Raw genomic sequence first — 144,179 nt, forward strand, 5'->3', positions numbered from 1 at the left:
GTCCAGGATCCAGTTGCAGAGGGAGGTGTTTAATCCCAGGATCCTTAGCTTAGTGATGAGCTTTGAGGGCACTATGGTGTTGAACGCTGAGCTCTAGTCAATGAATAGCATTCTCACGTAGGTGTTCCTCTTGTCCAGGTGGGAAAGGGCAGTGTGGAGTGCAATAGAGATTGCATCATCTGTGGATCTTTTGGGGCGGTATGCAAATTGGAGTGGGTCTAGGGTTCCTGGGATAATGGTGTTGATCTGAGCCATGACCAGCCTTTCAAAGCACTTCATGGCTACAGACGTCAGTGCTACGGGTCGGTAGTCATTTAGGCAGGTTATCTTAGTGTCCTTGGGCACGGGGACTATGGTGGTCTGCTTGAAACATGTTGGTATTACAGACTCAGTCAGGGACATGTTGAAAATGTCGGCGAAGACACTTGCCAGTTGGTCAGCACATGCTCGGAGTACACGTCCTGGTAATCTGTCTGTGAATGTTGACCTGCTTAAAAGTCTTACTCACATTGGCTACGTAGAGCGTGATCACATAGTCATCCGGAACAGCTGGTGCTCTCATGCATGCTTCAGTGTTGCTTGCCTCGAAGCGAGCATAGAAGTGATTTAGCTCGTCTGGTAGGCTTGTATCACTGGGCAGCTCGCGGCTGTGCTTCCCTTTGTAGTCTGTAATAGACTTCAAGCCCTGCTACATCCGACGAGCATCAGAGCTGGTGTAGTACGATTAAATCTTAGTCCTGTATTGACTCTTTGCCTGTTTGATGGTTAATTGGAGGGCATAGCGGGATTTCTTATAAGCGTCCGGGTTAGAGTCCCGCTCCTTGAAAGCGGCAGCTCTACCCTTTAGCTCAGTGCGGATGTTGCCTGTAATCCCTGGCTTCTGGTTGGTACGTACGGTCACTGTGGGGACGACGTCATCGATGCACTTATTGACGAAGCCAGTGACTGATGTGGTGTACTCCTCAATGCTATCTGAAGAATCCCGGAACATGTTCCAGTCTGTGCTAGCAAAACAGTCCTGTAGCTTAGCATCTGCGTCATCTGACCACTTTTTTATTAACCGAGTCACTGGTGCTTCCTGCTTTAGTTTTTGCTTATAAGCAGGAATCAGGAGGATAGAGTTATGGTCAGATTTGCCAAATGGAGGGCGAGGGAGAGCTTTGTATGCGTCTCTGTGTGTGGAGTAAAGGTGGTCTAGAGTTTTTTTTTTCTCTGGTTGCACATTTAACATGCTGGTAGAAATTAGGTAGAACGGATTCAAGTTTCCCTGCATTAAAGTCCCCGGCCACTAGGAGTGCTGCCTCTGGATGAGCATTTTCTTGTTTAGTTATGGCCTTATACAGCTCATTGAGTGCAATCTTAATGCCAGCATTGGTTTGTGGTGGTAAATAGACAGCTATGAAAAATATAGATGAAAACTCTCTTGGTAAATAGTGTGGTCTACAGCTTATCATAAGGTACTCTACCTCAGGCGAGCAAAACCTTGAGACTTCCTTAGTTTTTGATTTTGTGCACCAGCTGTTATTTACAAATATACACCGCCACCCCTTGTTTTACCGGAGTCAGCCGTTCTATCCTACCGATGTAGCATATAGCCCGCTAGCTGTATGTTGTCCATGTCGTCGTTCATCCACGACTCGGTGAAACATAAGATATTACAGTTTTTAATGTCCCGTTGGTAGGATAAGCGTAATCGTAGGTCATCTAATTTATTTTCCAATGATTGAAGATTGGCTAATAGGATTGATGGAAGAGGCAGTTTACTCGCTCGCTGTCGGATCCTTACAAGGCACCCCGACCTACGTCCACGATATCTCTGTCTCTTTCTCCTGCGAATGACGGGGATTTGGGCCTTGTCGGGTGTCTGTAGGATATTCTTTGCGGCCGCCTCGTTGAAGAAAAAATCTTCGTCCAATACGAGGTGAGTAATCGCTGTCCTGATATCCAGAAGCTCTTTTTGGTTATAAGAGACGATGGCAGAGACATTATGTACAGAATAAATTACAAATAACGCGAAAAAACACACATAATAGTACAATTGGTTAGAGGGCTGTAAAAACGGCAGCCATCTTCTCCGGCGCCATCGTCACCTTGTTAGCCATTGTCATAGAACTTTGGGTTGTTATTCTTCCTTTTGTTGGGGTTGCATTGCCTTGGCATCCTAATTCAGGGTTGCCTTGGAGCATTGTGGCACGGTGTACCTATCACCTTTCACCTGCCTGCCACCTATCCTTTCAAAACCAGAGGGCACAGTGCCCGGAACACGATGTGTTGTTGATAATTGTATATTCCACTGACACTCGGAAGTACTGCTGAAAGTTTGGTGCATGACAGCAAACCAAACAGCTAAGACAAAGTTTCCTGTGTGTATTCCATGGCTCTCAGTTAAAAGCACTCAGATCGTTGAGGGCTTTTTGGAAGTGGATCTGGCCTGTTTAACTTTGCATAAGACTCCTCCCACTGCAATGTCCATGGCTATCAACTCTCACTGTCAGTCAGAAAGGATAATAGGTCCCCGGGACCTCTGGTAAGGATTTGTTAGAGAAGAAAAGAAGGCTGTTCCTCATGAAGCTCCTCTCTCATCTCCTACCTGTCACAGGGATGGAGGAGGAGAGAATGAGAAAAGTGGAGTGACATACTTAGAGAGAAAAGGACAGATAGAGAGGAGAGGAAAGATGGAGTGAGTGGATTGAAAGGAAAAAGTTGTCAGGGAGATGAAGAGAATGATTTGGAAAGTCAGAGGAAGTGCTGGAAGAGAGAATAAAGGCAGCAAGGAGGAAGAGAGAGTGTGAAGGACAGAGATAATCCAGGTGTCATCAGTTTTTGGCACAGGGTCTATTTATAGTATTGTGTCCCGCTGTTGTCTACCACTCTTAGTGTGCTCTCCAGCCCTCTCGCCTCCCTCTCATCATTTCTATGGTTACTCTCCTGGCTGATAATAAAGATAATCACCTTAGATTTCGTTCATGCCAAATTTCTCCCGTCCTCGACCGGTCGCTACAGTACAGAAAGGTTCTAGTCTAGCCTGCCTCTCTCCGATTCTGATTCTCCACAGCCAGGCCTTATCAGTATACTGCATGGCAGGCCAGGTCAGGGCCACGCCATATACAGACACCAGAAGAGACCGTTTAGTCAGAGTCTCAGAGAGATGGTACGCGATTGGCCTCGGATTAGCCTGGATCATTTGATGTGGTCGTGATGATATTATGTGGGTGAGACACAGGCCAGATGAGATCTGGTACTCTGATGGGCTGGCAGCTGGTGTGTAGTTAGTCCCCAGGCTTGGGGAATATAGGGACACCGGAGGAGGTTTGAGGTTCTTTTGGTATGGTGTAGTGTCACAAGGGTTGTCTGACTTAAAATGGCTGCCAGTTGGAACACTAAACCTCCCACAACCCCCTGCTCTACAGGTCACCTGGCCAATTAAGCAGCAGGTTTCTGGGTGACGTGTTATAATTGGCAGCACCTGCGCTGCATAGGGAGCCAGCCACAAGAAGAGCAGCACAGGAATTTAATGTAGGTAGGCCGTGAACGGCCTCACACACACCAGTACAGTAGGTGGCGGTGTATGCACCTAAAAGTTGGATGCGATCTGCCATCCAAATCCAAAAGAAGAATAGGAAGAAGAGGAAGAGCAGCCTGCTGAAGGCTCTCCAACAGTTCTGTGAAAGGACTTGACTCATTTGATGTTTTGAGTTACATGCTCTCACAGAGCTAGGCCTGTTGATTTTCAGTTTGTGTAATGTCACTAAAAGCCCTTGTTTTGCCACGAAACCCTTTGTGTTGTCATCTTGCCTATTCATGGTCCTGGTGTCTCCGTGGTCAACCTCAGGCTACACCACAGTCACAATGCAGTTAAGCGTTCCAGAGCTCTGGACAAGTTTTATTCTATCTTGTCCACACTCACAATTCCTCTCCTTCCCTATATGAGCCCTACATGTCCTATGCCCATAGATTTATTTTGTATTTTGTCAGTAGAAAACAGGTAGCTCTTTTTCACTCCTTCCTTCACCATTTGCTTTCAATCCTTTATTTAAACCATTATGACTATTTGCTAAACACAGCCTGTTGCTCAGCCCCCCCCCCCCCCCCTTCCATACTGTATACTGTTCAAAGCAAGCCATCTGTTATATAAAATGTGAAGAATACATCTAAACCCACCCCTCCTTTTCTCTTTATGTTTATCTCCCTCATTCTCTCTCTCTTCCTCTCCCCTCACTCTTCATTTTCCTGTGCTCCCTTGGATCCATTGTCCAGACAGTGAACGTGCCTGGGGTAGCAAGGGCTCGCTTTCAGCACACTTCTTTGAGAATTATTTAAGGCTGAGTTTCTGTGAAATGAATATTTTATGTAGAGGAACATAGCGGAGCGCCTCTCTTACCTCTCCTCTCCCCCAAGCCCAGAGCAACTCTTCAGAGGGGTTGAGGTGAGACGTCACACCCCCCTCGCCACCTTCATCACCACAACAAAACTACAAACACTCCATCCATACCTTTTTAGTCAAGGGTAGAATTACATTCTCAACACATAGGAAGAGATGTGCTTCTATGAATGTATACTGTACGTTACACATGAATACATACATGATCCAGTTCTTCTAGTTCAACTGCTTTGAGAGCAGGTTCAGGTTGAATCTTTATTTTCTCTCTCACACACTTTCTCCTCTTCCCTCTCCAGTTCTATGTTCACTACCACCATGCGTACATTATATGTTTTCTGTGTCAAGAATATCGATGTGTTTCTAACTCTAAGTCATGATGCTCTGATTCTAGGATATATGACTAATCTAAAACTGCCTGATGTTGTATGTTTGTGTTGAGTGACTGGTTGGAGAGAGAGCATGGAGGGAGCTTCGGACTGGACTTTTGATTCTTAGAATGGCCACAAGAGGACAGTATTGAGCAGGGCAGAAATGTCTCTACTTTCTATCAACTGCAGCTTAGTTTTAGAAACCTAGTCTTACAGTGTCATCTTGTGGCTAACTCAATAATTGCCCCTACTTGTAGTCAAATTCACTAATGTATCGCACAATATGTTCTGGGTGGCAAAGCCTGAATGCAATGAAACCAAACCACACAGTAAAACAAAGTATGCTCATGTCACGGTTGTATTGAATGGTTGTCACGGTCAACCTAAGCCTCATGTCACAGTTTTATAGCTCATTAGAACATAGAACATCAGGAGTCTGCAGTGCAGATCATCTAAAGTTAATCTAACATGGGGCTGCCTAGACGGCTGACTGACTATACAGTATGACTTACTATACAGTATGACTTAAAAGTAGTGAAAGGGCTCCAAAGATGCATCCATCCAGCTGTATAATATAATCTGAGCCATCTGGGTTCTGCTTAATGAATTCATCCCACAAGCCTGATCTGAGACAAGAACTTTAGAGGAGCCAACATCTTCCTCAACAAGGACTTCTCTGAAGCTGTGTGCCAGAGGCGGAAATAACTTATCCCTGCTATGAAAGCTGCCAGAGAGCATGGGAACATTGCTTACATCTGCTAAGACAGGGTCATTGTCCACCCTCCCTCCCAAAAGCCTGGGAGGAATGAGAGAGCCAAGCCTAAGGGTCAGTTGCTTCAGCCCAATATCACACACACACACACACACACACACACACACACACACACACACACACACACACACACACACACACACACACACACACACACACACACACACACACACACACACACACACACACACACACACACACACACACACACACACACACACAAACACACACACACACACACACACACACACACACACACTCTTATAAATGTTTTACACACACACATTTATTAATCTATGATAAGCTACCAAGGAAAGGGCTAAGAATAGCCCATATTAATATATAGCCTTAGAAATAAGGTTCAGGAAATCAATAACTTGCTAACATTGTATAACATTCATATACTGGCCATCTCTGAAACACACTTAGATAATTCATTTGAGACAGCAGTAGCAATACAGGGATATAAGATCTACAGAAAATACAAGAATGCCTATGGGGGAGGTGTTGCTGTATATGTTCAGAGCCATATTCCTGTTAAGCTAAGCGAGGATCTCATGTCAAATGTTGTTGAAGTGTTGTGGTCGCAAGTTCACCTGCCTCATCTAAATCCTCTTCGTTTGGGGTGCTGCTATAGACCACCAAGTGCAACTGTAACAGACAGTATTTTGATAATATGTGTGCAATGCTTGATAATGTGTGACGTTAACAGAGGTCTATTTTCTGGGGAAGAGGAAGCTTCTAACTGTAATATGGCCAAGGTTATCACTAAACCAACTATAGTGCATACCAATAGTGTTGGATCTGTTCCATCCACTCTTCACTAATGCTGCAGAGCTTTGCTCGAAAGGAATATCAGTTTCTTCATTGGCTGTAGTGACCTTAACATTGTGGCAATAACAAGGAAAGCCAAAGTGCCAAAGGTTGGGCCTAACGTAATTTCTAAGAGATCATACAAAATGTTTTCCCAGGACTCTTTTGTTGAAGAAGTATAACATTTATGTTGGTCTGATGTGTATGAGGAAGTGAATCTAGATGCAGCACTGGAAGTATTTGTAAACTGATTCATGCCAATTGTTGACAAGCATGCACCTGTTAAGAAATTAACTGTGAGAACTGTTAGAGCCCCCTGGATTGATGATGAATTGAAAAATGTTATGGTTCAAATAAATTATGAAAATAGATGGCAAACAAGTCAGGCTGTTCAGCTGATTCGATGAGATACTGTCAATTGAGAAATGTTGTGACTAAACTTAACAAATAATACATTATATTTCCAAACAAAGATACATGAAAGACAAAATGGAAAAATACTTTGGAGTACCTTAAATTGGGTTTTCTGCCCATTATATAATTTATCTCCATCATTCGCTGACGTTGATGGGTCATTTATAACAAAACCTTTCGATATTGCCAGTCATTTAAATACTATTTTACTATTAAAGTGGAAAATATCAGAAGTCAAATGACAACATTGAACAGTGAACATCATCTTTTTGTATAAAATATCTTATAATGAAAGAGAAGTATTGCTGTTTTGAATTTGGTCAAGATAGTGTGGGAGAGGTGGACAAACTATTGTTATCCATCAATAATGATAAACCACCAGGTATAGACAACCTAGATGGGAAAATATTGAGAATGGTAGCAGACTGTATTGCCACTCCTATTTGCTATATCTTTAACCAAAGTCTAAAGGAGTGTGTGTGTACACAGGCGTAGAAGGAAGCTAAAGTAATTCCACTGCCTAAAAATAGTAAAGCAACCTTTGCTGGCTCTAACTTCCGCCCAATCAGTTTGCTGCCTGTTCTTAGTAAACTGATAGAGGATTGTGTTTGACCAAATGCTATTTTTCAGAGAACAAGTTAACTACTGACTTTCAGCATGCATATAGAGAAGGGTACTCAACTTGTACTGCACTGACTCAGATGACTGATTGTTTAAAAGAAATGGATAATAAGATGATAGTTGGAGCTCACAGGAGGCTGCTGAGGGGAGAACGGCTCATAATAATGGCCAGAATGGAGCAAATGGAATCGCATCAAACACCTGGAAACTATTCCGCTACAGTCATTAGAACTAGCATGTTCTCCCCAATTAAGGTGCCACCAACCTCCTGTGTTGGAGCGGTATTGTTAGATTTCAGTGCAGCCTTTGATGTTATTGATCATAAATTATTGAGAACTCACTTGCTATGGTTTTACATCACCAGCCATCACATGGTCGGAGAGTTATTTATCCAATAGAACCCAGAGTGTTCTTCAATTGAAACTTCTCTAACATAGGATACGTACAGTGCGGTGTACCTCAGGGCAGTTGCATTGGGCCGTTACTCTCTATTTTTACAAATGATTTGCCACTGTTCTTACACGAAGCTAGAATGACTATGTATGTGGATGATTCCACACTCTACATAAGGAGTTGCCGTCAGTATCAGAATGGGTGATTAATAATAAACAGGTCTTAAATACATCTAAAACTAAAAGCATTGTATTTGGTTCAAAGCATTTTCTATGACCTAAACCTCAACTGGCTCTCCGGAGGGTGGTGTGGTCAGCCCAGTGTATCACTGGGGGCACACTGCCTTTAGGGGGGGTTCCACTAAGCTATATGTCATTTTGTTAAGGTCATACGAAGGATAATTTAGCTACTTGATTTTGAATTTTAAAACCCCTTGAAGTATCCCCTAAACATTTTTTTTAAAGTTATTTGATTTTCAAAAAAGGTCCTTACTGCTATTAGCTCATACAAATGCATTGAATCACAGATAGTCCCAAAAACTATCAAAAGGAAGTTTGTTCTGAAGTGTCTGTCCTAAATCTGATTGATATAAGAAAGATCAGGAAACATATATACACTACCGGTCAAAAGTTTTAGAACACCTACTCATTCAAGGGTTTTTCTTAATTTTTACTATTTTCTACATTGTAGAATAATAGTGAAGACATCAAAACTATGAAATGACACATGGAATCATGTAGTAACCAAAAAAGTGTTAAACAACTTGGCATTCTCTCAACCAGCTTCATGGAGGTAGTCACCTGGAATACATTTAAATTAACAGGTGTGCCTTCTTAAAAGTTAATTTGTGGATTTTCTTTCCTTCTTAATGCGTTTGAGCCAATCAGTTGTGTTGTGACAGAAGATAGCCCTATTTGGTAAAAGACCAAGTCCATATTATGGCAAGAACAGCTCAAATAAGCTAAGAGAAACAACAGTCCATCATTACTGTAAGACATGAAGGTAAGTCAATACGGAAAATGTCAAGAACTTTGAAAGTTTCTTCAAGTGCAGTCGCAAAAACCATCAAGCACTATGATGAAACCGCCACAGGAATAGAAGACCCAGAGTTACCTCTGCTGCAGAGGATAAGTTCATTCGAGTTACCAGCCTCATAAATTGCAGCCCAAATAAATGCACAGAGTTCAAGTAACATACACATCTCAACATCAACTGTTCAGAGGAGACTGTGTGAATCAGGCCTTCATGGTCGAATTGTTGCAGAGAAACCACTACTAAAGGACACCAATAAGAAGAAGAGACTTGCTTGGGCCAAGAAAAGCAATGGACGTTAGACCGGTGGAAATGTGTCCTTTGTTCTGGAGTCCAAATTGGAGATCTTTGGTTCAAACCGCTGTGTCTTTGTGAAACGTGGTGTGGGTTAACGGATGATCTCCGCATGTGTATTTCCCACCGTAAAGAATGGAGGAGGAGGTGTTATGGTGTGGGGGTGCTTTGCTGGTGACACTGTGTAATTTATTTAGAATTCAAGGCACACTTAACCAGCATGGCTACCACAGCATTCTGCAGCGATACGCTGTCCCATCTGGTTTGGGCTTAGTGGGACTATCATCCATTTTTTCAACAGGACAATGACCCAACACACCTCCAGGCTGTGTAAGGGCTATTTTACCAAGAAGGAGAGTGATAGAATGCTGCATCAGATGACCTGGCCTCCACAATCCATTTTGAAATGGTTTGGGATGAGTCGGACCGCAGAGTGAAGGAAAAGCAGCCAACAAGTGCTCAGCATATGTGGGAACTCCTTCAAGACTGTTGGAAAAGCATTCCAGGTGAAGCTGGTTGAGAGAATGCCTAGAGTGTGCAAAGCTGTCATCAAGGCAAAGGGTGGCTATTTGAAGAATCTCAAATATAAAATAGATTTTGACTTGTTTCACACTTGTTTGGTTACTACATGATTCCATATGTGTTTTTCATAGCTTTGATATCTTCACTATTATTCTACAAAGTAATTCCACTCTTGTAGTCCCCTGTAGCTCAGTTGGCATGGCGCTTGCAACGCCAGGGTTGTGGGTTCGTTTCCCACGGGGGGCCAGTATGAAAACGTATGCACTCACTAACTGTAAGTCGCTCTGGATAAGAGTGTCTGCTAAAATGTGAATGAGTAGGTGTTCTAAAACTTTTGACCGGTAGTGTATATATATATATTTTATTACATGTATTTAACCCCTTATTTTTAGCACTTAACAGTCTCCATATATACTTCCATTCATTTTTTCAACAAGTCTTGTGAGGCCTGCAGGCCTGGCGTCCTACAGCAAAACAACAGACATGTACTTGTTCGTGAGAGTCTCACCATTCCACGGGGGGTCATGTTAGTGTGTAGCCCAAACTGTTCGGACACTACAGACAGAAGTTGGTAGATCAGCTGTACTGACTTCAGACGAGTCCCAAGACGCTTGTGGGGGTCGTAGAGCAAAACGGAGAGGTGTCATAATAGTTTGTAAACCATACAGATGATTTTGTGACAAGACCAATTTTCAGGATGTCTCATGGTCTGACAAACACCGCTCTCTCACCTTTCACCGCAGATGTAGAAGTGCGACATCGGCGGATGTGGTGGATTGAGACAAATCCATTGCAAAAAAAAACATCTCTCTAGCTTAAACTGACAGATTTTTAATGGAGATTTTTTTATTATGCTAATAAACTTTCCACGGGGGTTCGGTCATCGACTCTAGGTTAATTCCTTTTTCGCTGCACCTGCGATAAACTCTGGAAAATATGTGTACGCGACCAATACATTTGTTTTGATTTTGAATTGAAGTGCAGTAAAGAAAGACCTAGCAAATCTGCAGCTGGCTCAAAACAGAGCACCATGCCTTGCCCTTAAACGCAAATACAGAACTAAAGGGACATTTCAAAATGTTTCAACTTCATATTCATCATCTCCAGCACCACCCCAACATCAACATATGTGAAAATGAAATGTTTTGTAGTAAAAAAGAGAGGAAGATGAGTGTTTCCAATGATATCATCAGTGTGCATCATGTGATTTTAACCAATTATGATTAGGCATTGCCTAATTGTCTACTAATTAGTTATTTATGTCATTGGAAACACTTATCTTCACTCTTTTTCACTACAAAACATAGAAATGCGCCATTTTCGTAGGTTGATGTTGAAGTGGTGCTGGAGATGATGAATATGAAGTTGATTTTTTTTTACATTTCCCTTTAACATCAATAACATGCATGCCAGTTTTCCCTGTTTGAGGGTTGATGAGAGATTAAATGCTTATTTTTTTATGAGAAATATTACTGTGACAAAAATTCCAGATTGTCTGCATAATCAAATAACGTTCAGCTCAGACACCCATACATGCTCCACAAGACATGCCACCAGGGGTCTCTTCACAGTCCCCGAGTCCAAAACAAATTCACGGCAAGCACAGTTTTATACAGAGCCATGATCGCATGGAACTCCCTTCCATCTCCAATTATTCAAGCAAACAGCAAAATGACTTTTAAAAAATGGATAAACCAACAATCCATGGAACGGCAAGGACTGTGAGGGGAAACACACGCACACTAAAACATAACATTTTTTAATTTAATTGTTTGTATTTCTTTTTGTATTGTTTGCTTCTACAAAGCATTGACTCAGGGGTGTGAATAATTATGTACTTAATTTTTAATACATTTGTAAACATTTCAAAAGACATGTTTTCACTTTGTCAATATGGGGTATTGTGTGTAGATGGGTGAGGGATAAAAAAATAAATATTGAATCCATTTAGATTTCCAGCTGTAACACAACAAAATGTGGAATAAGTCAAGGGGTATGACTAGTTTCTGAAGGCACTATATGTGTATTAATTCAAGACAGAGTATGACGAATACCACATTCTAAATTGTGCCAATGACTAACATGAGCAAGTAATATTGTGCTGACAATGTGGGGGTGTAAGTTGAACTAAATTCAAATCTAGGTAGTGTTTCAGTAGTTAATTACTTTTTTTGCCATGTAGTGGTGTAGCTAACTACTGGAACTACTCTTTGCAAAAATATGGCTGAAGTAGGTAATAATTAATTAAATTTTTTGGCATCAGACTGCCTAATTCTCACTTAAAACAGTTTTTGTGTTTTAATAGGCGAAATTACCCATTCTGTTAACATATGTCCCCAAGGATATTAGAAATGTAATCAAAGCGTACTGGATGACAACCTGTTTTTAACCAAGACAAAATCATTTATAATTGACTTTTTCCTGCATAACATGGGTACAGGCTACAGCAGATCCCCTTATTGTATGGGACACTTTCAAATGTGCCTTCAGAGGTCATGCAATTCAATACTCATCTTTTAAAACTAAAACAATTTCGATCAAAATAGTTCATATTAACAAAGGAAATAGAAGTACAGATGGATAGCCATAAAAACTGTACCATAGAGGCACAGAATAAGTTAGAGGAAAAATAAATTGAGGAACTGATTCAGGAACGATCAAGGTAATATATTTAAAAAATAGAACAAACTGGATGGAAAATTGGGGAAAATGTACCAAATTATTTTTGAATCTTCTAAATAGAAATACAACCAAACACATTTTACAGAAATATCCAATTCAATTATATTTTAAAAGAGGAAACAAAATACTTTAAGCATATGTTCCCTTATCAGTCTCCTCCATTTTCACTAACTGAAGTTAACTGTAAGAAATTTGTTCCTAATAATAGTGTAAAATTAACAGCTGTACAAAAAGACTTGTGTGAGTGCCAAATTGCAGAGGAGGAAGTTATTGATGCAATTAAAGCCTTTAGGCCAGGGAAAACTCCAGGGCTGGATGGCATACCAGTTGAGGTACAGTATATCAAATATTTTTCGATGTACTCAAACATCCACTACAAGCAGGTATTAACCACTCCTATAAAAATTGTAAACTGTCATGTACTTAGCAAGAAAGTCTGATTTCACTATTACTGAAACAGGACCCAGGAGGTTCGTATAAAGATTCAGTCCACCTAAAAAACTGTAGGCCCTTTACACTTCAGTGTTGTGATGCAAAAATCCTAGCAAAATGCATAATGCATAGAATTAAAAAGGTGTTGTCAGATATTATTCATCCTGATCAGACAGGATGAATAACATTGGAGATAATATTGTATAAGACAAGTACTTGAAACAATAGAACACTATGAACAATCTAGGAAACCAAGTCTGGTATTCATATCAGATTTTGAAAAGGCTTTGATAAAGTACGACTAGAATTTATATATAAATGCCTGGACTATTTTAATTTTGGAGAATCTCCTATACAATGGGTTAAAGTGATGTACTGTATAGCGGTGGAGAATCCTCAGAGGAGGAAGTGGAGGACCATCCTCAGTGAATTTCATCAAAATTAAAATATTTTAACATAAAAATTATCCTTGATGGTCCACAGTAGCCTCAACAGCACTTTATAGGGTAGCACCATGGTGTTGCCGGAGGACAGCTAGTTTCCGACCTTCTCTAAGTTCATTGATTTCAATACAAAACCTAGGAAGATAATGGTTCTCACCCCTTCCATAAACTTACAAAGTAATTATGAGAACTTCAGGAGGACATCCTCCAACTTATCAGAGCTCTTGCAGCATGAACTGACATGTTGTCCACCCAATCAAAGGATCAGAGAATGTATCTAGTACTGAAAGCATAAGCTACAGCAAGCTAGCACTGCAGTGCATAAAATGTGGTGAGTAGTTGACTCAAAGAGAGAGGGACAATACTTTAACAGTTTTGAACAAATTAATTTCTTTAAAAATTAAGGAGAAGCAAGAGAGAGGGAGAGTTATATAAATATCTTTTTTTTTTCACTTTCACTTAGCTAGCGAATGCAGCTAGCTAGTTTAGCCTACTCAATGATGTTATGTTAGCTAGCTGGCTATGGCTATCCGTCACTGGAACTCTTCCAAGTCAAGGTAAGCTTTTGGTTTTATTAATTTATTGCCACCGGGGCCCGCCAGTGTAACTGCTAAACTGCTTTCTGACTGTACACTGTACTGCATGATTGTAGCGGGTTTACTAACGTGTTAGTTCTAGTAGCTATGTTGACTATGACATTAGCTAATATGGTGACAATGATGTAGGCTGTGTGTAGTGGTTAGTGGTTATGATATGAAGGTTTGGCTTGGAAAGTTTTTTTTAGCCTGGTCACAGATGGCTGATATTTTGCACTGAAGTCCACAAGCGAAGGGAAAAGGTGAGAGGAGGAGAGTGCGTAGATGCAAGAAGGAATTATACAATGAGCAAAATGACCATGCTGTTTGTATGTGGCTGCTATGAAAGTGAACTGTGTTTGCGTGTGAACAGGGATGTAGTCATTCTGCCGATTCTGTTGAAAAGCGTTTCTTAAACGGAAGCAAACGGAACGAAAGGGGATAAACATACCTGAATTTGTCCAATAGAAACCCTCATTTGCAACTGTTGGACTAATGATTACATCCTAGATCAACTAGATGCAGGCAAGAGTGCCCTAGGTGGTGTTGAATGTGTCCCTGTCAACCTGTGCACCTACGTTGTAAACTTTCATTCATAGGCTAGGTTGTAGAAACCTCATGATGGGTATAGGGAAAATTAGAGTATCATGTAGTAGCCTAAACCTATCAATGTTACATTGAGCTGGGTGAATGCAATATGAATGACAGTCATCCAATATGCTGTAATAGAAATAAGGCCATGCTCATAAAAAAAAGAATAATCCTCCCTCATCTTAAACGTCACCAAACGCCACTGATGTATAGTAACAATACAGTGCATTCGGAAAGTATTCAGACCCCTTCCCTTTTTCCACATTTTGTTACGTTACAGCCTTATTCTAAAATGGATGAAAAACATTTCTCATCAATCTACACACAATACCTCATAATGACAAAGTAAAAACAGGTTTTTAGAACATTTTGCAAATGTATACAAAATTAAAAACAGATGCTTTATTTACATAAGTATTCAGACCCTTCGCTATGTGACTTGAAATTTAGCTCCGGTGCATCCTGTTTCCATTGATCATCCTTGAGATGTTTCTACAACTTGATTGGAGTCCACCTGTGGTAAATTAAATTGATTGGACATGATTTGGAAAGGCACACACCTGTCTATATATGGTCTCACAGTTGACAGTGCATGTCAGAGCAAAAACCAAGCCATGAGGTCATCTCATGTTTCAGCATCATAATGCATGGGCCCATGTCGCAAGGATCTGTACACAATTCCTGGAAGCTGAAAATGTCCCAGTTCTTCCATGGCCTGCATACTCACCAGACATGTCACTAATTGAGCATGTTTGGGATGCTCTGGATCGATGTGTACGACAGCGTGTCCAAGTTCCCGCCAATATCCAGCAACTTTGCACAGCCATTGAAGAGGAGTGGGACAACATTCCACAGGCCACAATCAACAGCCTGATAAACTCTATGCGAAGGAGATGTGTCGCGCTGCATGAGGCAAATGGTGGTCACACCAGACACTGACTGGTTTTCTGATCCACGCCCGTACCTTTTTTTTAAGGTATCTGTGACCAATAGATTTATATCTGTATTCCCAGTCATGTGAAATCCATAGATTAGAGCTTAATGAATTTATTTCAATTGACAGATTTTTTTATATGAACTGTAATTCAGTAAAATCTTTGAAATTGTTGCATGTTGCATTTATATTTTTGTTCAGTATAGTTTGGATGTAGTGAACTACTTTTTCAAAGTAACTTTAGTTAAGTAAATTCTAACTGCGGGATGGGGCTGTGAAATGTAACCACTCTGAAATTCATAGAGCTATGGATGCACGGACTGACCATCCATGATATCACAATTATAGTTGTAACTATGTTTTGAGGGTATATAGTGTTTGTTTACAAAACATTGGAGTAAAACAAGCTTATATTTTGAGTTTTGTAAGGGGTACAAACCATTGAACTAAGCTCATGAGGTATTTATAAGTTATATTCTTAAAGAATGAATAGGTACATATAATTCATTTAAAAGTCGAAAAATGTATGTAGCAACTGCAGATTGCCCCTTTTAAGGGTAACTTTAGTGTAGCTTAACTTCTTTTTGTGTTAAGTAATTGGTAGCTTGTTAAACTATATTTTCGGAGTGTCTTCCACAACACTGATAAGCACATACTCATGTTCATATCATGTTCGTCTCTTTTCATGTCTCTTTCTTTCTCTTGTTCTCTGCTTTCCTGTTCTCCTCATTCTATAGAGTTTAACACCATAGTTCAGGTCCTCTGTGAAACCCAGAGCCTCTCCAACCCTACACATAAACCACGGCCAATTAGTGGTTGTTATAGCCTACAGAGTGTGACCTCTCCTTTCCTCTTTCTCTCTCCCCTGGCTCTGGCCCTGCACTACAGGGGGAGGGAGAGCGGAAATAAGGGAGAGAAGTGGAGAATGAAGACTAGTTGTGAAGGAAGATATATATATAGACACACATACAGTACCAGTCAAAAGTTTCGACACACCTACTCATTCAAGGGTTTTTCTTTATTTTTACTATTTTCTACATTGTAGAATAATACTGAAGACATCAAAACTATGAAATAACACACATGGAATTATGTAGTAACCAAAAACGTGTGAAACAAATCAAAATCTATTTTATATTTGAGAATCTTCAAATAGCCACCCTTTGCCTTGATGACAGCTTTGCACACTCTTGGCATTCTCTCAACCAGCTTCACCTGGAATGCTTTTCCAACAGTCTTGAAGAAGTTCCCACATATGTTGAGCACTTGTTGGCTGCTTTTCCTTCACTCTGTTCTCAGACTCATCCCAAACCATCTCAATTGGGTTGAGGTCGGGGGATTGTGGAGGCCAGGTCATCTGATGCAGCACTCCATCACTCTCCTTCTTGGTAAAATAGCCCTTACACAGCCTGGAGGTGTTTTGGTCATTGTCCTGTTGAAAAACAAATGATAGTCCCACTAAGCCCAAACCAGATGGGATGGCGTCTCGCTGCAGAATGCTGTGGTAGCCATGCTGGTTAAGTGTGCCTTGAATTCTAAATAAATTGCACAGTGTCACCAGCAAAGCACCCCCACACCATAACACCTCCTCCTCCATGCATTACAAATGCATTTCAGGTGACTACCTCATGAAGCTGGTTGAGAGAATGCCAAGAGTGTGCAAAGCTGTCATCAAGGCAAATGGTGGCTATTTGAAGAATCTAAAATATATTTTGATTTGTTTAACACTTCTTTGGTTACTACATGATTCCATATGTGTTATTTCATAGTTTTGATGTCTTCACTATTATTCTACAATGTAGAAAATAGTAAAAATGAAGAAAAATCCTTGAATGAGTAGGTGTCCAAAACTTTGACTGGTAGTGTATTTTGATTTGTTTAACACTTTTTTTGGTTACTACATGATTCCATATGTGTTATTTCATAGTTTTGATGTCTTCGCTATTATTCTACATTGTAGAAAATAGTAAAAATAAAGAAAAACCCTTGAATGAGTAGGTGTGTATATATACAATGAGTGAAGGTGAGGGCGAGGTCAAAAACAATGATGCAGTCAAACTCACACTGAGGCTAAAATCTGGCAACTTCATTCAGTAGAAGCAATTGAGAGCGCTCGGAGTTTGTGTTTTATCTAAGTTGTTGTGCTTGCTTTTCCGATTTTAAGATGGCTTGTTTTTTGTGTGTTGTGCTTCATCAAATGAAGCTGTGCAGACATGTTGTGTTTGCTTTATTTTCTTTCTTTTGGACTACTGGTGTGTCCGTGCATGGCAGGGGTGTAACACTGTGTGTGTTCAGGGTTGGCGGGGCTCTCTGGGTTGCTTTTATTAACAATAGGAGTATGCTCTCTCCTGAGACGGGTTTTTAAAGAGGAACAGCTGTAAGGAGTGAATTGGAAAGTGCTAGAGAGGAGAAGTTAACCTCTTAAATGTAATCGAGAATGTAATCTACATAATCCCCCAAAGTAATGATTTATCATGAGGGCCATAAACAATAACTAGTAATGCTGCATACTCAAAGAAAGGTTAAATTCTGACCTTTCTGGTAAAAATAGTTATAAATTGCTGAGGTGTAGTCACTTTTGAGGACACAAGCTCAAGTACACAGTACAAATATGATAAAAATATGAAAATGTGAAATATTTTATGATGAATTTCCTATTTAACAAAGCTGTATGAATTAGCCTTGAAATGACTATTTTTTCTAAATATAGTATAATCAATTTATAAAATGACTAACTAACATTTCACCTTATAAGTATAAAATACATATTTGTATATTTAGTGTTAGAGTAAATGTTCATATTTTTTAAAGGTCTCTCTTGATCAAAACATCTGCCCCCATCGCTGTGAACATCTCACAGAGCTCTAGCTTGGCTTCCAGAACTTGATAGTAACTCTCCTTTCATCTCATATTAATATTGTCCGTCTATGACAAACAGAAAGTGTTTTTTGTTTAAAATCGATGAATTATTTTAGATTACCGGCTACAAATCGATCTCTGAATATGCTAAAGGAATGAAACCACTCTCTCATGCTGCATTATGATGTAAGGATTCTAGGCATTGTTAGTGGATGTGACATACAGTTCAGCCAGGAGTTGATGGACAGTCAGAAGAGCGAATTAAATAGTAGGAGGGACATCCCAGCTTCAAGTGGTGTCAGATTTAACATCCTGCTTCACACAGGCAGAAGAGACATACTCCTGTATCCGTGAGAATCAGTTCTACCGCTCAATGCAAGCCATTTCGACCTATGGTGTCCAGATATCGATTTATAAGCAAAAATGTTGGCCTGTACCGGTACCAGAACCATGCTTTACATCTAAGAGGTGGAGGGAGGAGGAGAAAGAAGGAAGTGAACTTGGCTCTACTCCTTCATGTTTTGGAAAGTCCATTACAGCAGACTCCAAATCAATAAAACAGAACGGAATGGATGCAGATTGAGAGAACAAATAACTTGGGACTATATTGATGGGCTCAATGTCAAGTGGCCAACACTGTATGTTTGTTCTACCATAATAATAAGATAACATATTTGTTAAGAATACATTGAGATGTTTACATTAAAAGGCAGTGCTGCCTTCCAAGAACATGATGCAATACCATGGTTGTTGCGTTGGCGAGGACTACAGTGTGTTTTCTTCCTTCCTGTTTCCCTTTGTCTCGCCTGACAGTCTGTTTCCCTCTGGCGTTGTCCGTAGTCTTCCCTCTGTGCCAGTAGTGGCATCAGGCCTTGGCAGGACCAGGGTTCCCTCATGCCTCCTCACCAGGCTCACTAGGGACAGGGCTGATTCAGGACTCTCCATCCAACTGGACTGACTGGAACCTCTCCACTGGCCAGTCCTCCTAACAGAGCATTTCCATTGGCCAGTACCGAACAGAGCCTCAGCACACATTCAGTGTACAGCCCCTGAGTTGAGTGAACACAGACAGAACCGAGCAGAGACCATTGGACATGCTCTGAGCCTGTCAGTCTTCTGGATCATTGTCAGAACCCTGGCTGTGGAGAGTTGAGGCTTAATCCTTAAGAGTCCATTGACGCAACCGTGCATCAATCTAAGTAACTTAATTTTTAAAAACTCAAAATCCGTTAGTTTAAGCTAGAGATATCTGTTTTTTTGCATAGGTTGTCTCAATCTACCGCATCCGCCTATGTCAGCCTTCCGCATCTACGGTGGATGGTGGCTACAGCGGTGTTTGTCAGACCATGAGACATCCCAAATATCCGTCTTCTCACAAAAACGTCTGTAGCGTCCGAACAGTTTGACATACGAAGAAAGGGAAGACTCTCTTTCGAACTCGATGATGTTCTCCGTTTTGCTCTATGACCCCTACAAGCCCCAAGGGACTCGTCGGAAGTCTGCAAATATTCTTTGGGGATACCTACAGAGGTCCTAAAATGTAAAATAAGTAGCTAAATGATCCATCTTTAAACAATTCCGTATGTTAGCTTAGTAGAACCCCACAAAGGCTTAGACTTTTAGAGTTCTTAATGCTTCCATCACCTCTTCCATTACAGTGTGTTTCTTTCCACTACATCTGTGGGAGAGGACTGGACCATGGTCAGGGTCTTCTGTTAGTTACAGTGTGGAAACTCAGAGGCCTGGCCTTGGCAGTTTTTTTCACACGCTCTTATGTAACAACAGACCCAGAGTGGAAGAAGGACAATTCTACTGTACATCACTGTGTAAGGACAGAGTGTCTGGCAGTAGCAAGTCTGCTATCTTGAGGACACGTTACACAGACAGAAGAATAGCAGGAAACAGGAGGAATGGGAGGTCAGCAGGATGATTGAGGGAGAGAGAGGAGGACCGGGGGGGGGGGGGGGGGGGGTTGTCTGGTGGTTGTGGAGGGGGTCTATTGTTTCCTCCTCCGGCAGCATGCCTGAGTACTCACTGATGACCCTGCCTTGGAAAACACTCAGTCCCCTTGCTCTCTGTCACATCCTGCTACTCTCTCAAGCTGCTCGTCTCTCAGGCCAAGCCACACCCTGACCCTATTTCCTTTCTCCTCACCGTTTCCCACTTCCAGGAATTCCATTCTAACAATCCTGGAAGCAGGAAAGTTGCCTCCTTTGTGGTCCTTCATTAATGACCATATTGTGACACAGACATAATCACTTTAATGACCGCTCTATGGTCAAGTTGACCTTCCTCTTTGGAGGTCTCCTGATTGCTCAAGAGGAAATGAATTACACATTAGTGTTGCTGTTGAATACCACTGAATATCCAGTTGTCTTGACCGAGATGTGTAATACCTTATTTTTTCCTCTTCTCAATCCGTAATTTAAACAAACCTGGAATAAAATGTTCTTATTTTCTTCAGCCAAAGCAGCAAGATACAGTATCTGTATCAGACTCCTGAGTGGCGCAGTGGTCTAAGGCACTGTATCGCAGTGCTAACTGTGCCACTAGAGATCCTGGTTCGAATCCAGGCTCTGTCGCAGCCGGCCGCGACCGGGAGACTCATGGGTGGCGCACAATTGGCCCAGCGTCGTCCAGGGTAGGGGAGGGAATGGCCGGCAGGGATGTAGCTCAGTTGATAGAGCATGGCGTTTGCAACGCCAGGGTTGTGGGTTAGATTCCCACGGGGGCCAGTATAAAAAATATATATATGTATTCACTAACTGTAAGTCGCTCTGGATAAGAGCGTCTGCTAAATGACTAAAATGTATCTAGAGGAAAAAGGAGGAAACCCCATGGCTTTTTATTATGACTTGGGACTGCAGTCCAACAGTGCAATGTGGTGGTCATTGGTCAGTGAACGAGAAACCCAGCCACAATAGTCTGCCAGAGACAGTCCTACTGCAGTTCAACCTGGCTGCCTGCTCCTTCAGACAGGAGGTTAACACTGTCCAACCACAGGAAAAAAACACCAGAGGGTAAATACAGCCATAATCAGGACTATTACACGGACCAGCAGGACTATTACACAGACCAGCAGGATTATTAAAGGGACCGGCAGGACTATTACAGGGACCAGTAAAACTTTTACAGAGACCAGCAGGACTATTACACGGGCCAGCAGGACTATTACAGGGTCCAGCATAACTATTACACGGACCAGCAGGACTATCTCAGGAACTGGCATGACTATTACACGAAGCATCAGGACTATCACAGGGACCAGCATGACTATTACACGGACCAGCAGGACTATTACAGGGAACAGCAGGACTACTACAGGGACTAGCACAACTATTACAGGGACCAGCAGGACTATCACAGGTACTAGCACGGCTATTACAGGGACAAGCAGGACTATTACAGGGACCAGCATGACTACTACACGGATCAGCAGGACTGTAACAGGGAGCAGCAGGACTATTGCAGGGACCAGCAGGGCAATTACAGGGAGCAGCATGACTATTACATGGACCAGTAGGACTATTAAAAGGAGCAGCAGGGTTATCACAGGGAACAGCAGGACTATTACAGGGAGCAGCATAACTATTACACGGAGCAGCAGGACTATTACAGGGACCAGCAGGACTATTACACAGACCAGCAGGACTGTTAAAGGGAGCAGCAGGACTATTGCAGGGACCAGCAGGGCAATTACAGGGAGCAGCATGACTATTACAGGGACCAGTAGGACTATTAAAAGGAGCAGCAGGGTTATCAAAGGGACCAGCAGGACTATTACAGGGAGCAGCATAACTATTACACGGAGCAGCAGGACTATTACAGGGACACACAGGACTATTACATAGACCAGCAGGACTATTACAGGGAACACCAGGACTATTACAGGGACCAGCAGGGCTATTACAGGGAGCAGCATGACTATTACAGGGACCTGCAAGACTATTAAAGGGATCAGCATGGCTATTACACGGACCAGCAGGACTATTACACAGACCAGCAGGACTATTACAGGGACCAGCAGGACTATTACAGGGAGCAGCATGACTATTACAGGGACCTGCAAGACTATTAAAGGGATCAGCATGGCTATTACACGGACCAGCAGGACTATTACACAGACCAGCAGGACTATTACAGGGACCAGCAGGACTATTACAGGAACCAGCAGGACTATTGTAGGGACCAGCAGGACTATTACAGGGACCAGCAGAACTATTACAGGGACCAGCATGACTATTACACAGACCAGCAGGACTATTACAGGGACTGGCAGGACTATTACACGGACCAGCAGGACTATTACAGGGACCAGCAGTGGCCAGGATATGGAGCTTAAGAAATACTCTACAAATTGCCAGTTTAGTAATGGACATGCTCTTAATATAACCCTAAAATCCCTCCTGTGCTCTGCTCTATTCCAGCCAATCAAGATAGGACTCCATCTCTCCTTTTAAACAAAGTAGTTCAGTGTTTGGAAACTGGAAACCATAACAGAAAATCCTTACAAAGCCACACAGATGAGTCACCCTGCCGAGAGAGGAACACAGAGATGTCATTATCTAATCTACAAGTGAGGGAAAAAAGTATTTGATCCCCTGCTGATTTTGTACGTTTGCCCACTGACAAAGAAATTATCAGTCTATAATTTTTATGGTAGGTTTATTTGAACAGTGAGAGACAGAATAACAACAAAAAAATCCAGAAAAACGCATGTCAAAAATGTTATAAATTGATTTGCATTTTAATGAGGGAAATAAGTATTTGACCCCCTCTCAATCAGAAAGATTTCTGGCTCCCAGGTGTCTTTTATACAGGTAACGAGTTGAGATTAGGAGCACACTCTTAAAGGGAGTGCTCCTAATCTCAGCTTGTTACCTGTATAAAAGACACCTGTACACAGAAGCAATCAATCAATCAGATTCCAAACTCTCCACCATGGCCAAGACCAAAGAGCTCTCCAAGGATGTCAGGGACAAGATTGTAGACCTACACAAGGCTGGAATGGGCTACAAGACCATCACCAAGCAGCTTGGTGAGAAGGTGACAACAGTTGGTGCGATTATTCGCAAATGGAAGAAACACAAAATAACTGTCAATCTCCCTCTCCCTTGGGCTCCATGCAAGATCTCACCTCGTGGAGTTGCAATGATCATGAGAATAGTGAGGAATCAGCCCAGAACTACGCGGGAGGATCTTGTCAATGATCTCAAGGCATTTGGGACCATAGTCACCAAGAAAACAATTGGTAACACACTACGCCGTGAAGGACTGAAATCCTGCAGCGCCCGCAAGGTCCCCCTGCTCAAGAAAGCACATATACAGGGCCGTCTGAAGTTTGCCAATGAACATCTGAATGATTCAGAGGAGAACTGGGTGAAAGTATTGTGGTCAGATGAGACCAAAATCGAGCTCTTTGGCATCAACTCAACTCGCCGTGTTTGGAGGAGGAGGAATGCTGCCTATGACCCCAAGAACACCATCCCCACCGTCAAACATGGAGGTGGAAACATTATGCTTTGGGGGTATTTTTCTGATAAGGGGACAGGATAACTTCACCGCATCAAAGGGACTATGGACGGGGCCATGTACCGTCAAATCTTGGGTGAGAACCTCCTTCCCTCAGCCAGGGTATTGAAAATGGGTCGTGGATGGGTATTCCAGCATGACAATGACCCAAAACACATGGCCAAGGCAACAAAGGAGTGGCTCAAGAAGAAGCACATTAAGGTCCTGGAGTGTTCTAGCCAGTCTCCAGACCTTAATCCCATAGAAAATCTGTGGAGGGAGCTGAAGGTTCGAGTTGCCAAACGTCAGCCTCGAAACCTTAATGATTTGGAGAAGATCTGCAAAGAGGAGTGGGACAAAATCCCTCCTGAGATGTGTGCAAACCTGGTGGCCAACTACAAGAAACGTCTGACCTCTGTGATTGCCAACAAGGGTTTTGCCACCAAGTACTAAGTAATGTTTTGCAGAGGGGTCAAATACTTCTTTCCCTCATTAAAATGCAAATCAATTTATTACATTTTTTACATGCATTTTTCTGGATTTCTTTTTTGTTATTCTGTCTCTCACTGTTCAAATAAACCCACCATTAAAATTATAGACTGATCATTTCTTTGTCAGTGGGCAAACGTGCAAAATCAGCAGGGATCAAATACTTTTTTCCCTCACTGTACAATGCAATTGGAAGCAGTTGTCTGGAAATCTGGTGTGATACTGAGTGTAGAAGATCTGCTAAAAAGATTGTCCATTGAAGTCTCTGATCAAGTCTAGTATCTAGTCCTATCAGTAGTCCTCCACCTCATGGTCTTTTTCTTTATAGTGACTAGGGCAGTAGCCTAGTAAAGAGAAATCCCCATAACCCTTTGCCCCTCTCAGCAGCCGCACTAAAACTAACCACAAGTTCAGTGATGAGTGCTCCTGGCTGGGTGAAGGGTCTTGTGTGTGTGTGCGCGCGCGCGCTCGGGTGTGTGTACGTTTACAGGTGTAGGATCTTAATTTGACCAGTATTGTCGTAACAAAAAAATCTTGCAGCAACAGGATTTGAACATTTTAGTCCATAATGTTGCTTGATCGGTGGTTAGGCTATTGGCTGGACATAAGTAGGCTCCATGAAATGTGCAATACTGTTAATATAACAGTGTGTTAGTGCAGGTTTTCATTTGAATTTATGTAAATCATGAAGCTCATCGGCATTTCCTGCGGCGTAGGAATATTCTCAGCAGCAAAAGAGTGATTAAATGAAGATCCTACATCTGTATGTGTGCTCGGGAGTGTGCATGTGTGCGACCCAGTCTGCTTAGCATTAGAAAGTTAAGGATGCACAGCCCCCCCTACCCCTACCATCCATTGCCATTTCCTGATAATGAGAGAGGGTCCACGGAGGGGTGGGGTGGGGGTCAGGGGGACTTGAAGAGGGGGTCAGTAAAGGGATCAGATTACCACATCCCAGTCAGTACCTAAAGAAAGGGAACATGCACAGGGACTTCGCTTGATTCAGCCCCATCTGGTCCGATTGTTTGACAAGCAATTTTGCAGGCAATCCCCAAGAAAACACCAGCGTGGCTGCACTGCTTCCAGATGTGTCCTGCCTTTCTCTCTGCTAGGCTGGTGCACATCTACGTGTGAACACCTAGCAACAACAGCACATTTACAAAGAGAGAGAGAGAGAGAAAAAACAGCACAACTGCTGGATCCCAATCGTTACTGGGATGGAGTGTGAGATTGCAAAATACCATGCATGTGTGTATAGGGTGATTTCAGTGAGTGTATGGCATGTGTGTGTATAGGGATTTCTTTGGGATTATAATGATGACAGAACTACGTGAGTTTGTATTTTGAATTTCGTGGTTGCACATTCAGATTCGTGGTTGCAAGTACGATTCGCAAATGTGTAATTTAATTTCGCAAGCGTGTATCATGATTTGTGAAAGATTGAACAACGGTCACAAACTTGTAACTTAACATTTGAATACATTCAATAAGATTTGTAAGCATAAGAATTATTGCAAGTCCATTTACAACTATGAATATTCTGCTGTGAATCAAAAATACACTTGCAGATTTTGAATCTGCGCGCACTCAGTGTTCTGTCACTGTTGTCTCATTGTAGAAAGTTTTGTAAATTTGTAGAAAGAGATACGCAAGTAAATATTTTATTTGCACTCTGGGGGCAGAACCTTTTACTCCTGACCAATCAGTTCCCTCTACCAAAACCAAAGCCGCCTAACCATTGGCTGGATTGTTCCGTCAATCAAATATCAGGAAGTAGCAACAGGGAGTGGAATGATGTAGTTTGACAAAAAGTGTTCAAAAGTCAGTAACAAGTCTTTAAAATATAGCTAGCAAATATTTTTTATTTTCTAGAAACCTAGCTAACATTAGCTACACTGCAGTGATGATGGTGGGAGTTAGCTAGCTACTTTTCCCCCAGCAGTTTCAATTTAGTTAGCTATCTAGCTAGCCAATGGCATTTACAGTGGGGAAAAAAAGTATTTAGTCAGCCACCAATTGTGCAAGTTCTCCCACTTAAAAAGATGAGAGAGGCCTGTAATTTTCATCATAGGTACACGTCAACTATGACAGACAAATTGAGAATTTTTTTTCCAGAAAATCACATTGTAGGATTTTTAATGAATTTATTTGCAAATTATGGTGGAAAATAAGTATTTGGTCACCTACAAACAAGCAAGATTTCTGGCTCTCACAGACCTGTAACTTCTTCTTTAAGAGGCTCCTCTGTCCTCCACTTGTTACCTGTATTAATGGCACCTGTTTGAACTTGTTATCAGTATAAAAGACACCTGTCCACAACCTCAAACAGTCACACTCCAAACTCCACTATGGCCAAGACCAAAGAGCTGTCAAAGGACACCAGAAACAAAATTGTAGACCTGCACCAGGCTGGGAAGACTGAATCTGCAATAGGTAAGCAGCTTGGTTTGAAGAAATCAACTGTGGGAGCAATTATTAGGAAATGGAAGACATACAAGACCACTGATAATCTCCCTCGATCTGGGGCTCTATGCAAGATCTCACCCCGTGGGGTCAAAATGATCACAAGAACGGTGAGCAAAAATCCCAGAACCACACAGGGGGACCTAGTGAATGACCTGCAGAGAGCTGGGACCAAAGTAACAAAGCCTACCATCAGTAACACACTACGCCGCCAGGGACTCAAATCCTGCAGTGCCAGACGTGTCCCCATGCTTAAGCCAGTACATGTCCAGGCCCGTCTGAAGTTTGCTAGAGTGCATTTGGATGATCCAGAAGAGGATTGGGAGAATGTCATATGGTCAGATGAAACCAAAATAGAACTTTTTGGTAAAAACTCAACTCGTCGTGTTTGGAGGACAAAGAATGCTGAGTTGCATCCAAAGAACACCATACCTACTGTGAAGCATGGGGGTGGAAATATCATGCTTTGGGGCTGTTTTTCAGCAAAGGGACCAGGACGACTGATCCGTGTAAAGGAAAGAATGAATGGGGCCATGTATCGTGAGATTTTGAGTGAAAACCTCCTTCCATCAGCAAGGGCATTGAAGATGAAACGTGGCTGGGTCTTTCAGCATGACAATGATCCCAAACACACCGCCCGGGCAACGAAGGAGTGGCTTCGTAAGAAGCATTTCAAGGTCCTGGAGTGGCCTAGCCAGTCTCCAGATCTCAACCCCATAGAAAATCTTTGGAGGGAGTTGAAAGTCCGTGTTGCCCAGCGACAGCCCCAAAACATCACTGCTCTAGAGGAGATCTGCATGGAGGAATGGGCCAAAATACCAGCAACAGTGTGTGAAAACCTTGTGAAGACTTACAGAAAACGTTTGACCTGTGTCATTGCCAACAAAGGGTATATAACAAAGTATTGAGAAACTTTTGTTATTGACCAAATACTTATTTTCTACCATAATTTGCAAATAAATTCATAAAAAATCCTACAATGTGATTTTCTGGATTTTATTTCCTCATTTTGTCTGTCATAGTTGACGTGTACCTATGATGAAAATTACAGGCCTCTCTCATCTTTTTAAGTGGGAGAACTTGCACAATTGGTGGCTGACTAAATACTTTTTTCCCCCACTGTATATCAACTTTATCAATCAGATGGTTAACTAGCAAATATATTTGTTTTCCCCTCGCATCTAAAACTGCCTGATAAAGCTAGCCAGTTGATAGTAAGGCTAGGATGAATGTCAGAGGCTATCTAATGCAATAATGGCTGTCAATGCAATGCCTGGTCTGGAGTTTGTCTGAAATGTACCATTATATTTCACATGATAAGCAAATTACTGTCATGCCTTTTCACCCGCCCCAAAAATCGATGTACACAGATAAAAGAGACAATTACCTCCAAGTAGATCATTTAGTTTTTCTTTACTTCATCCTTTCTTGCTCATGTGGCTACTTTCTGATATTTCATTGATGGAACAATCCAGCCAATGGTTAGGTGGCTGTGGTTTTGGCAGAGGGAAATGATTGGTCAGAAGTACAAGGTGCCCCCAAAGTGCAAATCAAATTTTACATGCGAATCTCTTTCTACAAATTTACAAAACGTTCTACAACGAGCCAAAAGTGACAGAACTCAGAGCGCGTGCAGATTCAAAATCTGCAAGTGTATTTTTGATTCACAGCTGTCACGATCGTTATAGTCAGCGGACCAAGGCGCAGCGTGATAGGCGTACATACTTTTATTAGTGTACACACAACGAACCAAAACAATAAACGATACGTGAAGTCCTAGGTTAAATACACAAACCTTCCGGAACAAGATCCCACAATAAACTAGTGCCAAAAGGCTGCCAAGTATGGTTCCCAATCAGACACAACGAGAATCAGCTGCCTCTGATTGGGAACCACCCTGGCCAACATAGAAAACACGAACTAGAACACAACATAGAAAATAACACATAGAAACTCCACACCCTGGCTCAACATATAAGAGTCCCCAGAGCCAGGGCGTGACAGTACCCCCCCCCACAAAGGCGCGGACTGCGACCGTGCCAACCAAACCCAACAGGGGAGGGGCCGGGTGGGCATTCCGCCTCTCTCGCTACCCCCCCTGTAGCGCCCCTGGTCTGGTCCCGCTGGCCGGAGCTGGACTGGACACCGGTGGAGCGGATTGCTCAGGCTCCGGTGTGGAGCAGCTGACCGGTGCCTGACCAGGCACCGGTGGAGCAGGCACGGGCTGTGCCGGACTGACGACGCGCACCACTGGCTTGGTGCGGGGAGCAGGAACAGGCCGGACCGGGCTGGCGACGCGCACCACTGGCTTGATGCGGGGAGCAGGAACGGGCCGGACCGGGCTGACGACGCGCACCACTGGCTTGGTGCGGGGAGCAGGAACAGGCCGGACCGGGCTGACGACGCGCACCACTGGCTTGGTGCGGGGAGCAGGAACGGGCCGGACCGGGCTGGCGACGCGCACCACTGGCTTGATGCGGGGAGCAGGAACGGGCCAGACCGGGCTGGCGACGCGCACCACTGGCTTGGTGTGGGGAGCAGAAACGGGCCGGACCGGGCTGACGATGCGCACCACTGGCTTGGTGCGGGGAGCAGGAACGGGCCGGACCGGGCTGACGACGCACACGACTGCCTTGGTGCGGGGAGCAGGCACGGGCTGTGCCGGACTGACGACGCGCACCACTGGCTTGGTGCGGGGAGCAGGAACAGGCCGGACCGGGCTGGCGACGCGCACCACTGGCTTGATGCGGGGAGCAGGAACGGGCCGGACCGGGCTGACGACGCGCACCACTGGCTTGGTGCGGGGAGCAGGAACAGGCCGGACCGGGCTACGGTCCGGCCCGTTCCTGCTCCCCGCACCAAGCCAGTGGTGCGGGGAGCAGGAACGGGTCGGACCGGGCTGACGACGCGCACCACTGGCTTGATGCGGGGTGCAGAACGGGCCGGACCGGGCTGACGACGCGCACCACTGGCTTGGTGCGGGGAGCAGTACGGGCCGGACCGGGCTGGCGACGCGCACCACTGGCTTGATGCGGGGAGCAGGAACGGGCCGGACCGGGCTGGCGACGCGCACCACTGGCTTGGTGCGGGGAGCAGAAACGGGCCGGACCGGGCTGACGACGCGCACCACTGGCTTGGTGCGGGGAGCAGGAACGGGCCGGACCGGGCTGACGACGCGCACGACTGCCTTGGTGCGGGGAGCAGGAACAGGCCGGACCGGGCTGGCGACGCGCACCACTGGCTTGGTGCGGGGAGCAGGAACGGGCCGGACCGGGCTGACGACGCGCACCACTGGCTTGATGCGGGGAGCAGAACGGGCCGGACCGGGCTGACGACGCGCACCACTGGCTTGGTGCGGGGAGCAGGCACAGGCCGGACCGGGTTGATGACGCGCACCACTGGCTTGGTGCGGGGAGCAGGAACGGGCCGGACCGGGCTGACGACGCGCACCACTGGCTTGGTGCGGGGAGCAGGAACAGGCCGGACCGGGCTGACGACGCGCACCACTGGCTTGGTGCGGGGAGCAGGTACGGGCCGGACCGGGCTGGCGACGCGCACCACTGGCTTGATGCGGGGAGCAGGAACGGGCCAGACCGGGCTGGCGACGCGCACCACTGGCTTGGTGTGGGGAGCAGAAACGGGCCGGACCGGGCTGACGATGCGCACCACTGGCTTGGTGCGGGGAGCAGGAACGGGCCGGACCGGGCTGACGACGCACACGACTGCCTTGGTGCGGGGAGAAGGCACGGGCTGTGCCTGACTGACGACGCGCACCACTGGCTTGGTGCGGGGAGCAGGAACAGGCCGGACCGGGCTACGGTCCGGCCCGTTCCTGCTCCCCGCACCAAGCCAGTGGTGCGGGGAGCAGGAACGGGTCGGACCGGGCTGACGACGCGCACCACTGGCTTGATGCGGGGTGCAGAACGGGCCGGACCGGGCTGACGACGCGCACCACTGGCTTGGTGCGGGGAGCAGTACGGGCCGGACCGGGCTGGCGACGCGCACCACTGGCTTGATGCGGGGAGCAGGAACGGGCCGGACCGGGCTGGCGACGCGCACCACTGGCTTGGTGCGGGGAGCAGAAACGGGCCGGACCGGGCTGACGACGCGCACCACTGGCTTGGTGCGGGGAGCAGGAACGGGCCGGACCGGGCTGACGACGCGCACGACTGCCTTGGTGCGGGGAGCAGGAACAGGCCGGACCGGGCTGGCGACGCGCACCACTGGCTTGGTGCGGGGAGCAGGAACGGGCCGGACCGGGCTGACGACGCGCACCACTGGCTTGATGCGGGGAGCAGAACGGGCCGGACCGGGCTGACGACGCGCACCACTGGCTTGGTGCGGGGAGCAGGCACAGGCCGGACCGGGTTGATGACGCGCACCACTGGCTTGGTGCGGGGAGCAGGAACGGGCCGGACCGGGCTGACGACGCGCACCACTGGCTTGGTGCGGGGAGCAGGAACAGGCCGGACCGGGCTGACGACGCGCACCACTGGCTTGGTGCGGGGAGCAGGTACGGGCCGGACCGGGCTGGCGACGCGCACCACTGGCTTGATGCGGGGAGCAGGAACGGGCCAGACCGGGCTGGCGACGCGCACCACTGGCTTGGTGTGGGGAGCAGAAACGGGCCGGACCGGGCTGACGATGCGCACCACTGGCTTGGTGCGGGGAGCAGGAACGGGCCGGACCGGGCTGACGACGCACACGACTGCCTTGGTGCGGGGAGAAGGCACGGGCTGTGCCTGACTGACGACGCGCACCACTGGCTTGGTGCGGGGAGCAGGAACAGGCCGGACCGGGCTGGCGACGCGCACCACTGGCTTGATGCGGGGAGCAGGAACGGGCCGGACCGGGCTGACGACGCGCACCACTGGCTTGGTGCGGGGAGCAGTACGGGCCGGACCGGGCTGGCGACGCGCACCACTGGCTTGATGCGGGGAGCAGGAACGGGCCGGACCGGGCTGGCGACGCGCACCACTGGCTTGGTGCGGGGAGCAGAAACGGGCCGGACCGGGCTGACGACGCGCACCACTGGCTTGGTGCGGGGAGCAGGAACGGGCCGGACCGGGCTGACGACGCGCACGACTGCCTTGGTGCGGGGAGCAGGAACAGGCCGGACCGGGCTGGCGACGCGCACCACTGGCTTGGTGCGGGGAGCAGGAACGGGCCGGACCGGGCTGACGACGCGCACCACTGGCTTGATGCGGGGAGCAGAACGGGCCGGACCGGGCTGACGACGCGCACCACTGGCTTGGTGCGGGGAGCAGGCACAGGCCGGACCGGGCTGATGACGCGCACCACTGGCTTGGTGCGGGGAGCAGGAACGGGCCGGACCGGGCTGGCGACGCGCACCACTGGCTTGATGCGGGGAGCAGGAACGGGCCGGACCGGGCTGGCGACGCGCACCACTGGCTTGGTGCGGGGAGCAGGAATGGGCCGGACCGGGCTGACGACGCGCACGACTGCCTTGGTGCGGGGAGCAGGAACAGGCCGGACCGGGCTGGCGACGCGCACCACTGGCTTGGTGCGGGGAGCAGGAACAGGCCGGACCGGGCTGGCGACGCGCACCACTGGCTTGGTGCGGGGAGCAGGAACAGGCCGGACCGGGCTGGCGACGCGCACCACAGGCTTGGTGCGGGGAGCAGGAACAGGCCGAACTGGGCTGGCGACGCGCACCACAGGCTTGGTGCGAGGGACAGGAACAGGCCGGACCGTACTGGGAACACACACCACTGGCTTGGTGCGGGGAGCAGGAACAGGCCGGACCGGGCTGGCGACGCGCACCACTGGCTTGATGCGGGGAGCAGGCACAGGCCGGACCGGGCTGACGACGCGCCCCACTGGCTTGGTGCGGGGAGCAGGAACGGGCCGGACCGGGCTGGCGACGCGCACCACTGGCTTGATGCGGGGAGCAGGAACGGGCCGGACCGGGCTGGCGACGCGCACCACTGGCTTGGTGCGGGGAGCAGAAACGGGCCGGACCGGGCTGACGACGCGCACCACTGGCTTGGTGCGGGGAGCAGGAACGGGCCGGACCGGGCTGGCGACGCGCACCACTGGCTTGGTGCGGGGAGCAGGAACAGGCCGGACCGGGCTGGCGACGCGCACCACAGGCTTGGTGCGGGGAGTAGGAACAGGCCGAACTTGGCTGGCGACGCGCACCACTGGCTTGGTGCGGGGAGCAGAACGGGCCGGACCGGGCTGACGACGCGCACCACTGGCTTGGTGCGGGGAGCAGGAACAGGCCGGACCGGGCTGGCGACGCGCACCACTGGCTTGGTGCGGGGAGCAGGAACGGGCCGGACCGGGCTGACGACGCGCACCACTGGCTTGATGCGGGGAGCAGAACGGGCCGGACCGGGCTGACGACGCGCACCACTGGCTTGGTGCGGGGAGCAGGCACAGGCCGGACCGGGTTGATGACGCGCACCACTGGCTTGGTGCGGGGAGCAGGAACGGGCCGGACCGGGCTGACGACGCGCACCACTGGCTTGGTGCGGGGAGCAGGAACAGGCCGGACCGGGCTGACGACGCGCACCACTGGCTTGGTGCGGGGAGCAGGTACGGGCCGGACCGGGCTGGCGACGCGCACCACTGGCTTGATGCGGGGAGCAGGAACGGGCCAGACCGGGCTGGCGACGCGCACCACTGGCTTGGTGTGGGGAGCAGAAACGGGCCGGACCGGGCTGACGATGCGCACCACTGGCTTGGTGCGGGGAGCAGGAACGGGCCGGACCGGGCTGACGACGCACACGACTGCCTTGGTGCGGGGAGAAGGCACGGGCTGTGCCTGACTGACGACGCGCACCACTGGCTTGGTGCGGGGAGCAGGAACAGGCCGGACCGGGCTGGCGACGCGCACCACTGGCTTGATGCGGGGAGCAGGAACGGGCCGGACCGGGCTGACGACGCGCACCACTGGCTTGGTGCGGGGAGCAGTACGGGCCGGACCGGGCTGGCGACGCGCACCACTGGCTTGATGCGGGGAGCAGGAACGGGCCGGACCGGGCTGGCGACGCGCACCACTGGCTTGGTGCGGGGAGCAGAAACGGGCCGGACCGGGCTGACGACGCGCACCACTGGCTTGGTGCGGGGAGCAGGAACGGGCCGGACCGGGCTGACGACGCGCACGACTGCCTTGGTGCGGGGAGCAGGAACAGGCCGGACCGGGCTGGCGACGCGCACCACTGGCTTGGTGCGGGGAGCAGGAACGGGCCGGACCGGGCTGACGACGCGCACCACTGGCTTGATGCGGGGAGCAGAACGGGCCGGACCGGGCTGACGACGCGCACCACTGGCTTGGTGCGGGGAGCAGGCACAGGCCGGACCGGGCTGATGACGCGCACCACTGGCTTGGTGCGGGGAGCAGGAACGGGCCGGACCGGGCTGGCGACGCGCACCACTGGCTTGATGCGGGGAGCAGGAACGGGCCGGACCGGGCTGGCGACGCGCACCACTGGCTTGGTGCGGGGAGCAGGAATGGGCCGGACCGGGCTGACGACGCGCACGACTGCCTTGGTGCGGGGAGCAGGAACAGGCCGGACCGGGCTGGCGACGCGCACCACTGGCTTGGTGCGGGGAGCAGGAACAGGCCGGACCGGGCTGGCGACGCGCACCACTGGCTTGGTGCGGGGAGCAGGAACAGGCCGGACCGGGCTGGCGACGCGCACCACAGGCTTGGTGCGGGGAGCAGGAACAGGCCGAACTGGGCTGGCGACGCGCACCACAGGCTTGGTGCGAGGGACAGGAACAGGCCGGACCGTACTGGGAACACACACCACTGGCTTGGTGCGGGGAGCAGGAACAGGCCGGACCGGGCTGGCGACGCGCACCACTGGCTTGATGCGGGGAGCAGGCACAGGCCGGACCGGGCTGACGACGCGCCCCACTGGCTTGGTGCGGGGAGCAGGAACGGGCCGGACCGGGCTGGCGACGCGCACCACTGGCTTGATGCGGGGAGCAGGAACGGGCCGGACCGGGCTGGCGACGCGCACCACTGGCTTGGTGCGGGGAGCAGAAACGGGCCGGACCGGGCTGACGACGCGCACCACTGGCTTGGTGCGGGGAGCAGGAACGGGCCGGACCGGGCTGGCGACGCGCACCACTGGCTTGGTGCGGGGAGCAGGAACAGGCCGGACCGGGCTGGCGACGCGCACCACAGGCTTGGTGCGGGGAGTAGGAACAGGCCGAACTTGGCTGGCGACGCGCACCACTGGCTTGGTGCGGGGAGCAGAACGGGCCGGACCGGGCTGACGACGCGCACCACTGGCTTGGTGCGGGGAGCAGGCACAGGCCGGACCGGGCTGATGACGCGCACCACTGGCTTGGTGCGGGGAGCAGGAACGGGCCGGACCGGGCTGGCGACGCGCACCACTGGCTTGATGCGGGGAGCAGGAACGGGCCGGACCGGGCTGGCGACGCGCACCACTGGCTTGGTGCGGGGAGCAGAAACGGGCCGGACCGGGCTGACGACGCGCACCACTGGCTTGGTGCGGGGAGCAGGAATGGGCCGGACCGGGCTGACGACGCGCACGACTGCCTTGGTGCGGGGAGCAGGAACAGGCCGGACCGGGCTGGCGACGCTCACCACTGGCTTGGTGCGGGGAGCAGGAACAGGCCGGACCGGGCTGGCGACGCGCACCACTGGCTTGGTGCGGGGAGCAGGAACAGGCCGGACCGGGCTGGCGACGCGCACCACAGGCTTGGTGCGGGGAGCAGGAACAGGCCGAACTGGGCTGGCGACGCGCACCACAGGCTTGGTGCGAGGGACAGGAACAGGCCGGACCGTACTGGGAACACACACCACTGGCTTGGTGCGGGGAGCAGGAACAGGCCGGACCGGGCTGGCGACGCGCACCACTGGCTTGATGCGGGGAGCAGGCACAGGCCGGACCGGGCTGACGACGCGCCCCACTGGCTTGGTGCGGGGAGCAGGAACGGGCCGGACCGGGCTGGCGACGCGCACCACTGGCTTGATGCGGGGAGCAGGAACGGGCCGGACCGGGCTGGCGACGCGCACCACTGGCTTGGTGCGGGGAGCAGAAACGGGCCGGACCGGGCTGACGACGCGCACCACTGGCTTGGTGCGGGGAGCAGGAACGGGCCGGACCGGGCTGGCGACGCGCACCACTGGCTTGGTGCGGGGAGCAGGAACAGGCCGGACCGGGCTGGCGACGCGCACCACAGGCTTGGTGCGGGGAGTAGGAACAGGCCGAACTTGGCTGGCGACGCGCACCACAGGCTTGGTGCGAGGGACAGGAACAGGCCGGACCGTACTGGGAACACACACCACTGGCCTTGTGCGGGGATCAGGAACGGGCCGGACCGGACTGGTAACACACCCCAGTACCTCTCTCCGTGCCTCTACACTCTCCTTCTCCCTCGTGACCAGTGGCCCCCGTAACCTGGCGGCCTCCTCTGCAAACCTGCCGAACCGCTCTATCGCAGCCTCCCGCTGCCTCGCCGTCCACGGTGTGAGCCCCCCCCTAAATTTTTTTTGGGCTTGTCTCTCCCCTGTGCTCATGGCCTCCATCCCTCTTGCCAGACTCTCACTCATCTCCTCCCAGGTCCATCCTCTCTCCTCGTCACGCTGCTTGATCCAGTCGAGGTGGGATCTTCTGTCACGATCGTTATAATCAGCGGACCAAGGCGCAGCGTGATAGGCGTACATAATTTTATTAGTGTACACACAATGAACCAAAACAATAAACGATACGTGAAGTCCTAGGTTAAATACACAAACCTTCCGGAACAAGATCCCACAATAAACTAGTGCCAAAAGGCTGCCTAAGTATGGTTCCCAATCAGAGACAACGAGAATCAGCTGCCTCTGATTGGGAACCACCCTGGCCAACATAGAAAACACGAACTAGAACACAACATAGAAAATAACACATAGAAACTCCACACCCTGGCTCAACATATAAGAGTCCCCAGAGCCAGGGCGTGACAACAGCAGAATATTCATATTCGTAAATGGACTTGCAATAATTATGAAAATAAATTATGCTTGCAAATCTTATTGAATGTATTCAAATGTCAAGTTACAAGTTTGCAACCGTTGTTAAATCTTATACACATCATGATACAAGCTTAAATTACACATTTGCGAATCGTACTTGCAACCATAAAATTCAAAATACAAATTTGCATAGTTCTGTCATCATTATAATCCCATAGATTTCAGTGAGTGTGTGCGTATGGCATGTGTGTGAATATGGTTTTATGATTTCCGTTAGTGTCAAATAAAATTGTATTTGTCACATGCTTCGTAGACAACGGGTGTAGACTAACAGTGAAATGCTTACTGACGGGTCCTTTTCCAACAATGCAGAGGTAAAGATAAGATAAAAAATAAAATAAAAAATAGAACTAGTGAGACAGTGAATAACTAATACAAATAAAGAGTCAAAATAACATGGCTATATATAGGGAGTACCAGTACCTAGTCGATGTGCAGGGGTACAAGGTAATTGAGGTAGCTATGTACTGTATATACTGTATAGGTAGGGGTAAAGTGACTAGCAGCAGCTTGTGTGTGTGTTGGGGTGTCAGTGCGAGTATGGGTAGAGTCCAGAGTGTGTGCATAGAGTTAGTGCAAAAAAAGGGTAAATGCAGGTAGTCTGGGTAGCTATTTGATTAGCTATTTAGCAGTCTTGTTTAGAAGTTTTATGGCTTGGGGGTAGAAGCTGTTCAGGGTCCTGTTGGTTCCAGACTAGCCATAAGGTAGCAGAGAGAACAGTCTGCAGCTTGGGTGGCTGGAGTCTTTGACAATTTTTTGGGCCTTCCTCTGACACCGCCTGGTATAGAGGTCCTGGATGGCAGGGAGCTCGACCCCAATGATGTACTGGACCGTGCACATTACTCTCTGTAGCGCCTTGCAGTCAGATGCCAAGCAGTTGCCATACCAAATCAAATCAAATTACAGTTTTTCTCGATTGCTAAGACACATTTCTTGAAAGCTGCTCTCCTTTTCTCTTAACTGTGAACACAAAACCCAATTTTCAAGCTACATTCACAAAACCTCAGACTCTTCTTGCAAAACCAAACTTTCACCTCAAAACAGTTCAATCTGTGCTCAAAACTGAACTATGTTGTCAAATCGTGCCCCGAGTCAATCAAAATTAAAAACACTACTGAACAGTCACTAAACACTACGTAGAAAAATAGAAAACACAATGCTCAGGACATGAAGCTGGAGAAATAAATGTTTATTGTTCACTGTAGGCTAAATGCATGTTGCAAAACAAAAAAAACCTGTGCATTTAGCACTTGTACAAAAAGACAAAACAGAAATCTTGTGCATTTACATGTAGCACTTGTAAAAACAAACAGAAATCTTATGCGTTTGCCACTTGTGTACAGTAAGCCCATGTAAAAATAAAGTACAAAAATATACAAATAAGTGCATTACTCAGCCACAGCATCATGTCTCCGTACTGGGTCAGGCCACAGGACTTCATCCACATCACAGGCCACATTTTGTCTGGCCAGGCAACGGGGGAAAAAACCCCTGGCATGCCGTATCCAGGCTTGGCATGCCTCCACACCTATGTCACCACAGGCAAGTCCCATGGCTTGCAGGAGATTTACCCTGGTGTAAGGTTGGCGTTCATATACCTTCCACCGCCATGAGGAGAAGAATTCCTCAATGGGGTTTAGGAAAGGGGAGTACGGTGGAAGGCAAAGATTGATAAAACCTTGGTTCATATTGTACCACTCTCTAACCTGGAGGGCTCTGTGAAAACTCACATTGTCCCAAACAACAACATAGATGGGATGCTCATCCTGCTGCCCTAACAAAGCATCTCGCATGTGATTGAGGAAAATGAGGAGCTGGTGAGTGTTGTAGGGCCCCAGGTTGGCATGATGGTGGACAACCCCATGATTGCTGATGGCAGCACATAATGTGACATTGCCACCACGCTGCCCAGGAACACCAACAATGGCCCGATGGCCAATCACATTACGGCCTCTCCTTCTCCTTTTGGTGAGATTAAACCCAGCTTCATCCATGTAGATGTATTGATGGGGTCTTTCCATTGCATCCAGTTGAAAAACCCTCTGTAGAAATAGATATAGTTTTGTAAGTGATACGGAAAAAGTGATTTAGGCCACTACAGTAAATCACTACTTAGAGTAATCAACATTGAATGTGTCTGGATATATGCCAACCTGTACATACTGGAATCTTTGCTCTTTGACTCTGTCTGAGTTACGATCAAAGGGCACTCTGTATAGCTGTTTCATGCGCAGTCTGTTGCGCTTGAGGACACGATCAACAGTAGAGAGGCTGACATTGTTGATACCCTCAAAATTTAAATGGTCCTCAATGATCTTCTGCTGAATTTCGCTCAGTTTAATGGCATTGTTCTCACGGACCATATCAACAATTAGGGTCTCTTGGTGTGGGGAGAACATACCTGTCCTCCCACCCCCATGTGGCAGTCTTTCAATTCTACAAAAAGAGAACATGGAGTTACAACAAATATACATGGAATACTAGGCCTACAAACAGTTAGACCAACCCTCCATTACAATACTACAGTACATTGGTACAGTGATGTACTGAAATATATATTTACTTACAGTATACTGTGGTACAGTATATAGTATGTCATACAGTAATTGCTGTCAACATTTACATACTGTACTATAATGTCAAAAAAAGGTAATTACCTGTTCTCTTCTCTAAATCTTCGGATTATGGTGGACACAGTGAATCTACTGATGTTTGGTTGTACCCTTTGTCCAGCCTCCCTCATGCTCATACCATGGACAAGAACATGGTCAATCACAGTAGCTCTGATTTCATCAGATATTACTGTTCTTTGTCTTCGCTGACCACCTCGACCTCCTCTCACACGAACTCTTCCTCTCAGATTTCTATCCATTGTAGGGCCTCACAAACCAGTGCTCTCTGAACTGGCTTACTGTATATGTTCCCTCACATCATTAGCCACAAGTGTGATCAATTTTGAGTTGTTGTGTTCAAGTGGTGACACCTGTGCTCTAATTGTGTTTGACTTTTGTCACCTGTGCTCACCATTATGCAGCACGGGTGCATCACAATGAAAATGTGTTGGCAAGTTATGTCTAAACAGGTGAAAAGTGCTTATGGTTTTGCCAAAAGAGTGATTGATTCAATCAGTGGGTTCAGGCAACTGAGCATTTGGTTCAGACAATAGGGTTTAGTGTTTTAGCAATTGAGAAAAACTGTAAATGTTATTTGCCACATGCGCCGAATACAACAGGTGTATACATTACCGTGAAATGCTTACTTACAGCCCTTAACCAACAATGCATTTATTTTTTTATAAAAAAGTAAAATAAAACAACAACAACAAAAAAGTGTTGGGAAAAAAAGAGCAGAAGTAAAATAAAATAACAGTAGGGAGGCTATATACAGGGGGGTACCGGTGCAGAGTCAATGTGCGGGGGCACCGGCTAGTTGAGGTAATATGTACATGTGGGTAGAGTTAAAGTGACTATGCATAAATAATTAACAGAGCGGGGATGCAGCCAGTCAGGATGCTCTCGATGGTGCAGCGGTATAACTTTTAGAGTATCTGAGGGCCCATGCCAAATATTTTCAGCCTCCTAAGGGTGTGGTCGTGCCCTCTTCATGACTGTGTTGGTGTGTTTGGACCATGATAGATACTTAGTGATGTGGACACCGAGGAACTTGAAGCTTTCGACGAGCTCCACTCCAGCCCGTCGATGTGAATGGAGGCATGCTTGGCCGTCCGTTTCCTGTAGTCCACAATCAGCTCCATTGTCACACTGACGTTGAGGGAGAGGTTGTTGTCCTGGCACCACACTGCCAGGTCTCTGACCTCCTCCCTATAGGCTGTCTCATCGTCGTCTTTTCCTCTTCAGAGTGTCAGGGATTAGGGCCTGGTCTGGAGTGAGCAGTCCAAATCGAGGTTAGTGATCGTTGTTCTGATGTCCAGAAGCTCTTTTCGGTCATAGGAAACGATGGTGGAAACATTGTTTACAAAAAACATAATTGGTCAGTAGTCCGTAAAATGGCAGCTATACATCCCAGCTCCAAGTGTAAGCAGCTGTGTGTGTGTGGGGTTCAGTGGATGACTCATCCCAGTATAATTCTGACTCACCAGTCCAGGGACACACTAAAGCCCAGGCACGGCACAGCAATGTGCGTGATACCATGCGCTTTTACAGGCCTCTCAGCTATGCAGCACAATATGAAGCAGGTAGGCAGACGAGACCAGGGGGGAGCGCTTCCTGTTTACCAGGGGCATCTTCAAAGCAGAACCTCTCTCAGCCTATCAGACGAGCCAGAGCCAGCAGGCTGCCTGGGACTGGGATGTCTCAATTAGGTACTCAGGGGGACAGCGAGTCATGGTTGGGGTCAACTCCAAATATACAGCTGAGGTGCTAGTTCACTTGTGGTATCGTAAAGCCTGATGTGAATTTACTTAGTTTTCAACAAATGTGTACTAATGATGTACGCCTCAGACAGACAGATGGCTCGATACTCAAGTCACACCAGCATTATATTACCATTGCACTCACACAAACTTACTACAATACGCTCTGCTCACTCACTGACTCGCATTCTTACACACTCTCTTTCTTACACACACTAGGAGGACCAGCTGCCTTGAGAAGAGGGGTTAAACCCAACCAGTGAGAAAAGGGGTGTGGAGAAAGAAGAGGGAGCGGGAGAGAGAGAGGGGGGGTGGGGAGAGAGAGGGGAGAGAGAGAGAGAGAGAGAGAGAGAGAGAGAGAGAGAGAGAGAGAGAGAGAGAGAGCGCAAAGGAGAGGGGCCATATAAAACCAGAGGAACACAAGCCACGCTTTATCCTGCCAGTCTGTCCCGCTCTGCGAGCATTCACAGGAAACACACACAGACTCCCCCAGCGCTCACACACTCACTTACTCAGCGCCCTCTTTCTCTCACACACACTCCTACAGGGAAACACAAACACACACACCGGCTGCGCTCACAAAGGACTGGAGAATGGCTGTGTCCATGAGAAGAATGAATGGGTCCTGGAGAGGGGTGACTCTAGCCCTGGTTCTCTGTGCTCTGCTCCTACACAGTGAGTACTACATCTCTTTACACCTCTCTACCTCATGGCTCTGAAGTTATCTGTGTCTTACATGCTCAATCTTGAACAATGGATAACTCTAGTAAGCTAACTCTAAGCATGGTACCTCAATAAACCTAAACCTGACTGACTCTGAGAAAAGTAGGAGAGAGTTAGATGACCCAGGTATAGCAAGCCAAGGGAGTGTTTGTGAGCAAGTAGCATGTGCAACATGAATTCCTAACTTAAACTTTACCCTGAGAGGTGAACATGCCAATAAAATGTTCCATAATGTTGTTTAAATGATCTTAAATTACATGTGGCTTTTTCACAAGTGAGTTTTGTAATGCTTTTGTTATTTTGGTGTGACATGAGGCAGCTTGGAGATTTTATGAGTTTAGGGCTGGTAAAAAGTTGTGGGGGTGGCCAGCCGACACAAAGGGGAAAGTTGCCGTTAAAAATAATGATGGACTACATCCTGAAAGCAGTGTGTGTGTGTGTGTGTGTGTGTGTGTGTGTGTGTGTGTGTGTGTATGTGTGTGTGTATGTGTGTGGATGGATGGAACTCCCGCTCTTTCTAAAACAGGCTCTGCTCATTTCAGAAAAATTCAGGTCCATCAGGCAGCTTTTACTCCGATTAAATATTTTTAAATTGGGAAATATACTTCTGGAAGTTCAATTTGATCTTCGCAGTGTGTTTGGGGGCCTTTCCATCTGTGTTTCCAGATGTTTAATAGGAGAAGGAAGCTCATCCTGTGTTTGATTCCTGCTTGTCCTATGAAGATGCAGCATGTTTACACAATTAGCCAGCAGGATGGGTGGGAAGAATGGATGGATGTGCGTGAGAGAGCTATGGGGAAGTGACCATACATTATCTGTTGATTCAGCAGGGAGTAAAATTACATCCCCAAGATGACGCCCCTTAGGTGGTGGAAACTGTCAAACTGTGTGTGTGTGTGTGTGTGTGTGGTGGTTATTTCTGTTTATAAGGGTACCTCTCTTTTCCTCATGTTGGGAAGGTGTGAGTGGAAGGTTCAGCAGTCAGATCCAAGCCACACTGTTAAGTCTGTTAATATAGATGATAAATGCATGGTGATGTTATGGTTTGAAGATGAGACTGGTGGGACTGGTGTTGGTTCGGTCTGTGTGATGACTTCTCCAGAACTCCATAGTGTCTCATCTGGGCACTGGAATAGTAAAAAATTAACTCTATGCCAGACTAACCAGAAGGATGGAAATAAACAGTGAAGGGCTTAACGTTACTTTAAAGGGGAAAAGGTCCTTACTCTAAAGTGGAAAGGAACATGCGCTTTATACATGCGCAAGGCACATTAGAAAGGCACATTAAGATGAATCTTAATGTGAAACAGAGATACAGTGAGGGAAAAAAGTATTTGATCCCCTGCTGATTTTGTACGTTTGCCCACTGACAAAGACATGATCAGTCTATAATTTTAATGGTAGGTTTATTTGAACAGTGAGAGACAGAATAACAACAAAAAAATCCAGAAAAACACATGTCAAAAATGTTATAAATTGATTTGCCTTTTAATGAGGGAAATAAGTATTTGACCCCTCTGCAAAACATGACTTAGTACTTGGTGGCAAAACCCTTGTCGGCAATCACAGAGGTCAGACGTTTCTTGTAGTTGGCCACCAGGTTTGCACACATCTCAGGAGGGATTTTGTTCCACTCCTCTTTGCAGATCTTCTCCAAGTCATTAAGGTTTCGAGGCTGACGTTTGGCAACTCAAACCTTCAGCTCCCTCCACAGATTTTCTATGGAATTAAGGTCTGGAGACTGGCTAGGCCACTCCAGGACCTTAGTGTGCTTCTTCTTGAGCCACTCCTTTGTTGCCTTGGCCGTGTGTTTTGGGTCATTGTCATGCTGGAATACCCACCCACGACCCATTTTCAATGCCCTGGCTGAGGGAAGGAGGTTCTCACCCAAGATTTGATGGTACATGGCCCCGTCCATAGTCCCTTTGATGCGGTGAAGTTATCCTGTCCCCTTATCAGAAAAATACCCCCAAAGCATAATGTTTCCACCTCCATGTTTGACGGTGGGGATGGTGTTCTTGGGGTCATAGGCAGCATTCCTCCTCCTCCAAACACGGCGAGTTGAGTTGATGCCAAAGAGCTCGATTTTGGTCTCATCTGACCACAACACTTTCACCCTGTTCTCCTCTGAATCATTCAGATGTTCATTGGCAAACTTCAGACGGCCCTGTATATGTGCTTTCTTGAGCAGGGGGACCTTGCGGGCGCTGCAGGATTTCAGTCCTTCACGGCGTAGTGTGTTACCAATTGTTTTCTTGGTGACTATGGTCCCAGCTGCCTTGAGGTCATTGACAAGATCCTCCCGTGTAGTTCTGGGCTGATTCCTCACCGTTCTCATGATCATTGCAACTCCACGATGTGAGATCTTGCATGGAGCCCCAGGCCGAGGGAGATTGACAGTTATTTTGTGTTTCTTCCATTTGCAAATAATCGCACCAACTGTTGTCACCTTCTCACCAAGCTGCTTGGCGATGGTCTTGTAGCCCATTCCAGCCTTGTATAGGTGTACAATCTTGTCCCTGACATCCTTGGAGAGCTCTTTGGTCTTGGCCATGGTGGAGAGTTTGGAATCTGATTGATTGATTGCTTCTGTGGACAGGTGTCTTTTATACAGGTAACAAACTGGGATTAGGAGCACTCCCTTTAAGAGTGTGCTCCTAATCTCAGCTCGTTACCTGTATAAAAGACACCTGGGAGACTGAAATCTTTCTGATTGAGAGGGGGTCAAATACTTATTTCCCTCATTAAAATGCAAATGAATTTATAACATTTTTGACGTGCGTTTTTCTGGATTATTTTGTTGTTATTCTGTCTCTCACTGTTCAAATAAACCTAGCATTAAAATTATAGACTGATCATTTCTTTGTCAGTGGGCAAACGTACAAAATCAGCAGGGGATCAAATACTTTTTTCCCTCACTGTACATGTATTGTGCTTTTCCTATGCCTTTAATTGTAGGCTATTTAGTTACACTTTATTTGGAGAGTCTCCTTACAAATGGTTATTAGATGTTCAACTAACTATTAACTATTTAGATTAATATTGTGAAATTGTTTGAAATAAGACCCTTACATAAGTAGAAAGTTTCCCATTCCTGTTCAGGTTAACAGCTCTTGGGTTTCACTTTGAGAATAGCACAGGGGTGTTGCCACAAATCCTCCCTATCTCGTCCTCCATTCCAGACCGCAGCCAATCACACTCCACCGATCACACTCACCTGCTACATAGTTGACACTTGTGTGCCACCGGCACTGCTATGTGAATTTCCCAAGGAATGGTCAGCATAAGGTATTGGAACACAACATTGGAAAATCTCTGCCAAACCCTGGAACATAATCAGCTGTAGATGGTTACCAGGGTGATTCAGTTGTGTGTGTACGGCCTAGATGACTGGTTTATTTTGTTGGTGCTGTTGGTACTGATTTTGAAATAATGTAAAGATATTTAGGCCCCTGATAAGTCTAAAGAGGCCCTGTGTCCCATATCTGCCCCCAATATCCCCCCTTTTCTGCCACTTTTCTAAACTACAGCTGTCTGGCTGTTCAGACATAAAGAGGTTGGAGGTCAAGTTCCATGAAGTCAATATTCATTATTCTCCAGAAGAAGACTACTTTAATGTTTCACGGCCAGTTAACATTGTCTATATATTGGGGAGGTTTTTTTTATCATGTCTTGGTGTGTTGATGAATCCAGCATCAGTCCAGAGGACAGTTGTGGTCTTGTTCTAGGAGGGTAATTGCTGTGGATAAGGTTTAATCAATGACACAGTGGATTTAGGGCCAGTGATGTCATTAGCCCAGAGAGGGAATGAGAGGAGAACAGCTGATTCCAGGGTTCTATTAAAGAACCATCTTTGTGCTTCTACTCAGAAGAGCCAAACATTAACCATACAGTACAGGCCTCTGGATATAGCTGGAAATCAATAAACTCATTTCCCAGGGGCCACTGGGCTTATCTTTCATACAAATATGCCTGTTTGTGGATAGTCTGATAGCAGCATAGCATGCAAAGCCTGCATCTGGGGAGCAAACGTTGAGGCCAACCACATGACCCCCAGACACTAGAGCTCCACTGTGGTGAGTTACAGTTGGAGGCTACAGTTACAGTTGAGCCGTCATCGACAGCAGTTGCAGCATGGCTATGGTAACTGAGATGGGAGCCTCTGTGTAGCCATTAGGGCTCCTACGCACCTGACAACGGAAGGCCATGCATTCCAATGGTACATGTAGGGCTCAGATGTTAGAGCAGGAATGCCAACGCAAACCATTTTTAGAGGTGTCAGCCACTGACTGAGACAGACAAGGAGAGATCAAAAGAGTGAGAGAGCGACGAAGAGAAAAAAGAGAGGAAGACAGAGAGGGGGAAGCTTTCTATGACTCAACTCAATGGTGAAAGTGTTTAGCTGAACTAACATTCTACTCTTATCCAAGCCAGATGTTCAAACTACGCACTTTCATCACAAACACTGATTGAGTTTATGTTCCCGTTTCCCGTGGCTTTGATTCAGCAGTTATGTAGACTCACAAATATGTAGCACTGAAATGGGCTGGGTTAGAAATGCTGCATGATGTCATACCAATGCCACTTGGAATAAATGTAATGTGAGGAGCCCTAGCTTTCTGTAGAGAGAGGGAAAACTAGCTAGCTTTAGAGCTATATGGAGAGAGAAAAAAATACTTGAACGTGTTTAATTTCACGGCTGGGCTGGTACTCCAGGTGCTGCTTCATTTGTGCCACTAATTCAGTCCTGTGGAACAGTAGAAAGAGCCATTGTGATGTCTGTATTCCAAAGTATTCGCCACCATTCCAACTTGGGTGAAAGAGGGACAGACACATTGTGCATTCCTATGATTTGGGGGAATCCAATCATTGTCTCTCCTCACACCACATCCTTTACATGTCTGAGTATTTCGTCTCTATGACAACCGCTTGATTGACGTTTTGACCGCCCGGCTATACAAAGCACAGTCATTCAGGGTGGTGTGAACCATAAAGTCTCAATTAATATGGACACACAACTCAGCACAGTGAAGACTGACACAATGTGTTAGTTGATTGGACATCTGAGTAGGGGAGTGAGATAGGTTCTGTGCGAATGGACAGCAGACTGTGTTCAATTCAAGGAGAGAGGCATGCCATTACCAACGGGGAGAGGCCCTGTATGATAAGATTGTGCCCTTCATATCTCCATGGTTTGACTCCGTAACGCTCTCTTTGACAACAACATCTCCGGCCAACATAAACAAGTGCAGAATATTGCGCCTCTTTTTTTCTCATGGCCCTCAGCTATTGACTAGCATTCCATCAGTCCCAAGTCAGGATGGTTAACGTGGACTCACGTCATCCAGAGGAGGGTGTGGGGCTTTTTACGTAACCGTCTGGCAGATGACTGTCTTATGTCAGAGAGAGCAGGGTGTTGGGTGTGTGTCCTGTCCTCGTGGGCCTATAGTCACGGTCCAAAGACTCTGAGAGCAAATAATTAGAGCTGGATTACAGTTAACTGGCAGTTGCCTCAGTGGTTTTGCAAAAAGTAATAGGTACCAGTCAAAATAAAGTTGAAATCATCTTGTTTGTCAGTGTCAATCTGGCTAGAGGGTTCGACAGGAAAACCTCTCACTCCCCTTTGTCCATTCTATTGCCTCGCACTCTGGATTACATCAACATACACCACAAAGAACTGTTCTATTCAACAGAAAATCTTCATTTGGGCTTGGGCTTCTATCAACCCTATTCCAAAGAAAACTCATTAAAAAAGGCGCCAAAACCAAGGATAAGCACAATCACTATTGCCCAGAATGATTACCTTTCTAGGACAATGAACCGGACAAATACAAAAGACTGTGGACTCTAGCAACCATATTTACCCAGCTCAACAGTCTTAATGAATTACAGACGGTGTGTTACCATTCAAATCATCCTCTCCTCATTATGGCTGTTTCTAGCAATCTTTTTGTTCCATGTTCCCCTGGCACCCTGGTGCAGTTTTACAGCTGTTGGGGCTTTAACAAGGACTGCGTCCCAAATGACACCCTATTCCCTATATAGTGCACTACTTTTGACCAAGGCCCTGGTCAAGAGTAGTGCACTATATAGGGAATAGGGTGCCATTGGGACTCGCCCGAGGAGCAACAACCCTCTCCTCTCCTCCTAGTTCTCTTTCATTTCAACACACCACAGCAACCTTGGACAGCGAGCAGAAACACTTGGGAGCTTGTAGACAACACTCCTCCAGACTCAAGTCACACAGAGTTAAACTAATAAATAACCCTGAAATTAGGGGAAATTTCAAAACATCGACTTGGAGTCTGTGCGTCATCACCCATGCTTGTTACATGAGCTCAGGCAGCGATGAAAGCTTATCACAAACTTACTTAGCTCATGTTTGGAAGATCTCAGATCATGGTAATGTCACAGACTGTCAGCATACAAGACCACAGCAGGTTTACAATAACAGTAACAGTAAGTATATGGCAAGTATATGTCGTCTAAGGCAAGGCATTCTTGTCAGGAGAAGGCAGAGTGAGGCATGGCTCTTTATGGTGGTGTGTACAATTTAGCCTGGGGAATAAAGGGTATTTTAATGAGGCTTGGCTGAGGCCCTTTTACTACTAGAGTAATTGCTCCTGGTAATTAATGTTAAGCTAGAAACGCTTCGGTCGTTGGGGCCCTTCTTTATGCTGCTGGCTAATTGAAAACATAAGATTACATCCTGTTCCTGCTTTGGATGGCACTGGGACTTTCTGTTCTCATGGGAGTTTAACCAGGCAGTTTGTCTTTTGCTCTTCACACCATCTTTCTGCCTTTCCTTCGACCCTCCTTAATCCAAACCATTGTATAAAACCAGTCATTGGAGGAGAACTATACATTTACATATCCTCTAACACAACCTTTCCCCTTTCTCTCCCTACTCTGATGTCAAAAAGCTGTTGGAAGCCATCCAGCAACATCTGCACTCAGCAACAGTAACAGCCCTGGCAGCTTTGGTTCTGACAGTGGGAGCTGTGAGGCCAAGAACAAGCCTGTCAGAGCAGCTGGTATTTGGGCTGTGTCCCAAATGACACCCTATTCCCGATATAGTGTTCTAGGCTACTTTGACCGGAGTCCTTGGTAAAAAGCAGTGCACTATGTAGGGAATAGGAGACCATTTGGAACGCAGCCTTGGTGTGGAGGAACGAGGCCTGGCCTATCCTTCAGTAATGAGATGGACGGTCTATTTAGGAAACTGAGGTTTTATGTTACGGAAGGGCTGCCTGTCCAAATTTAGATGACAGCGTTGTTAGCGCTGAAGAAATACCAGACCCATGTTTCAGACCATTTATTAAACCAACAACAAAGCCTCATCCATGTTTCTTCTCCTGGCCTTTTTTCTCTCAAATGGATTTCAATCGCAGATGTGTAGCCAGTAGACGTGGAAATCGATTCTTTGCATAGTCCACAACAGAGTGGCAGTTACAGTATACTGTAATATGCCTGTGACAGTATTATCCCTTAGCTTTTGACTGGTGGCTCTCTCTCTCTGTGTCGTTGTGTGGTGATTGGTGAACCTGCTGTGTGTGTGTCTCTGTGGGAGGCCTGCTGGCTGTTCTGGGTGTTATTGATGACCCCAGTCTGCTCAGCTCTGAGGCTTAGTGAGGTCACAGCGTGCCGAGTGCCGTAAGAGCCATTTCCTGTCCAAGGATGTGCATGGATAACGTTCCATCGTCTGTCGCTAATTCATTTTTTTTTAAAGTCACCCCGTTCGTGTTTTGTTTAAAAACAACGAGGGGCATGGGTAGATTCGAAAAGTAAACTTTCGTGACCATCCTGGTTTCAGAAGCATAAATAGTTCTCACGTTATTTTCATGTAGACAGAGAGTGGGACCCGGTGGCTGTTCCAATGCAGGTTTTTCCAGATTGTGGTTTGGTGTTTGGACTGGCCGTCTGGTCACAGGAGAGGAAACTCTGTAAGCTGTATTTGGTTCCAAGGGAAACCGTTTGTCTGGCCAGTGCTTCATGCAGGGCAGGCTGGTGTGGCTGTCTTGTAGTTTCAGGCTGACAGAACAGAACAGGGGTGGTGGGGTGCCCACATTGTTCTACTACAGGCTGACAGAACAGAACAGGGGTGGTGGGGTGCCCACATTGTTCTACTACAGGCTGACAGAACAGAACAGGGGTGGTGGGGTGCCCACATTGTTCTACTACATGCTGATAGAACAGAACAGGGGTGGTGGGGTGCCCACATTGTTCTACTACAGGCTGATAGAACAGAACAGGGGTGGTGGGGTGCCCACATTGTTCTACTACAGGCTACATGGACACCTAATGGAAGGTGTCCCAGTACAGAGGGGCTCAGTTGACCTGCTGACTAGTAGGAATGGGATCCCTGTCCAGCCTCCCTGTACATTCCTCTGGCCGCAGGCATTCTCTGGAGGCTCTGGAAGCCTGGAGGAAATCCACCCTGGCCTGGGTCTGAAGTGACAGTCTAGCCTAGGAGAGTCAGGGAAGTCAGGGTTCTACTGCTGACATCTGGAAGTGGGGGAGTTAGAGACTGTGGCTTGGAGGGGTGCAGCAGGCAGGTGGTGACAGCCAAGGTGCCGTCTCTGTGGCCTGGGTGGGGAGACTAGGCGAGCCCAGGCTGTAGGCTGAGCCTGAGGCCTGTCTGTCTCTGAGTGGCTGCATGACGTCAAGGGGCTCCTGATCATCTCCCTGAGACTAGGCAGGGCCAGGGAGAGAGACGGACCAGGGTTCCCCAGGGAGACTGACATCTGCTGGGCTAGACTCCACCCTGTTGGAGGCCCCCAGGACCCAACCCTGCAATAGGCCAGACCAGGCCACATCCCCAGCCCTCCCCAGAGAAGAACCAGGCCCTAATTACAGAGGTTAGAGAGGCCATGCAACAGGACTTTCGTCCCCTGCTCTCTGTCTGCCCCTTTAATTCAGTGTAGAGATGTTTGTTTTGGTTCAGCCTCTGTTCTCCTTGCCCGCCCTGCATCCCTTATGCTGGGAAAACAGGAAGGGGCAGAGATGGCTATCGCAATGGGAAAAGGTTTCAGAAGGAAGTGCAGAAGGAAAAAGGAGGACACAGGGACACAGTGAGTAAGTGAGAATATAGACGTCTTCATAGTAAATCATCAAAAACGTCACAATATTTACATGTCATTTTAGTACGTTTTTAGACTCTCTTATACCGAGAGCGAGCGTCTACAAAAGTGCCCATTAAATCAGGGTTAAATGGTCTGTAATTAAGTCATTGTTGAAAGCAGAAAGATGTGGTGCAGATTAAACATGATACCACACAGCTTGTTGATCTCTCCACACAACATTGCTCCTGGATGGGGTGGGGTAGGCTGGGCTGGGGAGTCAGCTGAGTTCTGGCCCCCTAAGCCAGATCAGTTACAGCAGCCAAATGGCAAAAGTCACATCCTCCTTAGACCCTCCTGGGGATATGGAGACACACACTGGTTAATTTTCTAGTGCTGCACTGGGGCATGAATGGCACTTTCCACTGTTCTCCATGACCTCTTCCATTAGGTGAGCTTTTCAAGATGTCTCTATGTTTCCGTTGGTCCTGTTGTGATCACACAGAGGTTTTACTCAGAGCTGTCATCACCTGGCCTGGTTCCTGTCACATGTCTACTCTGTGTGTGTGTGTGTTCCCAGTGGTTTTGGGTAACTAGCCACAGCCTCACTCCACTACTCTGCCACGTGCTGTAGCAGTGCGGAGCAAACAAATGATCATCTTGCCATTTTTCCCTTCTGCACTCGTACAAATCTGGCAACCACACTTTATGCGTTTCTTTTTGGAGACCCGAGCTGCTCATGAGCACAATGAGACAATCTGTTCCATTGGTGCCATGATGACATCAATGAGGGGCCAGGAAACGCTCTCTACAGGGGCTGGATAGGGCTGTGAAGAGGACGGACCTGGACCCTGTCCTGAAAGGAGCTGGACATACACAGACCCAGGGCCAAAGTCACATCTTAAACTCACACTGTTATAATCTGTCCTCCAGTTCAACAAGGAAAAAGAGAACAGCTTGCTTGGATTTACTGATGCTTTGGTTGAAGTTCCACTAATAGTTTACTTGTCTGTGTACCCAGCCTGGTCTCATAGACTAGACGTAACATAGTAAACATAAATCCCGGATACAAATTAGTATGATATGTTACGTTTGGTATGGTTACATAAGACAGATGGATACTTAAGGCAAAAACAAAAGTAGGGTGGTTGGTGGGGGTGGGCGTATAACGCGAACGTCTAGCAACCCAAAGGTTGCAAGTCTCATCACGGGCAACTTTAGCATTTTAGGTAATTAGCAACTTTTCAACTACTTACTACTTTTTAGCTACTTTGCAACTGCTTAGCATGTTAGCTAACCCTTCCCCTAACCATTTTAGCTAACTCTTCCCCTAACCCTAACCCTAAACTTATCCTAAATCCTAACCTTAACCCTAACCCCTAACCCTAAATCCTAGCCTAGCTAACGTTAGCCACCTAGCTAACGTTAGCCACCTAGCTAGAATTCGTAACATATCATACGTTTTTCAAATTTGTAACCTATAGTACGTTTTCAAATTCGTAACATACTGTACGTTTTGCAAATTCGTAACAATACGAATTGTAATTTGTAACATATAATACAAATTGTAATTCGTAAAATATCATATGAAATGGGTGATGGACATCCACGGATTAATACATACAGTACTATACGAAACATAACATATCATACTAAATGGAGTATCTTGGATTTACATACAGAATAATACGAAATGTTTTGAGACCAAGTTGGTGTACCGCTGTGCATATGTGTAATGAAATGAACCGTGAAAAGAGCAGCCATCAACAATTATGGGCTAATAGATGAATGTGTATAACTCTCTCTAGTCCAGACACAATCCTCCTGGCTCACTCAGTGTGTGTGGGTTAGGGGAGGTTTAGAGGGCCCCTCTCTCTCTGATGAGCTAGAGGGACCAAAGGGAGGTTGCCTGGCTGGTTGGGAAGCAAAACCAAATGTGGGATCTGGCTTTCATACAGACATCAACACACGTAAATTAATGATAAGAGACACCTCCCCTCCCTCCTCCCGCTTATAATCCCTCTCTCTCTCCCTCCATTTCCTCGCTCCCCACTCCACCATGGTTGGTTTCCTGTGGCAACAGGGCCAATACAGAGAACTGCTCTCACCACTGTCCTTCAGGGTTGTCAGCTCCAACAGGGGAGTTTCATTGGAGAAAAGCCTATGTGTTTATGAAGGTACCTACGTTTTCCGGTCTGCGCATTTGTGGGTGTGTGCATTTTTAGCTAGAGTGGTAGCTCATCGTTAGGATGACCTGCGATTTATAAATACTATTTACTCCTTGTGACCTTCGGGAACGCTCGATATAAAAACGACAGCGTACGGTCATGAAATACATAACATACTCCCAGGAATAGCACTTATTTATGGATGTGTAGATACTTGATATACGTACAGTGTGACTCTCTATAGTATGTCAAGTCTGTGACCTCACCCAGGGAAAATATCCAGCTCCCCTCAGCAAATATAACCATGATGTCAGCCACGTCCTCTCCATACATCAACCCAACAGAATTATCCACAGACCGACACATCTCTGTAGTGTGTCAGTCAGGTCTGTGGCTGTCCCACAGAGATCCTATTAAATCACTATTCCATATTGATTTTATATGTAATTCTATGGGTTGTCCTCTCATTTGGCCATAGAACGTTACTACTTACTATGGTATCATGGGCCCACAGTGTGCTGTTGATGGTTCCGACCACAGCCAGGCTATAGAAGCAGCGTTTCAGCTGTCACACACTACCAAGCCCCTGTCACATCACATCCACACTGCAACCCATGATTTAGTGGCCTACGGCGGCCGTGCCTCCCCACCACACTGTGATACAGGCTAAAACACCCAGAGTAGTATTGGCTGGGGAAGGCTGAGGGTACTGGGGGTACTGAGGCCTCATATAGGGTAGGAGCTGTATTTGACTGGTGCCCAGCCTCCATGCTCCAAAGCACCCAAAACACCACTGTGTGTGTGTGGTTGTGTGTGGAGTATGGGCATGTGTGGTTGTGTGTTTGGGCTGAAAGCAGGCTTGTGTGGTGGTCTGACACGGTAGTGTAGTGAGGGATAACAGAGGGGATTGGCTTGGCTGGGGGGTAGGTGAGATTTCTCACTCAGCTCTCTGTCTGTCTGTCTGTGTGTGTGTGTGTGTGTGTGTGTGTGTGTGTGTGTGTGTGTGTGTGTGTGTGTGTGTGTGTGTGTGTGTGTGTGTGTGTGTGTGTGTGTGTGTGTGTGTGTGTGTTTGTGTGTGTGTTTGTGTGTGTACGTGTGTGTGTGTGTAAAGCATCACATCAAGTGTAAACCCCTGTCATGCTGCCCAGGCCAGGGCTGATGCTGTGCAGAGATAGGCCAGAGGTTGGATGTGTATGTAGAGACAGGGGAACACATTAAAAGCATGATTAATACCTTCAGAGGAGCTAAAAAGGCTGACGCCATAAACAGCTTTTCCCCTCCAATCATCACTGGCCAAGGAAGCATTTGACTGTATAACCTACTGGAGTACAGAGAGAGAGGTCCAACAATCAGCAAAGAGACATACTGTATGGATGGTGTTAAGAGATAGATGGGTGGTGTTGAATGGAGTTGAAGGATGGGACTAATAACAACTAACAACAACTAATAACAATGAGATAACTAATGTAAAGCATACTGTGTCCATAATAAGTATATAGGTTATAGGTTGAGAGCTTTTGTGAAAGAGCACAGTTAGAAGGATATGGCATATAGAAGCAAACCGGATGGACATCATGAAAATGATCAGAGAGGTTGAGGGTAGAGGAGGTTCAGGAGTAAAAACAAACAAAATTGAATTATTGTAAAATTGACTGTGTCCATAAAATGTATATAGTATGTATAAGCTGGAAGTAGAGGCCTAAGCATTGTTGTTCACTAGTTTACTCCAATTAGGGAAGGGGTGGTGGGGTTGGAAAGTAGTAAAGGGAAATATATTTTTTAAAGGATATGTATATATATGTATGTATATGTATGTGTATGTATGTATGTGTATATATATATATATATATATATATATATATACATACATATATATATATATATATATATACATACATACATACACATAAATACATATATATATTTGCGAGGGAAAAAAACATATGGGGGATTGGAAGTGAGGCAGACAATTACATTGATGGAAGTTACAATCTATCTGCAATATTAAAGCTGATCTACCCGCTTAAAAAATATATATATACTGTAAGTATCTCATTGCAAGACTATACATTTGTATTTTGTTATTGCATTCCAGGGTTATTTTGTTAGTGCATTCAAGGACGTGTACAGTACAGTATGCATGCAGACATGAAAATAAGTTTTAACATCTTGAGCATGTGAGTGTTAATAGGAAGGTATCAACATGTGAAGGCCTACATATGAGGTGAGTGATGAGGTAGGGGGGTTTGATTGCTAGATCTTGGAAGTTTAGCTGTGCATTCTTATTCAGAATTACTGTATCAATAAATGTGTTATCTCAGGGCCAAAGGGAGTTAGCTAGGGTCTTTTAATAACACTTAAAAACATTGAGGATTTATGCCCAGCTAAGCCAATTAAAATCTATGACATGCTCTGCATAATCTCCAATGCCTTGGTTGGCGCTGCCGCTTGCTGTCAAGATAAAGTGCACTGCAGGAGGGAAGTGTAGCACATTTTACAGGGCTTAGTGTGCAGCTCTGGACACACACTATCACGGTGGCCACCTGGCAGCTATTAATCATTGGAAATATTGAGGTAATGCTTCAAACTTGTTGATAATGCTTGGTAGCTAACATCCTTACAAAGACGTTGGCTAACATCCTCTCATCTGTGGTTTTCAGTATGTTCAAATTTAAAATGTATCCTCACAATAGAAGAAAAAGGAAGTTAACATCCACTAGAATGTGTTGATGGTTTGTGGTGATTTGATAAATAATGTGTTGTGGTGTGCTCATGAGCTCTGTGATTATGCCGTAGCGTTGGGAAGATGATAATTGTTCCAGTTATAGGGCTTTACAAACCACATTTGTTTCCACACACATCAGGCAGTGTTTAACCTCTACGGGATCGGTGTCCCGTATACAGGACGGTTGAGCAAACGTGCGCTAATGTGATGAGCATGACTGTTGTAAGTAACAGCAAACTTTCCAGGACATAGACATGTCTTATATGGGCAGAAAGCTTAAATTCTTGTGAATCTAACTGCACTGTCCAATTTACAGTGAAAAAATACCATGCTATTGTTTGAGGAGAGTGCACAACAACAAAAAACTTATCACGGCAACTGGTTTGATACATTCACCTCTGAAGGTAAATGATGTACTTACATTCAGCAATCTTGCTCTGATTTGTCATCCTAAGGATCCAATAGATAAAATTTAGCATAGTTGTTTGATACAATCAATTTTTATATTCAAATGTAGGAACTGGTTCTACAGTTTGAACCCCTGCTGTCTCTGGCTCCACACCCACCAAGCCCAGCCATCTAGATGTGTGAAAGTTAGTGTATAAGCTAACGATCCATCATGTATGACATTCCTGGGAGTGTGTAAACTTACATTTTGTATTACCATATCATTTTTGAATGTTCTCTATAGTTATGTATCAATTGACCAATTCGGCACATTTGGGCAGACAAAATAGTCCAGTATTGCAATGTTACACTGGATCAATCTGAAACTTTGCACACACACTGCTGCCATCTAGTGTCCAAAATCTAAATTGGGCCTAAACTGCAATATTATATTGTGGCCTTTTTCTTTCATTTCAAAGATGATAAAAACACATGTTTTTTTGTTTGTATTATCTTTTACCAGATCTAATGTGTTATATTCTCCTACATTAATTTCAAATTTCCACAAACTTCAAAGTGTTCCCTTTCAAATGGTATCAAGAATACCATGACTTGCCCATGCTCCCCCCCCCCCCCCCCCCCCCCCCCCGCTTCTCCTTCACACAAATCCAGACAGCTGATGTTCTGAAAGAGCTGCAAAATCTGGACCCCTACAAATCATCTGGGCTAGACAATCTGGACCCTTTCTTTCTAAAACTAGCCGCCGAAATTGTCGCAACCCCTATTACTAGCCTGTTCAACCTCTCTTTCGTAACGTCTGAGATCCCCAGAGATTGGAAAGCTGCCGCGGTCATCCCCCTCTTCAAAGGGGGTGACACTCTAGATCCAAACTGTTACAGACCCATATCCATCCTGCCCTGCCTTTCAAAAGTTTTTGAAAGCCAAGTCAACAAACAGATCACCGACCATTTCGAATCCCACCGTACCTTCTCCGCTATGCAATCCGGTTTCCGAGCTGGTCATGGGTGCACTTCAGCCACGCTCAAGGTCCTAGACGATATTATAACCGCGATCGATAATAGACAGTACTGTGCAGCCGTTTTCATTGACCTGGCCAAGGCTTTCGACTCTGTCAACCACTGCATTCTTATTGGCAGACTAAATAGCCTTGGTTTCTCAAATGACTGCCTCGCCTGGTTCACCAACTACTTCTCAGATAGAGTTCAATGTGTCAAATCGGAGGGCCTGTTGTCTGGACCTATGGCAGTCTCTATGGGGGTGCCACAGGGTTCAATTCTTGGGCCGACTCTTTTCTCTGTGTATATCAATGACGTCGCTCTTGCTGCTGGTGACTCTCAGATCCACCTCTACTCCAAACGAGCTTCAATTCCATACAACACTCCTTCAGTAGCCTCCAACTGCTCTTAAACACTAGTAAAACTAAATGCATGCTCTTCAACCGAACGCTGCTTGCACCCGCCCACCCGACTAGAATCACTACTCTCGACGGGTCTGACCTAGAGTATGTGGACAACTACAAATATCTAGGTGTCTGGTTAGACTGTAAACTCTCCTTCCAGACTCACATTAAGAATCTCCAATCCAAAGTTAAATCTAGAATCGGTTTCCTATTTCGCAACAAAGCCTCCTTCACTCATGCTGCCAAACATGCCCTCGTAAAACTGACTATCCTACCGATCCTTGACTTCGGCGATGTCATTTACAAAATAGCCTCCAACACTCTACTCAGCAAATTGGATGTAGTCTATCACAGTGCCATCCGTTTTGTCTCCAAAGCCCCATATACTACCCACCACTGTGACCTGTACGCTCTTGTTGGCTGGTCCTCACTACATATTCGTCGCCAAACCCACTGGCTCCAGGCCATCTATAAATCACTGCTAGGCAAATCCCCGCCTTATCTTAGCTCATTGGTCACCATAGCAACACCCACCCGTAGTCTGCGCTCCAGCAGGTATATCTCACTGGTCATCCCCAAAGCCAACACCTCCTTTGGCCGCCATTCCTTCCAGTTCTCTGCTGCCAATGACTGGAACAAATTGCAAAAATCTCTGAAGCTGGAGACACTTATCTCCCTCATTAACTTTAAGCATCAGTTGTCAGAGCACCTTACCGATCACTGCACCTGTACACAGCCCATCTGAAATTAGCCCGCCCAACTACCTCATCCCTATATTGTTATTTATTTTGCTCATTTGTACCCCAGTATCTCTATTTGCACATCATCTCTTGCACATCTATCATTCCAGTGTTAATACTAATTGTAATTATTTTGCACTACAGCCTATTTATTGCCTTACCTCCATAACTTGCTACATTTGCACACACTGTATATATATGTATTTCTGTTGTATTTTTGACTTTGTTTTGTTTTACCCCATATGTAACTCTGTGTTGTTGTTTTTATCGCACTGCTTTGCTTTATCTTGGCCAGGTCGCAGTTGTAAATGAGAACTTGTTCTCAACTGGTTTACCTGGTTAAATAAAGGTGAAATAAATAAAAATAAATAAAAAAGAATATGCATATCCTTGCTTCAGGTCCTGAGCTACAGGCAGTTAGATTTGGGTATGTCATTTTAGGCAAAAATTGAAAAAATGGGCAGATCCTTCAGAGGTTAAACCATAGAAATAGAATAATTAGAAAGGGTGTCTCCATTCAAGTCAATGATGGCATAATGGGTGGACTGGCAGCCATTTTGAGTGTACCCATGCCAGGAAGTAAAAGCAGTGTACCTTCAATCTGTGCTGTGATTTGTTGAGTCAACTCAACTGACGTAAAAAAAAATACCTTTCATTGCATGAGCCACATCAGTTAGCATAATTTGAATGAACATTCTACATTACCATGGTAAAACCATAGTCCCAGTCGGTATTAGATATTATAAACTGGGTGGGTCGAGCACTGAATGCCGATTGGCTGAAAGCTCTGGTATATGAGACCGTATACTACGGGTATGACAAAACATTTATTTTTACTGTTCTAATTATGTTTGTAACCAGTTTATAATAGCAATAAGACACCTCGAGGGTTTGTGGTATATGGCCAATATACCACAGCTAAGGGCTGTATCCAGGCACTCTGCATTGCGTCGTGCATAAGAACAACCCTTAGCCGTGGTATAACACAAACAAATATCACAAGTACACTACAGGTTACCTTCACTGATTCAACTGCACCCAACTCCTTTCCCACCCACACTTAAACCACAAATAGATCCGCCAAAAGTCAAGGATCCATTTTCTCAAAAAATGTCACTCCCACTCGACCAAACGTATCTTTATCAATGCAAGGCTCGGCCTCCGAGCTCCTCACAACACCTTCTACCCCTTCCATTTCACCTCCAGAACTCGAACTGGCATCCAGCTCCCTCTGTTTGAACTTGACACCAATCTTCCTCGACATACCCTCTCCGTTGTTATTGCTAGCTTCAACATATTCAAACCTATCCTCAGTCTTTTCAACCTCCTCTCTCTTTCCCTCCAATCCTCCTCCCTTAACCAATTACCCGACTCCTTCTGCAAATATTCAACTTTTCCAAGCCAAAATCTCTTTTTAGCCTCCTGTACTCCCTGTTCAAACTATCTAAATTGTCAGGGCTCTTCTCACATGCTCTATTTCCCTATGTGGGAGCATTAGGAACCGCAGGTCAGGTTTTTTACATGGTTACATGTCCACTGAACAACACAGCAGCTTATCGGCATGTTTTGTTATTTCTGTATAACAAAACAATCTACGACGATGTTGGCTCTTTTACACTAGGGGGTCAATGGGAAATAATGTTTTTCCCAATTTCTGGGCGTGGTCGAAGGTCATTCCTTATTATTACGTGAATATCGACTCAGAGTATCAGTTGATAGAACATTCCAAAGTACCATGGACATTTTTTTATCACAATACCAGCATCCATTCTGAGTGTACCCATGAGTTTACCAGTCAAATTGCCAGGGTTAGAGCTTCCAACCCCGTTCTATTCATTATATTTCTATGGTTTAAACTGTTAACTTGCACTGTAAAGTCAGTGACGGTTAGCCATACAAAGATGATTTTTAAATGTAATGTGTTTTGCAAAACAGAGTTTTGGCAACTTTTAGGGTTGTGGCCATAGATAAGTATCTGAATACTACATGACATAGAAGTTTACATCATTTAGCCAGTGCCCAGAAAACAGTGGTTATGTTCATGTACCATATCTCAGTAAACCTGCTTTGACAACTTGTACACCCTGAGATAAACACAGTAGTGAGACAATGAGTCGTTGAAGCTGTGTTAGAGTAAAGGAACACGTGTCTGTCTTTGTGTCAGTGTAACCAGAAGAGGGGTATTAACGCTCGTGGAGCTGGGCCAGTCCTATCAGATGGAGCGTTAGCCTGCATTCTGGAGCCTTGGTGATAATGAGTTTGGACTCTGGGAATACTGGGCTCTAGAATGTCAGCTCATACACTGTAGCACATCTGCCCAACCAGTTATCTTTGAAAAAAGTGTAGACTCCAATAACAACATCAAAACATAATAAAATATAAACCATTGACCCCCATTGACCTCACATGGATAAACATTTTCTTACAGTTTCCCTTGACTTTATCAACATCTATTCTTCCCTTGCACTGCCTGCAAGGCTACCCGATCTTACTTTAGAAATGTGATCTTTCCCTGAGGATTGGTGTAGAGTCAGGGGTTGTGACCTTGGAGAGCAGGGTTTATTTGTGCAGGCTGTGGAGAGGGCAGTACCACACACTTCGGCCATTAATTACCTAGGGTGACTGAGCAAACAGGCCGAATTGGTTCATCGTCAGGGGGCGTCGGGGGGGCTGTGGCACAGGGTGTCGGTCATAGGGGCCAGGCAGTGTTAACCTGCCCTCCACCCCCGGACCACAGTCACACAAACACACCATCCATGTGCCAAAACTCATCCCACAGATTAGCCTTCTGGATCTGGAGCGTGTGGCTCTGTTAGCACTAGGTGTTGACACTGAGACCTAGACCTACAGCCGGGCTCCAACAGTAAGTTACCACAGTGCAGAGCTACCGTATGAAAGGAGAGGAACACTAAATCAACTTTGAGCGCTCCCTTCAGTGGAAGGGTTAGTATAATTCTGGCACTAGCCCATGTGAAGCAAAACCAGTCTTTGCTTTTCCATTTCATTGATTGTTTGACATGCTTTGCAATCATTACAGGATAGAAAGGCCTTGCACTAAGATTGCAAGGTAAGGTTGCACTAAGGTCGCAAGGTAAGGTTGCACTAAGCTCTGAACAGTGGGGCAGTATCAGGTCTACTGTATTGATTCATGTTTGTTTCTCTCTCTCAGATGGAGTTCAAGGAGATTACCCCACTGATGCCTCTGCTGTACCTGAAACGGGCACCACAGATGTTCCCAGCACTGGAGCAGCTGATACAACAGTACTCACAGACGCAACCTACAGCTCTGTAGTCACAGGTAAGACATTAATAACATCCCTGTCCAAAAGTCCAGATCAAAGCTGAAGTCAGTAGTTATGATATGGAGGATCAGGAGATGACAACAGGTCATCATGTTTTGAGATTGGCTCTAATTACACAATTAAAATTACATGGCAACTGAATGTAAGGTACAGTATGACAGTAATACCTTTTCATTAGCCATCGGTCACTCATCTATAAGTGAATTACATCACACCCATTCATAACATTTAAAACAAATCAAATCAAATTGTATTTGTCACATGCGCCGAATACAACAGGTGTAGACCTTACAGTGAAATGCTTACTTACAAGCCCTTAACCAACAATGCAGTTTTAAGAAAAATAAGTGTTAAGTAAAAAAGAGATAAGTAAAAATAAAACAATAAAAAATAATTAAAGAGCAGCAGTACAATAACAGTAGCGAGGCTATATAAAGGGGGTACTGGTACAGAGTCAATGTGAAATAACAGTAGTGAGGCTATATAAAGGGGTACTGGTACAGAGTCAATGTGAAATAACAGTAGTGAGGCTATATAAAGGGGTACTGGTACAGCGTCAATGTGAAATAACAGTAGCGAGGCTATATAAAGGGGTACTGGTACAGCGTCAATGTGAAATAACAGTAGCGAGGCTATATAAAGGGGTACTGGTACAGAGTCAATGTGAAATAACAGTAGGGAGGCTATATAAAGGGGTACTGGTACAGAGTCAATGTGAAATAACAGTAGTGAGGCTATATAAAGGGGTACTGGTACAGAGTCAATGTGAAATAACAGTAGGGAGGCTATATAAAGGGGTACTGGTACAGAGTCAATGTGAAATAACAGTAGTGAGGCTATATAAAGGGGTACTGGTACAGAGTCAATGTGAAATAACAGTAGTGAGGCTATATAAAGGGGTACTGGTACAGAGTCAATGTGAAATAACAGTAGTGAGGCTATATAAAGGGGTACTGGTACAGCGTCAATGTGAAATAACAGTAGCGAGGCTATATAAAGGGGTACTGGTACAGAGTCAATGTGAAATAACAGTAGTGAGGCTATATTTACATTTACATTACATTTTAGTCAGACGCTCTTATCCAGAGCGACTTACAGTTAGTGAATACATATATTTTTATACTGGCCCCCCGTGGGAATCGAACCCACAACCCTGGCGTTGCAAACGCCATGCTCTATCAACTGAGCTACATCCCTGCCGGCCATTCCCTCCCCTACCCTGGACGACGCTGGGCCAATTGTGCGCCGCCCATGAGTCTCCCGGTCGCGGCCGGCTGCGACAGAGCCTGGATTCGAACCAGGAACCAGGATCTCTAGTGGCACAGTTAGCACTGCGGTGCAGTGCCTTAGACCACTGCGCCACTCAGGAGCTATATAAAGGGGTACTGATACAGAGTCAATGTGAAATAACAGTAGCGAGGCTATATAAAGGGGTACTGGTACAGAGTCAATGTGAAATAACAATAGTGAGGCTATATAAAGGGGTACTGGTACAGAGTCAATGTGAAATAACAGTAGGGAGGCTATATAAAGGGGTACTGGTACAGAGTCTATGTGCGGGTCACAGGTTAGTATTTTTTACTTATCTATTTTTCTTTTTTTTTCTTAAAACTGCATTGTTGGTTAAGGGCTTGTCAGTAAGCATTTCACTGTAAGGTCTACACCTGTTGTTTTCGGCGCATGTGACAAATACAATTTGATTTGATTTGATAGGAGTCCCAGCCCTCGCAGACGACACCCTGATAGTCCTTTTCATTTTTCTTCCCTTTCTCTCAAATTGTTGATAAAACCTAACACGACCCACCCCCAACAACAATCTTCCTCCCAAATGAACTTCAATACACTTTACCATACGTATGGTCACTTTCCTTTCACAACTGTTCAGTCTGTTATTATGTTGTCCTGTCTGCCTGTCCAGTCTGTTATTATTATGTTGTCCTGTCTGCCTGTCCAGTCTGTTGTTATTATGTTGTCCTGTCTGCCTGTCCAGTCTGTTGTTATTATGTTGTCCTGTCTGCCTGTCCAGTCTGTTATTATTATGTTGTCCTGTCTGCCTGTCCAGTCTGTTATTATTATGTTGTCCTGTCTGCCTGTCCAGTCTGTTATTATTATGTTGTCCTGTCTGCCTGTCCAGTCTGTTGTTATTATGTGGTCCTGTCTGACTGTCCAGTCTGCTGTTATTATGTTGTCCTGTCTGCCTGTCCAGTCTGTTATTATTATGTTGTCCTGTCTGCCTGTCCAGTCTGTTATTATTATGTTGTCCTGTCTGCCTGTCCAGTCTGTTGTTATTATGTTGTCCTGTCTGCCTGTCCAGTCTGTTGTTATTATGTTGTCCTGTCTGCCTTTCCAGTCTGTTATTATTATGTTGTCCTGTCTGCCTGTCCAGTCTGTTATTATTATGTTGTCCTGTCTGCCTGTCCAGTCTGTTGTTATTATGTTGTCCTGTCTGACTGTCCAGTCTGTTGTTATTATGTTGTCCTGTCTGCCTGTCCAGTCTGTTGTTATTATGTTGTCCTGTCTGCCTGTCCAGTCTGTTATTATTATGTTGTCCTGTCTGCCTGTCCAGTCTGTTGTTATTATGTTGTCCTGTCTGCCTGTCCAGTCTGTTGTTATTATGTTGTCCTGTCTGCCTGTCCAGTCTGTTATTATTATGTTGTCCTGTCTGCCTGTCCAGTCTGTTATTATTATGTTGTCCTGTCTGCCTGTCCAGTCTGTTATTATTATGTTGTCCTGTCTGCCTGTCCAGTCTGTTGTTATTATGTGGTCCTGTCTGACTGTCCAGTCTGCTGTTATTATGTTGTCCTGTCTGCCTGTCCAGTCTGTTATTTTTATGTTGTCCTGTCTGCCTGTCCAGTCTGTTATTATTATGTTGTCCTGTCTGCCTGTCCAGTCTGTTGTTATTATGTTGTCCTGTCTGCCTGTCCAGTCTGTTGTTATTATGTTGTCCTGTCTGCCTTTCCAGTCTGTTATTATTATGTTGTCCTGTCTGCCTGTCCAGTCTGTTATTATTATGTTGTCCTGTCTGCCTGTCCAGTCTGTTGTTATTATGTTGTCCTGTCTGACTGTCCAGTCTGTTGTTATTATGTTGTCCTGTCTGCCTGTCCAGTCTGTTGTTATTATGTTGTCCTGTCTGCCTGTCCAGTCTGTTATTATTATGTTGTCCTGTCTGCCTGTCCAGTCTGTTGTTATTATGTTGTCCTGTCTGCCTGTCCAGTCTGTTGTTATTATGTTGTCCTGTCTGCCTGTCCAGTCTGTTGTTATTATGTTGTCCTGTCTGCCTGTCCAGTCTGTTATTATTATGTTGTCCTGTCTGCCTTTCCAGTCTGTTGTTATTATGTGGTCCTGTCTGACTGTCCAGTCTGCTGTTATTATGTTGTCCTGTCTGCCTGTCCAGTCTGTTATTATTATGTTGTCCTGTCTGCCTGTCCAGTCTGTTGTTATTATGTTGTCCTGTCTGCCTGTCCAGTCTGTTGTTATTATGTTGTCCTGTCTGCCTTTCCAGTCTGTTATTATTATGTTGTCCTGTCTGCCTGTCCAGTCTGTTATTATTATGTTGTCCTGTCTGCCTGTCCAGTCTGTTGTTATTATGTTGTCCTGTCTGACTGTCCAGTCTGTTGTTATTATGTTGTCCTGTCTGCCTGTCCAGTCTGTTGTTATTATGTTGTCCTGTCTGCCTTTCCAGTCTGTTATTATTATGTTGTCCTGTCTGCCTGTCCAGTCTGTTGTTATTATGTTGTCCTGTCTGCCTGTCCAGTCTGTTGTTATTATGTTGTCCTGTCTGCCTGTCCAGTCTGTTATTATTATGTTGTCCTGTCTGCCTGTCCAGTCTGTTATTATTATGTTGTCCTGTCTGCCTGTTCGTCTCTACCAGTACTTGTTGCATGTTTGTCTTGTTTGTTTTCTCCTTCACGTCTATTGACTTACAGTGGGGGGAAAAAGTATTTAGTCAGCCACCAATTGTGCAAGTTCTGACACTTAAAAAGATGAGAGAGGCCTGTACTTTTCATCATAGGTACACGTCAACTATGACAGACAAAATGAGGAAAAAAAATCCAGAAAATCACATTGTAGGATTTTTAATGAATTTATTTGCAAATTATGGTGGAAAATAAGTATTTGGTCAATAATACAATTTTCTCAATACTTTGTTATATACCCTTTGTTGGCAATGACACAGGTCAAACGTTTTCTGTAAGACGAGTTGAGTTTCTACCAAAAAGTTATATTTTGGTTTCATCTGACCATATGACATTCTCCCAATCCTCTTCTGGATCATCGAAATGCACTCTAGCAAACTTCAGACGGGCCTGGACATGTACTGGCTTAAGCAGGGGGACACGTCTGGCCCTGCAGGATTTGAGTCCCTGGCGGCGTAGTGTGTTACTGATGGTAGGCTTTGTTACTTTGGTCCCAGCTCTCTGCAGGTCATTCACTAGGTCCCCCCGTGTGGTTCTGGGATTTTTGCTCACCGTTCTTGTGATCATTTTGACCCCACGGGGTGAGATCTTGCGTGGAGCCCAAGATCGAGGGAGATTATCAGTGGCCTTGTATGTCTTCCATTTCCTAATAATTGCTCCCACAGTTGATTTCTTCTAACCAAGCTGCTTACCTATTGCAGATTCAGTCTTCCCAGCCTGGTGCAGGTCTACAATTTTGTTTCTGGTGTCCTTTGACAGCTCTTTGGTCTTGGCCATAGTGGAGTTTGGAGTGTGACTGTTTGAGGTTGTGGACAGGTGTCTTTTATACTGATAACAAGTTCAAACAGGTGCCATTAATACAGGTAACGAGTGGAGGACAGAGGAGCCTCTTAAAGAAGAAGTTACAGGTCTGTGAGAGCCAGAAATCTTGCTTGTTTGTAGGTGACCAAATACTTATTTTCCACCATAATTTGCAAATAAATTCATTAAAAATCCTACAATGTGATTTTCTGGATTTTATTTCTCAATTTGTCTGTCATAGTTGACGTGTACCTACGATGAAAATTACAGGCCTCTCTCATCTTTGTAAGTGGGAGAACTTGCACAATTGGTGGCTGACTAAATACTTTTTTCCCCACTGTACATCTGGTAACTGGGTTAGGAAGGGTTGTGGGTGGGATTGGGAGGATTCAGGGGGTCGGTGAAGGGGTCTGGGTAGCCTACTCAGAGCGGCTTCAGTTGTGTATAAAATATGTTTAATTGTTTTTATTTTTATTAAAGTTATGTATACTACCGCAACCCCCCAAGCACCTGTAGACGACACAGCCACTACCGTTGCCGACTACACAGTCAATGCCACTACTGGGAGCAGTGCTCCTGGATCAGACCAGGACACTGCCTTCACCTCCATGGTGCCAAAGACTGACCCCTTAACAGGAGGTGAAACCTCTGGAACCACGGCTGGACCTGGTGTAGACACACAGGGCACTGAAGCAACTGATGCCCCTGTTGCACCGGTTGTACCCGAGACAGAGGCCCATGTTGATCTTGTGAATGTGAGTAATACCTAACTAATGGGGAATACCTACAATATATTTAGATGCTGTATCATACTGAAATGCTAAAAGAAGGTTAAATGATGTATATAAACCGTGAATTGCTGATGCTATGTATTGGCCAATGAGAGGCTTTGAAGCCACTGGTCAGCCATATTGGCACTCCTCTCAGAAGACGCAGTCCTCCATAGGAAGGAATTCAATTCTACAGTATTTCAATTAAATGTTTCAAGGACAAAATGACGTATTTAAGTATTTTGTTGTTGTAGTGGGGACAGTAACATTAGAACTTTCCAAAAATTTTACTTTGAGGAAAATGTTATATATTTAAATTGTTTATGTTTATCTCACATTATATAATTTAAAAATATTCATTAAGGTGTCTGTAATAGAATACATGTTGTAAAAACAAATGTAGACATTAATAAATGCATTTCTATAGCTTCCAAAATATTTTTTTTACAATGCTGGATGAGTGCCAAGATGGAAATGCGGTGGCTTCAAAACAGTGCACCCTGTCAATCATCTAGTGTATACACTGAGTGTACAAAACATTAGGAACACCTGCTCTTTTCATGACATGGACTATCTAGGTGAAAGCTATTATCCCTTATTGATGTCACTAGTCAAATCCAATTCAATCAGTGCAGATGAAGCGGAGGAGACAGGTTAAAGAAGGATTTTTAAGCCTTGAGATATGGATTGTGCATGTGTGCCATTGAGAGTGAATGGGCAAGACGAAAGATTTAAGTGCCTTTGAATGGGGTATGGTAGTAGGTTCTAGGCGCTCCGGTTTGAGTGTGTCAAGAACTGCAACACTGCTGTTTTTTTTACACGCAACAGTTTCCCGTGTGTGTCAGGAATGGGCCACCACCCAAAGGACATCCAGCCAACTTGACACAACTCTAGGACAGCAAATTAACTTCGAATTCCCTGTATCATAACTCAATGCAGAGGGAATGTAGCAGATTGTGAGTGAATGTAAAGATGAGTTTACATAATCTGATGATGTCAACACTTGAGTGAAAGCTTTATACCATCTCTGTGTTTCTGCAGCCCACTGTTGAGTGTGTGGACAAGGAGGCAGTGAAGGACAAGGATGCAGTCAAGGTGGAGCTTTTGTCAGAAACCACCTGTGTGAGTATCAACATGTTTTACTGTTATTATGAAATGTCTCCATATGGACTTTTCCCATGCCATATTAGCCTCTGTGCTCTACCACCCCAGCTAGCTCTTGTCTGTCATAAAACAGAACAATACAGTCTAAGCCGCATGCAAGGGTATCTCTGGTACAGTTGCCCTCCCCCAGCCTCTACCACAGTGTGTATTGGACTACATTCTGTTTCCAACCACAGCCCTTACAGAGATATCAGCCTGTACCAGCCAGCTGCCTGGGAGACAGATGGACAGATACAGACATGAGGAAAGAACCATGGGCCTCTTACCCTTCAGCCCTGGTGCCACGTTTCATATACCCTGGCCCTTATCTGGCTCCCAGCACCTTGGCCTGGGAGGAAGTCTCTGTCTCATTCCACTTAATATGTTTAAGATGAATATGTTCCAAATAGCTTGTTGGAAATATGGGGCCTGATAAAGGCAGATCTGCTCTCAGACATTATTTTTGTCCTTCTAAATCATCTGTCCGTCTGTCGTCACAGAAGACAAACGAAGAAAAGGACAATGTTTTTTGCTCCCTGGGCATCTCTGTGTGCTCTAGGGTTCAGAGGTCAATGGAAGAATAGCAGGGGGTGTAGAGCGGGTCGCTGGTGTAGTGGAACCCTCGGTGTGAGATGGAATGAAACACCATAGTAGTGTTGACTGATGTCAGGATAATTCCATAAAGACATGTACCCATGAACAAAAAAAAAAACCTTGTCAGAACAATAAGGGATTGACGTGTGGTTCTAGCCTGCTAATCCAAGCATGATTCAAGGAACATGTTCGGCTGAGCGGTATTATCCGTCTTCTGTGGAGCCACACAAGAAGCACTCTTGTCCTGTAGTGTAGTTGGATATACAGTATCACAGTGCATTCTCTAAAGCAACTGCAGAGCTGTCTGTGCTGAGTCAATCATATATCCCGTGGTACTGTACAGTACCCTCAACATTTATGACTGAGGGTATGATATGAAGTTAAGTGAGGGATCATATGTTTAAATGATCCATGCGAACCTGACACTGACCATGGAGAGGACCGACCAGAGAAATTGGCCCGGGGACCAGGTCTGAAACAAGTGGAAAAAGACAAACGTTCTCAGAGTGAGTGAGCTGCTGGGAAAGCCTTGATAAGTCAAGAGTAATGTCTATCTATCCGATTCTATCCATGGAGCCGTTCCCATCAACCGAGATCCACTCCAAAGTAGTGGAAAATCTCTCAATGAGAAAAGTCTCAGAATTTGTTCTCTAAAAAACATCCCCTGTGAATTCCCATGAGAAACGCTGTCCCTTTTTCTGAGTTTTCAGTCAACACTATAAATGGCAGCAGCTAATAATAACACAATTACTATAAAGAACACACACACTAGTCTCACTCAAGGCCTTAGATGTCAATCACAAACAGCCATCTTTATCTCAATGAAAATAAACAGAGATGCAGACATTGTGTTGTTGTTGCCAAGAGTGAGGCTGAGGTCATCCCTGAGAGAGGCCCACTGTGACGAACGTTAGAGATCCTGAGCGTAGCTTTAATGAGTCACTGGTGGAGCAGGGAGAGAGGGGGAGAGCGAGAGAGGGGGGGGCTTTAATGTATGCACTCACTAACTGTAAGTCACTCTGGATAAGAGTGTCTGCTAAATGACTAAAATGTAAATGTAAAATGAGTAGTAGGGAGTGGGGAGCTGATGTGGGCTGTGCAAGGTTCCTTCCTTCCTAACCATAGGATAGCTCAGTGTTATGGAAGACCAGGCTGTAGCTGTGGGCCTCCTGACTGAGGATGCTGTGTTTGCACATAGCGGCCTATGGAGAAGAGAAGCGCTGTCTGGATCGCATTACACAGAGTGGGGAGGGACAGCTCCCATCCCAAGGCCCTTGGATCGCATTACACAGAGTGGGGAGGGACAGCTCCCATCCCAAGGCCCTTGGATCGCATTACACAGAGTGGGGAGGGACAGCTCCCATCCCAAGGCCCTTGGATCGCATTACACAGAGTGGGGAGGGACAGCTCCCATCCCAAGGCCCTTGTGCAATGTGATGATATCATGGTTCAAGACGAAGGCGGGAGAGAGAGGGGGGGTGTGGTCGCCGAGCTGTTTTGCATCCGATGCTATCCCTCTTCCATTACGCAAACACAAAGGCATATGGCGTGGTGAACGCACAGACTCACACACTCCGCTGGACAGATTCACACGCACACCCACATAATATTTAACACTCTGCAAGTCTACTGTGAAGCATCTGAGAGGCATTAACACTACAGAGGGAGGGCGAGAACGCTGAGAAAGAGAGCAGAGTGTGTGTTTGTAGATGGCTCAAACCCTGACCGTCATTGTGTGTTTGGTGTGGTGACGTTAAGATGAGGATAGACATTTACATTTACATTTTAGCAGACGCTCTTATCCAGAGCGATTTACAGGAGCAATTAGGGTTAAGTGCCTTGCTTAAGGGCACATCGACAGATTTTTCACCTAGTCGGCTCGGGGATTAGAACCAGCGACCTTTCGGTTACTGGCACAACGCTCTTACCCACTAAGCTACCTGCCGCCCCATCCTCCCTGCCTAGGAGAACCGCAATAGTCGGTGCAGCCTAGTCCCATTGGGTCACTGTAACAGGGCGTGCCAAAATACTCTGGGGACCTCTGGCTTTCTGTGAGAATAAACTGATTAGAAATCTGTGTCATCATCAGAGTGCTGTGGTTTTAACACATAAATCATTGTGTTTATAGTTGAGAGTTGAGCATAACGATATATGATCATTAAACTGACATGTTTTTCCCATAGTCGGAGACCAAGAGAATCTTAGAGGATTTAGCCTGGTGCACAGGGGACTGCAACCTTCAAGTGTTCCAGGAAGAGAACTCTAACACATTGGTTTTGACACGCGCTTATGGTAGGTTTCCCTGTAATGCCTCATAATAGTGATCATCATAACAATACGTTACAGTAATGAGTTTCTTTGAACGCTATAGTTTTCTTATCTAGACAATCTGAATATTTGACTGAATTACCAAGAAGGTATTTTCCTAACTTCCATTGGTCTCTCCTTACAGGTGGTGTCAAAGAATTGTCAGAGAGCCTGATCAGTGAAAGTATCAAGGGTCAGGTATGTCCACTTCTCCAAACTCATACTTAGTCACTTTTAACAACTGTAGCTACTGTATAGTCATCATCCCCATAGCAATAGATGGAAGGGAAACTGTATTGATTCACATGCTATCTTTTATGTACACAACTCTAAATGGACTGTGACACAGGTACCATGATAGTTTTATAAGAGAGAGACATGGACAGTGTAGGGAACCAACCAGGCAGTGGAATGCTATGCAGGGCCCCACTTACAAATCGCAATCTGTTTTAATATAACAAAGTGTCTTGGCGTAAAGCCTGGGAGTGAACTAACCATGACGTGAACAGTCCCCAGGCACCAGGGTGAGGAATCCATAGAGATCCTATTATATTACTAGAGAGGCTATGTCATAAACCCTCAAAGTTCCATATGGGGCCAAAATGGAAGCCATCTTGGTCAGGGAGAAAACCAAAACCAGTCTAATTGGAATGAATGGCAGTAGAGGCATAGGTGATGCATTTCCTGCTTTTACGTATGCAGGAAAATAAAAGTAAGGCATGTGATGCATCAGAAATGTAATGGAATTATAGTCAACTTAAAATATTGTCATGTAATTATAAATACAGTTTATACAGGTTTTATACACATTTTATGTATAAATAGCCTCTAAAATGTATGTAAACAGACCAGAAATGTCTCAGATTTTGTTTTCTTGGAAAGCTGTGAGTGCTATTATATGATACAATATCAGTACTTGTTGCATTTACAACTTGTCTATGTCCTATCATCAACTGATTTGAGGCAGTATATGGCTGTGGATTGACTGCATTGTTTGAATGGAATGTTTTCATATTGTAAATTAATTTGAAAAATGTATGGATTCTCCCGAGTGGCGCAGTGGTCTAAGGCACTGCATCGCAGTGCTAGCTGTGCCACTAGAGATCCTGGTTAGAGTCCAGGCTCTGTCGCAGCCAGCCGCGAACGGGAGACCCATGGGCGGCGCACAATTGGTCCAGCGTCGTCCAAGGTAGGGGAGGGTTTGGCCGGCAGGGATGTGGGTTTGTTTCCCACGGGGGGCCAGTATGATTTATTTATTTTTATTTTTTATTTTTTTAAATACATGTATGCATTCACTAACTGTAAGTCGCTCTGGATAAGAGCGTCTGCTAAATTACTAAAATGTAAAAAATTAATCATTCCTCTAAAACTGTCTGGCTAGCTAGATAACACGCAGATAAATTCTTCACATTCATTGTTGTACATAATATCTTATCACAGCACTGGCAAACCATGGTTGACCAACTCCCTGACCAACATGGCTGACCTTTGGACCATCATATGAACGTTCATGTCCATTCTAGTATTCTAATTCCTAATTCTATGGAGGAATCTCCCCTAGCTTCCCAGAGTCCCCTCCATAGATACACACGGTGTGGCATGGCTTAACCCCTAGTAAAGAAATCCTATAGGATTCTAATTTTAAAGATCCAATAGAAAATCCCTATCAGATTTTCAAACCAGTCCTATTGGACTCCTATAGGATTCTATCCTACAGGATTCTATCCTATAGGATATGTTCCGAAATCTGATAGGATTTTCTATTGGATTTTTAAAATTGGAATCCCATATCAGATTTTGGAAGCTATCCTATGGGATTTTATCCTATAGGTTAAAATCCTATAGGAGTCCAATAGGACTGGTTCCAAAATCTGATAGGATTTTTCTATTGGATTCTTGTATTGGAATCCTATAGGATCCTGTTAGATAAAATCCTACACAATAGAATCCCATAGGAGTCCAATAGGACTGGTTCCAAAATATGATATGATTGTTCTATTGGTCAGACTGCAAATGAACTTGCAGCCTTGAATCACTCCTATAGGATTACAATACAAAAATCCTATAAGAATCCAATAGAAAATCTTATCAGATTTCAGAACCTATCCTGTAGGATTTTATCCTATAGGATTCTTGTATTGGAATTTTATAGGATCCTATTAGATAAAATCCTATACGATAGAATCCCATAGGAGTCCAATAGGACTGGTTCCAAAATATGATAGGATTGAATCACTCCCATATTGTGGTGGTGTGTTGAAGAGGTTGAGATCCTCAGGGAAATATCACTGGTGTGAGTTGGCAGAGATGGAGATTGTGCTCTGGAGAGACATGGGAGAGAGACTGTTCCTTAGTTTACTGGTCTTTAATCTTGATTGCAGTTTACCATAAATGTTCAGGTTTCTGTGCCATATTTAGCTGTGAGTTTGTCCAATAAAGCTACGTATTAGATTATTTAAGATTATTTGCGCTAATTTCCTGTACGTGGACAACCTCATGTTTTAACCACATCGAATTGAGGGTAATTACACATCCTTTTTACATCAGATTAGTGATATTAGTATAAACGTTTATAGTAATCACAATGACAGAAAATTGATTGTTTAAAACAGATCAATATCATTTGTTTTGTACCGTTGATTTTGTCATATGTGCTGGCGGTTTTAGGACTTAGAATTCTACTATTTTTTTCAAACTGAAATGGCAGGGAACATTTAGGGCGCTCTCTGTATAAAAGCCTCACACCAATACATGGATTTGAGAGTCAAATTATCACTCAAATAACAGCCAACTCTTGTCACTGTTGATATCCTATGGCAGGTCGTGATTCGTTGAAGTTAAATAACAAAGCAACTGATTTGTTTCCTACCCCGTTTCGGCAGCCTAAAAAACCTTCCATCCAACATTCTAGAATTTAGATGACTGCAAATTCTCTTCTAACCAGTGATATACAAATTATTCTCAGATTCAATCCAGATTCACTGTGGCCTTTTGAATAGTGTTAGTTTAAACAGCGCATACAAGCCAAAAGTTTTTGCCCCACTCTATAGATTTCAACGTGATATCAATATGAGTGATTAACAAATTGACAAAGTGTTGCATTTCTCTTTTCGTTTTGGCAACCCCCAAATCAAAATGCATCACTCCAAAATATAGCTGGTTGTCTTCAGCCGGTTTTCCTTTAACGAGTAATGCAAACAATATTTCCATGTGGTTTTTGAGTTGTGCTAGTTTCAACAGTGCATACAACTTGATTTCCCCGTTATCTACAGTGGGGAAAAAAAGTATTTAGTCAGCCACCAATTGTGCAAGTTCTCCCACTTAAAAAGATGAGAGAGGCCTGTAATTTTCATCATAGGTACACGTCAACTATGACAGACAAATTGAGAAAAGAAAATCCAGAAAATCACATTGTAGGATTTTTAATGAATTTATTTGCAAATTATGGTGGAAAATAAGTATTTGGTCACCTACAAACAAGCAAGATTTCTGGCTCTCACAGACCTGTAACTTCTTCTTTAAGAGGCTCCTCTGTCCTCCACTCGTTACCTGTATTAATGGCACCTGTTTGAACTTGTTATCAGTATAAAAGACACCTGTCCACAACCTCAAACAGTCACACTCCAAACTCCACTATGGCCAAGACCAAAGAGCTGTCAAAGGACACCAGAAACATAATTGTAGACCTGCACCAGGCTGGGAAGACTGAATCTGCAATAGGTAAGCAGCTTGGTTTGAAGAAATCAACTGTGGGAGCAATTATTAGGAAATGGAAGACATACAAGACCACTGATAATCTCCCTCGATCTGGGGCTCCACGCAAGATCTCACCCCGTGGGGTCAAAATGATCACAAGAACGGTGAGCAAAAATCCCAGAACCACACGGGAGGACCTAGTGAATGACCTGCAGAGAGCTGGGACCAAAGTAACAAAGCCTACCATCAGTAACACACTACGCCGCCAGGGACTCAAATCCTGCAGTGCCAGACGTGTCCCCCTGCTTAAGCCAGTACATGTCCAGGCCCGTCTGAAGTTTGCTAGAGTGCATTTGGATGATCCAGAAGAGGATTGGGAGAATGTCATATGGTCAGATGAAACCAAAATAGAACTTTTTGGTAAAAACTCAACTCGTCGTGTTTGGAGGACAAAGAATGCTGAGTTGCATCCAAAGAACACCATACCTACTGTGAAGCATGGGGGTGGAAACATCATACTTTGGGGCTGTTTTTCTGCAAAGGGACCAGGACGACTGATCCGTGTAAAGGAAAGAATGAATGGGGCCATGTATCGTGAGATTTTGAGTGAAAACCTCCTTCCATCAGCAAGGGCATTGAAGATGAAATGTGGCTGGGTCTTCCAGCATGACAACGACCCGAAACACACAGCCAGGGCAACTAAGGAGTGGCTCCGTAAGAAGCATCTCAAGTTTCTGGAGTGGCCTAGCCAGTCTCCAGACCTGAACCCAATAGAAAATCTTTGGAGGGAGCTGAAAGTCCGTATTGCCCAGCGACAGCCCCGAAACCTGAAGGATCTGGGGAAGGTCTGTATGGAGGAGTGGGCCAAAATCCCTACTGCAGTGTGTGCAAACCTGGTCAAGACCTACAGGAAACGTATGATCTCTGTAATTGCAAACAAAGGTTTCTGTACCAAATATTATGTTCTGCTTTTCTGATGTATCAAATACTTATGTCATGCAATAAAATGCAAATTAATTACTTAAAAATCATACAATGTGATTTTCTGGATTTTTGTTTTAGATTCCGTCTCTCACAGTTGAAGTGTACCTATGATAAAAATTACAGACCTCTACATGCTTTGTAAGTAGGAAAACCTGCAAGATCGGCAGTGTATCAAATACTTGTTCTCCCCTCTGTAGCTGAACTTGGTAGTTAGGCTAATTAACACTGCGAGCTCGTGCTAGCTGTGACGTCATCAGTCACTCTTAAAAGATGCACTATGCAGAAATCGCTCTAATAGTTAACCCAATTTCAAGCAAATATAGTGTAGAGAATCAGTTCAGTATAATGTAATTACTCTACCCTACTCTACTGGACTGTATTGTACTCTGCTCTACTTTTCTTTACTGTACTCTACTGTGCTATACTGTAGTTAAATATTTGCAAACTTAAGGTGTCATATCATAGCTGACACCCCATTCTTTCTGCAGACATCTTTGAATCTTAATTCGGAGTAGATATTTAACAGTTTTGGGACATTTTTGGTCACATAAACTGAGGGAGATTTTACTGTCATTCAAATCAAATCAAATTGTATTTATCACATGCGCCGAATACAACAGGTGTAGTCCTTACAGTGAAATGCTTACTTACAAGCCCTTAACCAACAATGCAGTTTTAAGAAAAAAAAGTGTTAAGTAAAAAATAGATAACAAAAAAATTTAAATTAAAGAGCAGCAGTAAAATAACTGTAGCGAGGCTATATTTACATTTACGTCATTTAGCAGACGCTCTTATCCAGAGCGACTTACAAATTGGTGCATTCACCTTATGATAGCCAGTGGGACAACCACTTTTTTTTATATATCTTTGTAAATGTTTAATTTTTATATATATATATATATATATATATATATATATATATATATATATATATATATACAGGTGGTACCGGTACAGAGTCAGTGTGTGGGGGCACAGGTTAGTCGAAGTAATTGAGGTAGTATGTACATGTAGGTAGAGTTAAAATGACTATGCATAGATAATAAACAGAGTAGCAGCAGCATAAAAGAGGGGGTGGGGTGGGGACAATGCAAATAGTCCAGGTAGCCATTCTGTTTCCAAAATTTGCACCTGCAGTGTTCCTCAATTTTAATGCGTTTTAGTCAAATGTTCAGTGGCAGTTGTTAGACTTCTGGATATAGGTGTATGGTTTGTTAAACTTTGCAATGGACACAGACGTCAGTTCAATGTCTATTTTTGATTTACATTTGGTTGAGTAGTCAACTAGCGTGAATTCACCATGAAATCCCCCCCAAAATCCACCATGACATTAGATTTAGGTTAAAGTGGGGTAAAGAAAAAAAAATCCCTTACATTGACTTTTTGTAAATCCAATCAGTTTTCCACGTTGAGTCAACGTCATCACATAGGGAAAAAAATGTTTTAATGACGTGGAAACAACGTTGATTCAACCACTTTTTGCCCAGTGGGATATGACTCCATCTATTAACAAAGTTCTCTCTCTATCTCTGTCAATCTGTCTGTCTGTTTCTCTCTCACTGTCTTTGTTTGTTTGTGTGTGTGTGTGTAGCTGGGTGTGGTGGAGGCAGCTCCTCAGTTGGGAACACACTCTCCCATTGTGCTGGTGTCCCTGCTCATCACTGGCCTGCTGCTGGCTGCTGCCCTCATCGGATGCTACTGTATAAAGAACAACCGTGGACACAACGCCAAGGGCATGAGGCTGGTCAGTCACCTTCTATCTCTTACTACACTGGCTGACCATTGTTTTGGTTGGCTGTACCTCTAGCCCTCTACGTGTCTTACTCCAGAGCTATTAGCATGTTTTCTTTTCATTTGTGAATGACTTTAGCTTGTAATTCATTGGTTGTATACTTTATCATACATTTTAGCACCACTGGTTAACCTTGAGCATAGGCCAACTGTGCCGTAGTGTGTGTTTGGTGTATGTGTCTGTGTGCTTGTGTGTGCATGCTTGCATACAACTGTTTCATCTCCTGGCCAAAAAGCCACAGCTGTTTTTCTCTAAAAACAGTCAGTAGTGATGTCACATGATAAAGACCCTCCACCGGGTATGTGCCTCAGAGAGAAACCCAGAGAGTGCTGCTAGTGGAGGAAAGACATCCATAATGTTTGTTTATAATTGTCGAGCAGCCTGTTGATGTTGACCGTGTGTGTATGGTGTGTGTGTGTGTGTGTGTGTGTGTGTGTGTGCAGGCTGAGGAGGCGTACCCAGTCGATGAGGAGAACCAGGGGAACACCCTGGTGTCTGTTGCCCCTCTCAACCCCCCTGAGACCCTGGAGAAGCCTGCTAACGGGGACTCCCAAGAGGCCGCCAAGACCCAGCCCCCTCCCACCAACGGCCACTCCACCACCAAGACGGCAGACACAGAGCTGTGAAGCCCCCCTAGAACCCCAGGAGAAGAATGGATCAGATCCCACACCCCTTCTCCAACACCAACCCTTCCCCCCCAGAACACCCCAGAGACCCCATCCTACCATGGACATCAGGGACTAGAACTACCCCTCTTAACCCCCACATAAACACTCCTTTAGACTCTCCGTGTGCCCCACTTCGGCTACATGCCTCAACATTTAAAATGGAGGGACAACCCCATGGTAAAGTAATCAGATAAGATTATAATGAACAGGTGTTGATGACGATAATGTGAATGATGATGATGATGCCGAGGGCTGTGTCCCTGTCCCTGGGTTGCTGACGTCATGCAGGGCTGGAGACTGGGCCAGGGTTAGGACTGGGTGGTGAGGAGGGAGGGTTTTATGTTGTTAATCACCACTGGCTCTAAGACTGCAGCTTGGGTCACATCAACCATGTGCTCACTTTCGATGCCCAGGAGGGGCCCTGCCTGCACATGTCATCAGGTTTAAAGCTTCCTTCCATAAATCCTTTAACCATAAATTGAAGCACTGCATCACTACCATTCAAATTGGTCCTCAGTCGATCATAAAAAGGAGAAAAGAAAATAACACGTCCTTGAATCTGTTTACAAACTTCTCAGAGTGGGAGCTGAGCTAGTTTGGTAATCTATGTGTTTGTGTTTGTTTTCTGTGTGTGCGTGTAAGGAGTGTTGCTGTGTGTGTGACAGCAGTATGTGTTTGTTTTCTGTGTGTACAGATGGATGTGTGTTGGCATGTGAGTGTGTTTGTGTGCATGCGAGAATGTACATGTGTGTGTCAGCAAAAAAAAGAATAATACAATTTAGTAAAATAAGCAGACAAGGTGATTGCTTGGGGAGATAGGTCCCCAGTAGGGAAGTGGAGAGGGGTCTTCTTTTGGTGCTTAATCTCACTGTGTCAATCTGTAGCAGAAGAAGCAGGAAGGAATTATCCCCTTCTTTACTGCAAGTTGAACCCAGATCAGCCAATGGCCTGACAGAAAAACTAGATCCACACAGTGTCACAATGGTGACTGCTGAAAACCATACCAGACTGATTTGTATAAGGTCTGGGACACAGTGTCGTGTATATAAAGAGGTCAGGTGTGCCAATCCTTTAAAATAAGTCAGTATTATTCTCTTTTTAATACCTTTGTAACAGTATATAATTAGACACTTAATACATACATTATTCTATGGAACAATGTTGTATAATATGATGTTTCTGTTTTGTCTTGTGTTTTGTTTTTGTTAATCTTGTGTATTCACACTTGCTTTGTTCTAAGCCAAAGAAATCATTTTCACCAGCTTGCCATGCAGAGATACTGTATAACACAGAATGTTGGTGGCACCTTAATTGGGGAGAATGGGCTCCTGGTAATGGCTGGAGCGGAATAGTGGAATGGTATCAAATACATCAAACGCATGGTTTCCATGTGTTTGATGCCATTCCATTTACTCCATTCCAGCCATTAGTATGAGCCGTTCTCCCCTCAGCAGCCTCCAATGCTGTATAATGTAGAGGGAGGAGGTGTGATCATATGGAGAAACTACTTGCTGCTTTTTGTGACATTTTCATTTCATATGAATGCTGAGATTTCAAGGTAGTGTTCGGGTCTCTTTTAGTGTGTCTTATACATGTATTTAGCCTAGTTGCCCGAATATATGTTGTTCAAAGCTTGGCAATACTACATTTCTTTGCAGAATGGCATTTTTAACAACCCAGCCCAATCTATTCTTAAAGTACACTGTATACACAGCAGGGTGACTTACTAATATCTACAAGCAGGGAGTCGCCCCGCTGGGTATGATGAAGTCATATTGCTGACCTTTTAAATCAGGAACTAAGGGGTATGTCACAATTTCCATTATGCATAACATTACATCATTATGTTTATTTTTAATAAATTCAGCAAAACAGTGAATACTGCTGGTTATTTAACTAGAAGAAATTGCCATTTAAAAAAACATTTCAGCGCGTAAGTGTTACCTTACTTTCATTTCTATTTTTCATTCATTTTCTGTATTTTTTAACATTCCAGATTGACTGTTTTAATTCTACTAGCATCCTAAAGTTCACGATAGGAATACATTTTGGAGAATAAAATAAATGTTTCATAAATCATGACATTTTCATCTAATTTCCTGTGTAAAGACAAGTTGTAGCCCTCTCAACCATAACTACATTGGATACCTCTCTGCTTACTTCACTCAGTCTCATCTGCTGTGTTAGAGGGAAGATATACAGGCAAGGTTTTAGCTGGGGGGAATGTGTTAAAGCTCAACTGCATACATACACACATGCGCACGCATGCACACACCATGGTATCCCATGCAGCCCATAAGGTCACACAGCTGGTTTGCATAAGCAGTAGTAATGACATCACTTCACAGTTTTGTCTTTCAGTGTTTGGGTGGGGCAAAGAAAACCTCCCTCACACAGCTGTCTCTCTGTGTTGATCAGTACTGATCATGTTTTGTGATATCCAAGTGTCAGACGGGTTAAGATTGATAGAGAATCAAATTTATAATTTGCACTCTCTTTATAGACAGTTTGTTAGATGAGAGTGTACAGTATTTCTCAGACCATCGTGAAATCTGCATGCCCAAGCTATATTCAGCCCTTATTTTTGGATCCAACTTTTTCTAGTAGACGGTTGGATAGCTGCTACCATCTCCCTATAATCACAAGACACCCATGTGACCCCACAGCCCCATCCGAAGGAAAATATGAATCCAAGGCCGTTAATTAAATCTGCAATATGAATGTGCCCTCAGACAAAGAGCCACAATGTGTCCCAGAGGCTAGACTAGAGCGAGGTCATGCCTGGGGTCAGTCTAGTCCACAACAATTATTACTTCATACAGATATACACCGCAGTGGAGGCTGGTGACTTGAAAAATTGAGGAGGATGGGAGACCCACGGTATAGGCGCGGAACGCATGGAGACGACAAAGTGGGTTTCAAAAATCATCAAAGACTAATTATTTTAACCTAAAGCATTTAATAAAGACATTTATAGTACTATATTATGGGGAATGGGAATGAGAGGGCTACTTACACAGTGTTGGGAAGGGATCAAAGCAGTGATTGAATGAGGGTATCAGGCATAAGTTGAGGTGTTCAGAGGCTTGTCCTATGATTGGATGGACAACATGTCAGTTCATACTGCAAAAGCTTTGATTGGTTGGAGGTCGTCCTCCAGAAGTGGTCATAATTACCACGTAGGTCTATGTAAAGGAGTGAGGCCTACGAGCTTCCTAGGTTTTGTATTTAAGTTAATGTACCCAGAGGAGGACAGAAGCTAGCTGTCCTCCAGCTACACAATGGTGCTGCCCCATAGAGTGCTGTTGAAGTTACTATAGACCTTCATTGCAAAACAGTGTGTTTTAATCAATTATTTGGTGACATATGAATATATTTAGTATAGTTTTCTCTAAAAAGGATAAAGTTTTTAGTGTTTCACTATTTTTATTTTTATTAAATTTCACTGAGGATCGTCCTCCCCTTCCTCCTCTGAGGAGCCTCCACTGATGCACTGAGTGTACAATGCATTAGGAACAACTGATCTTTCCATGACATACACTGACCAGGTGAATCCAGGTGAAAGCCATGATCCCTTACTGATGTCACAAGTTAAATCCACTTCAATCAGTGTTGATGAAGTGGAGGAGACATGTTAAAGAAGGATCTTTAAGCCTTAAGACAACTGAGACATGGATTGTGTATGTGTCCCATTCAGAGGGTGAATGGGCAAGACAAAATATTTAAGTGCCTTTGATCAGGGTATGGTAGCACATCCCAGTCACATCGGTTTGAATGTGTCAAGAACTGCGACGCTGCTGGGTTTTTTACACTCAACAGTTTCCCGTGTGTATCAAGAATTGTCCACCACCCAAAGGACATCCAGCCAAATTGACATAACTGTGGGAAGTATTGGAGTCAACATGGGCCAGCATCCCTGTGGAACGCTTTCGACACCTTGTAGAATCAATGCCCCGTTGAATTGAGGCTGTTTTGAGGGCAAAAGGGGGTGCAACTCAATATTAGGAAGGTGTTCCTAATGTTTTGTACACTCAGTGTAAACATCTTTGTCCAAAAGAGGAGCATTCCCAGCAAACCAAAATGGGTTCTGTGAAAGTTCCCAGAACATTCGTTAGGTCGCGGCAAATGTTCTCAGAACACAAAAACTGTCCAGTCGTGCTGACTAGAATGTTTGTATAAAACAGGGGTGTCAAACTCATTCCATGGAGGGCCGAGTGTCTGTGGAGTTTTGGTTTTTCCTTTCAATTAAGACCTAGAAAACCAGGTGAGGGAGTAATTAGTTACCTTAATTCATCAATCAAGTAAAAGGGTGGAGGCAAAACCTGCAGACACTCGGCCCTCCATGGAATGAGTTTGACACGTGGTATAAAACATTTGCCTGATGTTGCAAGAACATTCCTAGATTAATCTGTTCCTTAAAGGTTCCCAGAATGTTTCACTGGTTCGTGGGAACAGTCTAGTGGGAACATTGTGGTGACATCACAAAAGATAGGTTCTACAGTACAATGTTTCTTTTAGGGTACAGAAAACATTCACCTTATGTTACAAGAATGTTCTCAGAACACATTTAGTCTGTTCTTTAAAGGTTCCCCAAATGTTTCTTTAGGTTGTGGGAACACTGTGGGGATATGACAAGAGATAGGTTCCCAAAACACTAAAACTGTTTTTCTGACATTCAGATAATGTTTGTATCAGGGTGCTAAAAATATTCCTTTGATGTTACAAGAATGTTGACAGAACAGCCTTTCTGAGTTCTTTAAAGGTTCCCAGAACATTTCATTTGGTTGTGGGAACAGTGTGGGTACATTACAAGAGAGAGGTTCCCAAAACACAAAATATGCTCAGTTGTGATGACATTCATGCAATGTTTAAGTTAGATTGCATAGGACATTCCTATAATGTTGTAAGAACACACAATACTACATAATGACAACGTGAAAACATATTTTTATAAATGTTAGAACATTTATAAAAAAAATATACAGAATAGATCATTGACATAAGTATTCACACCACTGAGTCAATACATGTTAGAATCACCTTTGTCAGTGATTACAGCTGTGAGTCTTTTTGGATACGTCTCTAAGACCGTTGCACACTTGGATTGTACAATATTTGCACATTACTCTTTTAAAAATTCTTCAAGCTCTGTCAAGTTGATGATCATTGCTAGACAGCCATTTTCAAGTCTTGCCATAGATTTGAAAGCCAATTTACAGTGGGGAGGACAAGTATTTGATACACTGCCGATTTTGCAGGTTTTCCTACTTACAAAGCATGTAGAGGTCTGTAATTTTTATCATAGGTACACTTCAACTGTGAGAGACGGAATCTAAAACAAAAATCCAGAAATTCGAATTGTATGATTTTTAAGTAATTCATTTGCATTTTATTGCATGACATAAGTATTTGATACATCAGAAAAGCAGAACTTAAAATTTGGTACAGAAACCTTTGTTTGCAATTACAGAGATCATACGTTTCCTGTAGGTCTTGACCAGGTTTGCACACACTGCAGCAGGGATTTTGGCCCACTCCTCCATACAGACCTTCTCCAGATCCTTCAGGTTTCGGGGCTGTCGCTGGGCAATACGGACTTTCGGCTCCCTCCAAAGATTTTCTATTGGGTTCAGGTCTGGAGACTGGCTAGGCCACTCCAGGACCTTGAGATGCTTCTTACGGAGCCAATCCTTAGTTGCCCAAGCTGTGTGTTTCGGGTCGTTGTCATGCTGGAAGTCCACCTCCATGCTTCACGGTTGGGATGGTTTTCTTGGGGTTGTACTCATCCTTCTTCTTCCTCCAAACACGGCGAGTGGAGTTTAGACCAAAAAGCTATATTTTTGTCTCATCAGACCACTTGACTTTCTCCCATTCCTCCTCTGGATCATCCAGATGGTCATTGGCAAACTTCAGACGGGCCTGGACATGCACTGGCTTGAGCAGGGGGACCTTGCATGCGCTGCAGGATTTTAATCCATGACGGCGTAGTGTGTTACTAATGGTTTTCTTTGAGACTGTGGTCCCAGCTCTCTTCAGGTCATTGACCAGGTCCTGCCGTGTAGTTCTGGGCTGATCCCTCACCTTCCTCATGATCATTGATGCCCCACGAGGTGAGATCTTGCATGGAGCCCCAGACCGAGGGTGATTGACCGTCATCTTGAACTTCTTCCATTTTCTAATAATTGCGCCAACAGTTGTTGCCTTCTCACCAAGCTGCTTGCCTATCCCAGCCTTGTGCAGGTCTACAATTTTATCCCTGATGTCCTTACACAGCTCTCTGGTCTTGGCCATTGTGGAGAGGTTGGAGTCTGTTTGATTGAGTGTGTGGACAGGTGTCTTTTATACAGGTAACGAGTTCAAACAGGTGCAGTTAATACAGGTAATGAGTGGAGAACAGGAGGGCTTCTTAAAGAAAAACTAACAGGTCTGTGAGAGCCGGAATTCTTACTGGTTGGTAGGTGATCAAATACTTATGTCATGCAATAAAATGCAAATTAATTACTTAAAAATCATACAATGTAATTTTCTGGATTTTTGTTTTAGATTCCGTCACAGTTGAAGTGTACCTATGATAAAAATTACAGACCTCTACATGCTTTGTAAGTAGGAAAACCTGCAAAATCGGCAGTGTATCAAATACTTGTTCTCCCCACTGTATATGGAACTGATTTGGCCTCCATTTTCTTAGCTTGCTCCTCAAGAAATGTTGGCGGCCATGACAGAAACCAAAGTTGGGTTGGGGGTATGGTTTGAGTTGGGTGTGTCCTTAACACCACTAAGACACACCCATCTGTCAGAACCTTGCCTGCAGCTGTTTTCCCCCACTCAATCACAACAAACAAATCTCCTGCAGGTTGAGTTCAATATTTACAGGCAGATGTATGGTGAGATGCCGGAGGAAGCTTTGATCAGGTCAGTAGCATACAGAGTAATATGAGAAGAATGCAATTGCTGAATTTATGTAGATATTGTAAACTAAGTGTTTTGATAACTTTCAAATGTAGTAGCAGGTCCATGTAGAATAAACAACCCTTTACATAATACCATAGAATCAGTGTTCTGCTAATAAATTATAACAATGTGCACCTTCATTGTCAGAGTGGTCATACCTTCCTGTGTGGTGTCCTGTATACAAAAGGAGTTCCCTGATCCTGGTGAAGAATACACAGGGGTTATCCCTCCCCATATTGACTGATACCATCAATTCAAAAAAGAAAAAGACAATACAAGTGAAAGTTGTGTCTAGTAAAATTAAAATGTTCCATTGAGACGTAAGTATCAAGCCTGTCTGTCTGTCAGTCAGGACTCCATTACATCATCTTGCAAGCCTCCAAGTGCTGGCTCCGTACATGCATCTGTGAACACATACACACATAGTCACTGATCTATTACCAATGGCAGTTAGGATAGGTGATATCTCAAAACAAACATATATTATGTTGAAGTTTGAATAGGTCAGACTAAACCTACCTAATTCTGGTCTCCCCATCGACGTCCGTTGGTGAGCAGGCGAGAGGTGAGGCTGGAGGTAAGGTCTTTGCCAGCGCCCCATTGATGGGCATGGCAGCGTAGATCAGCTCCTGGCCCCTCATCAAATATACTGGTTGGTCACACACAAACACACACACAGAGCACTGATCACATTATCAATTGTGGTTATGATTAGCCTGGTGGAACCAACCTGATCGCTGCATTCACCTTTCTATTTCACTTCAGTAATCATGATATGTGAAGTGAAATAGAATGGTTAAATCAGCGATCAGGCTGGTTCCACCAGGCTAGGTTATGAAGGTGAATTGGGACAGAACTCGAAATAAATTGTTTTGACCTTTGACCAGGTTTAATGTCACCAACGTGATTCAAGTGTCCTCCATGCTCCATTTATAGGAATTCTCACAGCAATGGCATGTCTGTGTGATGCTGAGGGTCCAGCCTGGTCTCATAGACTAGCTATAACATAGTAAACGTAAATCCGGGACACTCAAATTAGTATGATATGTTACGTTTGGTATGGTTACATAAGACAGATGGTTACTTAAGGCAAAAACAAAAGTAGGGTGGTTGGTCGGGGTGGAGGGGTAGGTCTATAACGTGAAAGTCTAGCAACCCAAAGGTTGCGAGTTCGAATTTAATCAGAGACAACATTAGCATTTTAGCTCATTAGCAACTTTTCAACAACTTCCTACTTTTTAACTAGTTAGCATGTTAGCTAACCCTTCCCCTAAACCTAACCCTAACCTTAACCCTTTAACCTAACTCCTAGCCTAGCTAACATTAGCCACCTAGCCACCTAGCTTGAATTCGTAACAAATCATATGTTTGGCCAATTCATAACATATAACCGTTTTTGCAAATTCGTAACATATCATACGAAATGGGTGATGGACACCCACAAATTAATACATTCAAAATTATCCTATTCACACTTTGTAGTACATTTTTACACTAGAATAAATGTTCCAATATTTAAAATGGATTAGTTGCATTTTAGGGGCAGTTGCTCTTTAAGTCAAAACTATAATTAGGCCGCTCAGGAACATTCAATGTCGTCTTGGTAAGCAACTCCAGTGTATATTTGACCTTGTGTTATAGATTATTGTCCTGCTGAAAGATGAATTTGTCACCCAGTGTCTGTTGGAAAGCAAACTGAACCAAATTTTCCTCTAGGATTTTGCTTGTGCTTAACTCTTTTCTGTTTTTTTTATCCCCCACAAAAATATAAATACATAACATGATGCAGCCACTACCATGCTTGAAAATATGAAGAGTGGTACTCAGTGATGTGTTGTGTGTCACACCCTGATCTGTCTTGTGCTTGTCTCCACCCCCTGTAGGTGTCTCCCATTTCCGCCATTATCCCCTGTGTATTTATACCTACGTTTTCTGTTTGTCTGTTGCCAGTTTGTCTTATTGTCAGGTCAACCCAGTGTGTTTCCTGTTTTTCCCTGCTCTCTAGTTTTTTGCCCTGACCCTGAGCCTCCCTGCCGTTCTGTACCTGCCTGATTCTGACCTGGTCTATGAACCTCTGCCTGCCCTGACCCTGAGCCTGTCTGCCGTCCTGTACCTGTCGGACTCTGATCTGGTTACAAACCTCTGCCTGTCCTCGACCTGCCCTTTGCCGTAGCCGGCCGCGACCGGGAGACCCATGGGGCGGTGCACAATTGGCCCAGCATCGTCCAGGGTAGGGGAGGGAATGGCCGGCAGGGATGTAGCTCAGTTGGTAGAGCATGGTGTTTGCAACGCCAGGGTTGTGGGTTTGATTCCCACAGGGGGCCAGTATGAAAAAATAAATAATAATAACAATAAAATGTGTGCACTCACTAACTGTAAGTCGCTCTGGATAAGAGTGTCTGCTAAATGACTAAAATGTGAAAAATGTAAATGTACATTATCTGAGAACTGAACCATCTACCTCCTCTGTCTGCATCTGAGTAATGTCGTGATATTGTGTTGGATTCACCCCAAACGTAACACTTAGTTTGTATTGAGGATATCAATTCATTTCTTTGCCACATTATTTGCAGTTTTACTTTAGTGCCTTATTGCATGTTTTGGAATATTTTTATTCTGTACAGGCTTCCTTCTTTTCACTCTGTCATTTAGGTTAGCATTGTGGAGTAACTACAATGTTGTTTGATCCATCCTCAATTTTCTCCTATCACAGCCATTAAACTCTGTAACTGTTTTATGTTTTAAAGTCACCATTGGCCTCATGGTGAAATCCCTCAGCAGTGTCCTTCCTCTCCGGCAACTGACTTAGGAAGGACACCTGTATCTTTGTAGAGACTGCATGTATTGATACACCATCGAAAGTGTAATTAATAACTTCACCATGCTCAAAGGGATATTCAATGTCTGCTTTTTAAATTTTTACTCATCTACCAATAGGTGCTCTTCTTTGTGAGGCATTGGAAAACCTCCCTGGTCTTTGTGGTTGAATCTGTGTTTGAAATTCACTGCACGACTGAGGGACCTTACAGTTAATGGTATGTGTGGAGTACAGAGATGAGGTAGTCATTCAAAAATGATGTTAAACACTGTTATTGCACACAGAGTGAGTCCATGCTACTTATTATGTGACTTGTTAAGCAGATTCTTACTCCTGAACTTATTTATGCTTGCCATAACAAAGGGGCCGAAAACGTATTGACTGAAGACATTTCAGCTTTTCATTTTCTATTAATTAGTAAAAAAAGAAATAATAATAATTCCACTTTGACCTTATGGTGTATTGTGTGTAGGCCAGTGACACAAAATCTCAATTTAATTAATTTTCAATTCAGGCTGTACCACAACAAAATGTGGAAAATGTCAAGGGGTGTGAATACTTTCTGAAGGCACTGCATAAAGTGTTTAAAAAAATATGGTTGTGTTTGTATGATTACAATCACAGTACACAGTAGAGCCATATCTTATTAGAATTCAAGTATTCTCAGGAACTGTAGCTTAAAGCACACAGATGACTTTTCACTAAAGGGCTTTAAATAAAAATGTCTGTAAATCAGTCTCTGTACTGTTATCGTTTGTATCTTAAGTGAAATAAATGTTGGCAGGAATCTTGTCTTGTCTAGCTCCATATTGAGAAAGCTCTACAAGATTTAACCGTTATTTCACCAGGACTTCTTTCTCTAGAGGTGAAACAGCCTTCGGGGAGAAGTCATCTATATTTTACAAGACAGATGTGTCTGGGTCGGGGTGGAGCTGGGTTGAGTATTTACTGTGAGGGAGGACCACTGGACCCCACCCATATTACACAAATCCCAGGTGGGGTTGAGCCCCCAACAGCCCCTCCACCCTTCCATCCCTCCTTTCCATCCCTCCATCTTTCCAACCCACCCTTCCACCATAGTCGCGGGAAGTAGGGGTGCTGAGGGTGCACCCCCCCCCCCCCCCCCCCCCCCCCCCCATAGACAAAACATCCCCACACCCCCCTACCCCGGGGGGACGAAAAAGATCGCAGCACCCCACCCCCAAACTACTTCCCGGGGCTATGCCCTCCACCCCTCCACCCTGTGTGTGACTAGAGGAGTCAGAGATTATAAACACATCTCAGCTGGCTGTTTTCATGGCGGGCGGGTCTCCCTTGGTATAGTCATAGCTGTGCGACACGTCATGTTTTTCCTCTCCCCGCCAAGAAATGCCCCTGATGTCCCATCTCCCCTCACTGATGGTAAGATAATATCAGGCAGGAATGAACAGAGGGAGGAGGGGAGAGGAGAGGAGGACAGGACCGTAGCAGGTAAAACTGTCCCATAGGATTCCAGTGTTGCCAATACTTAATGGTAGAGACTTGTGATCCAAGCTGTTGAGTAAAAATGAACTAAATTATTACCTAATTCCACTGATATTTTTCTCAGGACTATGTAATGTTATAGTAGTTATATACTTCACACAGTCTAAGCAATAGTTTCTCAAAGAATAGACGGGTTGGTTGTTTAGCAACAAAACCGACGCTTGCTCTACTATAGGGCAAAATAGACGGGGTTGGCTTCGACTGTTAACAACATGTAAACTATATTTAGTCTACAAATGTTTATTGAAAACATTAATACATTTGCACAATGAGCACTTGTTGTCTCTCAAATACATCATTAGAGTTGTTGGTAAGCTAGATAGATAGCTGGTCCCCTGTAGCTCAGTTGGTAGAGCATGGCGCTTGCAACGCCAGGGTTGTGGGTTCGTTTCCCACAGGGGCCAGTATGAAAAATGTATGCACTCCCTAACTGTAAGTCGCTCTGGATAAGAGCGTCTGCTAAATGACTAAAATGTACATTTTTGCCATATTAGCATAGACATAACATCAGTCAAAATACCTAAAACAAGATATGGTATCAATTACAAGATACAATGAGCTGAAACAAGCCACGTACGATTCCCCACATGGCAGCTTCTTGTCATTGATGATAGCTATTTGACCGTTCAGAATCATAACAACGCACGCCTTCCTGCCACATCGATCCACTTGCATAATTTTTGTGACGTTGTCTGCCAACCCATCTATAGTGTGGCAGTACAATGACGTATCATCGTTCAATACCACTAGTCCTTGAAGGTGGAGTCGTGGCAACAACAAAAAATGAATCAAAAGAGTTTTAGATAACACTACTTGAAGCTTATCTCAGCATCAAACCCCCTCTTCATGTGACAGGCCTCTTGCGTTACAGCATGGCCATCCATGCTCAGGAGTTTCCCATTATTAAGAAATGGACCAAGGAATGTTTACCAACTTCCTGTTTCCCTTGGACTGTGTTCCCTGTTGGCCTGCTGATGTTGACTCAGGGTTTATCTCTCTGCAGGGTAGACCTAACATCTGGCCTGACATAGCAGGGCAGGATAACCTCTGGCAAGAACACTTTCCACAGCTACAGATCAAATGTCCATGTAGTGTCTGTCTGAAAACCTCCCCTGGTACCCAGCATGAAAATGGGAGAGGGATTTTTTTTACCAAGGAGTAGATGTAAAATGTAAAATGTTTAGGATGGTTGTAATGTAGTTCAATGGATAAGATACAGTGCATTCGGAAAGTATTCAGACCCCTTGACTATTTCCACATTTTGTTACGTTACAGCCTTATTCTAAAATGGATTCACTTTTTTGTTTTCATCAATCTACACACAATACCCTATAATGACAATATAAAAAGAGGTTTTTAGAAATGTTTGCTAATTTACTAAAAATAGAAAACAGAAATAACTTATTTACATAAGTATTCAGACCCTTTGATATGACACTCGAAATTGAGTTCAGGTGCATCCTGTTTCCATTGGTCATCCTTGAGATGTTTCTACAACTTGATTGGAGTCCACCTGTGGTAAATTCAATTGATTGGACATGATTTGGAAAGGCACACACCTTTCTATATAAGGTCCCACAGTTGACAGTGCATGTCAGAGCAAAAACCATGCCATGAGGTCGAAGGAATTGTCTGCAGAGCTCCGAGACAGGATTGTGTCGAGGCACAGATCTGGGGAAGGGTAACAAAAAATGTCTGCAGCATTGAAGGTCCCCAAGAACACAGTGGCCTCCATCATTCTTAAAAGAAAGAAGTTTGGAACCACCAAGACTCTTCCTAGAGCTGGCCGCCCAGCCAAACTGAGCAATTGGGGGAGAAGGGCCTTGGTCAGGGAGGTGACCAAGAACCCAATGGTCACTCTGACAGAGCTCCAGAGTTCCTCTGTGGAGATGGGAGAACCTTCCAGAAGGAAAACCCTCTCTGCAGCACTCCACCAAATCAGGCCTTTATGGTAGAGTGGCCAGATGGAAGCCACTCCTCAGTAAAAGACACATGACAGCCCGCTTGAAGTTTGCCAAAAGGCACCTAAAGACTCTCAGACCATGAGAAACATTGAACTCTTTGGCCTGAATGCCAAGCGTCACGTCTGGAGGAAACCTGGCACCATCCCTACGGTGAAGCATGGTGGTGGCAGCATCATGCTGTGGGGATGTTTTTCAGCGGCAGGGCCTGGGAGACTAGTCAGGATCGAGGGAAAGATGAACGGAGCAAATTACAGAGAGATCCTTAATGAAAACCTGCTCCAGAGCACTCAGAACCTCAGACTGGGGCGAATGTACACCTTCCAAAAGGACAACACAGCCAAGACAACGCAAGAGTGGCTTCGGGACAAGTCTCTGAATGTCCTTGAGTGGCCCAGCCAGAGCCCAGCCAGAGCCAAGACTTGAACCCGATCTAACATCTCTGGAGAGACCTGAAAATAGCTGTGCAGCGACGCTCCCCATCCAACCTGACAGAGCTTGAGAGGATCTGCAGAGAAGAATGGGAGAAACTCCCCAAATACAGGTGTCCCAAGCCTGTAGCGTCGTACCCAAGAAGACTTGAGGCTGTAATCGCTGCCAAAGGTACTTCAACAAAGTACTGAGTAAAGGGTCTGAATACTTATGTAAATGTGATATTCCCTTTGTAATTTTTAAACCTGTTTTTGCTTTGTCATTATGGGGTATTGTCTGTAGATTGATGAGGAACATTCTTTTTAAATCCATTTTAGAATAAGGCTGTAATGTAACAAAATGTGGAAAAAGTCAAGAGGTTTGAATACTTTCCGAATGTTATCCGTTCCGTGTGCACATTTCAGCTGATAAATGGCATTGCTTTATGATAATAATGATTGGCTCAGGAGATAAATATGAAATCAGGAACACGCCAATGCCGTTCCCTCCCTGAACTGTACAATAACAATCACAATGGACACATCTGAACCTTTAATGGCAGTAGAGATGCTTATGATGATTGAAATCAATGGAGAAATCCGTAGAGGTCTAAGTGTAATCTCTGGAGCCTCACAAATGTGACACAGTAGTCATAACCCACTGGGCACAGATGTCAGTTCAACATCTAGTTTTGATTTACGTTGGGTTGTTGTGAACTAACGTGAATTCAATGTAAAATCAACAAATCCTTTCACCATGTCAATGGGATTTAGGTTAAAATGGGGTGAAACAAAGACAAAATTCCCTTACGTTGATGACTTTTTGATTCAACGTAATCACATTTAATTCTTTGGTTGAAATTATATGGAAACAATGTTGATTCAACCAGTTTTTGCCCAGTAGGAAGGGGCAAACAATGAGGCGTAGGACAGAATGCCAATCTGCCAATCTCAGCTCCCTAAAGCATGAGGTCAATGAGGCGGAAAACAATGGCTGCCGAAGTGAAGGCGGAATATCTGCAGAGTCGGGGAAATCATTCTAGAACTGGCTGGCTGTATTCTCACTCTGTCTAGTGCTGGGAAAGCAACCTCTCATACCCTCAGTTTATTTCAGCAGATCTGTAGTTACAGTGTGGAGGGTGGAGAAAACAACAGAGTAGAAAAGAGATCTTTCATCATTTGCTAGCCTAGGATCAGGTGCTGTTTCTCAATGAGGGAAATTAATCATTTTGATAGGCCTTTCTTTTTTGGGAAATACCATTACAAATTGGCACAGAGAGTTTTACTGTAATGGGCTACAATATGAATCTAAATTAGCATAGAGCTGTAGGAATGATTGTATCAGTGGTCCATTGAAATTAGAAAAGCATATCAAGTTTTCATTTCAGAAGGGGGGGTAAAGTAGATCTTGAAGAAAGAAGGCATACATCTCAACTGGAAGGTCAGCTAAAGACAAAATAACTACAGCAAATACTGTAGATGTCTGATGATTATACTGTACACGCCGTGATATCATGATGCCTGATATATACAGTATTAATCTGACCAGAACCCCGACATGGTTAACCTTTAGTTGGGATCAATGTGTCCAGCTCAGCCCCCCACCTCCACTCTTGCACCACCCACCAGGCATTGGACAGTTAATATGGAAGAGTGTCTAACTTTACGGTACCATTGCTGCTTGTTTTTGCAAGAAGATCGTAGTGGTGGAGCATGCCTTGTACCAAGCCTGAGAGGGTTTCTGAAATGGGCCGACGGAGGGAGACACTGTAGCTCTCACATTCACACCATTTGACCGCTGTAACAGGGCTGGAATCTCCTAATGTACATCATTCACATACTGTGGATTGCATTAAGACCACACAAAGGAACGCAAGTGCTCGCACATAAATACACATACACACACACACACACACACAGACACACACACACACAGACACGCACACACACACACACACACACACACACACGCAATATAGCCAATAGAAACACTACTGCAGTTGTGACATAGTAAAATATTAGCCAAACTAAATGCATCATGACAGATGCTCACAATAGATATATCCACCCCCCAATCGTGAGAATGAGATCCATTATAAGGGAGGAGCCACATAAACAGAGAGCCAAGTCTGGGTCCACAGTGACTGGTCTGAGCACACGAGGGAGTGACCAGATACACCCAACCCAGGCCAAACACTGTCCTATCCACTCTATATCTCACACACACACACACACCTTATCCCCAGCCAAAAACGCTGTCCTCTCCTCTCCCATCAATCAGCGCACACTCGGTCTCTGAGCAATCTTGTGACACATAGCTGGCCCAGGGTGCAACATTTAATCTGTTCATGTGTAAAATGTGATACTAGTGGCCGTTTGTTTTATTAGTAACACAGAGAGAGCTTTGACACAAGGATCCTTCTCTCCACATACCATAGGAGGCCACGGGGAGGGGCGGAGCGGCCGGACACACACTTTAGCTATATTAACATTCTCATAGTACTCCTCTGGTATTTGAGGCTGCAGTACAAAATACTTGATTTTAACTAAAAGGTGTATAATAAAATAAAGATGAATTATGCAGAAATAAACTTAAGATGGTTAGATGTGAGGAATTGCAAGTGACTAGTTTTGGATGTGTAATTTTTAGATAGTCGTTAGAGGATGTATTATTTGCATTAGATACCCAAGTGACTAGAATGAGATGCACAAGTGATAAAACATCTCTTTCCCACAAAGCAGAAGTCCTCTGATGTCATTGAACTAAAATCTATGAGGAAGCTCCCAGTTAAAGCAGCACATCTGTTATGAGAAACAAAAATCTATCTGGAAAACATTATCTCTTCTTTCCACTGTGATGCAATGTTATACTCAACCAAGTTCATTTCCTTTGGCCATGCTACGCCTTTCAGTCCATGATACACTATCTAATAGAACATACCTTTATTTATCGCCACATTTAATTTCTGCTTAATTGTTGTAATGCAGCCTATATGATGTCCATTGCTTTGATCTCATATGCACAGTCCAATGTGTATTGTGCCTTACTTGTTCTAAGGAAATGTGGATAACTTTAATACTACTTTAGCCTAATATTGACATGATTTTTTATGCAGTATTTTCTTAGAAACTACCTTCACCACAATCAAGTAAAACTGTGAAAAACTGAAAAACTGAATCACTGAATCAGTATAGGCCTAAAGCCATGAATCAGTGAATCAGTATAGGCCTAAAGCAATGAATCAGTGAATCAGTATAGGCCTAAAGCAATGAATCAGTGAAGCAGTATAGGCCTAAAGCCATGAATCAGTGAATCAGTATAGGCCTAAAGCCATGAATCAGTGAATCAGTATAGGCCTAAAGCCATGAAAGATATTGAACACATGGAGACTATGAACAGCACTGTTCACTGTTCCACAGGGGGTAGAACTTCCTTCAAACCAGGCTTTCTATCATTGTATTAGTACGCCCCCTTCTGTACTAATGACCATTCTACAGTTTTGTAAGGGCTTAAATGGGTTGTTATTGTAAAGGGAAAACTGAACGAAAGTTAATTTCAATTGCCTAATGGCCTGTTTTCATTATTATTTAATCAGAGTTTTAGTCTATGGACAGTTAGGCCTATTGTTTTATTGGGCAGCAGGCCTAGGCCTAGGAAACTATACTCTAACTGCACTTCAACGTCGTTGAAAAACATGGCGTGCAGTATTACAAAAGCATGTGATTCCGACAACGCAGTATTACGTTTTTGTACAGCGGCCAATCCAAAAGCGGGGGTGTGTGAGAGGGCGGGGTTTGAATGTGGAAAATTCGATGGAATACCAAGTTAAAAGGTAACGTCTTGAAATAAATGATCCAGGGACCAATGCCAGGAATACTACCCTAGTAGTGTCGCACTTTGTTGTCCAGAATGTCCGCAGGACGCGCTACTGACAAGATGGGCCATAGGTGAATCCTTTCTACCCAAGAGGTGGGATGGGGCTTGGATCATCATACACCACCGTTGCTTCAATCTACTGTCGCTGTCAACATCCCAGGATATAACAGGTGACATTTTTATTTTACATATATAATCAGGAAATAATTACGCACATTCGGGTTGTGCAATCGAAAATGTTTGCGTAACTTTTCTAAAGGCTTCAGGCAGTTCATGTTTTAGATATTTTATTAATGTTTATAGAGGATCCTCAGTGTTGACGTGTAGGATATGGGGCTATGGGGTTATGAAACAGTTGTTATGAATTATCTTACAGTATGAATAATGTTAAAGTAGCACCCCAATAGGCTAATGCATAAAATGTATGACCCCATAGTAAAAGTGAGCTTATTACCAGGGAATAGGGCAACACATTGAAGTCAAGGTGATGGGGAGGGTACCATAACAAAAGGGATGCTGCGGAGGAGAGAGAGCTTGACGCCGTGAAAGGAGGATGTTGCGCAGTTCTATTTACCTGCGTGCAGTTCTATTTACCTGCGTGTCTGTCTCTCTGTGCGCATTTTATGATGCTGAGTGCGGATTGGCATAGAAAGTTTTGTTATATATTCTGGATTGAGCTCAATTTACAAGGATTATGTTATTATACCATTGGTAGTTTATATGTAATGTAATGTATAGGATATAAAGACATAAATTACTGTTGATATTAATAATGTCATCCTGTAAATAAAATACTTCATTCTGCTTTCTTTGACTCAACTAATGTTTACCAAAGTAGGCCTTTTAAAAGATTACATGATTATTGAAAGTAGGATGAGATGCGCACTTCTTATTTCTGATGTAAACAAACCACCAAACCATTACTCTTCCTGGACGCTGGGAATCGCTGTTTTGCAGCTTAGATAAACATACATAATCATTCATTTTCAATACTGAATGTGGACAATGAAAGTTATCGTCTCATCATCAATGTATATCTGATCTTACCACCTGTAATTATTTTACATGAAAAAAAGGTCAAGTAGATGGTGCTTATGCAAGTGTGTAACCTGTACAACTGTGTAATGGAAATGTGTTTTCTGCATATCCCACTCCCTCCGAGACACCCTCAGAGAGTAACCCTGGTGCAATTAGAGTTAAGTGCCTTGCTCAAGGGCAAATTGACAGATTTTTTTCATCTAGTCAGTGCAGAGATTCAAACTAGCAACCTTTCAATTACTGGCCCAACGCGCTAACCGCTATGCTACCTGCCGCCCCAGGCTAGGCTACCTGCTGCTTGACTAGTGAAACAATATAGCAGTATTCTAATTAGAGTTCAATAAAATCTGTGATATTTATTTTCCCTCCACAGGTTATGTCCGGTCAGGTTTATGAGGCTGGCTGGCATCTCCATCTGCTGTGTGTTTGCGTGTTGTGTGTGTGTGTGTGTGTGTGTGTGTGTGTGTGTGTGTGTGTGTGTGTGTGTGTGTGTGCGCGCGCGCGCGCAGTATGTGGCAAAGAATGACCAGGGCTCTCTTGACTTCAAGGCCTTCAATCCTCAATAGTGAAAAGTGACGTCAGTGGATGCCAGCCCACGCAATGTTGATCATATTATCTCAGTTATACAGAGATCTCTTTAATTGTGTGCAGATCGGAGGGTTCAATCAATTACTTTTATTGAAGTCAGGATCTGAGTCAGGAATCAATGGATTTATATAATGACTTTGATAATATATTATCAAAACATAGCTATGGATACAAGAGGATCAGAAAAATAACAAACTTGACCTTATGTCTCTTAGCACCAAGTAACATAACTATGTATGCCTAGGCTAGATCATCAATCTACTCATATTGTCATTGGATGTATGGGGAGTATATGTTTACTGTGCAAGAATGTACACATCTGGAGCTGTATAGGCTATGTCCTGATATGAATTGGTGGATAAAGTTTCATTGCATACATTTTCATCCATGTACCTTTACATTTCTTATTTTTCAGTAGAACAAAGGTGAAACATTGATGGGGCCAAAATAAGGTAAGTAGTATACACAACACATAACAAATTGAACACCTATGATATTAATATACACATTTCTAAGAGTGCCACAAACTGCTGAGCCATATGATGTTAGATTTCAGAGATGGATGGCAAAGGCTTCTTCCCATACAGCAAAAACAACAGCAGTGAGCAGGCCAGCCATCCAGACCAGACCAGACCAGGGCACGTACCTTGCCAGAGCAGGAGATTAGGGTTTAGGAAGTCGAGCAGGACATTGAGATGACATGGCTAAATTTAACGCAGTGCCCAGTGAATGATGGGTATACATCGCTGAGAGGAAGGACTCCAGCTCCAGGTTGCATGCATCTTTAGTGACTGCATGTCACTGAAAACACTGTCGACACAACACTGCATGTCACTGTAAACACTGTCAAGGCAACACTTTACGTCATCGTCAATATAACACAAATCTGGCTTTTCTTGATACAGTGACTAGTTTGGGCATTCATTGTACACAAATTGCCACCAGCTGTCTATAATGCAAATATGGGATGGCCTGTATAGGATTTGCCTTATATATTGGTATTACAATAATGAAATAGGAATATTCATGTGTTATAAGCATTGCCACATTAAATTAATCTTCCGTTACAATTCATTGAGATTATAGTGCTTACTGCACTACAATCACTGCATATGTATTGCATTGATTTGATCCTGGTGCAGGTAGTACATTATATACCGGTAGCAGGGGGAGGAACTTGAACCTGGTTTCAACCATCCTACTGGTAAACCCTCACACCATTGGCCTCCTGCTTCTGTTCCAAGTGTTACATTGTGCTGTGTTGTTTAGTCTGGGGATCCACTGACTGAGAGGAGACCAGATCTCTGATCAGTACTCCTGCATGTACCATGTCTCCTCAGAGAACACATTAGCCTAGACTGTACCATGGAAAATAGTTTTAAACTTGTAAAAACTGACTTCTTCCGGACAGAATTGATCCTGTAGGTTCAGACTTACTCGTCGCCAGTCTTTTGTTGTAACATGGGTTTAATAATCAACACATACAACTCCCATGATGCTCTGCGGCATAACTCCAATACAACTTAATACACAACACCATGTCTCCTCAGAGAACACATGCTTTGATCAGAACGATCCCTTACATCACTTTGCTGCTGGCGGAGAGAGAGAGGCCACCCTGGTAACATCAACCCAAGGAGTGAATGCTGAAGTGAAGTCTCTCTCTCTCTCTCTCTCTCTCTCTCTCTCTCTCTCTCTCTCTCTCTCTCTCTCTCTCTCTCTCTCTCTCTCTCTCTCTCTCTCTCTCTCTCTCTCTCTCTCTCTCTCTCTCTTTATATCTCTCTGAACCTGTGTCAATGCAACATACTTTATGTCCTACAATATGTAATTGATTTTGTATTGTTCAACTGTTCTTTGATGATCACCCAGTTATTATCATGTTATTACTGTATCATCTTCATCCAAGTAATTTGAGTCAAAGGTTGCTTATTTAATGCGTACATCAGCCCAGTTGTGTTGGAGTGGTGCTGCTCAAACGTGAAAGAAATCAACTTACTTTACACTTAGTGGTCTCTAAGACAAAGCTTCCATTTACAGCCCAGATATTTAACGTGAGTTTCTAATCTGTGAGTGCTGTAGACAGACATGATGTGGTAAGCCTTGTGCTGTGTAGCTAAATGACGGTTCTCCAGCCCTGCCTATGTCTGGTGGTAAGTGGTTGTAATGCCATAGCTAACACCAGCACACACAGTCACAGACACAGACACACACAGACACAGATACACACATAGACAGACACAGACACACACAGACACAGATACACACAGACACAGATACACACACAGACACACACAGACACAGATACACACACAGACACAGACACAGACACAGACACAGACACACACAGACACAGGTGAAATTGGACAATGATTACAGAGCTTTCTTTAAAAGGTACATTTTGAACAGCACATTTTCCAAGTCTTTTTCTACTGTACTGATTTGACCATGATTGCAGTAGGTCTGTTTTGAATATTGAGAGTGCTGGTCCACTCTCATCTCCTATAAACAAGATGTTTCTGTATGTAAGAGGCTTAGTCTCTGTTTTGGTTTTTGTCTATCTTGTTTGTCTGTGGTGCTCCTTTCATGGGCTCATTGCTTGGCCAGCCATCTTGGAGCATCATGAAACAGTTTATAGTGGACCATGATGGAATCACAAGTTCATTCTTATGATGTTATAAAAATCACAAGTATCTTGTTGTTTTATCTTTCTTCAGAACCTCTTCCAAGTACTGTTTGGAATTGTCTCAGTGCAGATTTAAAGTATGAAGTTGCTGGATAAGGTATGTGGACTCTATTAAACCCAATATCTTGAAATTCACTCTGTAAATTATTAACTGAAGCAAAACAGACTATTATTAAGACAGAAACACAACCCTTTTAAAGGTACAGCTACATCCCAGACTTGATATATCAGACATACATTATTTCATACTGTAAATGTTATCAATCAGTCAATCTATTTGTTAATCATCTAATCCAGTAATTGGATGCATATTATTCAATTTGTAATAGATTATTCTCTAACTGTTTTCACAATGTTGACATGTTTTCATGTTGGTTTGTAAAAGAGAGGAAGGTACTACAGTGTGACTTGTAACACTCCTTATCTTACCCAGGGTTGTACTGTGGGCAGCCTCAGAACATAACAGGAAATGTATGATGAAATAGTGACTACATGACCAAAAGGATGTGGACACCTGCTCGTCGATCATTAGTGAGGTCGGGCACTGATTCTGGGAGATTAGGCCTGGCTCGCAGTCGGCGTTCCAATTCATCACAAGGGTGTTCGATGGGGTTGAGGTCAGGTCTCTGTGCAGGCCAGTCAAGTTCTTCCACACCGATCTCGACAAACCAATTCTGTATGGACCTCGCTTTGTGCACGGGGGCATTGTCATGCTGATACAGGAAAGGGCCTTCCCCAAACTGTTGCCACAAAGTCGGAAGCACAGAATCGCCTAGAATGTCATTGTATGCAGTAGCGTTAAGATGTCCCTTCACTGAAACCAAGGGAAATAGCCCGAACCATCAAAAACCGCCCCAGACCATTATTCCTCCTCCACCAAACTTTGCAGTTGCCACTATGCATTCGGGGCAGGTAGCGTTCTCCTGGCATCCGCCAAACCCAGATTCGTCTGTCGGACTGCCAGATGGTGAAGTGTGATTCATCACTCCAGAAAACACGTTTCCACTGCTCCAGAGTCCAATGGCAGCGAGCGTTACACCACTCCAGCCAACACTTGGCATTGCGCATGGTGATCTTAGGCTTGTGTGCGGCTGCTCGGCTATGGACACCCATTTCATGACGCTCCCGACGAGCAGTTCTTGTGCTGACGTTGTTTCCAGAGGCAGTTTGGAACTCGGTAGTGAGTGTTGCAACCAAGGACAGACAATTTCTACAAGCTAGTCCCGTTCTGTGAGCTTGTGGGGCCTACCACTTCGCGGCTGAGCCGTTGTTGCTCCTAGACGTCCATTTCACAATAACAGCACTTACAGTTGACCGGGGCAGCTCTAGCAGTGCAGAAATTTTATGAACCGACTTGTTGGAAAGGTGGCATCCTATGACGGTGCCAAGTTGAAAGTCACTGATCTCCTCAGTAAGGCCATTCTACTGCCAATGTTTGTCTATGGAGATTGCATGGCTGTGTGCTCGATTTTATACACCTGTCAGCAACGGGTGTGGCTGAAATAGCCAAATCCACTAATTTGAAGGGGTGTCCACATACTTTTGTGTATATTGTGTAGTCATGTTCATGTGACAGTCTCTGGTGCCATCATTGTCATCACCCACCATCCTCTCACACTCATATCTGCGCTAGGTCTACTGCACAATGCTATAGACTTGCACAGAAAATGTAGGGTTGATGTTTATTCCTAAAGACTGAAGAATGAAAAAGATATAGAATGAGGAACACAATATAGAAATAGAATCACATAGAAGTCATTCTATTTCTATGGATGCAAATAGATTGCCTGGCTACAATCCATATGGATTCCCTTTTATAAAACGGCAGACGATGATTCCCAGTCCAGCCCCTAGCCAGGAAATGTTTAAAAAGACAAGTAGTTATGTAACTGACACAAACCTGTGGATGATGTGCCTTTAAGACTAGTGGCTAGTCAGGTGACAAAGGAGAGGAGGCTGGGCTCCGTCAGCTCAGCTCTCAGCTCACAGCCAGGCAGAGAGCGAGAGAGAGAGAGAGAAACCTGAGGAAAGACAGATGATAGAGGAGAGGAAGAGAGAGACAGAAAAGAGGGAGCGAGACCCAATTGAATGGGGACACAGGATCCATCACGGTCAGAGAGAAAGGGGTGTACAGAGTGGGAAGTGGCAAACTGGTAACAAGGTCCCTTTAACTGCAGCCCTGTGCTCAGCTGTCTGTGTGGCTGCCAGCAGTGTGTTGGTGGGTCAAGTTCTTCAAGAAGCTGCTGCATGCGTTTTGTGTGTAGCCACAACAGTGGCAGCTGAGAAAGCCCAGAGAATTAGTGCTGCGTCACACCACCCTCTATTTATATTTCTCGATCGATCGTGAGCCGTTGTGGCAATCTGTTTCTGTGTGTGGTCTGATCTGTTGGCGTATATCTGTGTCAGTGCAAACTAGCTGTCTGAAAGAGCAATTCCACTGTTACAACAAGATGAAAATAGAGAGAGTGTGTGTGTGTGTGTGTGTGTGTGTGTGTGTGTGTGTGTGTGTGTGTGTGTGTGTGTGTGTGTGCGTGTGTGTGTGTTTGAGGCAGGCAGGGAGAGAGGGAGGGAGGGAGTCAGAGAGATAGAGATTTTGGACTAGTTGCTACGTCACTTTTTCACGTCGAGAGGGGAAACAGAATCTAAGATAACAGAAGCCCAGAGTCATCCGGTTTTCTACCTGAGAGTTGGACGTAATGGTTACGGCGAGAACCAGTGCCTCCTCAGCCTCATCCGTAGAGCTTATTACCAGCTTCTCCCTCAGCCTCTACATCTGTATAATAGTTAAGCTGGGATCGCAGAGAAGACTTCCAACATGGATGCTGAAGATGTGACACAGTTAGTTTGTGTGGGTGTTTTGATTGGCATTGATTGCGAGGTCGCAGTAGGGGGTGGGAAGGGGTTAACAAAATAATGTTCCGGAAGGTTCTTATTATCGAGACGAAGCGCATTGGGGAGCGTATTCTAGGAATTATCGAGGTAATCAAATATTGCTTTTATATGGTTACAAATATACCAATAGGTGATTACATAAATCATTATGTAGATATATATATATATATATATATATATATATATATATATATATATGTGTGTGTAATACGTGTTGTCTGCCCTTTTATAAAACCGCATAGTAACAGGTATGAAGGTTTTGAGCTGGTTCGGCAATAATATGTTGTCATCATAGGATACCTTTTCTCCCATAGTACCTGCTATTGCGTATATGGTCCAAACCAGGCAATACCGTTTGTTGATATTGCTACGCAGCATATTTGTCTGTTGTGATTAACTCTTCATAGGGTCGAAGGCAGGAAGGAGGATGAGAGTGAACCGGGATCGAGTAAACCAGGGATCAACCTGGGCTTATTTTGTTATTAGGGAAGCCAACAGGAGACCTATTTGGATCCTTTACCTTGTAGCAGACCAGTATTATCATGGGATTTGTTTTCTGTCTCTGGGGCGGCTGGCTAGGGTTTAGTGGAAACCCTCCCTGAGACATTGTTGCTGCGTAGTTAATACAGACAGAAACAGAGATGGTGTTGTTTCTGCATAGTTAGTACAGGCAGACACAGAGATGGTGTTGTTTCTGCGTAGTTAGTACAGGCAGACACAGAGATGGTGGTGTTTCTGCGTAGTTAGTACAGACAGAAACAGAGGTGGTGTGTTGTTTCTGCATAGTTAGTACAGGCAGACACAGAGATGGTGTTGTTTCTGCGTAGTTAGTACAGACAGACACAGAGGTGGTGTTGTTTCTGCATAGTTAGTACAGGCAGACACAGAGATGGTGTTGTTTCTGCGTAGTTAGTACAGGCAGACACAGAGATGGTGTTGTTTCTGCGTAGTTAGTACAGACAGACACAGAGGTGGTGTTGTTTCTGCGTAGTTAGTACAGGCAGAAACAGAGATGGTGTTGTTTCTGCGTAGTTAGTACAGACAGAAACAGAGGTGGTGTTGTTTCTGCATAGTTAGTACAGGCAGACACAGAGATGGTGTTGTTTCTGCGTAGTTAGTACAGGCAGACACAGAGATGGTGTTGTTTCTGCGTAGTTAGTACAGACAGACACAGAGGTGTTGTTGTTTCTGCGTAGTTAGTACAGGCAGACACAGAGATGGTGTTGTTTCTGCGTAGTTAGTACAGACAGAAACAGAGGTGGTGTTGTTTCTGCATAGTTAGTACAGACAGTAACAGAGGTGGTGATGTTTCTGTGTAGTTAGTACAGGCAGAAACAGAGATGATGTTGTTTCTGCGTAGTTAGTACAGACAGAAACAGAGATGGTGTTGTTTCTGCGTAGTTAGTACAGACAGAAACAGAGATGGTGTTGTTTCTGCGTAGTTAGTACAGACAGAAACAGAGATGGTGTTGTTTCTGCGTAGTTAGCACAGACAGAAACAGAGGTTGTGACGCAGTCATCTACTGAGCTGTACTTCTATGACAGCATGGCTCATGGCTGGCCCTGTGTTTTTCTCTCCCTCTCTCTCTCCCTCGTTCTCTCTCTTCCTCCCTCTCTCTTACTTTCTTTCCTTCTTGTTCTCCCTTGTCCTCTCTCTCTCTCTCTCTCTCTCTCTCTCTCTCTCTCTCTCTCTCTCTCTCTCTCTCTCTCTCTCTCTCTCTCTCTCTCTCTCTCTCTCTCTCTCTCTCTCTCTCTCCTCTCTTGTTCTGTCTCTCTCTGGAAGGGAGGGAGCAGCAAATGGGGTTTAAATGTCATGGCTCGAGTTCAGAGAGAGAGAGGAACAGAGAAGGAGAGAGGGAGAAGTTGTTTCCTTGCTTTCTTGGTGACTGCACTGGCAGCTCTCCAGTTCACATGCACTAAACTTCCTAAAGCTGCTGCATCACAGGCCCGAGTGCCAGAGCTGGCCTCCCGTTGGGTGGGAGGAGCTCCACAGACTGCTGGCAGCACAACGCTATTGGACGAGCAGGAGGGAGCAGGTGGCGGACAGCTTCTGACTGGTGGAGAAGTAGTGTTATTTTTAATGTTGTATGTGTTCTATAGGGGTACTAATAAAATGTGTACAGTAACAGTACATAGTTGTGTTTTACATTGTTCCTTATCTACAGTACATTAAAATGGATTATATTATTGTTAGTCCTTGGCTGAAAGGAGCGGAAACATTATGGGCACTGTAGGTAAACACGAGTGTGTATCTGTTTACTAAGCTCCAGTAATGTATTGTGTAATGTGTTCTCATAGTCTGCTTGGTTTGCGTGCACTACGTCACGCTGACATTGATCAGCCCGTCTTTTTCCTGTGATGCTGGGGGCAAACCACAGTCCACTTCCTGTTCTGTCTGGACTCTGTACCAATCTCTTCTCCTCCCCTTCCCAAAGGACCCAGCCTCTCAGTCGTTCAGTCTCTACTTACTTAGTGTTTGGTTTTTGGTTTGGTTGCTATACTACGGTTGTGGTTGGTGAGATGGGGAGCAACCAAGGGTTCTCTGAACTGGCATTCTATGATGTCACAAACTTGCCACATTGCCACTTTCTAAAGTGATGCAAGAACGACTGTGTTTGTCAAGGCTCTGCATTGCAGCTGCTACTGCTGCAGTTGGCACCACTCTCTCCCTCTCAGAAACACACACACAAACACACACTCGCATTCACGAAACGAATGTGATACACACACGTAAAAAAAACACATACTGAGTCGGGCTTGCGCAGACTGTCCTCATCTTTGAGGTTGAGGGTGCCACATCTCACCTGGTGTCACCCCATGGGGGGGGGGGGGGGTCATTTCTTATGAATGAGGATGCAACAGGAAAGGGTTAGCCTGCCAGTGTGTGGTTGGGACACCCACACAGTACGTCATTAGATGGGCACAGGGAGAGGAGGCCCATACTTCAGTGTTTGTGTGCGTCGTTTCACTTTCTTTTCTCACTAGTAGGCAGTCGTGAAATTGCTTTTTTAAATAGATATCTATGAGCATTTTGCCATGGTGGAAGAATTTTATCCTGAATGGGTGAATGTCTGTAATCTCAATTAATATTAACTTCAGAGTGTAATAAAAATATTAACCCAACATGTTCATATAAGGAAATCAGTCAATTGAAATATATTAATTAGGCCCTAATCTAGGGATTTCACATGACTGGTAATACAGATATGCATCTATTGGTCACAGATACCTTTTTAAAAAACGGTAGGGGCGTGGATCAGAGAACCAGTCAGTATCTGGTGTGACCACCATTTGTCTCATGCAGCGCGACACATTTCCTTCGCATAGAGTTGATCAGGCTGTTGATTGTGGCCTGTGGAATAATGTCCCACTCCTCTTCAATGGCTGTGCAAAGTCACTGGATATTGGCAAAAACTGGTACACGCTGTCGTACACGTCGATCCAGAGGATCCCAAAGTATGCATGCCATGGAAGAACTGGGACATTTTCAGCTTGCAGGAATTGTGTACAGATCCTTGCGACATGGGGCCGTGCATTATCATGCTGAAACATGAGGTGATGGCGGCGGATGAATGGCACGACAATGGGCCTCAGGATCTCGTAAGGTATCGCTGTCCATTCAAATTGCAGTGGTCTGTAGCTTATGCCTGCCCATACCATAACCCCACCGCCACCATGGGGCATTCTGTTCACAACGTTGACATCAGCAAACCACTCACCGCCATACACACCACACCGTCTACCATCTGCACTGTACAGTTGAAACCGGGATTCATCCGGTGAAGAGCACACTTCTCCAGCGTGCCAGCGGCCATTAAAGGTGAGCATTTGCCCACTGAAGTCGGTTACGACGCCAAACTGCAGTCAGGTCAAGAGCCTGGTGAGGACCACGAGCATGCAAATGAGCTTCCCTGAGACGGTTTCTGACAGTTTGTGCAGAAATTATTTGGTTGTGCAAACCTACAGTTTCATCAGCTTTCCGGGTGGCTGGTCTGCGGTTGTGAGGCCGACATTGGAAGTGGCTTATGGTAGAGAAATTAACATTAAATTATCTGGCAACAGCTCTGGTGGGCATTCCTGCAGTCAGCATGCCAATTGCACGCTCCCTCAAAACTTGAGACATCTGTGGCATTGTGTTGTGTGACAAAACTACACATTATTATCTTGGCAAAGGGGAAATGCTCACAAACAGGGATGTAAACAAATATTTGAGAGAAATAAGCTTTTTGTGTGTATGGAACATTTCTGGGATGTTTTATTTAAGGTCATGAAACATGGGACCAACACTTTACATGTTGCGTTTATATTTTTGTTCAGTATAATATCATTCCTACGCATGAAACTCCCAGGCTGTTTTGATGGGGCTATAATAGTCTCTATACAGATTAGGATCACCATGAGGTGAAAATAATCAGAAACATTTGTTTAGGCTATATACAGTTGACTTATACTATAGGTTCATTTCGTTTTGATGGTGTTTCTTTTTCAGGGTGAACTAGTTAGATTGATTAGTTTGAAAATGTATTCAAGCAAATATCCTCATGGAAATACAAATAAAATACAAATTCTCCAGTCAAGGGCTGTATTCTATCTGTATTGATGAAGCGTTACAGATTGCGCGCTAGAAATGTAAAGGTAATTTCCGACATATGCAGCATTTACCATGAATGGTGACGCGGGAACATTGTCTTTACATTTCAATCATGCTGTAATACTGAACTTTCGCCATACGGATTGTATAGAGCCCCAAGTCCATTTAGGCAGGGCAAGGCTGTCTGTGTTGTTTTGGACTGCACATGGAAAGCTCCTGTCCCTTTAAATATTTTATAAACATTACACAACAGGTCCAGGGAACACAGGCAACAAACAACCCTTAAAATAAATCTGCCTGCCAGGGTAGGTTTGATGGTTGACAGAGAGGAACCAGACACCTACACACACAACCCTACTGATCAGAGTCTGACCTGTCACGGTGACCAATGAAAATAAACACAGAATTCACTAGCTAACTCCTGGAAACATTGTCCAGTCTGTCTGTAGGTCAGGCTGATATGTGCTCTAGGGTCTTTGTTCTTCATCTCATTGTGGAAATCAAAGTAAATATGCATTTGAAATAGGCCCCGAGTGGCGCAGTGGTCTAAGGCACTGCATCACAGTGCTAGCTGTGCCACTAGAGATCCTGGTTCGAATCCAGGCTCTGTCGTAGCCGGCCGCGACTGGGAGACCCATGGGGCGGCGCGCACAATTGGCCCAGCGTTGTCCAGGGTAGGGGAGGGAATGGCCGGCAGGGGATGTAGCTCAGTTGGTAGAGCATGGCGTTTGCAACGCCAGGGTTGTGGGTTCGATAAAATAATGTATGCACTAACTGTAAGTCGCTCTGGATAAGAGCGTCTGCTAAATGACTAAAATGTAAATAGGAAAAAAAACAGGGAGGGAGTATTTTGGCAGTAGCCTTACTTCCCTGACCCTCTTCTAATCAGTTAAAGTACAAGGTGTGTTTGTGGGCATTGTTGAAGAGAGGGAAAATAAAACAGAAAAAGATGGGGGGGACGGAGGAAGGAGGGGGAACTGTGTAGCTGGATAAGGCAGCAGTTCATTTACCTGCCAAGGAGAGAATATGGAGAGAGAGCAGAGAACAAGAGAGAGTTAGACATTGAATTACAGAGAGGGTAGAAGGGGATTTCGGGAGAGGGGTTGGGCAGTTTTGTATTTCGCCTAGCTAATCAGTTGGCAACACTGTGAGTTGGCCACTACCTATCACCACACACTTACGGTGTGCCTGCGTCACGGCTCTCTCCCTGCCAGAATCTACCTGCCACTTCCTTGGTTTTCTCCGTGATGGCGGTAGTAGAGAGCTGTGAGTGTGACTACCACGCCACTGTGAGTCAAAATGAAGTGGACCGAAGTCAAAAGCCCAGCCAGCATCTGTCTCTGTGTCTTCAGGGCTGCAGGTGAGACTGTAGATTAAAAAGATGTTAAGCGGCATGTGTTGTTGAGTGTTACGCCGCTCCAAGCAGAGCTGTTTCGTTTGGATGAAGTGTCAGGTTTGCTAGGAGAAGGGAGTAGGTGTGGTGTTCTCTCTATGGTTTTAAATGTATTTTCTCTCTCTCACTCTATCTCTCATGTGATAATACTGGAAGTACTATCTTGTCTGATGCAGAGAACTAACTTAGTGAAAGATGTCCTCAGCAGGGGCTTTCCCTCTTTCCTTCTTCCTGTACTGTCCCATGATGCATTTCTTCTGGAGATCTTCAAGATGAACCCAAAAGTGCAGCTGACTCTGTACTGCCCTGCTCTTGTCCAATGTAACCCCAGATAGAGCACTTGATACAACAGAGTGTATCCTATAGCGATTTTACAGTTGACTGTCATTTCTCCAATGACATACATCAATATAATGGAGGACTCTAGTTTGATAGATGTTCCTCTCAATCCTTTTTCCTCTACTGCTTACTGAGAGCATCCTGACAACCGAAATAAATGATGTATTGCTTTATACAGAATGACGATGCATTACTGCATTACTTTAAATTTGTACTTAACAGGGCAGCGATGCCTCTCAGATTGTATTAAAGGCCACTATCTGAAGCTGTGATGGGAAATGGTAGGATGTTCTTCTGTAGAGATTTACAAGATTAAAGTGCCCCGGTCATGCTCTCAATGGCTCTCCTATTCCCTATACTCTCAAATACTCCTATTCCCACTACTTTTGACCACAGCCCTATGGGCCCTGGCCAAAAGTAGTGCACTATATAGGGGAAAGGGTGCCATTTGGGACTAGACAGTCTGTGTCAGATCCTCCTGGTCCGGCCGGTCTGCCCGGGTGTTTGACTCAGCTAATTGACTCCAGTGAAAAGGACCTGGCCTGGCGGTGTTCAGTTTCCACTGACTGGCATGGCTGGCTTTGTTGTTGTCCTCCTCTCCTTTGGGGCATGTTGAAGCAGACGAGCCTCTCCTCTCCCTCCTAGCACAACTAACGTTTTAGAGGAGGGTAGGCTGACAGGAAAATAACACAGGTTATGGACAGAGACAGGGTTTCAGGAGGAGACAGGTTGTGAGTTAATTAAAAAAAGTACTTGGGCTGGAGATCAATCAATCGCGGGTAATACTTACCACATTAAGATTTTACTTACAAAGTTTGGTTGTACTTTACATTAGTAAAGTCAACTTTATTTGTCATATGCACAGGATGAACATGCTACACAGTACAATGAAATGCTTACTTGAAGGTTCAATCTCGAAAATGCAACATAATAATAATAATAAAATAAATAATAAAATAACCTCAATGGAATAAAAATTGAGTAATTTGCAGGAATATAAATACAGGGAAAGCACTCAAACAAATTTACAGTAGGATATTATATTTACATATTTGCTGGGGAGGGGGAATGGGGAGCAAAGTGTTGAGTGGACTTGATGTGACTTACAGCACGGGATAAAGTGGTACCATACTATTTCCGTGTTATTACCAATTTATTCTGTTCTGTAATGTACAGTGCTAACAAATGTTTAGTGTGTATGAGAGGTGTCAATCATGTTAAATCAGACACACCTGTAGGCTATAAAAATAAAGAGAGTCGTACACTCTATATATAAGCTCCCAGTAATTTATTGGGTAAACCTGGTTGGTGTTCAGGGTGAAGTAGGCACAGTGATGCTTGCACACAGTTTACTCGCTGTTAGTCAGCACCTCTACTAACTTTTTGTGTGTGTGCGCCAGTTCATGCTTTTCACTAAATCAGACACACCTCCCAAGCTGTTTGGTAGCTTGACATCCTGCAAACATTTGAATCGTACATTGACGGCCTTGGTTACATCAAATCCAAGTTTATATGGATGAACTCTGCAAGTTTCTCTGCTAGTTAAGTGCCACTTACCTGATTGACAAATTTTAAAACACCACTTCAACTCCAAAAAACATTTTGTGTGACAATGTTACTATGTGCAGCACATGACTCCATTATACTATTAAGCTTTAACATGTATCCTAACACTTGCAATTATGAATAATTTTGTAAGCAAGATGTATCCTAACCATTTTACATTTTGTTTTCTAATGTCCAGCAGGCTCAGCGCATTGTTATTTTCATCAGTTAAGGATGGTGTGACCTAACAATGCTCCTCTTGGAAGCTGGTTTCAGGTGGTGGCTTAGAGTGTAGTCATTATCTAGCACCATTTGAAATCAGTGTTCTTGGGGTGGGAAGTAGCTACGTCTTCTCTGTGCCTCGGCCCATCAACACCTAACCAAACATCCCTGAATGACTGGCTTGACAGACAAGCAGCAGAGTGAGAAAAATATACTTCGTATTGAGAGGGGAAAAGTGCCATTGACTGTTTCCCTCAGTGGTATAATGGTCAACTGTCAATGGCACTAGTCATCAGGGACGTCTCAGCAGAGGACACAGACAGACCGACACCTCCAGCTATTTGTCCTATCACCAAGGGTGACCGATCTCTTTTGGTGTTCAGAGTCTTGTTGTGTTTCTAGCACCATTTGAAATCGGTTACAATAAAGGACAAAGTCAACTGGACAGATGCAGGGGAAATGACTTCATTGAGTGAAGAACCCGTCTTCTGCGGGGCTCTTGCTGCATCCAGATGATGGGGTAAGTTTGTTTATAATGATCATGGAGTAACAGTCAAGCCTTCCAACTTCTCCTGTCCCGTTACTGTGCTCTCCACTGCCTATTAACCTCGGCACCAATGTTTTCAATCCCATTGTCAAGAACTCACTTAAAATGTAAAACCTGTTTTACTTGTACTTGTGTTATTTTGTATATTCTGTTATTCAATTTGTATTACTATAATCATTATAATTTACTGATACTGCTTTTAGTTTAGTTTCTGTTATTGTTTATTTGTAGTTTTTTTGTGCTGTTTTGTATGATTCCTCTGTCTTTGCAGTGTTCACATGACTGATTTGTCATTTGCAGTTTAGGCCACAAAGTGGCATGGCTGAGTCTTTCTCAGTGCCATTCTTATAGTGGGAATTTGTAATCTAATCAAATTGTATTTGTCACATGCGCCAAACACAACAGGTGTGTAGACCTTACAGTGAAATGCTGTAGCTCAGCTGGTAGAGCACGGCGCTTGTAACGCCAAGGTAGTGGGTTCGATCCCCGGGACCACCCATACACAAAATCAATGTATGCACACATGACTGTAAGTCTCTTTGGATAAAAGCGTCTGCTAAATGACATATTATTACTTACAAGCCCTTAACCAACAATGCAGTTTTAAGAAAAATAAGTGTTAAGTAAAAAATAGATAAGTAAAAAAATAAAAATAACAAATCATTAATTAATTAATCGCCCATGGGTTAATCTCGGTTAGCCAGAAGTAAAATTCTCGTGAAAGTTTGTCACTTCCTGTTTACAGGAGATACTAGATATAATGACGAGATGCCTATGTATCCGCCCTAAGAATGGGATTCAATGTCCACATATTCTTTATTGGGTAAATTGAGTACCTTATTTAATCTGTAGGCTACATATGAGTGTGTGAGTGAGTGGACCAGGATAAAATTCCCTAATAAAATGCTCTCTTTTGTATGATTGTGATGATTTTTTCTCTCCGTCTCTCTCTCACACACACATAGCAAAACTGCAGTCAACGTGAACTGGGATGTGGACATGAAGCTAGGGTCAGTGGTGGAAGAAGTACCCAATTGTCATACTTAATTAAAAGTAAAGATACCTTAATAGAAAATGACTCAAGTAAAAGTGAAAGTCACCCAGTAAATTACTACTAGAGTAAAATTCAAACTATTTGGTTTTAAATATACTTAAGTATCAAAAGTAAATGTAATTCTAAAAATACTTCAGTATCAAAAGTAAAAGTAGAAATAATTTCAAATTGCTTATATTAAGCAAACCAGACAACACAATTTCTAGTTTTTTTAAATAACAGATAGCCAGGGGCACACTTGAACACTCAGACATTGTTTACAAACAAAGCATTTGTGTTTAGTGAGTCCGCCAGATCAGAGGCAGTAGAGATGACCAGGGATGTCCTCTTGATAAGTGTGTGAATGTCTTTAAGAATGTAGTGAAGTAAAAGTAGTCAAAAATATAAATAGTAAAGTCAAGTACAGATAACCCCGAAAAAACTACTTAAGTAGTACTTTTAAATATAGTTACTTAAGTACTTTACACCACTGGTAAGTTAGGTTTTAGGCTAGGGTTAGGGTTGAGCTGTAGTGATGTGCAGTTCGCAAACGTTTTTTTTAACAACTCTTTTTACTTACTCAAGAGTTATGATTCGTTTTGCTGAGTGAATCCTTCATTTTTGTCGTTCGTTTGACCTGCTAGTGCTGTCCGCAAAGAGTCATAGGCTACAGAAGGATTGTACGTTCAAGACAACTGGGAACTCTGAAAAAAACGAGATCAAATCATGACGTCGGTGATCTTAAGGTCGGAAAGTCAGAGCTCTAGAAAGAGGCCCGAGTTCCCGACTTGGAATTCCAAGTTGGATGACCATTCAAAACGAATTTTCCCAGTCGGAGCTCGTTTTTTTCCGTGTTCCCAGTTGTCTTGAAAGCATTGAATTCCGAGTTCCGAGCCCCCAGTTGTTTTGAATTCGGCAATACACGGCTCAGCGGTTCCAGAGGATTCCTCCGACTGTCTGTCATATGCACACAGGAACCCAGATCATGGGCATAGAGAAGAAAAGTACATTATAGATCGCATGGTGCAAGAATGAATGCAATTAATAGATTATTAAATGTTATGATGGACACAGCTTTGTAGAACCAAAACATACACAGCATCTGCAACAACAAAAAAATCGCCACAACCAGACCTCGTTTGAAATGTATCAAGAAATAATCGTATTTGTATGGCTAGCAGTCAACAAATGTACATTGTTTAAAGCTTGGGTGACCACATTTAAAATACCCAACTGCTGGACAATGTATTTTTTGGGGGTTGCCAGTACCCACTCCCCACCACAAAAAGCCCCTCCCGCTGCACCGAAGAAGCGCGCCTATACACCTTTTCCTCGCGCAAATTTTGATCATGCAGAAACGAGTTTACAAATGTGTGGCTTTTATGAACATTTGGGAATACTTGACCAAGGAAACGTTTCTGGTTGGTCTCAGAATGTAAAAGGAAGGGAGTATGGAGCCAGATAGCTGCTAAAAGGTTGAACGCATGTATCGTTAGGATCGTAAGAAAATCAATTCGTACATTGTTAGGATCATAAGAAAAGCCATGCGTGAAACATGAAACGTAAACGTGAAATTTAATCTGTGAACACACAAACACCATGTTACGATTACGGACTAACATTTTAGGCTTGAACAAATCTTGTGTTGCATTTCTGACATACAATAATACCTTTCAGAGTTTTGGCAGTTTCATCTCACCAACAAACAAAAAAAGTACACCAAACGGCCTGTGAGGAGTGCTACATGAACAAGCATAACATAGTATAAAAAAACGGAAGTTAGGGAAACCGGAAAGAGGTATCCTGCACGTTTTCAAGTTAAAAGTCTCCATTCTTGAACTGCATTGTTGGTTAATAGTAATAAACTGGTCCTGAACATCTCTAAAACCAAGAGCATTGTATTTGGTACAAATCATTCCTTAAGTTCTAGACCTCAGCTGAATCTGGAAATGAATGGTGTGGCTGTTGAACAAGTTGTGGAGACTAAATTACTTGGCGTTACCTTAGATTGTAAACTGTCATGGTCAAAACATATAGATTCAATGGTTGTAAAGATGGGGAGAGGTCTGTCAGTAATAAAGAGATGCTCTGCTTTTTTGACACCACACTCCAAAAAGCAAGTCCTGCAGGCACTAGTTTTGTCTTATCTTGATTATTGTCCAGTCGTGTGGTCGAGTGCTGCAAGGAAAGACCTAGTTAAGCTGCAGCTGGCCCAGAACAGAGCGGCACGTCTTGCTCTTCATTGTAATCAGAGGGCTGATATAAATACTATTCATGCCAGTCTCTCTTGGTTAAGAGTTGAGGAGAGAGTGACTGCATCACTTCTTCTTTTTATTAGAAGCATTAATGTGTTGGAAATCCCAAATTGTTTTCATAGTCAACTTACACACAGCTCTGACACACACACTTACCCCACCAGACATGCCACCAGGGGTCCTTTCACAGTCCCCAAATCCTTGAGGATTTGAAGAAAGTGGTATTATATAGAGCGTTCCATCTCATATTGCTCAAATGAACAGCAAACCTGGTTTAAAAAAACAGATAAAGCATCACCTCACGGCACAATGCCTCTCCCCTATTTGACCTAGGTAGTTTTGTGTATGTATTGATAAGTCGGCTACGTGTGCCTTTTAAAAATATATATTTTTAATTGATGTAGTTCTGTCCTTGAGCTGTTCTTGTCTATTAATGTTCTGTATTATGTAATGTTTCATGTTTTGTGTGGACCCTATGAAGAGTAGCTGCTGCTTTTGCAACAGCTAATGGGGATCCTAATAAAATACAAAAAATACCAAATCTATTATTATTATATGTTTCATTATTCCTGGTATATACTACTGGTTATGATTGCAGACAGAGCCCAGAGAATGGGATGGTGCAATATTGAATTAGTCATATTTTGATGTTTGGTGAATCTATGAATTATGTACAGTGGCCTCCAAAGTTACTGGCACCCCTGACTGGCAATGCACAAACAATACTTTAAAAAATATAAACAATATAATTATAGAGATAAAATCAAAATACCAACGTGTGAGAAATACTGTACTATATTAATGTTCCAATGGAACCCACCAAAATAATGTATTGATTTAATTCAAAATCAATGTCCTCCAAATCAAGGTTACACAATTAATGGCACCCTTAAAGATTCTTGTAAATAATATCTACCAAAATTAAACCAGGAATTAAATTCCACTTATTTAAGTTTATCTAAGTCTTAAGGAACTATATTGAGCCATTACATCACTTCCTGTTTCACTAGGGTATAAAAATGAGGTAACACGCATGCAATATCCCTTTGTCATCCAACACCATGAAGAAAACAAAAGAACTGGCAGTTCAAAAGAGACAGATGGTCGTAGACCTTCATAAATCTGGTAATGGCTACAAGAAGATCCACAAACGATTGAATATACCACTGAGCACTGTCAGGGCAATTATTAAAAAATAAAAAAGATATGGAACAGTTGAAAACCTCACGGGTAGAAGACGCAAATGCATTTTGCCCCCCAGGATAGGGAGGAGGATGGTGAGAGAAGCAGCAAAATCCTCAAGAATCACTGTGAAAGAATAGCAGGTTAGGGGTCACCAGGTTTCAAAAAGCACCATCAGACACCACCTCCACAACCACAGGCTCTTTGGAAGGATTGCCAGAAGAAAGCCCTTTCTGACCCCAAGACACAGACGCAAGCGCTTGGAGTTTGCCAAACGTCATTTAAATTATGACTGGAAAAGGTGCTCTGGTCAGATGAGACCAAAATTGAACGTTTTGGTCAGATACAGCATCGGCATGTTTGGAGTCGAAACAGAGATGCATACAAGGAGAGGCACCTCATACCCACGGTGAAATATGGTGGTGGTTCAGTGATGTTTTGGGGCTGTTTTAATTCCAGTGGTCCAGGGGCACTGGTTAAGATTGATGGCATAATGAATTCCATCAAGTATCAGGCAATTTTGACCGACAATCTGGTTGCCTCTGCCAGAAGGCTGGGACTTGGCCGTAGGTGGACTTTCCAACAAGACAATGACCCAAAACATACCTCAAGATCCACACAGAAATGGTTCTGTGACAACAAAATCAATGTTCTGCCATGGACATCTCAGTCGCCGGACTTCAATCCAATCAAAAATCTGTGGGCTGAGTTGAAGAGGGCAGTTGATAAGCGCAAACCCAAGAATGCGAAGGATCTTGAAAGGATCTGGTCCAAAATCCCTCCAAATGTGTTCCTTAACCTTGTCAAACATTACAGGAAAAGACTCCATGCTGTTAACCTTGCCAGAGGTGGTTACACTAAGTACTAAATGAGGAGTGCCAATAATTATGAAACCTTGATTTTGGTTACATTTATTTTGTATTAAATAATTGTATGATTTGGGTTGGTTCCATTGAAACATTAATAAAGTACAGTATTTCTCACGTTGGTATTTTGAGTTTCTCTATAATTATATTGTTTATATTTTTAAAAGTATTGTTTGTGCATTGCCAGTCAGGGGTGCCAGTAATTTTGGAGCCCACTGTATGACCACTCCAGTCTTTGCCACTCAAAATATTTTTTTAGAGAATATTTAGAAATGTATTTCATCACTCAAAATCTTGCCAAAGAATATTCTGTAGGAGGCGTTAATATGAATTTGTATAATTTTACATAATTTAGATTAATCGGGTCATGAACATATGGACTTTGAAATGAACAAGGGAGTGGTTAAACGTAGGCTAAGGCTGGCATAAGCTTATTCCCACACTTTACAATAACTCTGTTGCAGTGGTCTTAGGTTGTCTCCATATAGGCTATTCCCTCCATCGCCACACTGCTTCTCAGTTGGAGCTTGTGATCTCCATGCAGCACCACAGCACCATGTGCCTTCGGAAAAGCACCCCTCAGCCTCAGAAGATGCCCTTCTGGAGGCATGCAGTCATAGAGTCATTATACCTTAATGTGGGCCTATTTGCATACTAGTCAAATAAAGTGCAGAGCATGCATGATGCCTGCAACTCATCATTCCAACATATTTGAACATTTAATTAATCCTTCATTAAGTTCAGTCAGTATGTCATCCATTCTGTCATTTGTCTAAGTTGCAATAGCAACTAAATCAAAGAGAATATAACAGTCTTATCCATTTGTTTATTGAAATCCATGTGTATTCAAAATTAACTAAATTCTCCAAAGTTCTTTAGCCTATCACTTTAATAATTCAATGTTTAATTTAGGCCTATCAAAAAATAAAATAATAGGCCTTCAACTTGTAGGCATTGCAATTTAGGCTATCATTTTGGGTATTGGTGTCTTGCAGAATAATTTTAGAATTCTATTTGTCTGTTTTTTTATAGGCCTCCCCTTAAGAAGAGACCCTAGCTCACAGGCCTCTAAATATAGCCTCTAAATAAATGTTAAACAAAATAGTTGAAGAAGCACGTGCAGTGGCTGATAGGGAAAACAGATCTGGCAATAAGAATAGGTTATAGATAGTCTTGACCATTTGGGACCCCTTGGCTATTTCGCTCAGGACATGTTATAGCCAAGACTTAATCAACATTTTGTTTTGTTTCATTTATTTATATGGATATATCTTCTGCGTGATGGGGTTGTGCAATGCAAATGGCTATAACAAGCCTACATACAGAGTGGAATTCACAAATACAACAGTCAAACTGTCTAATATAAGGCTTACAGCCCGTGCTCCCAAATACTGGATAAAGAGTGATTCATTAGGTTACATGATCACCACAGTACCCTCACGCAGCTGTAAAAATAGATTATGCAATTATATGGCCATTAAATAACACACAACAGCATTGCATTTTTAGATAGTGGAATAATCCTAACACATATTTACTTTCTATTTTGCAGCTCAGGCGGTTATTCTAAAGGCTCTTCTGTGTCTTCATAGTATCATTCTCACAAAAGTAATTTGCTGAAGGCCCAAGCCTATACAACACCATTTATTGGTATAACGTCGTTATCGAGTGCCATTCTAAAACAAGCTCTAGGCTTTTAATTTGGAAATGAAACCGGAAGCTGCAAAGCAACTCTAACGTCTGGGGTAGAGTTGTTTGATTGACTAGCTAACTTTGACTAGCTACGTTCGGTTCATGTTCTTTGCTGATGCCACATTCCTGACAAAAGTTTGTACGTATAAAAAAGATCTGTAACCGAGTAAAGGGAGACGTAAAGTAAGAATTGAACATGTAAATGTTCATTCATAGTCATAACATAGGGTTTGGATTTATCGAACGTATGCTTCAAACTGTATGCGTAAACGGGTTGACAGAAATGGTATGTGAATGTTGAACTTTTATTGCACACATATCTAGATGATGCTGCATACTATTTTGCACAATGACACAGTCGGTGTGTTCAAAGCGTAACTCAAGTTGAAGGCTAACAGGGGTACTGCAGGCTTCCATTAGCATCTAAATTATCCCTTCTTCTGTGTGCGATTTTAGAATAATCGGTTCAAGGACATACATCAGGTGTATTAGAAGCAATGCAATTATTGGTACCATGATTGTCTTCTAAAAATGTTTTTATTTATATGAAGATTGCCATTTTTCTATTTACTATAATGAGGGATCCTGTTTTCTGCTAACAATGCATGCAGTACCGCGGTCAGCCTTGAACTTCCATGGCTTCTCCCCTAATTTGGACATGAAGCTAGGGTTAAGGTTACTACAAACTCCACTCCATTGATTTATGTGCGTGCGTGCACGTGGGTGGAGTGGGATTTTTGGAGTAGCTGACACCTTTTGGTAACATTATATCCTCGCCAGTCCCACTCCCATTCACAAGGGGGCGATAGCAAAGTCTATATATTTTTTAATATTCATTTTGTGAAAACAAGGAAAAGTCGCATTCCCTGGCGAGCTGGCTTTAGCCTGGCTAGAAACATAGAAAGCTAGCTAGCCTTTTTAGCGTTCCACATCTCCATGTGAAATAATCCGATTTATAATACCAAAATATGCTTGGCAAATATTCGTATATTTGCCGGTATAACCTAAAACATTATCCCAATTTGATAGCTGCTTGTGTATTCATTCCCATATCAGCTAAAAATAGAATGTCATGTTGCGGTCACAGAGAAAAAAGCACATGGCTAGCTAGTAGCCTACAGCAGGATTTTACCATTTCACAATAGCCTGTAATCGCTAGTTATTACTTCTAAACCAAATACATTTTTGAGTGGATTCTTGGGTTTTCTTGTTGTCTTCTCATTTGTTGTGAAAGCAAAAGAAGAATCTCTTGTCTTGCTGTCTTCACTTGCTAGTAAGTTGGCTAAACACTGCTAGCTAGCCTTTTAGCTTCCCACATCTCCATGTGAAATAATAAGATTTATAATTAAATAATATGCCCTGATAAATATTCTTATACTTCCCAGTGTAACCTAAAACATTATCCCAATTTGATACTGTATGCTGCTTCAATGTATTCACTCCCAAATTAGCTAAAAATGGAATGTCATCATTTTTAGTCATGGAGAAAAAAAGCACATGGATATCTGTTTTAGCCTAGAAAAACATTATCACTTAAAAAAAAAAAAAAAAAAAAAAGATGGATTCTATAAGACTACAATGTTGTTTGGTTTATTGTTTGACAACAGTCGCTGAGATTATATTTGGTTATCAATGCAAAATAGGCTGCTTATTTAATGCCAAGCTAAACCAAGACCGCAATCTTGAAGTTGAAGTGATTTTGAAGTTGATTCGCTTCCCACATCGCCATGTGAAAAAATCAGATTTATAATTAAATAATATACCCTGGCAAATAATCTTCTACTTGCCGGTGACAGTTTGATATACTGCTTGAATGTATTCACTCCCATATCAGCTAAAAATAGAATGTCATGTTGCGGTCACAGAGATACAATTTGAATGCACAAAGATACCGTGATGAGATCCTGAGGCCCATTGTCGTGCCATTCATCCACTGCCATCATCTCATGCTTCAGCATGATAATGCACGGCCCATGTCACAAGGATCTGTACATAATTCCTGGAAGCTGAAAATGTCTCAGTTCTTCTATGGCCTGCATACTCACCAGATATGTAACCTATTGAGCATGTTTGGGGTGCTCTTGATCGACGTGTAAGACAGCGGGTTCCAGTTCCCGCCAATATCCAGCAACTTCGCACACCCATTGAAGAGGAGTGGGACAACATTCCACAGGCCACAATCAACAGCCTGATCAACTCTATGCGAAGGAGATGTGTCACTCTGCATGAGGCAAATGGTGGTCACACCAGATACTGGCTGGTTTTCTGATTCACACCACTTATTTTATATATACACTGCTCAAAAAAATTAAGGGAACACTAAAATAACACATCCTAGATCTGAATGAATGAAATAATCTTATTAAATACTTTTTTCTTTACATAGTTGAATGTGCTGACAACAAAATCACACAAAAATTATCAATGGAAATCAAATTTATCAACCCATGGAGGTCTGGATTTGGAGTCACCCTCAAAATTAAAGTGGAAAACCACACTACAGGCTGATCCAACTTTGATGTAATGTCCTTAAAACAAGTCAAAATGAGGCTCAGTAGTGTGTGTGGCCTCCACGTGCCTGTATGACCTCCCTACAACGCCTGGGCATGCTCCTGATGAGGTGTCGGATGGTCTCCTGAGGGATCTCCTCCCAGACCTGGACTAAACCGGTCATGCTGGAGGATGTTGCAGGCAGCAGAACGTTCTCCACGGCGTCTCCAGACTCTGTCACGTCTGTCACATGTGCTCAGTGTGAACCTGCTTTCATCTGTGAAGAGCACAGGGCGCCAGTGGCGAATTTGCCAATCTTGGTGTTCTCTGGCAAATGCCAAACGTCCTGCACGGTGTTGGGCTGTAAGCACAACCCCCACCTGTGGACGTCGGGCCCTCATACCACCCTCATGGAGTCTGTTTCTGACCGTTTGAGCAGACACATGCACATTTGTGGCCTGCTGGAGATCAATTTGCAGGGCTCTGGCAGTGCTCCTCCTGTTCCTCCTTGCACAAAGGCGGAGGTAGCAGTCCTGCTGCTGGGTTGTTGCCCTCCTACGGCCTCCTCCACGTCTCCTGATGTACTGGCCTGTCTCCTGGTTGCGCCTCCATGCTCTGGACACTACACTGACAGACACAGCAAACCTTCTTGCCACAGCTCGCATTGATGTGCCATCCTGGATGAGCTGCACTACCTGAGCCAATTGTGTGGGTTGTAGACTCCGTCTCATGCTACCACTAGAGTGAAAGCACCGCCAGCATTCAAAAGTGACCAAAACATCAGCCAGGAAGCATAGGAACTGAGAAGTGGTCTGTGGTCACCACCTGCAAAACCAGTCCTTTATTGGGGGTGTCTTGCTAATTGCCTATAATTTCCACCTGTTGTCTATTCCATTTGCACAACAGCATGTGAAATTTATTGTCAATCAGTGTTGCTTCCTAAGTCGACAGTTTGATTTCACAGAAGTGTGGTTGACTTGGAGTTACATTGTGTTGTTTAAGTGTTCCCTTTATTTTTTTTGAGCAGTGTATGTACACTACCGTTCAAAAGTTTGGGGTCACTTACAAATGTCCTTGTTTTCCATGAAAACATACATGCAATGAGTTTGAATAGGAAATATAGCAAAATGCATTGGAAATGTAGTCATTGACAAGTTTAGAAATAATGATTTTTAATTTTAATAATAATTGTGTCATTCAAACTTTGCTTTCGTCAAATAATCCTCCATTTGCAGCAATTACAGCCTTGCAGACCTTTGGCATTCTAGTTGTCAATTTGTTGAGGTAATCTGAAGAGATTTCAACCCATACTTCCTGAAGCACCTCCCACAAGTTGGATTGGCTTGATGGGCACTTCTTACGTACCTACGGTCAAGCTGCTCCCACAACAGCTCAATAGGGTTGAGATCCGGTGACTGTGCTGGCCACTCCATTATAGACAGAATACCAGCTGACTGCTTCTTCCCTAAATAGTTCTTGCATAGTTTGGAGCTGTGCTTTGGGTCATTGTCCTGTTATAGGAGGAAATTGGCTCCAATCAAGCGCCGTCCACAGGGTATGGCATGGCGTTGCAAAATGGAGTGATAGCCTTCCTTCTTCAAGATCCCTTTTACCCTGTACAAATCTCCCACTTTACCACCACCAAAGCACCCCCAGACCATCACATTGCCTCCACCATGCTTGACAGATGGCATCAAGCACTCCTCCAGCATCTTTTCATTTGGTCTGCGTCTCACATTTACGTTTACATTTACGTCATTTAGCAGACGCTCTTATCCAGGGCGACTTACAAATGTTCTTCTTTGTGATCCGAACACCTAAAACTTTGATTTGTCTGTTCATAACACTTTTTGCCAATCTTCCTCTGTCCAGTGTCTGTGTCCTTTTGCCCATCTTAATCTTTTCTTTTTATTGGCCAGTCTGAGATATGGCTTTTTCTTTGCAACTCTGCCTAGAAGGTCAGCATCCCGGAGTCGCCTCTTCACCGTTGACGTTGAGACTGGTGTTTTGTGGGTACTATTTAATGAAGCTGCCAGTTGAGGACCTGTGAGGCATCTGTTTCTCAAACTAGACACTCTAATGTATTTGTTCTCTTGCTCAGTTGTGCACCGGGGCCTCCCACTCCTCTTTCTATTCTGGTTAGAGCCAGTTTGCGCTGTTCTGTGAAGGGAGTAGTACACAGCGTTGTGCGAGATCTTCAGTTTTTTGGCAATTTCTCGCATGGAATAGCCTTCATTTCTCAGAACAAGAATAGACTGACGCGTTTCAGAAGAAAGTTATTTGTTTCTGGCCATTTTGAACCTGTAATTGAACCCACAATTGCTGATGCTCCAGATACTCAACTAGTCTCAAGAAGGCCAGTTTTATTGCTTCTTTAAATCAGCACAACAGTTTTCAGCTGTGCTAACATAATTGCAAAAGGGTTTTCTAACGATCAATTAGCCTTTTAAAATGATAAACTTGGATTAGCAAGTTGGAACACAGGACTGATAGTTGCTGATAATGGGCCTCTGTACACCTACAGTGAGGGAAAAAGTATTTGATCCCCTGCTGATTTTGTAAGTTTGCCCACTGACAAAGACATGATCTGTCACGGTCGTTGAAGAACGGGTCAGACCAAGGCACAGCGTGAAATGCCTTCAGCTCCCTCCACAGATTTTCTATGGGATTAAGGTCTGGAGACTGGCTAGGCCACTCCAGGACCTCAATGTGCTTCTTCTTGAGCCACTCCTTTGTTGCCTTGGTCGTGTGTTTTGGGTCATTGTCATGCTGGAATACCCATCCACGACCCATTTTCAATGCCGTAGCTGAGGGAAGGAGGTTCTCACCCAAGATTTGACGGTCCATCGTCCCTTTGATGCGGTGAAGTTGTCCTGTCCCCTTAGCAGAAAAACACCCCCAAAGCATAATGTTTCCACCTCCATGTTTGACGGTGGGGATGGTGTTCTTGGGGTCATAGGCAGCATTCCTCCTCCTCCAAACACGGCGAGTTGAGTTGATGCCAAAGAGCTCGATTTTGGTCTCATCTGACCACAACACTTTCACCCAGTTCTCCTCTGAATCATTCAGATGTTCATTGGCAAACTTCAGACGGCCCTGTATATGTGCTTTCTTGAGCAGGGGGACCTTGCGGGCGCTGCAGGATTTCAGTCCTTCACGGCGTAGTGTGTTACCAATTGTTTTCTTGGTGACTATGGTACCAGCTGCCTTGAGATCATTGACAAGATCCTCCCGTGTAGTTCTGGGCTGATTCCTCACCGTTCTCATGATCATTGCAACTCCACGAGGTGAGATCTTGCATGGAGCCCCAGGCCGAGGGAGATTGACAGTTATTTTGTGTTTCTTCCATTTGCGAATAATGGCACCAACTGTTGTCACCTTCTCACCAAGATACTTGGCGATGGTCTTGTAGCCCATTCCAGCCTTGTGTAGGTCTACAATCTTGTCCCTGACATCCTTGGAGAGCTCTTTGGTCTTGGCCATGGTGGAGAGTTTGGAATCTGATTGATTGATTGCTTCTGTGGACAGGTGTCTTTTATACAGGTAACAAGCTGAGATTAGGAGCACTCCCTTTAAGAGTGTGCTCCTAATCTCAGCTCGTTACCTGTATAAAAGACACCTGGGAGCCAGAAATCTTTCTGATTGAGAGGGGGTCAAATACTTATTTCCCTCATTAAAATGCAAATCAATTTATAACATTTTTGACATGCATTTTTCTGGATTTTTTTGTTGTTATTCTGTCTCTCACTGTTCAAATAAACCTACCATTAAAATTATAGACTGATAATTTCTTTGTCAGTGGACAAAACATGACCCGCCAAACTGCGCTTCTTAACACCCGTCTGCTTAACCCGGAAGCCAGCCGCACCAATGTGTCAGAGGAAACACTGTTCAACTGACGACTGAAGTCCGCCTGCAGGCACCCGGCCCGCCACAAGGAGTCACTAGAGCGCGATGAGCCAAGTAAAGCCCCCCCGGCCAAACCCTTCCCTTAACCAGGACGACGATGGGCCAGTTGTTCGCCGCCCTATGGGACTCCCGGTTCAAATCAAATCAAATGTTATTTGTCACATACATGTGTTTAGCAGATGTTATTGCGGGTGTAGCGAAATGCTTGTGCTTCTATCTCCAACAGTGCAGTAATATCTAAGAAGTAATATCTAACAATTTCACAACATACAGTGGGGAGAACAAGTATTTGATACACTGCCAATTTTGCAGGTTTTCCTACTTACAAAGCATGTAGAGGTCTGTAATTATTATCATAGGTACACTTCAACTGTGAGAGACGGAATCTAAAACAAAAATCCAGAAAATCACATTGTATGATTTTTTATTAATTAATTTGCATTTTATTGCATGACATAAGTATTTGATCACCTACCAACCAGTAAGAATTCCGACTCTCACAGACCTGTTAGTTTTTCTTTAAGAAGCCCTCCTGTTCTCCACTCATTACCTGTATTAACTGCACCTGTTTGAACTTGTTACCTGTATAAAAGACACCTGTCCACACACTCAATCAAACAGACTCCAACCTCTCCACAATGGCCAAGACCAGAGAGCTGTGTAAGGACATCAGGGATAAAGTTGTAGACCTGCACAAGGCTGGGATGGGCTACAGGACAATAGGCAAGCAGCTTGGTGAGAAGGCAACAACTGTTGGCGCAATTATTAGAAAATGGAAGAAGTTCAAGATGACGGTCAATCACCCTTGGTCTGGGGCTCCATGCAAGATCTCAGCTCGTGGGGCATCAATGATCATGAGGAAGGTGAGGGATCAGCCCAGAACTACACGGCAGGACCTGGTCAATGACCTGAAGAGAGCTGGGACCACAGTCTCAAAGAAAACCATTAGTAACACACTACGCCGTCATGGATTAAAATCCTGCAGCGCACGCAAGGTCCCCCTGCTCAAGCCAGCGCATGTCCAGGCCCGTCTGAAGTTTGCCAATGACCATCTGGATGATCCGGAGGAGGAATGGGAGAAGGTCATGTGTTCTGATGAGACAAAAATAGAGCTTTTTGGTCTAAACTCCACTCGCCGTGTTTGGAGGAAGAAGAAGGATGAGTACAACCCCAAGAACACCATCCCAACTGTGATGCATGGAGGTGGAAACATCATTCTTTGGGGATGATTTTCTGCAAAGGGGACAGGACGACTGCACCGTATTGAGGGGAGGATGGATGGGGCCATGTATCGTGAGATCTTGGCCAACAACCTCCTTCCCTCAGTAAGAGCATTGAAGATGGGTCGTGGCTGGGTCTTCCAGCATGACAATGACCCGAAACACACAGCCAGGGCAACTAAGGAGTGGCTCCGTAAGAAGCATCTCAAGGTCCTGGAGTGGCCTAGCCAGTCTCCAGACCTGAACCCAATAGAAAATCTTTGGAGGGAGCTGAAAGTCCATATTGCCCAGCGACAGCCCTGAAACCTGAAGGATCTGGAGAAGGTCTGTATGGAGGAGTGGGCCAAAATCCCTGCTGCAGTGTGTGCAAACCTGGTCAAGACCTACAGGAAACGTATGATCGCTGTAATTGCAAACAAAGGTTTCTGTACCAAATATTAAGTTCTGCTTTTCTGATGTATCAAATACTTATGTCATGCAATAAAATGCAAATTAATTACTTAAAAATCATACAATGTGATTTTCTGGATTTTTGTTTTAGATTCCGTCTCTCACAGTTGAAGTGTACCTATAATAAAAATTACAGACCTCTACATGCTTTGTAAGTAGCAAAACCTGCAAAATCAGCAGTGTATCAAATACTTGTTCTCCCCACTGTATACCCAATACACACAAATCTAGTAAGGAATGGAATATAAGAATACATACACATAGCTGTGGAAAACATTAAGAGACCACTGCAAAATGTTCTTAAATCAGCATCTCTACATGTATGACAGCCATTCCATTCCAGTGTCTGTTGAATTCCAACACAGGCACACCTCATTCTACTGAATTAGGTACTGATTAGTTGATCACATGAACCAAATCTTATTTAACGAGGAAAAGTATAAAAAACACTGCTGTGGTCATGACTATCCTCTTGCAATAGGACCAGCTGGATGGCAAAAACAGTGCTAATAGTACCTCAAAAGTAATATTAATCAAAAAATAACTATTGACCATGCCAAAAGAGTTGAAAAGGAAAGTTTTGAGTGAGGAAAAGAAGGGTTCAATTCTGGCTTTACTGGCAGAGGGATACAGTGAGCGTCATGTTGCTTCCATCCTTAAAATGTCAAAGATGGCGGTTCATAAGAACAAGGTCAAGCAGCAGACATTGGAGACAACAAAGCTACAGACCAGCAGAGGGCGAAAACAACTCTCAACTGACCGGGATGACCGCCAACTCATTCGAATGTCACTCAACAACCGTAGGATGACATCAAGTGACCTACAAAAAGAATGGGAAATGGCAGCTTGGGTGAAGTGCACGGCGAGGACGGTTCGAAACAGGCTCCATGGGGCAGGGCTGAAGTCGTGCAAAGCTAGAAAAAAGCCCTTCATCAATGAGAAGCAAAGAAGAGCCAGGCTGAGGTTTGGAAAAGACCATAAGGATTGGACCGTAGAGGACTGGAGTAAGGTCATCTTCTCTGATGAGTCCAATTTTCAGCTTTGCCCAACACCTGTTCGTCTAATGGTTAGACGGAGACCTGGAGAGGCCTACAAGCCACAGTGTCTTGCACCCACTGTGAAATTTGGTGGAGGATCGGTGATGATCTGTGGGTGCTTCAGCAAGGCTGGAATCGGGCAGATTTGTCTTTGTGAAGGACGCATGAATCAAGCCACGTACAAGGTTGTCCTGGAAGAAAACCTGCTTCATTTTGCTCTGACTTTGTTCCCCAACTCTGAGGATGTTGTTTTCCCAGCAGGACAATGCGCCATGCCACACAGCCAGGTCAATCAAGGTGTGGATGGAGGACCACCAGATCAAGACCCTGTCATGGCCAGCCCAATCTCCAGACCTGAACCACATTGAAAACTTCTGGAATGTGATCAAGAGGAAGATGGATGGTCACAAGCCATCAAACAAAGCCGAGCTGCTTGAATTTTTGCGCCAGGAGTGGCATAAAGTCACCCAACATCAATGTGAAAGACTGGTGGAGAGCATGCCAAGACGCATGAAAGCTGTGATTGAAAATCAGGGTTATTCCACCAAATATTGATTTCTGAACTCTTCCTAAGTTAAAACATTACTATTGTGTTGTTTAAAAACGAAAATGAACTTATTTTCTTTGCATTATTCGAGGTCTGACAACACTGCATCTTTTTTGTTATTTTGACCAGTTGTCATTTTCTGCAAATAAATGCTCTAAATGACAATATTTTTATTTGGAATTTGGGAGAAATGTTGTCAGTAGTTTATAGAATAAAACAAAAATTTTATTTTTACCCAAACACATACCTATAAATAGTAAAACCAGAGAAACTGAATTTTGCAGTGGTCTCTTAGTTATTTCCAGAGCTGTATATCTTTTTTATTCAGACTAGCAACAAAATAAATTAAAATTGACAAATTATCCAATGGACTATGTTAATTTTCTGAAGAAAAAGAAAACAGTAGTTTGCACCCCCATTTACATTTTCTTCATGGCTCAAGTGGACTCAAGGATGTTTGGCTCAGCTCAGTTGCAAAGAGGGAGAACTTTGTTTATTAATTAGAAACAGCAGCAATGTGATGCTGGTGGGTGGTAACATTAAAATAAAACCCAGCCCTGGAAAGAAACAGTCTGAAAAGTATTAGCACGTCATGTCATAAGGGAAACACACGGCATTGACACAGAAAAAATCCCCACTTCGGATTTCCCACTAAAAGCCCAAATAGATCATACTTTGACTAAAACAATGACTTATTGACTAAAATCATTGTGCAACATCATGGATAAGCTCTGGGCATCATCTTTCCGCTGAAAAAAAGTTAATTTCCAGTATTTTAATGGTAATTTCCGATTTAGCCGACATGCAGTGTTTACCATGAATGCAGTCTCCACTAACGCGGGAACATTGCCTTTAAATTTAAATCACGCCGTTACGCGGAACTTCCGCAATAAGTATTGAATAGAGCCCTAAGGCCGAGATTCAATTAGATCGCATGTTTTTGGCCATGCACCATTTAAAGGCAATGTAACCAAGGCCGCAGAAATCGTATACAAAGTAAACACTGCAGACGTAGGATCAATCGTAAATTACCTTTGAATGTCAACCGCACTTCAATGCAGGTCTTCAACAGATGGATTGAATCATGGCCTAAGTTTTCATAACAGTCACAGTGCTGTTAAACATAATGACCTGTGCCAGGTTTCCCAAAAGCATCTTAAGGCTAAGTTCATATTAAAACCTACCCTAACCAGAAACCGTGGATAGATGGCAGCATTTGCGCAAAACTGAAAGCGCGAACCACCGCATTTAACCATTGCAAGGTGACTGAGAATATGGCAGAATAAAAACAGTGTAGCTACTCACGCCACAAGGCAATTAAACTGGCAAAACATCAGTATAGAGACAAAGTGGAGTCGCAATTCAACGGCTCAGACACGAGACGTGTGTGGCAGGGTCTACAGACAATCACGGACGACAAAAAGAAAACCAGCCACGTCGACGACACCGACGTCTCGCTTCCAGACAAGCTAAACACCTTCTTTGCCCGCTTTGAGCATAACACAGTGCCAACGACGAGGCCCACTACCAAGGACTGTGGCCTCTCCTTCTCCGTGGCTGACGTAAGACATTTAAGCATGTTAACCCCAGCAAGGCTGCTGGCCCAGATAGCATCCCTAGTCGCATCCTCAGAGCATGCGCAGACCAGCTGGCTGGTGTGTTTACGGACATATTCAAACTCTCCCTTTCCCAGTCTGCTGTTCCCACATGCTTCAAGATGGCCACCATTGTTCCTGTACCCAAGAAAGCAAAGGTAACTGAACTAAATGACTATTGCCCCGTAGCACTCACCTCTGTCATCATGAAGTGCTTTAAGAGACTGGTCAAGAATCATATCACGTCTACCTCACCTGTCACCCTAGATCCACTCAATTTGCTTACCGCCCCAATAGATCCACAGACGATGCAATCGCCCTCACACTGCTCACTGCCCTATCCCATCTGGACAAGAGGAATACCTATGTAAGAATGCTGTTCATTGACTATAGCTCAGCATTTAACACCATAGTACCCTCCAAGCTCATCATTACGCTCGAGGCCCTGGGTCTGAACCCCACCCTGTGCAACTGGGTCCTGGACTTCCTGACGGGCCGCCTCCCAGGTGGAAACATCTCAATTTTGCTGATCCTCAACACTGGGGCCCCACAAGTGTGTGTGCTCAGTCCCCTCCTGTACTCCCTGTTCACCCATGACTGCGTGGCCAAGCACGCCTCCAACTCAATCATCAAGTTTGCGGACGACACAACAGTAGTAGGCTTGATTACCAACAATGACAAGACCGCAGACAGGGAGGAGGTGAGTGCTCTGGGAGTTTGGTGCAAGGAAAATAACCTCTCACTCAACGTCAACAAAGGAGATGATCGTGGACTTCAGGAAACAGCAGAGGGTGCACCCCCCTATCCACATCGACGGGACCGCAGTGGAGAAGGTGGAAAGCTTCAAGTTCCTTGGCGTACACATCACTGACAAACTGAAATGGTCCACCCACACAGACAGTGTGGTGAAGAAGGCGCAACAGAGCCACTTCAACCTCAGGAGGCTGAATAAATTTTGCTTGGCACCTTAAACCCTTACAAATACAGTGAGGGAAAAAAGTATTTGATCCCCTGCTGATTTTGTACGTTTGCCCACTGACAAAGACATGATCAGTCTATAATTTTAATGGTAGGTTTATTTGAACAGTGAGAGACAGAATAACAACAACAAAATCCAGAAAAATGCATGTCAAAAATGTTATAAATTGATTAGCATTTTAATGAGGGAAATAAGTATTTGACCCCCTCTCAATCAGAAAGATTTCTGGCTCCCAGGTGTCTTTTATACAGGTAAAGAGCTGAGATTAGGAGCACACTCTTAAAGGGAGTGCTCCTAATCTCAGTTTGTTACCTGTATAAAAGACACCTGTCCACAAAAGCAAATCAATCAATCAGATTCCAAAAGCTCCACCATGGCCAAGACCAAAGAGCTCTCCAAGGATGTCAGGGACAAGATTGTAGACCTACACAAGGCTGGAATGGGCTGCAAGACCATCGCCAAGCAGCTTGGTGAGAAGGTGACAACAGTTGGTGCGATTATTCGCAAATGGAAGAAACACAAAAGAACTGTCAATCTCCATCGGCCTGGGGCTCCATGCAAGATCTCACCTCGTAGAGTTGCAATGATAATAATAATAATAATAATAATAATAATAATAATATTATGATCATGAGAACGGTGAGGAATCAGCCCAGAACTACACGGGAGGATCTTGTCAATGATCTCAAGGCAGCTGGGATCATAGTCACCAAGAAAACAATTGGTAACACACTACGCCGTGAAGGACTGAAATCCTGCAGCGCCCGCAAGGTCCACCTGCTCAAGAAAGCACATATACAGGGCCGTCTGAAGTTTGCCAATGATCTGAATGATTCAGAGGAGAACTGGGTGAAAGTGTTGTGGTCAGATGAGATCAAAATCGAGCTCTTTGGCATTAACTCAACTCACCGAGTTTGGAGGAGGAGGAATTCTGCCTATGACCCCAAGAACACCATCCCCACCGTCAAACATGGAGGTGGAAACATTATGCTTTGGGGGTGTTTTTCTGCTAAGGGGACAGGACAACTTCACCGCATCAAAGGGACGATGGACGGGGCCAAATCTTGGGTGAGAACCTCCTTCCTTCAGCCAAGGCATTGAAAATGGGTCGTGGATGGATATTCCAGCATGACAATGACCCAAAACACTCGGCCAAGGTAACAAAGGAGTGGCTCAAGAAGAAGCACATTAAGGTCCTGGAGTGGCCTAGCCAGTCTCCAGACCTTAATCCCATTGAAAATCTGTGGAGGGAGCTGAAGGTTTGAGTTGCCAAACGTCAGCCTCGAAACCTTAATGACTTGGAGAAGAGGAGTGGGACAAAATCCCTCCTGAGATGTGTGCAACCCTGGTGGCCAACTACAAGAAACGTCTGACCTCTGATTTCCAACAAGGGTTTTGCCACCAAGTACTAAGTCATGTTTTGCAGAGGGGTCAAATACTTATTTCCCTCATTAAAATGCAAATCAATTCATAACATTTTTGACATGCGTTTTTCTGGATTTTGTTGTTGTTATTCTGTCTCGCACTGTTCAAATAAACCTACCATTAAAAATTATAGACTCATCATGTCTTTGTCAGTGGGCAAACGTACAAAATCAGCAGGGGATCAAATACTTTTTTCCCTCACTGTATCTTGCACTACTCATCTCATATGTATATACTGTATTCAATTCTATAATATTCTACTGTATCTTAGTCCATGCCGCTCTGTCATTGCTTGTCCATATACAGCTGCGGAAAAAATTAAGAGACCACTGCAAAATTATCAGTTTCTCTGGTTTTACTATTTATAGGTATGTGTTTGGGTAAAAATAACATTTTTGTTTTATTCTATAAACTACTGACAACATTTCTCCCAAATTCCAAATAAAAATATTGTCATTTAGAGCATTTATTTGCAGAAAATGACAACTGGTCAAAATAACAAAAAAGATGCAGTGTTGTCAGACCTCGAATAATGCAAATAAAATAAGTTCATGTTCATTTTTAAACAACACAATAGTAATGTTTTAATTTAGGAAGAGTTCAGAAATGGAATAACCCTGATTTTCAATCACAGCTTTCATGCGTCTTGGCATGCTCTCCACCAGTCTTTCACATTGATGTTGGGTGACTTTATGCCACTCCTGGCGCAAAAATTCAAGCAGCTCGGCTTTGTTTGATGGCTTGTGCCCATCCATCTTCCTCTTCATCACATTCCAGAAGTTTTCAATGTGGTTCAGGTCTGGAGATTGGGCTGGCCATGACAGGGTCTTGATCTGGTGGTCCTCCATCCACACCTTGATTGGCCTGGCTGTGTGGCATGGCGCATTGTCCTGCTGGAAAAACCCATCCTCAGAGTTGGGGAACAAAGTCAGAGCAAAAGGAAGCAGGTTTTCTTCCAGGACAACCTTGTACGTGGCTTGATTCATGCGTCCTTCACAAAGACAAATCTGCCCGATTCCAGCCTTGCTGAAGCACCCCCAGATCATCACCGATCCTCCACCAAATTTCACAGTGGAGAGTCGTTTTCGCCCTCTGCCAGTCTGTAGCTTTGTTGTCTCCAATGTCTGCTGCTTGACCTTGTTCTTATGAACCGCCATCTTTGAAATGTTAAGGATGGAAGCAACATGACGCTCACTGTATCCCTCTGCCAGTAAAGCCAGAATTGAACCCTTCTTTTCCTCACTCAAAACTTTCCTTTTCAACTTTTTTGGCATGGTCAATAGTTATTTTTTGATTAATATTACTTTTGAGGTACTATTAGCACTGTTTTTGCCATCCAGCTGGTCCTATTGCAAGAGGATAGTCATGACCACAGCAGTGGTTTTTATACTTTTCCTCATTAAATAAGATTTGGTTCATGTGATCACCTAATCAGTACCTAATTCAGTAGAATGAGGTGTGCCTGTGTTGGAATTCAACAGACACTGGAATGGAATGGCTGTCATACATGTAGAGATGCTGATTTAAGAAAAATTTGCAGTGGTCTCTTAATTTTTTCCACAGCTGTATATCTTACCATTTTATAAATGGTATAATTGCATACCATGATTGCATTTTGCCATGCCACTCCCACCGTCGCCCCAAATGAAGGGTTTTAACCACTAAAGTCTTGCTTCGCTATATTGATTGGTGCAGCTAGAAAACACAAGTGTCTATCCTGTAATGAACAGGCACCCGCAAAAGAAAATTAAAGGAACTTGTCTATCTATTTTTTTGTGCTGTTGTTACATTTGTAGTGGTGTTGTGTGTCCGATGCGCTCAGGATGTTGTTACGTCATTTGCGATCTGCATCATGAGCAAAGTCATTGTAGCCTATCGTTTCACTTCCCCTGTGAGAACCATGTGCACAGGCTGACTTGTGGAATAGACACCGGCTGGAATGCGGTTTTAACCAATCAGCATTCAGGATTAGACTTATGTAACAGATAACATTAGCTAGCTAGATAAGGTTAGCAAGATAGCTAGCGAAGGTTAACATGCTAGCTAGCTACACTGACAGCTGTCAGTTCCCTATTTGTTGATGGTTCTCCACTCCATGTGGAAACCACCACCACTTTCTTTCCCACCCCCAATTCATGAATATGTATAAGTAGCATTCAGGATTAGGTCCACCCGTTGTATAACATAACATTAGCTTGCTAGATAAGATTAGCAAGATATTGATCGGAGGGTGGAACCTAAACAAGCATTTCTGAACTAGGGCAGGAATTACTTCGAAATGTGGGGCGGCATTGCCCTCTGGTGGGCACCTTTAAAATGTATCATGCTTCAGCGATAGAGATTGAATATTTTAGTATTTAAGATCCCCATTACTCTTCCTGGGGTCCAAACAGGGTTTAAACAATTAAATCACAACATATTTAAAACAGTACATCATACAAGACATTACTATATTAAAAAGCTACAATATAAAAATCCACAATACCACAATGTGTGTGTGTGTGTGTTTGTAGAGTGAGTGTGTGTGTGTGCGTAAGCGCGTTTGTGTCTACGTTGTGCCATGAGGTGTTATCGGTTTTTTAAATCTGATTTTACTGCTCGCTCGAGTTACTTGATGTGGAAGACAGTTCCATGTAGTCATGGATCTATATAGTAAGTACCTATATAGTAAGTACTGTGTGTTTAACATAGTCTGCTCTGGAGATTGGGACTGTGAAGAAACCCCTGGTGGCATGTCTAGTAAAAAATATTCACAACCAGAGCATTTTCATAGTTTTGGCAAGATAACAGACCAATCTGAGATGTGTAAATAGAGGTCAAGAACCAAGGACTGCCATGACCCAAACACAGCATAATGTAACAGTAACAAGAGTTATGCATGGCCAAAGACAGGATGCTGGTTCATGTTAAAATGATTGCTGTTTAATTGATTGGTACATTAAGTTAATCAAACAAGTGCAAAAAATGTGTTTCATAACTGGCTGACCACAACATACCAGTTTAAAGTGGTTCCACACTGAATTTAACAGGTTACAGACACACTGAAACCAAAGAGACAAGTACAGCGTATAGGGAGCGTGATGTAAATTTAAAGACATTGTTCCAGCTTTAGCAGAGACTGCATTCACAGTAAACGCTGCATGTTGACCAATCGGAAATTACCTTTACATTTATATTGCGCAGTGTGTAACGTTTCAGCGATACAGATTGAATAGAGCCACTACAGTATACTTCAAAACACATGAATACTTCATTTTGTTAATTCAATGTGCTCCTCTGTTGGAAATAATGGTTTCAGAGATCAAATGAAAGATGACATTCTGGAACATGATTTGCATTCCATTTTGAAAACATGGAAAGTAAAAAGCATGAAAAATGTGGTTGTCTTGTTTGGTTTTTTAATTGAACACTGCTCTGCTTAGTAGGGTACATTGACCAGAATAAAGCTAATTCAAATTTACTGTAGGCTATACAATAGACATCCAACTCTAAAAATATTCTTAATTACACTTTTATTTGCAACAAAACACACTAAGTTGAGCCTGATATTACTGAGAGCTACAGGTGTCCTGCCTATAGAACACCACGACCCAGATAGTCTTGCACTGTTGTGAACGTCACTTTGTAAATTTACTCAAGGCAGTAATTCAACTGTTAGGTATGGTGGATGTTATATTACAAGTGGTTGAATAGCAGATCTCCAATACATTTGCGCAATCTGCTTAAATCAGTCGGCAGAATTAATCTTACACATTCAATGTGAGCCAATTACACCCAACTCCAGAACAGTTTAGAGTGAAAATGTGTCACGGAAACATGATTAATCTCTGAAAATAGACATTGGAACATTACAGGCATGTACAGTGAGGGGGTAAAAAGTTTTTGACCCCCTGCTGATTTTGTACGTTTGCCCACTGACAAAGAAATGATCAGTCTATAATTTTAATGGTAGGTTTATTTGAACAGTGAGAGACAGAATAACAACAACAAAATCCAGAAAAACATGTCAAAAATGTTATAAATTGATTTGCATTTTAATGAGGGAAATAAGTATTTGACCCCTCTGCAAAACATTACTTAGTACTTGGTGGCTAAACCCTTGTTGGCAATCACAGAGGTCAGACGTTTCTTGTAGTTGGCCACCAGGTTTGCACACATCTCAGGAGGGATTTTGTCCCACTCCTCTTTGCAGATCTTCTCCAAGTCATTAAGGTTTCGAGGCTGACATTTGGCAACTCAAACCTTCAGCTCCCTCCACAGATTTTCTATGGGATTAAGGTCTGGAGACTGGCTAGGCCACTCCAGGACCTTAATGTGCTTCTTCTTGAGCCACTCCTTTGTTGCCTTGGCCGTGTGTTTTGGGTCATTGTCATGCTGGAATACCCATCCACGACCCATTTTCAATGCCCTGGCTGAGGGAAGGAGGTTCTCACCCAAGATTTGACGGCACATAGCCCCGTCCATCGTCCCTTTGATGCGGTGAAGTTGTCCTGTCCCCTTAGCAGAAAAACACCCCCAAAGCATAATGTTTCCACCTCCATGTTTGACAGTGGGGATGGTATTCTTGGGGTGATAGGCAGCATTCTTCCTCCTCCAAACAGAATGAGTTGAGTTGATGCCAAAGATCTCGATTTTGGTCTCATCTGACCACAACACTTTCACCCAGTTCTCCTCTGAATCATTCAGATGTTCATTGGCAAACTTCAGACGGGCCTGTATATGTGCTTTCTTGAGCAGGGGGAACTTGCAGGGTGCTGCAGGATTTCAGTCCTTCACGGCGTAGTGTGTTACCAATTGTTTTCTTGGTGACTATGATCCTAGCTGCCTTGAGATCATTGACAAGATCCTCCCGTGTAGTTCTGAGCTGATTCCTCACCGTTCTCATGATCATTGCAACTCTACGAGGTGAGATCTTGCATGGAGCCTCAGGCCGAGGGAGATTGACAGTTCTTTTGTGTTTCTTCCATTTGCGAAAAATCGCACCAACTGTTGTCACCTTCTCACCAAGCTGCTTGGCGATGGTTTTGTAGCCCATTCCAGCCTTGTGTAGGTCTACAATCTTGTCCCTGACATCCTTGGAGAGCTCTTTGGTCTTGGCCAAGGTGGAGAGTTTGGAATCTGATTGATTGATTGCTTCTGTGGACAGGTGTCTTTTATACAGTTAACAAACTGAGATTAGGAGCACTCCCTTTAAGAGTGTGCTCCTAATCTCAGCTCGTTACCTGTATAAAAAGGCACCTGGGAGCCAGAAATATTTCTGATTGAGAGGGGGTCAAATACTTATTTCCCTCATTAAAATGCAAGTCAATTTATAACATTTTTGACATGCGTTTTTCTGGATTTTTTTGTTGTTATTCTGTCTCTCACTGTTCAAATAAACCTACCATTAAAATTATAGACTGATAATGTCTTTGTCAGTGGGCAAACGTACAAAATCAGCAGGGGATCAAATACTTTTTTCCCCCTCACTGTATTTTCCCTATTTAACTTCTCATTAAAACAAAATGTATTTACATATTTGTTTTAATACATATTTAATTGGCTTATCTACAGTAGAACTCCAAGACAATACAAATAGGCTTTAAGTGCAAATAAATATTCAGAAGCTGGATCATGAGCCAGAGTCCTTGATCCCTCAAAGAACTAGCACACTTTACAAAATAAGTATACTGCATCAATTCCATGGTCTCCTTATAAAACCAACCTTTTTAGATTTACCTGATATTTACACAATTAAGACTTGTCCAAGGCCAATGACTAGAGCTAAACTTAGTGAAAGCCCATTGATTCTCTTTGAACCAGATTTTGTTCATGAACTCGAGGTTACGTTCAACACATCTGCAACCTGGTCTATGAAACCATTGTTGACCTTTGGTGGTATGACATATCAAACTGCATTATTTTTTGTGAGTTAAAAAATATATATATATCGCAGAGGATAAGATTTCCTTAAATATCTTCATTTCAGAGGGGGTAAAACTGGCTTTATGATGCATGGTCGCCCTGAAGAGCAACTGCCATACATATGGGGGAATTTTAACATCAGAATGTAAGCAATGAGATAAAGCAGGCTTAGATTAAGTAATGAAGTTAGGCCACTCTTTATGCACAAGCTTCCAAATGGGAGTGAACCAATACATTCTTCATAGTGAGGTTCCATATCATCACGTAATAGAGCTTCCTTTGAAAGGATATGAACCATTCCCGGTGTCTGGGAGGGGCTGCTGTATTGTTGAGCGGAAGGGTAGTTGATTCGGGGGCACCGTCATAGCAGCCAGTTCTCCGTCACTCCTTTCTCAATTAGCAGGAGACGACTAAGGTAAAGTAGGCTCCTTGGCACTACAAAAATAGAAATAAAATACAGTTAAACATCTCCCAAAAATACATTTCTTTATATACTGATAATAGCTATCTGCCCAGCTAAACAAAAACCAACGTGGACCTGTGGAACACAAACTGGGTAAATTTGTTGGACTTTGACACATATGACTGAATGGCTGCCACAACATGACAGCTTGAAGCCAAGATGGAGATCATTATGGTTCAGTTCAAGGTTCATGCTCACCCTTCAAAAAAACAAAACATTTTGCAGTTCACTGCCAATTCATTCTCGATCACATACCAACCATCTTTTCTTATCTCAAATTAAATAAAAATGGTGTGCTCAGAAGCCCATCTTCTTACCATGGCCGAGGATGCTACAACTCATTGTCTTCAGAGTTTTTAGTGGCCACATTTCCTGAGTAGCCACTTCGAGAGCTGTAACCCAGAAGTCGAGCACTGGTCATCATGACTATTTCTCACCCTTAGAAAACCGCCACCATTGCCCACCACCTAAGTGACTACCCAGCTAAACCTCTTCAATGACAGACACACCAACCAGCTCAATGCTAAAAGACCAATCCATTTCTGACATGGTCATTGCCTTCACTTTGCTCCACTACTGTGGCTGGTCTGCGTGTGTATTGATATCAAACACCAGAAAGCTTTACAAACGTAAATCATGCAGCATTGGTAGAAACCGGCATTGGTGGCAACGATGCGAGTGTAAGAACACATGAAACTGAGCTCCAAACATTTTAGTGAGCTATGAAGAAAAGAGGGAGGAGCCATGACTGGAAGCAAGCATTGGTTGGATGTTAGTTAATGAAATGAGAACTTCTTACCTTCGTTTAACTTTGTAGAATACAAATACTGCAACACCAAGTACGACTAGAAAGAAAAAGAAGTATGAATCCATAAGGTATTATTCTGTTTAACATCTGAAGTAGTTCATTTTTACTTGGCATACATTTTAAAACCCAAAACATACCTGATCCTTTTCCTTATTGTGAATATAATGGAAAAATAATATTGGCATGACAAGTGGTATTGTTATAGGTCTGTATGCCAGTAACAAAAGCAAATTACAAATTACTTTATCAGTTCTGCACAAGAAACAAAATACTCCCAAGGTATTAAAAAGCATATATATTGGTGAGTATTTTTGTTAGAAAATTAATTAATGGTACAGCAACAAGTACACAATTGTTGAATGATAACTTGAAAACAAAATGTTGCCAATCCAATGAATCTCTTCATCAGAAGAATAGTTCTGTGAATTTGACTATTTTCCCACTTATTAGCTTATTATGATGTTAATGTTACATCACTAATGTTGGACTGCAATAGCCTATAGTCTCTTCCTTGATTGATATTGTTGTTATCCACATAGCTCGTCATTAAAAAACAACATCTGCTGCAACTTACCAAGTACACCTACAACACAGCCTGCTATTAACCCAGTGTTGTCTGTAAATAAATAAGCATACACAGAAGGAAGGTGACATGAATTTGCAGTGAAGGTGAGTCGTCACTAAATAGCCTAAATACTGCTTGAACCATCAAAGAGAACATCATATACTGTACAACATCGATAGATAGCAACTGAGTGATAGCTAACTGTTGTAACATCATATATAACACCAATAGATAGCAACTAGGTGATAGCTAACTGTTGTAACAACATCATATACATCATCAATAGACAGCAAATAGGTGATAAATAATGGTTGTAACAACATTAGGGATGGGCATGGTTATTCGAATATGAATGGAGTTGTTGTAGACATTGGACAGGGAGCGCAGCAAATTAGCCTCAAATTTCCTAGCTACTTTAGCTAGCTAGCTGGCTACTGTAGCTAGCTGGCTTAACAACGATTTGATGCAGTCAAGGCACTATAAGATAGTATGATGAACAAACTTGTTGCAGCCTTAAGTTATCTAATTAGCGCGAGTCGGTTTGGCTACTTTCTCTCTCCAACTCCGTGCCACATAGACTGTCAGATCGCAGCACACCGGCTCCCTCTCGAGTCACGAGAGCTAGTCTCCATTGAAGTAAATAAAAATAACACAAAAAAAGTTCATTTAAAACATATTTAGACTATCCGGATATCCGGAAAAAAATGCCCATCCTTACATCATATACAACACCAATAGATAGCAACTGGGGCATAGCTTACCGCTGGGCTTCGGGGTTTGATCAGTGGGACCAGGTACATGCTCTTCTACATAAAGAAGTGATATTTGGTTTAACACACACACACACACACACACACACACACACACACACACACAGGAAACTGACGTTAGATAAAACAAATCAAATGAATGTAGTGAAAGTATGAGGTGGTGTTGGTGGTAGAGCTCGGCGATATGGAAAAAAATATCCATATTGCGATGCATTTCCTGAATTGGTGTGATAACGATCAATAGAACAATAAGTTAATCATAATAATATTTTGTAAAAAACAGTTACACATTGTTATCATCAATCTTTAAACTACTAGTTTGATGGTTGAAGCCATCAATTGTCCGATTAACAAAATCACCCATATTAGCAAACATTTCATTTCAAACTTCACATTTCTCTAGTATAGGCAACTTTTTGTAATGAACAATATCAGCAAAATCCCTGCGATAAGTGATCGGTATGGTCGGTGTAGAGAATTAAGTTTATCATTCTAGCTCTAGTTAGTGGCATGGCACACTGGTGAACAAACTAGTGTTACATTTCAACACATCCAATATTTTATTTCCGTGTTAGAGATAGGGTTCAGCCGTTTATGAGGACAGAGTGATGATTACTTCATGCATTTGATGGGTTATGTTTTCCCCATAACTACTTGACAGGTACATTGTTACATATTCAGATCACAAGCCATCTTCTGTTTCAGATGAAGGAGAGTGATGGAGAAAAGCCACCATAAACTACCACTGGATGCCAATCAGATTCAATTTGAATGTATAATTCAAGTGTCAATGAAAGTGTAGACAATCATATCTCTTTGGACACAAATTACTAGGGGAATGTAGTGAGAATATTAGGTTGAGTATATTTCAAAAGAACCAATGATGATTCTGCACCTCAGAAACAGACTATGACATAAGACTTTTAAGCAGGTCAACATTCACAAGGCCGCAGGGCCAGACGGATTACCAGGACGTGTACTCCGAGCATGTGCTGACCAACTGGCAAGTGTCTTCACTGACATTTTCAACATGTCCCTGACTGAGTCTGTAATACTAACGTTTCAAGCAGACCACCATAGTCCCCGTGCCCAAGGACTCTAAGATAACCTGCCTAAATGACTACCGACCCGTAGCACTGACGTCTGTAGCCATGAAGTGCTTTGAAAGGCTGGTCATGGCTCACATCAACACCATTATCCCAGAAACCCTAGACCCACTCCAATTTGCATACCGCCCCAACAGATCCACAGATGATGCAATCTCTATTGCACTCCACACTGCCCTTTCCCACCTGGACAATAGGAACACCTACGTGAGAATGCTATTCATTGACTACAGCTCAGCATTCAACACCATAGTGTCCTCAAAGCTCATCACTAAGCTAAGGATCCTGGGACTAAACACCTCCCTCTGCAACTGGATCCTGGACTTCCTGACGGGCTGCCCCCCAGGTGGTAAGGGTAGGTAACGACACATCTGCCACACTGATCCTCAACACGGGGGCCCCTCAGAGGTGCGTGCTCAGTCCCCTCCTGTACTCCCTGTTCACCCATGACTGCATGGCCAGGCACGACTCCAACACCATCATTAAGTTTACCGACGACACAACAGTGGTAGGCCTGATCACCGACAACGATGAGACAGCCTATAGGGAGGTGGTCAGAGACCTGGCCGTGTGGTGCCAGGATAACAACCTCTCCCTCAACGTGACTAAGACAAAGGAGATGATTGTGGACTACAGGAAAAAAAAAAGAGGACTGAGCACGCCCCCATTCTCATCGCCGGGGCTGTAGTGGAACAGGTTGAGAGCTTCAAGTTCCTTGGTGTCCACATCACCAACGAACTATCATGGTCCAAACACACCAAGACAGTCGTGAAGAGGGCACGACAAAGCCTATTCCCCCTCAGGAGACTGAAAAGATTTGGCATGGGTCCTCAGATCCTCAAAAAATTCTACAGCTGCACCATCGAGAGCATCCTGACTGGTTGCATCACCGCCTGGTATGGCAACTCCTTGGCATCCGACCGCAAGGCACTACAGAGGGTAGTGCGTACGGCCCAGTACATCACTGGGGCCAAGCTTCCTGCCATCCAGGACCTCTATACCAGGCGGTGTCAGAGGAAGGCCCTCAAAATTGTCAAAGACTCCAGCCACCCTAGTCATAGACGGTTCTCTCTGCTACCGCACGGCAAGCGGTACCGGAGTGCCAAGTCTAGGTCCAAAAGACTTCTTAACAGCTTCTACCCCCAAGCCATAAGACTCCTGAACAGCTAATCATGGCTACCCGGACTATTTGCACTGCCCCCCCCACCCCATCTTTTTACGCTGCTGCTACTCTGTTAATTATTTATGCATAGTCACTTTAACTCTACCCACATGTACATATTACTTCAACTACCTCAACTAGCCGGTGCCCCAGCACATTGACTCTGCACCGGTACACCCCTGTATATTATAGCCTCCCTACTGTTATTTTATTTTACTTCTGCTCTTTTTTTCTCAACACTTTGTTTTATTCTACTTTTTTATTAAAAATAAATGCACTGTTGGTTAAGGGCTGTAAGTAAGTATTTCACTGTAATCTCTGCACCTGTTGTATTCGGCGCATGTGGCCAATAAAATTTGATTTGATGTAACTTGGTGTTGAAGTCCTTCCAAAGCCTCAGACAGACCCTACTGGGTTATTGTATTACCACAAAGGATCAAAGGTTAGGCTAATACAATGAGTTAAGGTGTTACGTGCCAAAGTGTTAGCAAACAACTTCTATTTAGGCTAGGTAATGCTATGGAGACCACAGAGTGCTGAAGGGCGTAAAAAAAAAAAAAAAATCGCCTGTCCTCGGTTGCAACACTCACTACCAAGTTCCAAACTTGTCAGCACAAGAACTGTTCGTCGGGAGCTTCATGAAATGGGTTTCCATGGCCAAGCAGCCGCACACAAGCCTAAGATCACCATGCGCAATGCCAAGCGTCGGCTGGAGTGATGTAAAGCTCGCCGCCATTGGACTATGGTGTAGTGGAAACACGTTCGCTGGAGTGATGAATCACGCTTCACCATCTGGCAGTCCGACAGACGAATCTGGGTTTGGCGGATGCCAGGAGAACGCTACCTACCCGAATGCATAGTGCCAACTGCAAAATTTGGTGGAGGAGGAATAATGATCTGGGGCTGTTTTTCATGGTTCGGGCTAGGCCCCTTGGTTTCAGTGAAGGGACATCTTAACGCTACAGCATACAATGACATTCTAGATGATTCTGTGCTTCCAACTTTTGTGGCAGCACTTTGGGGAAGGCCTTCCCTGTTTCAGCATGACAATGCCCCCGTGCACAAAGCAAGGTCCATACAGAAATGATTTGTCGAGATCAGTGTGGAAGAACTTTACTGGCCTGCACAGAGCCCTGATCTCAACCCTATCGAACACATTTGGGA

General features: G+C 44.0%; 2 protein-coding genes and 1 long non-coding RNA gene across 7 annotated transcripts in view; 2 read left to right on the forward strand and 1 right to left on the reverse strand.

Annotated features, from left to right (window-relative positions):
* Nucleotides 1-41,435: 41,435 nt before the first annotated feature.
* Nucleotides 41,436-80,257, forward strand: LOC311147855 (uncharacterized protein). 2 transcript variants are annotated; one of them, XM_084184669.1, is made up of 8 exons: nt 41,436-41,657; nt 61,374-61,502; nt 66,705-66,979; nt 68,036-68,116; nt 70,915-71,023; nt 71,184-71,236; nt 77,310-77,462; nt 77,954-80,257. In XM_084184669.1, the coding sequence occupies exons 1-8, from the start codon at nt 41,576-41,578 to the stop codon at nt 78,134-78,136; spliced, it is 1,065 nt and encodes a 354-aa protein (XP_084040795.1). In that variant the 5' UTR covers nt 41,436-41,575; the 3' UTR covers nt 78,137-80,257. The 2 variants fall into 2 exon arrangements, with proteins under 2 accessions (XP_084040795.1, XP_084040796.1); XM_084184670.1 differs by lacking the exons at nt 70,915-71,023; nt 71,184-71,236.
* Nucleotides 80,258-95,688: 15,431 nt separating this feature from the next.
* LOC311148331 lies at nt 95,689-106,170 on the forward strand. Its single transcript, XR_014614888.1, has 4 exons — nt 95,689-95,889; nt 97,761-97,797; nt 100,060-100,125; nt 104,704-106,170. It is a non-coding gene; the product is annotated as an uncharacterized lncRNA (long non-coding RNA).
* A 31,581-nt stretch (nt 106,171-137,751) lies between these two features.
* The window catches only part of LOC311148004 (membrane cofactor protein-like), a 26,092-nt gene continuing 19,664 nt past the window's right edge, over nt 137,752-144,179 (reverse strand). Inside the window, exons 9-13 of one of the 4 annotated variants that reach the window (XM_084184884.1) lie at nt 140,739-140,783; nt 139,987-140,028; nt 139,404-139,449; nt 138,922-138,996; nt 137,752-138,576 (exon numbers count right to left, since the gene is read on the reverse strand). In XM_084184884.1, coding sequence (XP_084041010.1) covers nt 138,936-138,996; nt 139,404-139,449; nt 139,987-140,028; nt 140,739-140,783 — 194 coding nt within the window. In that variant the 3' untranslated portion in view covers nt 137,752-138,576; nt 138,922-138,935. The remainder of the gene's footprint in view (nt 138,577-138,921; nt 138,997-139,403; nt 139,450-139,986; nt 140,029-140,738; nt 140,784-144,179) is intronic. The other 3 variants (XM_084184883.1, XM_084184886.1, XM_084184885.1) reach the window with 3 other exon arrangements.

The sequence above is a fragment of the Coregonus lavaretus genome, assembly GCF_964263955.1.
Source record: "Coregonus lavaretus genome assembly, chromosome: 20".
Lineage (NCBI taxonomy): Eukaryota > Metazoa > Chordata > Actinopteri > Salmoniformes > Salmonidae > Coregonus > Coregonus lavaretus.

Excerpts from the sequence above, each read along its gene's own strand:
- LOC311147855 (XM_084184669.1), top strand. The coding sequence starts at position 41,576 with ATGGCTGTGTCCATGAGAAGAATGAATGGGTCCTGGAGAGGGGTGACT. Across the intron at positions 61,503-66,704 it reads CTACAGCTCTGTAGTCACAG|TTATGTATACTACCGCAACC; the intron begins GTAAGACATTAA and ends TTTTTATTAAAG. Across the intron at positions 66,980-68,035 it reads CCCATGTTGATCTTGTGAAT|CCCACTGTTGAGTGTGTGGA; the intron begins GTGAGTAATACC and ends GTGTTTCTGCAG.